The sequence below is a fragment of the Scleropages formosus genome, chromosome 18, assembly GCF_900964775.1.
Source record: "Scleropages formosus chromosome 18, fSclFor1.1, whole genome shotgun sequence".
NCBI lineage: Eukaryota > Metazoa > Chordata > Actinopteri > Osteoglossiformes > Osteoglossidae > Scleropages > Scleropages formosus.
Genome location: NC_041823.1, coordinates 9,823,802 through 9,929,773, shown reverse-complemented (window position 1 = coordinate 9,929,773; position 105,972 = coordinate 9,823,802). Strand labels below are relative to the sequence as shown.

General features: G+C 42.2%; 3 protein-coding genes and 1 long non-coding RNA gene across 14 annotated transcripts; all 4 read right to left on the bottom strand.

The window, feature by feature from the left end:
* Positions 1-1,913: 1,913 nt before the first annotated feature.
* On the bottom strand, positions 1,914-7,131 carry tcaim (T cell activation inhibitor, mitochondrial). Of its 3 annotated transcripts, none has more exons than XM_018762860.1 (10): positions 7,050-7,131; positions 6,219-6,354; positions 5,941-6,091; positions 5,544-5,823; positions 5,196-5,318; positions 4,626-4,723; positions 4,195-4,286; positions 3,452-3,684; positions 2,489-2,620; positions 1,914-2,349 (listed from the first exon to the last, which is right to left on the bottom strand). In XM_018762860.1, the coding sequence occupies exons 1-10, from the start codon at positions 7,085-7,087 to the stop codon at positions 2,124-2,126; spliced, it is 1,509 nt and encodes a 502-aa protein (XP_018618376.1). In that variant the 5' UTR covers positions 7,088-7,131; the 3' UTR covers positions 1,914-2,123. The 3 variants fall into 3 exon arrangements, with proteins under 3 accessions (XP_018618376.1, XP_018618377.1, XP_018618375.1); XM_018762861.1 differs by having other exon boundaries at positions 6,219-6,351; XM_018762859.1 differs by lacking the exon at positions 7,050-7,131 and having other exon boundaries at positions 6,219-6,541.
* A 1,386-nt stretch (positions 7,132-8,517) lies between these two features.
* On the bottom strand, positions 8,518-23,200 carry topaz1 (testis and ovary specific TOPAZ 1). 8 transcript variants are annotated; one of them, XM_018762753.2, is made up of 16 exons: positions 22,491-23,176; positions 18,572-19,069; positions 17,041-17,848; positions 16,493-16,569; positions 16,125-16,238; positions 15,825-15,888; positions 15,244-15,395; positions 13,244-13,336; positions 12,970-13,085; positions 12,818-12,881; positions 12,179-12,347; positions 11,663-11,763; positions 11,089-11,254; positions 9,729-9,932; positions 9,375-9,555; positions 8,518-8,925 (listed from the first exon to the last, which is right to left on the bottom strand). In XM_018762753.2, exons 4-16 carry the CDS (start codon positions 16,493-16,495, stop codon positions 8,676-8,678), a joined length of 1,677 nt encoding a protein of 558 aa, XP_018618269.2. In that variant the 5' UTR covers positions 16,496-16,569; positions 17,041-17,848; positions 18,572-19,069; positions 22,491-23,176; the 3' UTR covers positions 8,518-8,675. The 8 variants fall into 8 exon arrangements, 5 of the variants coding, with proteins under 5 accessions (XP_018618269.2, XP_018618270.2, XP_018618267.2 ...); XM_018762754.2 differs by having other exon boundaries at positions 17,041-19,069; positions 23,130-23,200; XM_018762751.2 differs by having other exon boundaries at positions 17,041-19,069.
* An 8,105-nt stretch (positions 23,201-31,305) lies between these two features.
* Positions 31,306-54,595, bottom strand: LOC108940640 (uncharacterized). The gene is made up of 3 exons (XR_001966577.2): positions 54,456-54,595; positions 40,786-40,894; positions 31,306-31,504 (listed from the first exon to the last, which is right to left on the bottom strand). It is a non-coding gene; the product is annotated as an uncharacterized LOC108940640 (long non-coding RNA).
* Positions 54,596-83,054: 28,459 nt separating this feature from the next.
* Positions 83,055-88,792, bottom strand: LOC108940490 (1-acylglycerol-3-phosphate O-acyltransferase ABHD5-like). Of its 2 annotated transcripts, XM_018762716.2 has the most exons (8): positions 88,750-88,792; positions 87,374-87,454; positions 86,546-86,631; positions 86,068-86,440; positions 85,782-85,936; positions 85,577-85,688; positions 85,168-85,354; positions 83,055-84,924 (listed from the first exon to the last, which is right to left on the bottom strand). In XM_018762716.2, the coding sequence occupies exons 1-8, from the start codon at positions 88,785-88,787 to the stop codon at positions 84,835-84,837; spliced, it is 1,122 nt and encodes a 373-aa protein (XP_018618232.1). In that variant the 5' UTR covers positions 88,788-88,792; the 3' UTR covers positions 83,055-84,834. The 2 variants fall into 2 exon arrangements, with proteins under 2 accessions (XP_018618232.1, XP_018618231.1); XM_018762715.2 differs by lacking the exon at positions 88,750-88,792 and having other exon boundaries at positions 87,374-87,585.
* Positions 88,793-105,972: the final 17,180 nt, after the last annotated feature.

The following is a 105,972-nucleotide window of genomic DNA, read 5'->3' as shown; positions in this document are numbered from 1 at the left end:
GATTACTTCACCCAAAATTAAAAGCCCATTTTCTTAAACTCAAAATTGTAGTTAGGGAAACAGTCGCCCTATAGACAAGTATTTTTACAGTAAATCTAATGCTAACTAAGTAGAAAAGCAGTAAGAATATAATAACTTGCGCAGTTCACTGGTGGCTTGTGTAACAACCCATTGAATTCTTTCTGTAATTCTGCATATTGCAATACACTGCAGAAAAGTGTACATATCCATTTATCATTTCTCAAAAATATTTTTATTTCACATTTATTCACAATGCTTTTTAAAATTCTTACATTAACACTATTTGCAGCATGGACAGTTCACCAGAATCATTCCACTCTTATCCAGTGACCCATTTCAGAAGTATTTTCACAAAAATTTTAAAACGGATAACATTTAATGTTAATAGATAACATTTTTTTTTTACTCTTAAGTAGTATTAATATGTATTACTTAAGATTTTAAATATTAAATTGTAAATACTAACACGGCAACTGAAACTCTTCAGCCAGAACTGAAAAATTGCTTAGATTTCTTATTTGGCAACACTTGCCTTACCCTGATATCACTATGAACAAATTTTCAATTTTTAAAGAACAAAGTTCAAGTGAAATCCAAAAAGCAAACTGACCAAATGACTTTCCTCGAATTGAAGAGGCCCCTTTTCATTTGGTCCTCTCCACACTCACTCTACACAACATGTCACAAATAATACCACAGAAGGTAGTGTCTGCTACATTCAGGTTACTGACCACAGGTTCTAACCACTGGCCATTTTCTATGTTTACATCCATTCCGTGACGATAATTCATACATGCCAGGCTTTCTGTGCCAATTCCACAATCCCCTCAACTCACAGGGGGGACCCCCTCCAGACAAAAATCTTGTTTCCAAAAGGACATGTGCAATTTAAGCGTGAGAACTGAGAATGTGACAAAACTGCAGCTTAAAACAAAAATTTACCACTTGAAACTGCTAACCAGCAGCTCATTTTGGGACAAGAAAAAAAAATACATACAGGGATTTAATATAATGCTCTGCAATAATCGGATTGTTACCCCAGCAATTCAGAAGGCATAAGGCAAGATACAAACTCAGTAACACACTAACTCCAATTAACAGTAGTCACCAGTTCACCTGAAGATGTCTTTGGATTGAAGAAGATGTGCAAACACAGGAAACCATGGGCTGAACTGGAGCCAAACTGCCCTGTTGCTGCAGACAAAGACATGACCTGCTGATGGAAAGACTTAGAAAATGCATACATAAATGTCATTGCTGTCAATTAATGTATTGTTGGCAGTTAAACACAGGGTGACATTATACACTCCACTCACGCTTGATATTTAAAAAAAAAAAAAATCTCAGTCCTGGCTTTATGCAACACAGTTATGCTGACATAATAAACCCACTTTCTTGTGTATAGAACCCTTCACATTCCAAAATAATACCCCGACGGAGCTCTAAAGGGTGACCTTTTGAATGAAAAGCCTCAACCTTTCTCTGACTCATGTGAGAAAAGGGTAATATTTGGCAGTTTTTAACCACACTGGTACACAGCATTTTGTTGTGCAAGTAAACCAAGCACACCTTAGACAGATTTCAAAGCTGTAAAAATACAAAAAAAGTGCAGACACCATTTTCTGGAAAATAAGCAACATGCAGTGCACCACTGTACACTGTTTCCATACTCTGTACTTGTACTGTGCTGACACACAATGTGCCATAGCACAGATTCCTTTACCATACAAAAATACTGACTGATGCCAAGCAAGAGAATTTTACCAGTAACAGGTTGTAAAACTGAAGTATGAAAAAGATTTACAACCAATGATCTCTTCATGAATTACTTACCACAGGTAAGTGCCAATTAGCAGTGACGCTTTAAAACATTCTGCAAAAGAGCACACTAGTCATCCTGCATTTTCCTTTTTATACTTCTGACAATCAGCATCAATGACAATATTGAAATTACACTTTGCTCTGCTTTGAAAACCTACTCAAACCCAGTACCCTACACAGCCATTTAGAACCAATGACCATCTGTAATGTAATGGACCTTTACCAGTGTTTGGATAAAGTGCTTGTTGTTGACTCGGGTGATGACTTCAGGGCAACAGCGCTCAGCCCTTCCAGTCCCAGGGGATGCAGAGGTCACCATCCTGCATGACAGAGTAGAAGTGGGAGATGCAGAGGTGCAGGCCCTGTAGTGCTGGACAGCGCTCCTCCATGAGCCTCTGGCAACAGGGGATCATCTGACGGCTGGTGATGCTGGGCTGCTTACGCAGGCTCAGCAGGGAGAGCTCGCCAAGGCACTGCAGCATCACAGCAGCCTCCTCTGCCTCCATCCTGGGGGAGGGGGAAGAGCAAAGAGCAGCAGGAGGGTCACCTGATAGTTAAGGACATGCACATGGGACCCAAGAATGGTATGGCTGCAGAGGACAAACCTTCAGAGCATAGCAAACAGAAGTGCGTGGGTGACACTCACTGCTCTCTCCTCCTCATGCGGTTCCGGGCCTCCTGCACGTTGCTCTGGAAGAAAGTCTGTAGCCGAAAGGTGTCATAGGCTGTGGGGACGATGAAGTGGCCCATCTCATGCAAACGGGGGCTGGAATGGTTGCTGGGAACACAGTGTAGACAGCAGTGGGAGGGAAAAATTCATACTACTTCAAGGCAAAATGCTCATTTACACACATTTACGCCATATTTCCACACACCCTTGTAATGGAGTCTCTGTTGTTTAACTGCAGAACTGAATCAATAAGGGTTAAGGAATAAAAAGTCTCCTTGCCTGTCACTTACAGCTTACATTTACATTTATTCATTAGGCAGACGCTTTTGTCCAAAGCGATGTACATCTCAGCAAAAGTAAACACTGCACCATCTACTGGCCAGTCAGTCTCCTTTCACTCGAAGGACCCAGGTTCAAACCCAAGCTCCTGCTGCAGTACCCCTGATCAAGATACTTACTCTGATTTGGAACAGTAAAAGTTATCCAGCAGTATAAAAGGGTAATTGTAAGTTGCTGAGAATACGCACCTAATACTGTCAGTCATTTTTGACAAAAACATCAACTTAAATGAACAAACAACATGAAGAACGTGGGTTTTATTAGCAAGGCTAGGACTTAAGTCAGCGGTTTAGTCGCTGGTAATATTACTCGACTTTTTTTTTTTTTTTTTTTTAAAAATTACAACTGCAGCAACAAAAACTCCTGTAGATAAAAGGGCTGTACTGTACCTTTAAATCTAAAATCCATGTGCCATTCAAGAAAAACAAATAAGGACTCTGATTTGTCCTCAATAAGGACAAATAAGGACTCTGACCAGATCTTTATTAAATGCAAAAGGATAAACACTGGACATATAGGAGAAGTCTGGACTGTTAACTGCATCTGTGAGCCATAAGGATGGAAGGAGGGACTGTAACCATGATAACAGCATTGGCTTACTTCTCCAGGGTCATGGTGAGGCCCTGGAGGCTGCGGGGGTGCAGGGCTAGTCGCTGGGGCAGCAGCCTCTTGTAGAAGGTGTTCAGGGTGCTGTAGTGCTCCTCCAAGGACAGCACGGGCCCCATGCCCTCGATGTGGACCACTTGGATACCCCCAAGCAGCAGGCTGATGCGTTCCTTCAGCCACTCACTTTGCTGCAACAGGGCCTGGTAGCTGGGCAGCTGCTCAAAGAGCTGCAGGGACCATACAGTGAGGTGGTGGTTGGTGCATCACTCAAAACCAATGAAGGAAACAAAATTTGAAGGAAACACTTTGGCAAATTCCACAAGTATGTATCATTTGCAGATGTTCAGACAGAACTTATTTGATGACTGTATTTTTCTTCTGAAAGTGGGCCAGCAGGTGGTGCAGTGGTTAGGGCTGTTGCCAAACATTTAAGCAACTTGGGTTTAAATACCCACTTCTGCTTTAGTACCTCAATGTAATGAATTGCTCCAGTACAAATTACCATATTATATGAAGCTTAGTACAGCAAACTACAATAATGTGGCTTTGGAGACAAGCATCTGCTAAATGAATGAAGTGCTGTGATAGTTGTAGAAGATCTCTATGCAACCTATGGTTACTATATGCATATTTCTACTGATTATAGGGGAGTTATGGAGAGCCCTTTAACTAAAAAGTTACTACTTTTAATAACTGACTGATTTGGTTAGAATGAATGAAGAAATTAAACATCTTACTTTTGACCACTGGTGATGGACATCCATTGTTCCTAGCATGACGTGACCAGAAGCTTTCATCCCTGACTGGTCAGCAAAAACAATGGTGTGTCCTGTGGGAAGAGAACGTTCAACAACACGTAAAACAGATTCCATTTCAATTTCTTGCAGTTTTTACCTTAAGCACCTTGAAATATGTTATGTTCAATACACTAAAACAGACCAATAACACTCTTGAGAAGAAACATGCTGTTGCATACAGAAATGGTAATATTCTAAGCATCTGTAATGCTAGAGTACACCCATCAGTGTACAGTCAACACAGAACATATCGTTCCATTGTAGAACATAAGAACCATTAAGCGGTGTTATGCAAAATATGCCCGTATATCAAAGATTCACTGCTTCATTGGGGCAGGGAGAGATCCTTGGAATGTGCCTTCTAGCATTACCTTGGAGGTTATGAAGTGATTCGGGGTTTTGCTGAGAGAGGCGGCTCAAACTCTGCAGCTGGCAGCACCTGTGAGCCACTCCCCAAGTACGCTGCCACCTGCAGGCAGAAGACTGTCAGCCTCAGTGGATGCAGCTGATCTTTTGTCTTGTAAAGATTCTTAGAAACATCAGTCCTAATCTTGTGTAACTGTTTGAATCTAGAATGCTTTCACAAAATTATGCCATTTATGCAGATTTTACCCAGATATTTAATAATTCCAAATGTATTACGTTTCTGAAACAGTAAATGTTTTAGGAAAAAAGGAATTAACACCAAAACATTTAGGTATGCTCTGTGTCCCAGAGTTCCAATGTTCTTTTATTATTTACTTCTCATACCTCATCCAGAAGCTTCTAAAGAAAAATCTGTAAATTAATTAATCAATGAAACATACGTACATATTTCTCAGATACACGCAATTAAATCTTAGATACATAGATTTGGAATTTACACATATGGCAAAAAACCACAATAAAAATGAAAGATCAAGCCGAAGGATTAGACTCAAGGTGCAGAACATTATGATTACCTGATGTCAGTGAGGTCCAGCTTCTGGCACAGTGCATCTTTCAGCCGCGTTAACTCCTCACGTCTTGGAAGACTGTCCTTCTGCTTCTTGGCAGCCTCTGCTTCATTGTTCCTTAGCCACAAGCTGCCAAATAAGCAAAGGAAAAGCATTAAGGATTCATCAGCTACTGCACATTTTTAAAGAATCTAAAAAATGTAAATATGCAATGTACATGCTTTCAAAACAACTGGACATGCAAGCCAAGGCTGTAAGAAATTTTAAAGTTAACCAAGTGGTTAAGTGGAACAACATTGGAAGCACTTTTCTAAGAGAGTAGCCCAACACACACACACGTCTTGGACTTGATACCTGAGTGTTGGTTCCACATTTCTGGCCTGTTCCAGCTCTTGTTCAGGGTCCCTGAATCCTGTGAAGGTGTAGTATGTCTTGTCCCATTTAATGGGCCTGTAGAAGGGTTCTCCAGCCCTCTGGAAGTCTTTGGGTGGTGCAGTGCTGGACTTTAGGTCCTGTAGGTGCTCTACAGACAAGCTGCAAGACGTGAGCACGTCCATCACGGTGCTCAAGACATCCTTTGAGTGCAGTGTGAAGCTCACTGACCGGAAGCCTGAATTTGCCAACTCATTTTTATCTGAGACCAAAGAACAAAGCACTTCAAGTGAGGCTTTCTTCCATTAAACAGTATGTAATTAAGCCCTCTTTATCATCTCAAAAAGATGCAAACTTCTTTAACACCACCAACAGTTACCTGAGACCAGTGATTCATTCTGAGCATCCTTTTTCACTGTTGTTTCTCTTACATAAAAGGTTAGCTTGGCTGGTTTATGGGTGCGAACACCTGGCCTTTGAAGATTCTCCAGATAGCCATTCAGCCTCTTGAGAGAGTTTTCATTCACCTCCTATAAGGACAGAAATGGCTGATTTCCAGGGTAGTTCTGCATCTGGTGCTCCTAAAAGAATCACAGATCTAAATCTGGATGATTTGCCCATGCATGATAACCGTATAAATGGCATTAGAGCCGTTACCCGTTCCCTGGGATGCTGGCCGAAGAAGTCAGGGTGTACGGCGAAGTAAAACGGCCGCAAAGCGTTGATGGCGTCTGCCCCTGAAAAGGTCCTTCTCTGGAGGATCTGCGTAGCGACAGGTAGACTGCACAGGCTGCTGGAGAAAGAATGAACTAGCTCAGGCAGCCAATATGATGGGAAGGAACAGGATGGTACTGTATGTGGCATAGTTGCTTTTGCAAGGCAGCATTCTTACAGTAAAGCAGTTTGACAGGAATGGCATCCATGGCCTTGTCCATATAACAAATCCCCACCCCTTGCTGTAGTATCCATAAGCAAGGTATCTACCCAGCAAAAAAAAATACTACATTTACACCACTTCATTTAGCAGAGTCTTTTCTCCAAAGCGACTTCCAATGACCTCTATGTAGTGTTACCAGCCCACACACCTTATTCACCAAGATGACTTACACTGCTGTCTCATCCATACATCAGTGGAACACACACTCTCTGTCACTCAGACACTACGGGTGAACCTGCACAACATGTCTTTGGACTGTGGGAGGAAACCAGAGCACCCGGAGGAAACCCACACAGACATGGGGAGAACATGCAAACTCCACAGAGACTGCGCAGGCACACCACCCAGGCGCCGTGAGACAGCAGGGCTACTCGCTGTGCCACCGTGCCACCCGGAGATGCTGCAAATCTAACGTCGTAAGTTCCCTTACGAGATGCCAGGCAAAAAGAGAATTATGCAGAGGACACATCACTCACTCACAACATCTTCATCATGATGTTCATGGGAGGACTCGTGTCACGCAGGCAGATTTACATTGATCTACAACAAACCTGGGGGCACTCCGGAGCAGGCAGGCCACGAACATCATGCCAAAGCCCTACATCCACAGGTGGAGAGTCTCAGCAGAACTGCAGAAATAAAAAAAAAATCCCCATGAGCATCACCAACAACACAGGCGTCCATGATGCCATGGCCTGACCAGTCAACAGCACAGCACCTGATCATGCTGTGAGGAGGCTACCCTTAAGTTAAGCTTCAAACTATTTATTTCTACTTTAATTCGATGTTTTAAAGTTGTGAAAGGAGCATTTGAACCCTCTCATGCACTGCCACTGTTCTTTTTTTTTGGTGTGTGTTACTATCTGTCAGTCAAGTGAGAAAAGACTTCAGCCACACACCCGAGAGAGATTACTTATCTCAGCCCTGCACGGCTTTAAGCGTTCTAGCTGAGATTACACATATGCCCGACAGCTTTGTTGAGCTTCGTGTCGCTTGTTTTCCATTTTTTTCTGAGCTGTGAAATTACAGAGAACGGCATCGACGGTATGTTCGCGGTGGTCCTGTTTGCACAAAACAATACTTAGCATGCTAAGACAGAAACAATCGAGCCTCGCTTGCTACTCACAGTCGGGTCCGAACAACCAGTGCTGAGCAGACAGAACTAATCGCTTCCGATCATTGGATGTTCTTTATCGTCATGCTGCGCAGGCGGAGGGCTGGGCGAAGGTGCCCTCAAGTGTTTACTTTTCTTTAGTAATTATCATCGTTAGACTTAGTTTCTGATATGATATTTTCAAAGACACAAATTAAAAAAAATCTTTTAAATCTTTTGTAAGCATCGATTTATTTTAGATATGATCGAATTAAAGAGGAATTATGTGATTCATTTTTTGGTTACTAACTTAGGGAGCATGTTAAACCAGACTTTTTAGTTTTCATCATGTACCTAATGTGATCGCTGAGAAAGCCTCCTTTATATTATCTGTACTAGCAGAAGTAGGAGTTGAACGTGCAACCTTCAGGTATTTCTTTAATGATAAAAAAAGTGGAAAAACACAAAACAAATGTATAAATACATTTACACAAACTGTTAGTCCTAAAATTATTGAACAATGTATCATTTTGACATTTATTGTAAAGTAACAAAAATATGTATTTTTCCCACAATCTCAGTACATTAGTATAACACTCAAGCAAGCCAAATTATTTTTTTCCCCACACTCCTGAAGAAACACACTAAGCAAATGTCTTAGATGTCCTTTATTATTAAAGGAGAACTTTCATGACCTGTAAAATCTAGTCAAATCCCTTTTAACACTTACTTATATTTATGTTATATATTACTAACAACCCAGATACTCTAATATGACCCAACATCAAAGGAAATGATTTCAGTAAATAACAGAAAAAACTTGAAAACTAAAAATCTGCAGATAAACATTTTAATCCCTATTTGATTAGATATCACTCTTATACCAGGACTTCAACTGTTCCCTTCAACAATATCAAAGATGTGATTAAAAAAAAAGTTTAAAAAAAAAAAATGTAAAAGACAAAAGTCAGTCTTGATTTGGAACATTTGGAAGAAATTGTTGTTTTTCCTGAAAAATACATTTTTATTTGTGGTACACAAAAAAGGACTGTACAACTTGGCAGCTTGTCCAAAATGTACCAGACTAAGAGGATGGACAATTGCCTGTGCCTGGTTTCTGACTGGGCTGCTGCCAAATTTCAGTGGTCAATTTAATGTTTTGGTTCAGCCACTTGCTCACGGACCGTGGTTCCAGGGTGAATACTTGCTCCTGAGACAGGTTGACTGTGGTGTATTTTATCACCAGTTTGGGATTGGCTATCTGGGCTGTTGAAAGAAGACGGTTCCCAGCTGCATTGTAACACTCTTCACTGATCAGCTCCATGTCTGCTTTCCTGGGGTGAGATGTGCGTGCGCACGCACACGCACACACACACGCGCACACACATGCACACACACAATTTTTAGACCATTCCTCCTTACAAAACTGTTTCAGTCCATTGATATTAACTTTGACTTGGTTGCAGATCAGGCCACATGTTATGAGTAATTACTGTAAAAATTCAGGTCATTTCAAAGAGTTCACAAACTTCTGGCAAATGTATTCCTGTGTTGGCTTGACTGTTAGTTGCAGCATGATATCTCATCCCAGGCTATTATTACATGACTGTCATGTTGCAACATTTTGCCTTGTATAAAGCTATCCCCATGAGTCACCTTGGACAAAGATGTCAACTAAAAAAAACAATAATAATAATAATAATGTTTACTGCAACACTTCAAGCTGTATTAGGTAACTGCCAACAAAGCAATGTTATAATTATAAATAACATTAAAGACACACCTCTTTAACACAATCTGAAGCTGTGATGGTTGAGTCTCGCCCCAAATGTCACTGGCATTGGTCGCCATGAACATCTCAATGGCGATGGTCATCTCGATCTCTGTCAGAGTATGAGGGATAGGGAGAACCTTGCAGTTCTCGTTGACCTGGGCCACTGGGTAATAACCCACTGACATGGCATCTAGGTGGTTGAGTGGGTAGAGTAACAAAACATTAGCACTGACACGTCATTTTTAACACCAGCTGAAACCTGGAATTATCAAACATCCATAAAACTGCCACATAAATTAAAATGATCAATCATATGTGTTCATATTTAGTTTTGCTAACAGTTGAATGAATAAGCACACTTACGTTTGTAGAGAAATCGTGCCTTTCTCCAAATGTTCTGTCTTCCTAGTTTGTGAATAAGACTCTGGAGGAGAGACCGATTCACCAAAATATCCTTCATAATCATGAAATCAATAGTGCTGAATGCCATGGTTAAACTCTGCTTCTCTATGCAGGACTTCAAATGCTGATTGAAAATCTTGCTGTACTGGGAGACATCAAGGGTATCTAAAATAAAGATATAATTAATTAGAAAAAAAAAAATAAAACCTAAGGCTCTCACCCAAAACATCTCTTACAATTTACATGGAGGCCTGACAAACACAGTAAAAAAAAATATTATACTCTGGCTCCTCAGTTTACAAACATATTTGGGACTGGAAGTCTGTTCTTGATTTATTAGTAAATCCAATGTCACTTTAACCACTGTTTATCATTGGTAAAAGCTAATTAATTATTACACGTCCCTCAATCTATTTATGGGTTAGTAAAGGTCTCTAATATAGCTACTTTTTTTAAATTTAAGCTACATTAAAATTAATTTTAAAATATGCTGAGCAGCCAGTGTACTTTGCAATTAGATAACTAAGGAGGTCAGTTTCTGGTCTCCTTACACCACTGCTGTACAAAACCTGACACATTTGAAGTACAATAATGAAGTGTTCTTCAAGAATGCAAGTGTCCAGTTCAAAATTTGTGTATTGACATTTTAGTGATTTTCTAACTTTCATGTAATGTTTCCCATATTTTGTCTTTCCCTGGTAACAATATTTAGATTTTGGTGTAATTCCTGTATTTCCCTAGGCCATCACTTCAAAATGAAACTCTGTCAATGGTTTACTAAAGGTACAATACCGAATTCTAAACTCAATTTTCTGGCGCTCTTGGCCCTCACCTGCATGGTGCTGCAGGCCAGGTAAATTGGTCAGGGCCTCCAGCAACTCCCTATTTATGCCTCTGAGCACAGCACTATCTGCTAGCAAACAGTATCGCCTGACACAGGGCTGAAGAGACAAACTAACAATCCACAGGTCACGTGAGGTGGTTTCATAATTTTTTTTTCCTTTTACATTCCACTACAGGTGAAAAATCCTGAGCTTTACTTTAAATTTCCTGGAAAAATCTGTAGCACTACTTAATTAGACACCGAGCTATTCATGCCTGGAAATGGCAAGCAGGTGAAATCTGAATATTTTTTCTGAAAAGCTATGACCAGACTGCAAAAACAGGATAGTACTTCTGAATAGAAAGTGTGTGAAGTTGAAGCAGTGGCAGAAAAAGGACAGTCCTATTTTTATGTCATGGTAGAAACTTCAGGTTCCATCGCTATACCACTAACTACAGGAATTTAAAACATCAGGATGAGTAATGGCTTCTATTTTACCCTTCAGCAAGTCAAATGTTCCTTCCAGACTCCCAGTGTTGAGGAAAACTTCTGCAGCTATGCTGACTGTCCAACACAGCAATGGCGCTTCCTCGTTCCCGAAAAGGGTTTTCAGCTTTACGTAGCTGACCTTCTGCTCGTTCAAGACATCCAGGAGCATCCTCCCCTGTATAAACGCTTGTCAGTAAGTTAAATTTTTAGCTTCAAGAACAATTTGATACACAAAAGTGAGATATAATGTAAGGAATGTAAGGATTCCATTCTGCTTGGGAACAATCAAAATTTTAAATTAATATATTAAAGAGATATTAAACAAAAATTTCAAAACAAAATTTTTCAGGTTCAGCTAAGGAAATTTTTGTAACTCTTCATAATTCTTTTTTAAATATACACATTTTTTTTCTTGCTGAGGCTGAAAAAACTGATCCATTTATAGATTAAAAAGCCTTTGAAAATTCAGGTAAATGTCAGTAAACCCCCCCCCAAAAAGTGATAGAAATACTGAATAAGTACTTTGACCATGTTATCAGACATAAGCTATGGATATAACAATGTGTAATATTATAACAAATACCTTTTTCCAATGCTGTGATTTGTAGTATTCAAACATCAAACACACACCGATGTGTCCAAGAAAATTTTTGATCACTTCACTGGTTGTGCTTCCTTGACAGACTAAACACACAAACATCACCAAAAAGAGCTTAGCTGTTTGTTACAGCATATGTTGCACAAACTTCAGTCAATAACATTGTTTCAGGCTTGTACTTATTTTAATTCCTTCAACAGTAGGGGGTAGCAATGTGTTTCATTTGCACCTCTTGTCAGGAATTTTGTTAAATTTTCAAGAAACTAATAAATTTGTAAATTTTCATAAAATAATAAGAAATATATATGTTTTGATTTATAAGTGAAGCTAAACAAGCACTACCACTTTGCAACACATTACACTGTGGTGGGTGTACATAGAGGATCTGAACATGAACAGCAGCAGCGCATCCAATTTTTCCCCTTAAATGTCACCATCTGCAGCCTGGAAATAATGATATTACATAATTATGAGTAGTATCTCTGATGAGTCGTGGCTCACCTGCATGTACAAACGGAATGAAGGGCAGCGGCGCTGCGGTCTGATCGGTGAGCAGTGCTCTGGAGATGATGCTGGAGAAGTGGTGTAGCTCTGGGAGGCTGCAGCTGGATAGACACAGGTCGCAAAACATGTGGCCTAGTGAGGCCCAGTCCTCCTGCTCCTTGCAGCGCTGAAGGCAGACGCAGAGAAAGGCACTGAGACTTCGGCAAGAAACTACTCCAACAGCCCCAACGTCTGATGAAACATAAAACCTCACATTAAACAGTCAGCTGAAGCCATTTTTCATGTACATGACTTTACCAGTACTATGTTAGTTAAGGGTCAATGTGAATTAAGTAGCCAGATTTGCAAAAATTTTACAGAAATTAAAATGTTATATGCTGATATTTGTCACAATTCCTTGTGACGAAAACTTTTCATTTTTCTAGGATTAAAAAGGCCTGCTTAACAACTGACTGGAAGATCATCCTTTACAGTGTATACCACTATCCAGAGAGGTATGCAAAATAGGATGACCTTATTGTTAGCACAGTGAAATAATTCCATCTACAAAAAAACCCTTCTATTAAAACATTGTAAATGAAGCATGAATACATTTAGAGGTCTTTAAAAACGGATACTTAACTGCTGAATACTTACTTCCACCTCAGTGAATATATGTAGTAGGCCTGTTTTGATATTACAGACATTAGAGTTCAAAGCTCTGTAAGTGGAAACATGGATTAACTTCTCTCATTTCCTTCCGACTTTTGTAACTTTGTTTAATTCCTCTGCACACCTGAATGACAGACCTGTGCTTGATGGCCTGAAAAAGATTAATTTGCTGACTTGCTGTTTTAAGGGACTCCAGGCAATATTTCATGTGCACAAAATGCTCCACAGTGAACACCAAGCCAGCGTCGACACACTGAGAAGAGAGGGAACCGAAGAACATGGTACAGCGTGCCCACACAGAATAAAATATATTTTAAGACATTAGAATGGATTTCAGATGTGGTGAGAAGAAAGCAATGAATTACAAAACAATGAAACGAAATGAAACGAAAGGGCTTGGGAGCACCTCACCAAGGACGTGACATTGATGAGATCAGCAGTCAGGACATGAAAGCCACTCAGCCTCACGTACTCAAACAGCGAGAGGACGAACTCAGGTGGCAGCTTCAGAGAAACACACACAGATGGCCTGGTGTTCTGTTGAGTTCTTCAACATCAATAGGCTGTAACAGCATGTATTGTTGTAGAACAAGGGTTATTCAGCTCCAATCCTGGAGGCTTTTTCAGCTGGGCACCTGGATAAACTCACAGTCTTGGCTGAAACCATTTAACACCCTTTTTTGAGATGTTCCAGTATAAGGAGAGCTGGAAAACCAGTTGGATGTAGCTGATGGACACTGATGAACATTCTATGGAACTGGTTCTGCATAGAAATCAAAGCTAATACTGAGATTTTGTGGGACAGCAGGTCATGTAGTGGTTAGAGCTGCCACCTCTGAGCTAGGAGGTCACAGGTTCGAAACCACCTCCTGTTGTAGTACCCTTGAGCAAAATACTTACCGTGATTTGCTCCGGTAAAAATTACCCAGTGGTATAAATTGGTGAACAATTGTAGGTAGCTTAAAATCATACGTTACTTTTGAGGGAAAGCGTCCGCTAGATTACGAAATGCAAAAATGAAAAAAGTACTTAAAATTTGGCCTACCCACACCATCAATACGAACTATTCTTTGCTGCATACTCAGCATAAACATTTTTTTTTTTGGATTTGAAAGACAAAAATATGTAGACTTTTCCTGCGTTCAGAGATGTAATGAGGTTTAGCATAAGTTTGTAAATCACCCATGGTCTGGTTTGTGTTGTCAAATTGCTTCTGTACATTATGCTCTACTTTGCAAGTTTAGCTCTGTTCTGCAAAATGCAACTAAATTACTACTGTTTACATTGTTTGAACTGACTCAACAAAGACAGGAAGCTAGGAATTTTCAAACTATTTACCAGCTTTTCCATTTATGTACTTTTAACTGCATGTGAGTGCAGCAGAGCAAACACAAACTGTATTTACCCTGCCAAACTCACAGATGGCAGTAAAGTGCACCCAAACAGAACAGAAGTGCAACAACATTAACGTATTTCTTTCAAGGTTTACAACTCTCGCCTGGTTACTGCGAGTGTTTGTGACTCTAGCAACACCAGTAAGAGGTAAATCATCACCATGGATACCTAACTGGATATACAGTATGAAAGCTGAAAGTGTAAAGAAGTTGTAAATACATATGTGCAACATTTACACATTAGAACATTTTAGTTTTCGGCATTTTTAATTTTAATATTAATGCAGCTAAAATATTACAATATTAAATAAAAGGTAGCATGGTAGCGCAGCAGGCCATGCTGCTATCTCACAGCACCTTGCCGGTTTGGGTATAGGGTCACATTTGGCTAAGTCTGTGTTGAGTTTCTATGACCTCCCTGTATTTGCGTGGGTTTCTTCCAGGTGATCTGGGTTCCACAGACAGTGCAAAGATGTATTTCAGGTGAACTGGTAAGTCTAAATTGCCCATAGCTCACTGTGCGAGTAAATGTCCAGGTTTGGGTACCCTACAATGAACCGGTGTTCCGTCCACAGTGCACCCTGACGAGCCTAGTACCTCATGTTTCCAGGATAGGCTCCGGACCGCAACAACCCAGACTCGTACAGGCAGTTAATGACAGTGAGAGACTATATAAATAAATTTCATAGCAATAAAAATTAATACTAAACATTAAAATAAAGTCTTTGAGAATTTGAGTTTTTTAAAGAATCTAATCTGCAAATAAATCAAGGAGTGTGTGTGTTACTAAGCTTTTATTGACCGTAAAATTACTGCCTGCAAAAGGACTTCAGTTATAAATACCCTTCAAGTCCGGATTGTGTCTGTAAGCCGAAGAACCAGTTTAAAGGAATACCAGACTGTCAGGAATAATCATTGTAGTAAATTAAATCCAAATAAACTAAATTCTATACACAGACATCTTGTAGAGGAGGCATCTTCAGCCCATTTCAAAATCACAGCATTAAAATAACTCACCAATATTTTGCGAAAGGTTGATACCCGCAGAACATCAAGTAAGTCTTTCACAAAGCCTCTACTGAACAGCGCTTTTAGAAGAAACTTCAGTTCTTCCAAGCAGAAATGGATTCCTGGTGAGCACTTCTGATAATAACTAACAAACACAGCAACTAGAAATGAGAAGAGGAAGCAGAGTGTTAACCTATAATCACCACAGACTGCCACATGTTTTTTGTATTCTGGTGCTTTATAAAGTAAGATCAGTAAGATAACAGATTTCTTCAAATGTGATAATCAGCCCTACAGAAAAAAACTGACAGTTACAAAAAAATCCTACACTTCAAGAAATGAATGAAGGATATCTGAAATTTGCAAATTCCAAAAGAGTAATTTAAAGGACTAAAAAGGTATGCACATATGGTACTGCATATGCAAAGAAAGACATGAGAAGTTTCAGCAACACAAAGTATAGTTAAACAAAATGTACACCCTAAACAAGGCCACAGAAAATAGCGTATACGCCCATTTTCACCCCATTTCTGCCCAAAGATGAAATGATCAGGAGACCCACGAGAAGGATATGGCCTGGAATTATTTACCTGCACGCTGCAAATGAGAAGGATTCATGGATCTACTGAAGTTCTGTACAACTCCCATGCAGAACTGAAAGGAAAAGACCATGAACAAAATATAAAGTGTCAAGAGTCTAGATTTTATCTATGACATGTATATATTAAAATGGTTAAAAACAAGTGCTGAACAACATCACCAATATCACTAACGTCAAAAGCCTTTTCTGCAGTAATGAACAGAGGGAGCAGTTAGAGTAAACTACAACTTTACATCATTTTTGGTTAAAATTTCACACATTTTGAATATTTAACTTTTTTGGTTGCTACCTTTTCATCTCTGTCCGTGGGCACATGTAGATACAAGCATGGCTTCCTGAAGCAGTTGTGATGAATGCTGAAGTAATACTTGCAGTAAACCTTACGGTGAACTCGGCCATCCGACTGCAAAGGGAAAAAACTGCTAAGGGGGACACGAGTATTCTCACACATCTGTGGGCCAAGACACATTACTAAAGTTCACTTACAGAACCCGGCGCAGTTGCACACTGTTGAGCTCTGCTGTCCTCCTTGACATTGCATTTGAAATCTTAGACACAGAAATTAATATGTCCATGTTCCATCCTTTGCATAAGCATTTCATGTAAATGAAAATAAAGACAAACACAGCAGGCTTACATAATAAAACATTCTCTTACCATTATTAATATACCATTCAGCGCTGATGTCCGGATAACCAAGGCATTCTGAGTTCACCTTTGACTCCCTCGGATCGCTTGAACAGATAATACTGGGCTCTCAACACGCACAATGCTTTGCACTCCTCAGAACTTCGTCTCAAAAGCCACCTCTTCAAACTGAACTTGTAGCCCCGAAACACTTAAGGCATGCAGTCTGCATTCTGCAGCTGACACTTAAAAAATAAGATCTTTGTATATTATTTCGCATATCTAACATATGACACAATATATTATGTATCACAACTGGAAATCATACCCGCACTATATTTTATTGTACCTATTCATCTTGTGTTGGTGGCCTTCATTTTTTACATAAGCTTACCATTTGCTTTACACTTGTCAGTACTTAGCATTAAATTATACCAGCAAACAAGCACAACTATAAAATTGTCTTATCAGTATTTAATTAAGCAGTGTGTTGGGCACAGACAATTACCTTGTGACAAAAACTGTCCAAAAGTAAGACCACAGAACATTGAAACGTAAAAATCTGCAAAATACCACACCTTTCGTTACCATCCCATAAAATTCTGTGATTGGTCCTTGTCACTGGGGAGTCCTTTGAGCCTTCTCTTTTGACATCAGATGGTGGCTGTGATTTTTTGTTCTCTTTCTCTGTGGTTTCTTCAGATATGTTTCCAAACAACTCAGGGTCATCTTGAATTACATCCAGAACAAGAGCATCTTCTTCATATGCTCTGATCAAGTCCATCTTGCCCCCAGAAGCCCCTTCTTTTCTGGAGTAAGAAGGCTCTTTGGGAGAACCGGTGGGGGTATCCCTAATGTCACACATTATCACGCCACACAGTGGATAGATATCATCCACCAGGTCTTCCTCAGAACTCAGGTTGCTGATGTCATGGTCATCATCTGAAGAAAGGTTAGCACACACCATGCTTACCTGCGGAAAACTAAACTCCCTTGATTCCCATTTAGGCTTCACATCAGCGGACCTTCCTGAAGAAAAAGAGCAAGCAAGTACATTCTTGGAAGCAACCTGCAGTTTCTGGAACTCAGATACACCAGTGGCTGTAGGTCCTGAATGTTTTTTCTCAAAGTTCTTGAAAACATTCAAAGAAGGACTTTGTTTTTGCCTGCTCTTCGTTACCCCAAGCTGCAAGTTCTCCTTAACAACACATGTATTTTTCTCTTGGTCCATTTTAGCTGAGATGGTCGGTGAGGCGCTGCAAACATTGGGATCATCTGGGGTTTTCTGCTTTGAGTGCCACAAAAAATCTGATGAAACCAGTGCAACTGACTCCTCATGTAATGTAAAAGACTCTGCATTTTCTGCCTGGACACTCACTTCTTGTTCTGGAAAAGTAGAATGTTGGTTACCAACTTTGATGTCACCTCCTGTATCTTGTGATGTGGAATTAGTCTTAAGAGAATCAGATGTATTGAAATTGGCTCCAAAATCATTAGCAGCATCACCGTCACACTTTATGTACATGGGCAGCCCTGATACAGTTTGTATGTGGACAGCCCATTTAACGAAATTCTTCTGAAATGATCCAAGCTTTGAAAACGGCCAGACAATGCATGTCCGTGAACAGAATACTCGTGCCGAATATGGTGTTGTTCGCTGGCAAGAGAAGGATTCTGCAATTTCTCTATCAGTCTCTCTAACCCTGTCTGCGCTAGTTTCTCTGCCTTGTCCTACAAAGAGTTTATTCTCCTCAGCTTCCATGGTCAACACGCTACCTGCTCCTGTACATGTGTTTTTTTCATCCCTCTTTTTGTTGTCACAACTGGATGGATTAGAAGGTGGCATAGCAGACAAGTCCATTTTCACCATCTTTGGAAAACTGGGCCCACAATACCCACTGAAAGGCTCCAGTTCACAAGTGGATGACACAGGTGTGGAAGATGAAATATGCATTGTAATATCAGATTCATTCAATCTAGAATCCTGGGGGAAAAAAGTGTTTTTTCCATTCGGCAAGCTCATTCTCTTTTTAAGGCAGTTGTCATAATTATTAATACAAGTTTTACTGTGTTTAATGTGTATGTCACAATTGTCCACTGAATTCACACCTGAAGGAGAGCTTGTAAAATCTGGTGTATCTTGAGGACTTTGGCTTACTGAAGAAGCTTTAGAGTTTGGATGGACATGTATGCAGTTGCTAATTTCAACATTTATACAAGGCCCTGGTAAGGACTCCACACATTGTCGATCACTGTGGTCTCTTTTGAAACAACGAATGCTCTTCCTTTGCAGTTCCTTAGATAAGATGAGTCTCACATTTAGAGAATCAGCAGGAATCCTGAAAATGTTTGCTATATTGCACAGACTTACAACAGGATATCTTTTCAGTCCATCAATGAGCTTCCTTGAGGCCTGCTTACTTTTGACTTCTTTACTTTGGATTCTCTTTTGCTTTTGGGGTATGTCTGTAGCCTGCTTGTCAGTTGCTGAGAAGGTACGCTTAACCGCACAACATACAGTGCATGGCCTTTTGAGTCTTGTGTGTTGACTTGTTCCTCTCAGGCTTAGAGTGGAGTGCTGGTGAATGGTGCCATTCTCTTCAATATCTAAAATAAAGACAGCACATGACAACTGTTAATTATAGAAAATTTACAAACTAACAAATGATCCAGGAAAAAAGAACTGGACAACACAACAATGGAATATAAAGTGATATTGCAACGTACCCTGAATCGTTCCAGTAAATATTACTCAGTTTTATAAATGACTAAATCTTTGTGGTAGCTTAGTATGAAATGTGTCCGCTAAATGACACATTTACTACCACATTTACTATCACTACCACCACCACAACTAACAACAATAACGGCAAATAATTTTTAATTTTCAAAGAAGAAAAAATGAATCACAATACAGTATGAACTAAAGTTCAGTTTAAATGTTTGTCTCGTAATATCACAGTCATGTGTATTTCAAACTGGCACACATAAATATGAATATTCAGACAATCCAAAGAGAATTGGCCATTGTTTTCCTTATTATTATGTAGCAGATTTCTGGTCACACCAGGAAATCCCGAAAAGAAGAGCGACAGCACTGATCCAATTTGGATGGTTTACTGGAAACAGCTGGAAACAAACAGAATCCTTTACACAAAAGAAAAAAAAAAAGCACAGCTTACATTACTAATTCCAGGCAATGTGATTATTTCCACATAAAATGGTATACCTCTGTAAAACATTCAAATGCAATTCACTATTTACACAATATTATTAACATTTATAACCAGGAACACTGGTATTAAAGCATGACACTGCAACTGAATCAACAGACTGCACTACAATACAGCATTGCAAACATCTCCATAAACCACTACAATTCGCTCAAAAACATCCACCTAATTTGGTCTTAGAATGTTGTCAGAATACAGTGACCTCTCACATTAAAAACATTTGAGTTACAAATTTTAAAAGATTCAGATTTTTCCTTTCATTGTTAAATTTTCTAAAAATTTCTGTATGTACTGCACTGAAAAAGACCATCGTTTCCATGTCCAGCAGTCAGTTTGCAGGAAAAACACTCAAACAGAGTAAGAGTAGAGGACTGCCATCATTCAAGCCACTTTCAGTGTCTACAGCTCCGGTCTGATATTTGAGACTTACCAAGATGACAAACACTGCACATTTACGGTGAGATTCAGTCACAATGAGAACTGAACAGGAGTTTGCAGGTATTTTAATTTGTCATTTTACATTAGTCTTAGTTGCGATATAAGATGAAATAAATAAAACTGTTAACAAGAAAAGTTTTATAAATTATTTTACTTACAGCTATACTGAAGATTTTTACAGAACCAAACCCATAAATAAACTGAGGGACAACAGTTTTATTATATTTGTTGCACAAAAAAATTTAAAAAAAATTAAAGTGGTCAAAACCTGTCAAACACTGACGTGCTCCTGTGATAGATCTGTCTATCAGGATTGAACATTAGGTTATGGGGGTGTATCTTCAGTAAATTTAAACAAAATTTTAATAAGGTTTATAGTTAACGTGTAATGAAATGGAGCTATGAAAAAATAAAAATTATCAAACTTCCAGTCCCAGCTGTGTTCATAAGTTAAGGAGCCATTGAACAAAAACAAGTTTCTACCAAAAATAAGCAGATAACAAAAGGATGCATGTATCGTATTATGGTAATTACCATACACGGCCATTAAGCAAAGAATTTGTTATGCTGTTGATAAAACATTTACAGAACCACAAAGAGTTAACATTCCCTTTTTACACCAACACACACACCAGGGGTTCCTGACATAAAAAGATTTTCAAATAATTAACTTTTCACCATTTAAAAACTTTTTTCAGAGGTATTTAATATTTTTTCATTAAGGCAGGAAGGCAGCAGTAAAGTCTTTTGGACAGAAACATCGTGGCACTACGGCCAGTCTCTTTCTCTCTCCAACCAAGTGGCTCATAGAGACCAGACTGGCAAACAGCCTCATGCACATGCCTGCGCTTTCCGAGTTCCCTGGCAGGAGTATTTATGACCCGCTGTAAGCAAGAAAGCACACTAAAGAACCCTGGCCAAAACCTGATGACCATCTATTGACGCACTGAATAACGCTTTGATCCACGATTTGACTTCCTACACTAGCTCTCTTTATGGGGGAGGAAAAAATACTAAACACTTCTCATAAAAGTTTGTAATGGTGAAGTTTGTTACTTAAATGCTCATAAATGGGGACCAATTGTATACACACACATGCATGCATACACACACACAGACCAATACAATACCATCATAAAGCACACATCTTTCCCTCAAGGCTCTTCCAGGGAAAACAGCGAGCATCTTACCTCTCTGCCCGTCTTCCTTACTTGGGGAATACGGTAAACAAAAAGGCATTTACGTCTTATGAAATTTAAAACAAGCCAAGTACCAGCAAAAGCAGACCACTAATACACAATAGTCCACATCTTTGCGGATTTTTCTTCTTTGTTTAGTTGATGTCTTTGTCCAATTTCTATCATTTACAGCTTAAGATATCTCTGGTTTACCTTGACAGGCTTTCATCAGCTCAGATAACTGCAGTTTCATGTCTGTTCATCATCTTACAGGGTGCCTACTGTAATCAAGTATAGATGTTTGGCTTGAGTGGTACTTCCTTGGCCCTGGCTTTGAGTCTACAGTGCACAAACACATATAGCAAAGAAATAACTGTAAGCATCTCATCTCTTCCCATATCCGTCTCCTGATCTTTCATATTGCATTTCACTGTGTTCTTAACTCTTGCTTGTCTGTCACAGTTAGTTTTAAGCTGTGTAATTTTATTTTAGTATAGTCTTTGGTTAAGCTTACCTACTTGAATGATGAACCTCAGTGCAGCAAGTGGTAGGGAACAAACTAGGTTTGCTTGAGACTTTCATGTCTGCAGCTATGTCTCCTTCTCTCAATGTAATGCATAAATTGTACTTTTGCTGAGATGTACGTCGCTTTGGACAAAAGCGTCTGCTAAATGAATAAATGTAAATGTAAGCTTGTGTTTATGCAATGCAATACTTCACCCTGGACTGCTATTTGTTGACATTTTTATTTTATAATATCCAAGTTTCTTCCTTGTATTAACCGAACTCTGCAAGTCCCTTTGCTTTGAGCAAATGAAGAAAAAAAAAATCTACATGCAGGTACTGGTGTAACATATACCAGTTTATATGGTGAAATGTGAAAAATTGACTGGAATCAGTTGTATGCATCCAAATCTCTCCTGTTGGTGTGATGCATTTTTGTATTTTCGGAGTCTGAGGTACATCACTTTGAAGAAAACACCTACTAATAAACGTATCAGGTAAAGCGAAATAATAAGACGACTTGTTTTGTCAATACTTAAAGTACACTCACTTGTTACACAGTTTTAATGTTACATCATCTGATTAGTTGTGTGTTACATTGCATGACCCTTCGGGCTACAACTGAAATCTCCTGGTCTTCTCCATCATCTCCTTGTGTAGCTTGCAGGAACTCACCTGCGGTAGCCTTCAGGGTGACGATCTCAAGTACTTGGAGTCCAGGGCTTCCAGCTGCACTGCACACCTGTAGATGTTACTTTCAAAAGCACCTAGGGTTCAGGGCAACTCGGGCTGGTTTTATTTGTCATTTTCACCAAGGCTAGCCTAGGCTGGGATCTCCTTTGGCTGTATGCCTATGCTATGCGTGTGTGGGATGCACAGGCCACAGGGCTGTGCGTGGCTACTTTGGGGAGAGGATTGTGACGGGTTGGCTTCGACCTCATCGTCCTCCTCTTCCGGTCTTGGCACGAGGCGCTTCTCAAGCTCTTCTACCTGACTGAGCTGCATAGCGCCACTTGTTCATGTCTTTTTCCCCGTCAAAACCAAATCCCTCAAATGCTCAAGGTGTTACAACCTGCCAGGTACTAGATAACCTACTTGTTAGTTGTTGTTTTTTTTTTTTTTTTTAAATAAAAGCAGCGCACTCATTCACGCGCAGTCATCCGCGCATGCCTGCCGGTCGAAATTCAGCTAGCTAATTATGCGAAAGCGCTTGAAAGGTGGCAGAAAAAGTACACTTCGTGGGACAAACTTATTCTTATTCGCTGTTTTCTATCTTGAGACCTGGCATCCGCCTGTTGTCAAACGGAAACACACCTTAACCTCGAACCTTTTTTTCCCTGTCGCGTTCCGAAGTTCAACCTCGCGTGGCTGAAAATGGCGTCACGTGACCCCGATTTCGTCGTGTTACAGATGTAGCGTGACGTCACGTCGCAATTTGTGGCTGCGGCCCGAGTTCAACTAGCGCGCTACGCCACAAAGATAATTATTTATTATTGTCCTTATGTAGCTGATGTAGTCTTTGTATGCGGAAACTTGGGAATATTAAAACATCCATCCACTATCAGTAGCAACTTATTTAAGGCAGGGTCGCGGTGGTCCGGAGTATCAGGAAAAAAAGGTGGGGAAGGCAGTGAGTCGCAGAGCCATCATATGCTCTTATTTCACCCATATAAACAGTCAATGTAAGATAGTCCATTCACACGTTTTTGGATTGTGGGAGGAAACCGGAGTACCCGAATCCACGAAAACGTTGGAAAAACATGATGCTGGGTATACGCAAGCTTAGCCGGAGTCAGTTCCGAGTGCAAGTGTATAATTATAATGTTGTACGCAACAACTATGTATGTATTTTTAAATAATATATGATCATGATCATGTATTTAAATGAGCTATGCCCCCAGCAACTGTAACGTACGTCACAAGAATATTTTAAGAGATTTTCTAGAGATTTGTAAGTATTCGTAAAAACTTATCGCATCATATATGATATAGGAAATTATGCGGTGCGGGTCACAGCTTCGTTCCAGTGTCAGAGCTGCTCTGTAAATACGTGGGAACATGCAGCGTACGGCGCTCGAGTGTCGGATGAGTCGAAGGCCCTACAGACAGCGTTCATTGCAAACGACGTATTACAACAGCAGCACACCGCAAGAAGTATTTACATTTACATATTTAGCAGACAGGGGGCGTGGTGGCGCAGCGGGTTGAACCGGGTCCTGCTCTCTGGTGGGTCTGGGGTTTGAGTCCTGCTTGGGGTGCCTTGTGATGGACTGGTGTCCAGTCCTGGGTGTGTCCCCTCCCCCCTCCAGCCTTACGCCCTGTTTTGCCGGGTTAGACTCTGGCTCCCTGGGACCCCATACAGGACAAGAGGTTCAGATAACGTGTGTGTGTATTTAGCAGACGCTTTTCTCCAAAGCGACTTCCAGTGAACTTTGTAGTGTTATCAGCCCACACACCTTATTCACCGCGGTGACTTACACTGCTAGAGACATTACTTACACTGGCTCACTCATCCATACATCAGTGGAACACACACACTCCCTCTGTCACTCACACACTATGGAGTGAACTTGATCAACATGTCTTTGGAGTGTGGGAGGAAACCCACAGAAACATGGGGAAAACATGCAAAACTCCACACAGACTGGGCAGGGATTAAACCCATGTCCTCTCGCACCACCGGATTTACACTGCTAGATACAGTACTTACAATGGATCACTTGTCCATACATCAGTGGAACACACTCTTTCTATATACAGGTACAAAGAAATAATACTGTTGTTCCAAGTATCCCTTTTCCTCCCTCTATATACTGGCAAACACAGTTGCCCGCTTATATTCCCTGAAAGTTCCCACAACGGTTGAACACTACATTCACATTTTACCCACAATCCAACTAGTTACAATAAAACCATTTTCCTGCTCAAACTTCCAGTAACGTGGGTTGTTACATCATGTTTGCTCATCAGGGCGTGTGCGTTCGAAAATGGAATGCACCGTCACGTGGAATACGTTGTACATCAGCCTTTGCGAAATTATTAGTCTTATTGCCTAAATAAATAAAAATATTTTGTGGGTTTTTTTTTTGTGAAAAACAGTTTGCAGTTACTCAATCACGGATGAGCCCGATTTGTCCCTAAAACAACATTTTATAGTAAATTCAGGCACCCTGGGCCTTCAAAGGCGCTTCATTAGCTAAAAAAACTAGTCATAAGCACCCTTCATAATTTTGATGTAATTCTTTTAATATTTAAGGAGTAAAGTTGTTTTTTTTTTTGGTGTGGTTATGCTTTGTGATGTTTCTGTATCCCACAGTAGGCAGCTGATAGCGTAGTTAGTCGAGCTGGCCTTTTAAGTCCGAAGGTTGTAGGTTCGAATCCTGCCTACTGCTGTAGTATGTCTGAGCAGTGTACTTACCCTAAAAATGGTCCACTTAAAAAAGATATATCTTGCTGCATAAATGGGTAAATAACTGTAGGTAGCCTAACAATGTTAAGCCGTTTTGGAGGAGAGTGTCGGGTAAATATAACATATTAGCGCTCTTTTCTAGTCACTGTTTTTCCTTATTTATTATTGCTAGTTGAGTAGTTTCTTCATGTTTATTTTAATTTTATTTCATAACATGCGTGTAGGTCAAAGGTTTGTATTACATTAAACATGCAAAATAGTTCAGTGTTAGAATAAGAGATGAGTTTATTCAAAGGAAAGGTGCAGGCAACCAGCGAGGTTTCCATGGAGATGTTAATGATGTTTCCATGGCAACGTTAAGTATTAAAGCGCGCTACCTTTGTTCGCGTCTTTTTACCGCATTCGAAGGCAAAATAGCCTTGCTGGTTTACTTATTACAGCATAAAGTGCTTTTCCCACAATACTCGATTACTTCTTTGGAAATTACTGCCTCTGCTCTTAAATAACAGTACTCTTAGTAAAAATAAATTAAAAACCAGAAACAGACTGGGCAGTTTATTGGGCAATAGTTGACTGGAATTCCAATTTTTTCGGACACTAAAGTGTATACCATTGTATTGCAAGTACCCAGTCAACCCATGGCTATGATTTAGCAAATAATTGATTATTTTGATGGTTAGCTGATGTTTGTAATGTTTTACAGTTGTACCTACCTGTAATGACCCGCGTTGCTGTTCTGAGCAGGAAGTGTGTTTTATTGTAATTGGTTAGCGTTCGGTGACATACGGGGAATATAAGGGGGTGTTTGCATCTGCCCGGGGGAGAAAGAGAAGAGAGCCTGGGGATGCTAAGTCGGCTGGGAAGGTTGGCTAGACGCTCAGGTCCTGGAGGAAATGGGGTCCTTGGACTGAGAGCATTACTTCCCTGGTGCTGGTGTTCAAATAAATCGTTCCAGATGAACGCTGCCTCTGCGTCCTTCTTCGCCCCATCCAAACCCACGGCGTTGCGCGCCACACATCTTTACTCGATGTATTATTCCAGGTTACAGCCACACTCAACTAAAATGGTATTCCTGAGAATTGAACAAAGAATTTTCACTATTCACTATTTTTCTCTTTGAACAGGCCTTTATGATACATAGCGGAGGTACTGTTGTGGCTGGGGATGTTAGATCTACATAACCAGAGGATTCTGGTTCCCAGTCCTACTTATGCTGCAGTAGCCTTGATCAAGGTACCCTCCTCGAATTACTCCAGTAGGAATACCCTGCTGTGCAAATGGGTAAATTATTGTGAAGTTGATTATCTAACCATGTAAGTCACCTTGCACAAAGGCATCAACTAAATGAACTTTAATAATGTACATTAGTAGTTCCTCATTGTAGAAGAATTTGTATGCCTTTGGAGTGTATAAAACTGATTGATTATGACATATTATTGTTATTGTTCATAGTAGGGCAAAAGAAGCCCAAAGACTAGAAATATGTACAGTATTCATTGCTGTAATGAGCGCCTGGACTATTCTTCTGAATTTGTCCTACAAAAGTTATTTTAGTGCTGTAAATATGACATACTTTCTTGCAGTTTTTACATATAGCATTTTTGCAAAACCTTAGAGTTCTCAGTAGTTAAAATGGGGAAGATTTTTGTCACATTATTTTGCATTCATTTGTTAATACTATATATGTTTTGTGTCTGAAAAATTAACTACATAAAAATGTTATGTACAGTATTCAGTAGCTTCTCATTTAATTACCTGTCAGTGTACAGCTGATGACATCCTGAGTAATGATGCAGACAAGATCAATAAAACAATAACAATGTGGATTCCTTTATTAGACTGGAACATTTCATTAATAATAATGACATCATGGATTTAGAACTATCAGTGTTAAATATATGATAACACTACACTCCACATTTCTCATTATTAACACATCCACACCAAGGAGTTCTATTGATTCATTCATTTTTTATGCTCTGTTGTTACAGAAGGTGACATCAGCCACTGGAAGTCAGTTGCAAGACAATGTTTAATTTCCCAAGATGCCACCTGTTTCAGCTGCAATAGTGGACATAAACCAGAACCGAAAAAATCAGCTGGGCTTTTTCTCTCTCCTATTATAAAACATTTCTTAATACTATTTAGGGAATGTATTGCAAGTTTTGAAAGCTGTGTTTTACTGGGCAACATGTTAACAGGCAGTCAAATTTATTACCTTAAGTATATTTCGTCTGTATGGCGATACGGTTGTGTCTCTGAAATACTATTGGCCTAAAACGGTCTTTATAATAAGCTAAACACAAACCCATTTGACATTCTGTGGCTTTCTTATGCTGTGGGACTGGCGAATCCTAAGACATAAAAGACAGAATAGGCATAAAGGACATAATTAGCTCTTTTCGGAATCAAAGCGCATGCTGACATGAAAGCTGTGAGGGTTATGAATGACACCTGATGTCTGAATCGACTCAGCCAGGTGCCAGCTCCGGGGAAAAAAAAAATCACAGATGGTGAGGTGAAAGGGGTCACAACTGCCGTAATGATGTTATTCAGTTCTGGAACATTGATATTCCTGAAAATATTGTTAGTGAAATGAAGCTCCAACGAGCAACCTGGTGTAGGTGTCCCGCAGCCGAGAGGTTGCGATCCATGTCCATGACGTGTCATCTAAAGGGCGGAGGGCGGTGGGGACACGGGGCTGGGCGTCGAGCGGGGTGGAGCACGGCCCTGGTGTTGTGAAGTAGCCGAGCCCAGCGTTACGGCGGCCTGATTCACAACACCAGCTGCCGCACTTCACCAGGGCTCCGGCGCAGGTCCTGTCCTGCTGCTTCCGTCCGCTCTCCCACGCCTTCCTCCAAATGCTTAGTCATCGGCGCGGCTGAAAGAGTACAAATTAGCTGCTTTTAAACTACATTTAATCCGTGGTACCTCAGATTCAGTTTCTGGCGTGCTGATGGAGCAACAAGAGAAAATACACAGACCTCTCTAGACGTGTTGCAAATCTGATACCAAAAACGAAACTAGCCAGCACTGACGATGATCTCTCATTTAAAGGTACTTAATTGTGGGATATGGCATTAAATCAGTATGTCAGTCACCTTACCTTAATTTATCTGATGGTTTGCACCGAAGGACCCTTCAGTGTTAATCGATTTACGGTTATTTTGGCATTGTAGTTTTTACTCTTTCGATTCAGGGTAAGTACCTTGCTCAAGGGTACTACAGCAGGAGGTGGGATTCAAATCTGGGTACTTTAAGTTCAAAGGCAATGGCTCTAATGGCTCTAACCACTCTACCACCTTCCTCCCCCTTCTTCCACACTTACTAATATTATTGTCATTCCAGAATTAAATGAACAAAGTGACGTTCTCAAAAAAATGTTTTTAACGAGGTAAGACAACAAGCTGCTCACAGAGCGTTTAGCGGTGGACGGAGACTCTGAGGTGAGCAGTGAGCCCATATCATGTTGGAAGTAAACAGGCTCCGGAGGTAATGCAGAAGCGCAAAGGGCCGAGCATCTCAGGATCTTCTCCCTTGCCTGAACGCAAGTGACGATACCCGGCAGCGACGGGTGTCTCGGGGACGCACGGTGATGGACAGTCTGGGCTGTGGGGGGTGGGGACATGTGACCCCCAGCCTGTGCATGCAGAGTAAACTTAGTTTTAGTTCTAGTCATAAACCGATTAAATTAGCAGTTTCCTTTTCAATTAAATTCGTACAGTGTGTGTTTCTATTTCGAAATAATGCCCTTTATTGAAATTATGTATAGACAAATGCTTTAACAGACAAGTATAGACTGAAGTGCAAAAATTGAGACTGGCACACAGAGCGGGGTTAAGATTTAGGTGGAGAGCTGTGGGAAGATTAGCTGTAGGTCTTTAAATCTTTGACAGATTAGAACAAAGGAGGGGGCTGACCGAGCGATTAGGCAGCGAGACGCATATTATAGCGAGCAGAACGTTCTTAATTAATCTTCAAGGCGCTGCCACTCACTGTCGCGCTGAAGGAGTCTTTAGCTGTCTAGCTCAGGTGTCTGTGACAGGGGTTTTTCTGGAAGCTGCCACCGGGATGGGGGTGTTCTTGGCGCCCGGGGAGGAAATGGCAGCTGTGAAACAGCGGCTCGCGGCAACTGCTTCGCTGCACATTAGGATGGAGGAGGAGGAGGAGATCGATGCCACGAGCCGCGTGTCCTCCGCGTCGCCGCTAAAGCGGCCATTACGGACTCTTCCTTGTCCTGCACCGCGCTCTGCCCTCTGCGCCGGTCCCTCTGCACATGAGTTAGTGCAGCAGAGCTCTCTAGCCTTCCCGGCCTTTGCATCTTATGACGTACATTAGGATTAAATTGCAGGGAAAAGGAGCTAAGTGGAACTAAGCAAACATCCTAAATACATGCATAGAGTACCAGACAAAGGTTTGAGCGCACACGCGCTGTCTGAAACTGATTGTCCCGGGTGTTTTAGCGGCAAACCGGAGCCTAACCCGGCATCACAGGGCGCAGGGCCGGGGGGGGGACACACCCAGGACAGGACGCCAGTCCGTCGCAAGGCACCCCAAGCAGGACTCGAACCCCAGACCCACCAGGGAGCGGGACCCGGCCAAACCCGCCGCGCCTCCGTACCCCCCTGGGTTTGAGCACACTTGCTAGGAAAAATTTTCCCGAAAGGCATCGAGTTAACAAGTGTCATGAGGAAATGAGACGCCATGTCTTCCCAGCTCTTCCGTTGCAGCACCCAGAGACGTTGGACACTTGCGTGTTGCTTTGCTTTCACTTTTCTGTCCACTTTCTCACATACAAGTGTTACCCAGGTTGCCTTGGGTTACTCACACATTTCCCCGGTGCTATAAATATGCACATTCTTAGATATTTCCATATAACTTTTTCCATCACTTTAAAGTGGAAATATTCATAGTACCCTTGTGAGTTTTTTGTATTCCAGTATCTAATAGATATACACACTTAGCAACCTGAGAGTGTGAAGAACTGTAATTATTCGAGCCAACAACGTGTTTGGATGTTTGCTCTGTAGAGTGAAGGGAACACGTGAAGAACCATGTTTGACGAAGGTATGCGGACACCTGGCGTGCTTTCGTTCGCTCCTTTGTTTCTCCTCAATACTCAGGACAGACACTGAAACTCTTGTCCCATTTTAGTAATTATTGTCTTGTTTTAGTAATTGCTGTAATGTTTAGCATTGTTTGCACAAGTCTTGCACACGTACACTTTCTGTAGTCTGTGTCACTAACTCTTTTGTTTTATGTAGCACCATGTCCTAGAGGAGCATTGTTTCATTTCATTGTGTACTGTTGTATATGGTTGAAATGACAATAAAGCCTCTCTTGACTCTTGACTTCTTTTCACAAAGGGGGTTCGAGGTGGTGGAGAGAAGGGAGGAGGGCCCACAACCTGGAGCGAGGTACCCCAGTCAAATGGCTTCGCTGGGGTACAGAAGGAATACAGGGAAAGGAGGCTGGAAGTGCAGGATGCTGGTCTGGTGACACCTTACCTAAGATGTAAAAAGAAGACCTTCATAGTGACTGGATCCCTTGGCACCTTCGCATGTTCACGGACGTCCTGTTGACGCTGAGTCAGATCCGCAACAGTAATAGGTGTCGTCAAATAAGACTGTTTTGCGAGATTAACACATATACTGAGGTGAGAAGCTGGAGCATTGATGTTCTTCACATCGGTCTTGGGCGGTATGAGGAGCCTGTCTTCGCCCCCATTTAATATTCAGCTACATTTATTCATTTAGCTGAGGCGTTTCTCCAAACTGACTTAGAATGTTAAGCTACCCACAATTGCTAACCCGTTTAAACAGATGGGAAGTTTTAGTGTAGGTACCTTGCTCAAAGGTACTATAGCTGGAGGTCGGATTAAACCCTGCAGCCTTTGGATCTAAAGGCAGCAGCTTGAACCGCTATGATACCAGCTCTCACAAGTTTTACCGGCTAGTCATCAATTCTCTTGAAAGCCAGTTTTACGGCAGGGATTTGCGTACATTTCTACGTGATTTCCTAAAAAGCCCAAAGCCCAGTGTCTCATATTCCCTCATATGTGATTGTTCCGTATTTTTACCTTTTGAAAAGATAATTTTTCTCGTTGGTCACTCATGATTCAGCCTCTGAAATGAGGTGAAAGTCTGCTGTTGAGGCATCTTGTCCACGGTCCCAGGTGACCTCTGACCCTCAGTCTGTGGACTTCAGTCACAGATTTCCTCTGTTCCCCCTGTCTGCTCATGTCGCTTTCGCTTGTAGCCGAGACGTCCTTGGTGTTCACCTGTCAAAGTCAGGCAGGAAGAAACATGTAGAGCTCTGCGTTCCCATTAAGGCACAGAGGTGTCCAGAGAAACTGATGTGGTTTGGGAATTAGCCGGCAAAGACGGCAGCGTTCATTCTCATTAACTCCTTGTAAATCACTTGTGTGAGAGGTTGAGAATTCTCATCGATATAAAAAGGACCGCACAGCTGGCATTGTCAATATGCTGTAGATTTTTTGAATGCTTTGCATGTTCGGAGCTCTGCATCGCTTTGCAAGGTATATACTTTAAAAAAAAATAGTATTTTCTCTGAGATGTACGTCGCTTTGGAAAAAAGCATCTGCTAAATGAATAAATGTAAATGTAAAAACGTTAAGAAAAATGTATTTTAGTTCTATCATCATTTACATGGTGTTATCTGTTTCGTCATCTTTTTTTAGTCTCACCATAGTTTTAGGATGTAGAGGGGTCACTAAAGAAAATAAAAAAGGTGTAAGACTTGTGCTTATTACTAATAACAGTATTCAGCTGCTGTGTCCTTCCTGAAACGACTCTTTGGAGAGCACTGTGTTGCAACCAGGGTTTAGTATTTCAATTTCCCTCGGCAGAAATAATTCTTTAGCTATTTAGTTACAGCTGCCCAATTTATTTCTGTGCACCCAGCAGTATAAAAATGTTTTGTTCAATAGTCTTGATACAGACAATACTAGCATATATACTTATATATGTTAATGATTCAGTTTTTGCATCATTAGTTGAAAGAAACCATTGGAGAATTAAAGGCAAAAATAGCCAAATTTCCCCTCTTAGCACTTCAAAATGTGCCTGTACTGAGAATGCATATCAGTATGGTGCTTTGCAATTAGCCTTTTTGCCCAATGAAGTTAATCCTTGAGGATCAATCTAAACTAATTCCTCCATTGCGAGACGTCTCAAAGTACATCATATTCCAGCAATATAAATTTGGCCACCCTTTCTGGCCAGTGTAAAGCCCTCATAACGGATTTCGTGACAAGAACGTCTTTATAAATTTCAATTAAATGGCTTCAGGAGGGGCTTGGGAGGGTGCCAGTGTCCTTCAGCGGGAGACTGTCAGTTTGCCGAAAGACATTCTGCTGAAAAAAATTAATAAAAAAAATATAAATAAATCCAGACAAATTGTGTTGTGCGCATCTTTACAGTACAAGTCTCTGGGGAACAATGAAAGCAGCTACAGTGAAACCCTAGGAGTGCCTGAAAGTGTGAGAGACCACTTAAGAGGGGGATTTTGTAGAGACGCAGCTGTAAGTGACGAATGAAAGGCTGAATTTATTCCCAGCTTGTTCTTTTTTTGAAGGCTCTCGTTAATTTCCATATAATTTTCACTTTTGAGTTGTGCCACGAGCACTAAATCTCAGCGCGTTTGTGCGGATCAGGTCGGAATAAGCAGGTCCACATTCAGTTAACTCATCAGGGCTGCACTGTTATGGGAATCATGATTGTGCAAAGCTTGGGCATATGGCTTTGGTCATTTAAAATAATGGAATGGAATTTTTTAATGCTCATTTGCATACGCTTGCATTTGTATAGCAGCGTATGGGTTTAAATTATGCCTCACTGTGAAAGCGCCCCGGCAAGCTGCATCTCCTCTGTGGCTCCGGACCAACCCTGCCTCCATCCAGCCGGCCGGAATTTGTGCTGATGGACGAGTACTTCCTTCTTCCCATTTTAAGACAGTTGTGCCTACCTAGCAGAATGCCAGCATGTCTGAACTTTGCTTACAGGCATAAAAGCAACCACTTGTTTCCTAAAGGAATTGCTCCCACTAGATCAATAGTGCTCTGAGAACATGCAGGAGCCCGTTCTGGATCAATGCATGCATATAGTGTATTGTCATGGAGCTTTTTAGTCAGACAACGTAAAGTATTCCTTAAAACTGACAAGGAAAAGGCAAAAGAAGCCAGGAGAATTTTACGCAATGTGCCACGTACCTTTGACCCTCACTGTCCCCAGTATTTAATATTTTAAATATCAAAAGCACATTAATATCAAAAAACCTTTTACTGTTAGACAGGTCCAGTGATTTCCATTACACTGAATATAACAGCCAGTCTTTGTTATCATTTGAGGTTATAAAAATGCTGAATATTTCACTGTACATTATTATTATTATTATTATTATTATTATTATTATTATTATCCTTTCTTTTGTTGACACCTTTCTTCAAGATGACTTACAGTGTTAAGGTTAGTATAATACCGAAGCACTTGCAAGGTGAACATTACCTACTAATCTATAAGACTATAAAACTGATTAAAACTTTTCAATTTAGTTTTAACAGTTATATGCACACATACAAATATTGCTGCTCTATTGCTTATTTTTTGCTGTACCATTTTTTTTTTTTTTTACACAGTACAGCAGGTTTTGTATACATAAATGACAGAAACAGATCTGTTACCAAACTACACATTTTGCACTTGATAATTGCTGAAAACATGAAACGCATTTAAACATAAATAACAAAAAGAAAAAATGTGTAGTTACCATTAACATATCTAAAGGCAGTGGCAGAGGCAGTCTGCTCATTAGACACAGCAGAAATACAGTGACAAATCATTGGTGTGGATCTTTCTGTCTCTGTGGGCTGGATGCAGCGTCAAACGTTCAGTCTGATGGTGGTGATGGAAGCACGGCACAGACTCGGGGAAACCGCCTGACTCCAAACAGCTTTGATCGGAAGGGGAGGTGAGAACAATTAAAATGGCGGCATCACTGTCTTTGCAAGCAGTATTGGCGTCAGTGTCAGTTCGCAGCTATTTCCCGTTTTCCCTTGTCTTAGTAGTGTCTTACATACTAGGATTTGTAGCCAGGGTTTAATATTAGCACATCATACATGTGCACTTCTTAAAGTGCCACGATTTTTAGGGGCTAATTCTAGCTCTCCCCTTTGACCTTGAAAAATCACTCAAGGTCACGCAGACAAAACTAAGATGTTCATCATCTGTGAATCACCGGTAGATGAGTTCTGGGGACGATATCCTACTAATATCACATGATGAATATGGAGACACGTTCCTTTCTTAACTTATTAATTTTAGTTAGTGTGCTGCTCTGCATTCACGTGGTCTGTTCTTCTGATCTGACGATGCCGCGTAAGGGAAATCGGAAAGCAGGCGTGGACGGGGCGTGTTAAAATCGTAGACGAATGCTGCAAAACGACCCATACCATCGACCAACAACCAAGGACGTTTAATGGTTTTTCTGTTTCTTTGTAACGGAGCTGGAGGAAGGAAAGCATACCTGCTGAAGCTTGGCGGTCGTGTCGCCGGCGATACCCAAGAGGAAGGTCTGCCCTGACATCTAGCCAGGACTGACAGGCTGCACGTGTTTTAAAGACAGAAGCATTTGAATAAGAAAAGGCAAAGTTTTCAAATGGAATGACTCCTCTGGCTTCTTGCAGCTACGGGCAGACGCCCAGAGGCTGCATCTCTGGATAGCGCATATTGACGTGGCCGACGCTTTGGCGGCCGTGGCCTCGGCCCTCGGCCCTATTGTGCTATTGATCGCATCGATCAGGCGACCTAAACATTCATCACACAAAGGTGACAGCTGGCTTTCTCTGAGCCATCTCTTCCATTTACGGAGGAGGCGGGGTGATGCAGCACAACCCGCCCTCGGAGTCGGCTCTGCACCAGGCTTGCGGATGAACCACAAGCGACACTAACACAAGAGACCAATTAAATGTCGCTGTACCTCGTTAGGGCACCGTTGTTGTTCACCGGGAAGATCCTGCTGTTTTGTCGTTTCCGCAAAACACAAAACACGTCCCCTCTGCTGCTAAAAGTCATGCAAATCTAAATCAGGTATCGCTGACAAAATGAGGACGCTGGAGTGACTTTAAATTCCCTTTTTTCACACCCAAAACTATTGTATCGCGCTGAAACAGTTCAAGCCTTTAGGAGAATTCAGGCTTTTTCTTCACTTCGAGAATAATGTCAACTATCAGTGTGTCTCCATTAGACAGAAATATGATGATCACTTTAAAAAGAGTAATCGTAATGATTTTTCGGAAAGTGTTCACTCAGTGAGTATTTGCGAATTTATTGACTCTTAAATACTTTTTCTTCTCCTGCAGTATGAATTATGTGCTGTCACCCCGTTTTTTTATTCCATAATGAGTAGTTCAGTCAGAGATAAACATCTTTGCTGCCATGATGAAAGTCTTTTAATTCATTACTGGACACATTAAAAGATAAAAATCTGTAATAATGCAAAACTACATTTGGGATGGTTAGACAAGGCAAACACATTAAGCAGGTGATTAAAAGGCTAATACTATTTGCAAATGTATTTTAAAAATTGCATAAGGTAGTAATTAATTTAACTTAATAATTAGATTACACTGATCTCCAAAGAGCTTTTTTTTTTTCTATCTAAAATAAAACTTTTTGTTAGACATTTTTTGGTTGAGAGGACCAAGAGGTGAAAACAGGAGAGGCTGACAGACGAAGCATCTCTGATTTGCAAAATGAATTAATAACCATTTTGATAGAAGCGTTAGATAAATGGTAACTGCTAAAGTTAATCTCTAGAGAATAGACTGCAAGGGGGGGGGGGGAGCCTACAGGCTATTTAAAAGCACTCAACATGTTCAAACTGGAAAAATCAGACCCTCCAAGCAATGTGATCATTTTTTTTTACTACAGAGAAGACTGAAAGCTGACTTTTATAGCCTTTAAGAAAATGCAGAGTGATACCTGTCACATTTCAAATTCACTTGACTAAAAAAGAAATAAATGGTTCTGGAGACGCCAAGTAATCTAATTGATAAAGAGTTCCTGTCAACAAAAGCTGCTGATGTAAATAGCGTGCTAAGGGGACTCTTTGCACCTTCTTGCTCCCAAAAGAGGTATTACAGCGCTCTCAATTTGTCTGAATGAAAAGAATTTCATTTAGATCCCTGAGACGGTGACAAGCAAATGCATTTTGCTTTGGATCTATGGAAAGGTGACGGCAGCTTAGGCGTTATCTGAGAAAATGAGAATGACATGTTACTGACATGAAGCTTTTAAGGATGCAAGAAAATAGGGGAAAAGATACAGCTTTCTACTTTTTGTATTTTACCATCATAGCCTATAAAATGCAAAGTCCATAAAATTTAATTGTAGCAATATAGGTGCGTCTCAGATAAACACAAGCATATTTAGAAGTTAGTGAGGATGAGACTGGTGCTTCCCATGGTGCGGCGTGTTCCTGGGTTCTGCGCTGTAAAACCAATTTCTTAGTGTGACCACAAGAGATAATTGGCATGTGAGAGACATTTTAGGGAGCCACCAAGGTAATAAAATCAGACTGACAGTGCATTTTAAAATTCGCCTGCCAGAAGATGGCTTGGGGAAGGAGATTATATCTCGACTTTTGTGAAAATATACAGCACATCACTGGTACGTAATGCCCAGGCTCAATTTCTCATTCATGAGGTGCAAAAATACATTTTTACTGCGGTAAATTTCAAACGCTGAAACGAGTTTAACGCTTTTAGCGCTGCAGAAGAGAGCATGTACTGTTTTTTTTTTTAAATCACTGACAATGAGATCAGTTAATATGTAATAAAATATCTCAAAATCTTAAAAACGTAAACGTATTAAATATGTCTGCTGCAGCATTAGATAGATTTTACTAACCTCCTTTTTATTTTTGGCTTTTTTCTTTGTTTTGTTGCAAATAATTGATAGTCTAACCGTATTAAATCAGAAAATAAGCAGGACAGGACAAGGGCTGCCTCTTTACAGTGTGTGTCAGGGTTATTGTGAATATTTTCCTGACCAACATCGCTCCAGGTTCCACTGGCTACGTAAAATCACATTTTTTTATGTCTTTGGCAAGAAGTCCAAATATTTAGGCAGTTCAATACTTTTACTTCCAAGAACATTTATTTTAGATTAGATCCCATATATAGACATTTGTAGTTGCATGAATGAGAGAAGACCTAAAGTAAGTCTGTTTTAAGTTTTTTCTTCTTAAAAATCCTCTAAACATTCCTATTATAAATGTGTGTGCGTGTGTGTGTGTTTCTTTTTTAATTAGTAAAGTTATATGCAGTGCTCTGCTTTATCCCTTATGTTTGTCCACTGCCAGATGCCAAACACAACACATTGCTTGGTTTGACATCTGTTAGCATCTATCGTATGAAATCTCATAGATACAGATTTGATAAGTACAATTGCTAAATAAATTTCAAGTTTTGTCAGAAGCACAATTTTAATAATACTTTTTTTTCCTTGTCTTCTCCATATAAATAGCTGCATGGTGCTTTTAGTGAATTATTAGACTTGATTTCTGAGATTAATGGCTTAGGTTGTAGTGTTTCAAATTCATGCATTAACATGACAGAGAACATTTGGGCCCAGTTTTTTTTTTGTAATCTTTACTTGATTTTGCATGGCCTATTATTCCCTAGCCCATGTGAACCATTCTTCAAAAATAGAATTTAGCTGTCTATGCACACATAGTGGATCCGAAAGCTAAGGACCGGAAACATTTCCTGGTAAGTTTATTATGTCACAATTGAATTTTTGGAACTGGTTAAATGCATGAAAAAGTTAGTCAAGGATGGAAAATAAAATGTCATTTTATTCCACACAAGAGGAAAATCAATCACAATTGTCAACGAGCGGAGCCGTAGGTTCACTTTGACTTTGAACAGACTGAATTTTGTAATATTATCTGGAGATATGGAGCAGAAATATGCTTCTCAAGGGTACTGGATAATATGCAACTTTTTTGGTATCAGTTTTCTTTCTAGTTAAAGCGATAAGTAAAAGTCAATATTTTATACATGCACATAAAGCAGCTAATGAAATGTTTTTTTGATTACATTTTATCTTAACAGAAGCATTAATAATTCACTTTTGATTAATGTATTATGTAGAACCCTGGAGAGAGACTCTCTCCCCCCCCAGGGAAGTAAGGCCTCTATGTTGTGCAGTTTGGTGTATTTGGACATAGGCATAAACCAGCCCATTCTGGCGATAATGGAACTATTAATCATGCACCCACAGCGTGGATTCAATATAAGATGTAAACTGTATGATTACGCCCATTGATTGGGGTGAAATATTCTCTTTGGCGGCAGCCTGCTCCACTGCGGCTCTTTAATAATGAACTTATTAATTAAAGGATGAAGGCTGACAAAAAGGCACTCTAAATAAATTTCCTCTCATTAGCACCTTTGGCACCGTTCAGCTCTTGAGGTCAAACTGCTACAGAGCAACAAATTCTGGCTCTAGCAGCGAAAACTCTTGTTTACACACAAAGTTTTTAAAACGATCTAAATTAGGAAACGGTACATATGTCTAAATGAGCTGCTTAGAGCTGTAGATTCTAAGCTTGAACATTTTCCAAGATTTATAATGTGTGTGTGATATTTTGTACAAGTAGGTTTTTGGGATATGCACTTTAAATGAAGCAGTTTTTCAAATACAAATAACTAACAGGACCATATTTAAGAAATATTAATCCATTTTAGGAGGTTCATTCTTAACGTGACAGGTTTTTGGTGAATGTGCACCCTCTATTTTTGTAGGCAGGATTCCAGTTTCAATTAATTAAATTAATGCCAGTTAACAGATTGCAGCAAGACCATAGGAATGATTAGCTTAATATTCTTCCGGACCCTAGAGACTCCCGCAGAAACCCTTATTTCTTGTATGTACAATAAGGTGGTAAATTCAGACTGAGTCATTTTAGCCAGTTACCCATGGCATGGGCCCAGTTGTATTCTACAATCTTCTCCAGCCTTATCTGGGGTCCCGTCACCTCCCCTGCACACATTCACAAAAATAAAGATGCATCTTGCCGCTTGACTTTCTACTAAACCTAGAGTGCATGTCAATCTCTCTTTAAGCTTCCCCGCTCTTTTTTTTTTTTTTTTTTTACCGCCCCCAATAATTTTGTCCCGGTATATTGTTCTAGTACTTTTTATGTTTTATGTATATTTTTCTCTCCTCCAGTATGTCAAGCACAGATAAGCAAACCAAATCAGAAGAGACAGTTTTAGTCCCCGTGATGGGTTTGGTCCTCCTGCCAGCTCGGCCGACAGCAGCGCTGAGAATGAGATGAAAAGGCGTGTTGTCGGGATTCGCCTCTGACAGCTGGGCAGGCAGGAGGTGTCTTTTGTTAACTATCGCAGGCTACTGGACGAAGGAGCCGCTTCCTGCCTCCGACCCCCCAAGCGGAGCGCAGTCCGTTTCCGCTCTCCAACGCATGCCTGTGCTTTCCTAGACGCCTGATCTGCTGTCTGGAATAATAAACCTCCCGTTTCTTATTGTTTCTTGTTCGGCTGCCTGTTTCCCGAGGAGACAATCAATAAAATAGCTTATGTAAACGTGTGTGAGGAAAGATACAGGAGAACACAACGCGGGGGTGCTACCCACTCTATATTGACGGTGCACTGATTTCCAGCGGAAGCGGTTCGGTTTGCGCAGTTTCGCCAGTCTTATTATCTGACTCACAAGGCGATCTTACAATGTTTTACCAGTGCGAGAAAGTAAGTATAAAAGGGCAGCAATTAGCACCAATTATCCGTCGCTGTATGGCGGCCGGGCGTGATTCACGATTTTCTTCGCTTGTTCAAGTCTTGAATGGTTTGAAAAGAAACACGTGCCGGAGACGTTCGGGTTTTCAAGGAAGGGGAGCTCAGCTCCATCGTGGCGAGCTGTGACACGGGCTGAGGCCCGTCAACAGCAGGAATGGCTCTTTTGTTCGTGCCCTTCGTTTCCCCCTGGCCCTGTGTTCTAGCACTGCAATTGTGCACTCCCTCCCGGGGCAAAAATCAGGGAAGACGGAGAGGAGGAATCCGAGAGCGGGTTTGAGTCCGCTCTTTTCCTGCTGACTCCGTCAGTCGTGTGTGAATAGCGCCGCCTCCCCTCGACGAAATGGGCCGGCGCACGTGCAGCCGGGTTCTGCCACTTGCTTAATATGTCGTCTTTATCTGCTCTTAACATGCCTGCCACGCCTCGGCTAGGCATTAAACTATAATCTTCTGCAGAGAGCAGAAAAATACAGAGCTGTGCTGAAGGGTGGATTAAATGTTGCGGCCATAACTTTGCAGTAATAATTTTTTTTTCCTCTTTTTTTTTTTTTTTTTTTTGTCACAGCTAAACATTCACAGGCTCCTGGATGCTCGCCCAAGCACACTGAATGAAGCATGGTCGCATACCTCGCTGATGCGATCAGTTGTAGACTGTGAAGCCTCCTTCCAGCTCACTGAAGAGCACAAAACGTGAGGCTCAAACGCTGAATTAAAAAAATGCTTACCTTCTCTGCCTTGCTGCCTCCATCGCCGCGGGATTCCCAGCTCTGAAGGAGGGGGCTGAAATCCACTTATACCAAGCGGGCAGAGAGGTTGTCATCTTATTGAAATGATCTGCCGAAAGTAGGCAAGAAGGCATGACATTCCACGGTTTTCTTTTTTTTTTTTGTCCCCACAGCTGATGAATTTGCATTCACTTATTTTCCATTTCTCATTTGAGAGACAATTATAATGTCATCATAATGTCTTGGTGTCATCAGATTAAAGTTCAAAATGCCATTTCCCATCATGAAAAGAGGAACCGTTGGAGTTTTTGAAAAAATGATTATTAACAAAAACAGTGGCATACAGCCAGCTTTAAAGAAGTCACCCTCCTCGCTCAAGAAATCATATTTTTTTTTTAAATTAGCTGGCATGTGATGTGGTAGTTATGGAACTGGTCTTGTGACAAAAAGTTTAGTCCCCAAAGAAAAGAACAACTGTTGTACTCTTGAGCAGGGCCCCTAACCTGATTTATTTGCTATTGAAAATATTCAGCAGTTTAAGCAAGTTTCTCACCATGTGTGCTCTATGTTCGTTACAGTGTAAAAGTATATGCAAAGCAATTATTATTAGTAGTAGTAGTGGTGGTAAAAGTAGCCGCAGCAATAATAAAAGGAATGGTTACATGAGTTTGTTTCAGTTCCATCATTTGTTTTAAAAGATACTTGGCAAATATCAGTGACTGCTTGGTGATGAAATGAAAATATCTTGAGAGGCAGCTGTGATTGTGTAAAACAGCCTATTGAGACACTTTTTAACTAGGAGGATTGCAAGCTGCAGGCTCTCTAACTGATCAGAACAGTAAGAACATTATTGTACGAGACAGCAGCACAGTGCCGGAGTAACGGCACACCATGTACTTCTCTGTGATGTGAGAGGGCAGAGCAGAATAAAATCATTTCTGAATAAACTGTATTTTCTAATACGATCTGTTCTGCAAGAATTGCATTCTTTGCAAAATGATACGGCTTAAAAATATTATTTTTTTTGTCCGTGTAAATGTGCGCAAACCGATGTGACATACGTAGGTTTGAAGGTTTCCAGACTCCAAAAACTGGTCCACTACTGGCTTGCATCATCGCCAAAAAAATCCAAATGGTCTAACCTCATTATCAATTTCCTCCATTCATAAATGGATTCAGCATCATAAGCGTATGTGTGGCTTCCATTCCTCTTGCTGTTCATAAATAGACAGTGTATTACTTGCACCTTGAACAGAAATGTGGCCCCAAAAAATGTCATCTTACGTTATCATCAAGGTATTTCTGGAAAGCATAATTTTCCAATAAACCCAGAGTTCTTGTGATACCAATTCTGCCTTTAAAATAACCACATGATGCAGTCATTGCTTAACAGGGGAATTGTCTAAATGGCCATTCCCATGATGTGCCAGTAAATTGAATTTAATACAGAAAATGAGGGTGTTCAAGATAAGCACAAAAAATGTTGACGAAGTCACGGTGACATGGAGTGCATGTATGTTGCAAAGTTGTTGCAAAGTATCCCCAATAATGTTTAGAAGAAAAATGAGCATTATCTAGGATACTTTTTGACTGACCCTACGTACTGTATTGCTATGAAAAGATTGTTTCTGTGTATACAGTATGTGTATATATGTAGCAGGCAATGTAGGCTCACAGTGGTAGGGATGTGAGTTCAAATTCAGTTTCTCTTTGGTGTTGGCATTTTAGGCCCTACTTGACCTGAAAAGTCGCTCTCCATAACGTTCCATGGAAAGGTGTCCATACTGTTTCAAAAGGCCAAATTATTTTTCAGAGTTTAAATTCACCGTGATGTTCTCAAATACCACTGCGTCATCAGATGAAACAACCTTTGCCATCAAATCCTTTAAAAAAAAGTGTTTAATTTATATTTCAAGTGGTGGGATTGCTTCACAAATCGATAAACTGTGTCAAAGAGATGCAAAACTAAATGGCCAATATTTAAAGCTGCTATATGAGGATGTTTTCATGAAATCTCCCAATAAATTGCTGTGTACATGGCCTGCGCTCAACAGGCCAGGACCTCGATCTCCTCTTTTGTAAAGAACGATTGGCACATCAAAGTGATCGCACAATATTTTGGAAAATTGCCATGGTGACCACAGCCATCGTTTTTTAAAATCTAACCCTAACCCTTATCCCACCTGTTAGGCCAACATTTTGGCTCTTAACATTGGCCATGCTATTTCCGCTGCTTTGTGAAAATCTAATATTGGCACACCCAAAATGTTATGCTCTGTTGGCAATAAAACTTTTTCTTTCTTTTTTACCATTGCAAATTATGTACCTTTGAACTTACAATTCTGCAAACCTTAAAAGTCAGAGTACATAAATTTGCTCTTTGTCAGCAGCCTTCTAGTGGTTTCAGTTACATGGAAATTATATTTATAAAAATGATAACACTGGTTTCAGCATTCCTCCACTTGAAACATTTGCTATGCAGATGTTTCCATGAACTCCAGAGAAATCAACGTGGTAATAATAAACAACTCTAAGACGTGCAGTGGAGAGTTTACACTGCATAATGTATCTAAAACGCTTTGTCTGTACAACCAGTTTTGCCGCTGAGATTTTAGTCAATACGTTTATGTTCGTTTTAATTTGTTGAATTAAACTTGTCACCATTAACTGCTCCAGGGCTGAGGTCGTCTCCTCCTGCTGCGAGTAAAGCAGCTCAGGAAGAATTTCATCTCAGCTGAGATAACAGGTCCGGCAGAAAATATCTTATTTTTAGGTTTTTATGTTGGAGGTTATTTTTTTCTGTTACCTTAGCTTTCTTTGCACAACACTAATACGTTCTGACTTTATTGTGAAGTATTTGTATATTTTTCCTAGCCACAGGAAATAATTTTCAATACATTTCCACTTTTCTTTATGTGTTTATAAAATCCATGGGCCTGCTGTGTCCAGCCCCGCAATCGTGATAAATCACGATCTGTGTTTCTAACGGGTGAGCCCGTACTACAGGCTCTGGAGTTTTATGACTTTTTCACAATAAGGTAATTTATAGGATGGTGAATCGCGGGCACATTTGTCCCTTTCGTGTGTAATACAGTACATTTTTCATGGCCTTGGTAATATATACAATTAACACCATGGACTGCGCTTAATTATGACCACAGCCAGACTGCTTCACCCTGCTCTCAGTGAACGCTGTCGACAGAATTCCCTGAGATACTGCAGCGCAGAAACCAGAATCAAGACAATTTACGATAACAATTTAACAGCAGTGGAAATGTTCGGAAGGTGTTCCTGCAATGCAAGCGCACCGTGTTTTCCTGGGATGGACTCCTACCCTGTTTGGTCTCATGGAGTCCAAGGCAGGTCAGCGGAGAAATCACGTTAGATGACATAACTTTGTTTTCTAGCTTGAATTATTGCCACATTGTTCATGCTGCTGCTCTACAAGAGCACCAGGTATGTGAACAGATTGGCACATGAGCTCGGTTACGCATTGTTTCATTATCTGAGTTATTCCGTGAATTAGCATCATTGGATGAACCAGCGTGTGCGATGCCCCAGGCTAATTTCGTTTAAAACAAAGACACGATAAAATAAAGCTACAGTCAAATGGAGCTACAGCTGTGCCTTTCCTTGCTAGTATAACTAAGAAGTAAAGAGCAAACTCCTGACTGCCCAGCAGATTTACATGTTAATGACCATGGACATACACTGCATTATAATTTTACAAAGACACTATAAAGAATTACAATAGTGTTTCTCCACAAAATAAAGATTATGATGTGCGGTACATTGCTGATAATCCAGCAGCCGGCAAACTGACTTCCAATATTATCTGTGTGCCTCTGGCAGATGTGGCAAAATTGGCGTTAAATCCTCCCTTCTAGAAGCTCTGCGAACAGAACTGTAAGAACAAACGTGTTTTTTTTTGTCATCTTAAACACACATATGGACCAGGCAGAACCCTGCAAAGCATACACACGTTACCGGATACAAAATGTTATAGGGAAATGTGTGAAAATGAGACACTAAATGCGATTGCTTCTCTGAATTTTGCCGCCTAAATAGCCGAACTGGTTTTTACAGAAAACGTTAATTGGTTAGTATGAGGAAAACATTCAAATTATGCATAGAAATGCTTAAAAATGCTCTGAAATGTTTCACACCTGTATGCCAGAAGTCCTGAAACCTGCGCAAAGTTGCATTCGAAAGTACTAGGTAAACACACCTACATGTTAATGTCCTATTTCTTTATAGCTCCCAGAGCTGTTATTTAAATGATAAATTGTATGTTATTTAAATAAATAAATTTTAAATAAATTATACGTTATTTAAATTTGAACAATTCCCAAATAATTTGTCTTCCTCACAATCAAATCCTTTGTGAGGGAAAACTACCAAAGCAAGAGATTTATGGCTGCGACCGAGGAAACGGGCAGTTCGGAACAGACAGGGCCTCTGTTCCAGCATCTGTTTTGCTGACTCATTGCTGTGGCTCGGGAAATGTCACCTGAGGCTTCGAGATGCTCAGCTGCTGCTCCCAGAGTCCCTTGATCTCTTCGCCTGGGGGACGTCGAGCTCCCTTCCCCTCCATGTGTGAGCCGAAGACGAGCGTGTTCTCCACGCGGAGAGCGAATTCGAGAACAAGCGTATTGCAAAACGAGCCGTTGTGTTCATGCTGTGAGGTCGTGCGAGGATGCCTGTGTCTCCCACGTTGGTTCGAGTCTGTGGTCTATATGTAGCTAGCTAGGATGATGAACAAACCGGGCCGTGGAGCACCACGTCAGCGCGGGCATCTTAGGATAGCGTTTTCGGGGCGGCTTTTATTAAGATCATTAGCTCCGCTTATATCACAACTGACATGCTGTACATCCTCTATACTCTGATTTTCCCACAGCTTCATCTGTTGCTATTGGGTGTATGTTGCCTTCTTACAGAGTAGAAGGTGCTGGAAAAAAAAAAACTGTTGAAAAAGGAGAGCCTCTGTTGTAGACACTCCTTGTTTTTTACGTTTGCGGAAAAGAGTGTCTCCATCAGCATCGTTACTCAGTGTCATTAAATCCGTCATCAATAATAGATAATATTAATTAGCTTGTCCAATGCAAGGGTCACAGTGGACCAGAGCCCATCTTGGAAATATAGTGTGTGAAACAGGGTACATTCTGGACAAGACACTAGTCCATTGCAAGGCGCTTAACACAGTGGTCCACTCATGCATACACACACCACGAGCAATTTGGAGTCACCAATTCACCTGAAACGGTTACATTTACATTTATTCATTTAGCAGACGCTTTTCTCCAAAGCGACATACATCCCGCAAAAATACAATTTGCGCATTACATTAAGAGAAAGAGACGTGGCTGCGGACATGTGATTCTTACACGTGTCTTTGGACTGTGCGAGGAAACCAGAGCGCATTGAGGAAATCCAAAAATGTACACGTTTGTGGGGATGCACTTGTCATCCGTCAGCGACAATGTTTCCTTGGCCTTGCAAACATTTCGGTTCGGAATAAGACAGAGAGTTCATTACCCCTAATAAATGGCAACATGCAAACTCCACAAAGACTGACTTATATTCAAATCCGCATCAAATCCTACATCCCAGTATTTGTCAGGCAGCAGTGCTAGCCGCTATACCATTGTTCTGTCCTATATATAGGGCCAGTCAGGTTCAGAAGTGATTCTGTCATGTGACACTTTTACTGTCTAAATAGGCTTTATAGTTATTTGGGGGCAGAATAGTGGATAACTAGCCCACACTCTTCATAAGCTAGTTAATAAAAGGAGGAATGGCTCTATAAATAGTACACTTGAAATTAATCTACTTAATGCTTCTTAGCTTTTCTAGTCGGAAGTTTCTCTTCTTTATTACTGCACAAAAAAAAAGCTACTACACACGTGCCTTAATGATGCAAAAATGTACCATTTTCATTTTGCTTCATCAGAAAAAAATTTCCACGCGTTTTCCTTTGTTAAAATATTTTTACAATGATGATTTAAAGTTATGTAAAGCGCGCTCTGCAATGTCACTGTAATTTTTGGAGCCATTAGTTAAAATTGAACGTTTTTGGTCCTCAGAATTAATGTAGGACTTGTCACCTTTTGAATAACAACAGAAATACATACCAGAGAGAGCAAAAGTAATTATATGCAAAGTGCATAACGAAAAACCCTTTCTATAAAAGTCTGTAATGAACCAAACTGCTGTTGAACCCTTTTTCTTCTTCGAGGGTGGAATTAGGTAACTCAGTCGTTATGATACAAGCAGCAGTGAATGGAAAGCATTTGGGGTGACATCTCACATGTGATAACTCGGGTAAAATTCAACAGCGTTTTAATAATCAATAACAGATTTTCATAAAACACAGCTGTGTATTGCAGTAAAAATGTGTAGTTTAGAACGTAGGATGCACCCATAAACACTCAAACAAACACACACACACACACACACTGCAGTCACACTTCTGACACACAGTATCCATATTGTGTCTAAAAATAGAATCAATATTGTCTTTCATGCTATGTTCTTTGCCCTGTAGATATTAGCGAGGACATGTTCGGATCTATTAATACCCTCGTCAGACTGATTATGGGCCATTTATACACGGCAACAAGTCTTTGGGTAGAATTTTATCTTTGATATGTAAATCTTGCGGCACGTTTCCTGCACATGTCAGCGTGGAGAGCCTGTAAACCTAACTGGATGTGAGATTCCTTTAAATAGATCTTGTGAAGCTAAACGCATAAGAGGAAAAACGTAAAATGACATAGCTGCATTCGAAACGCATTGATTTAGCACGTCTTGGATCAGTAAATACATACAGACCATAGCCTACAGTCGTGGGATTTCTCTTAGACAAAGAATCACAAAAAAATCCTGAATTAAATGGTCTCCAGCATAACAAGTGAATAGCATCAGTTCATTCATTTATTAGTTATCTAGTTAGGGCAAACTAATCTGTAATTTTGAGCGGGAATGAATTTATAAATGAGGAAAACACTAATTGTGCAATCACACCAAATTACTTTGTGTTCCCATTTGCATAAATTTCACTCGTTTAAAAAATGTTCCAGATTAAGAAGTTGCGACTAAATTTAGCAATTTGCGTATCACCAGCAGCATCGCAAAATGGCAGTTGTTCTTCCGTGCACAGAAAATACTTCTGTCACACAGATATTTTATTTTAGAAGGCAAAGAACTGCTAAATTATGCATATGGCAAGGAGTAAGACAGAGGACGCGGCGAACAGTACGGCACTGCGTAAGGCACCGATGATTCTTACCTTGCTTTACCATGTTCGGTGAGGAGTGCAAACAGTATCTCTCAGTCTCTCTCTGTCTCTCACACACACACACACACACACACACACACACTAACATATACACACCAGTGCCCTCCCAGTTCTTCCTACGCGTTCCTTTTATTCCAGGCTGGAATAGTGTACGCCAGTAAGCGATTCTCCATTGTCACCATGAGCAGATCTGCCCACCATGTCCTCTGTTTTCTGAAGACCTGCGAACACACACACACACACACACACACACACACACACGTCTTACAGGCACTCATTTTAAAAAGCACCTGCTGAGATCCCAGGTAGTGTCTACCCGGTCATTTTTCCATGTATGTGTGCGTGGTGTGCACAACGCGGTGTCAACATTCTGAGCCCCTGGCTTGCGGGGTGGCGGGGAAGGGTCAGAAATCAGACGGGCCTCTGACCCCAGGAGCCGTTAAATAGCAGAGAATATAGTGCACATCTGTTTTATTAATCCCTGGGGGGAACAACTCCTCATATTTACCCCAGCTGCATTATTAATAGATGTTAATGGTTCCATTATGTTGAAAAGGAGCCACTTTGCTGTTTTAACACAGACGAGTCGGAAGTCATGAGACAGCAAGCAGCCTGCGAGTATCTGCTGACTGGGGAGGTTTTACTACAGATGGTCGCTCCTTTATAACCCACACTGTTCCAGGAGCCGAATCAGTTCTGAAGGCGGGGAAGGGCTGGAGCAAAAGGCACGAGTAAAGCAGCATTCCTCTGTCTCCCCGCCAGCTTCGCACTCACTTTTTGGTTGTTTTTATTGATCTTATTTTCTGGCTTGGGGAACAACATTACATTTCTTGGTGAGTTATACAGATGCTGCCCCATTTCTTATTGTGTCAGTTACTGTCAATAAAACAGGCCGACTGGCGATGTATCAAAACGATTGAGCAAAGAAACCTACCTACGCCACAAAATAATTCCTTTATTTAATTTATTTTGATAATATTTTCTTCTTTAAAATATCTCAGAGGTAAAATGAGTTCAGCAGGCCAGGAAAAAATCGGAATAATAAAATCAACATTTATGACCTCGCATTACGAAAGGTTGAAAGAAAACACGGCAACTACATTAAGTTAAACATAAATGACTAATTAACTGAAATTAATTAGAACGTTAGTTAAATAAAAACTTAAACTGAACTCATGCTGCAGAAACCTTTTTAAAAAGTGGCCTTACTGTATAATATTAGGGCGTATATACATATTATTGGTTGATAAACCAGAGTAGCCTTGTAATAAAGATCATGTTCATGTTCTCAGCGTGAACGTGTGCGTGTGCACGCATGTGCTTGAACAGGCACGGATGTAGTGGAGCCTGGCATGACAAATTCCAGCGTCCGCGTGTCATTAGGAAAACACCCAGGTTGGTCATAGAAAAGGTGTCATTAATTCTGGGCCAAGAGCACAGCCAGTGGTGGGATGTGCTACTTGACACTGGTGCTTCCACTCATGAACGCGCTCGCATACACACACGCGCGCGCGCACACACACTCATACGTGCGCGCAGACACGGCCCTCCGGCAATAACTCTGTTCCGGGGATGGGCCTCCATCCATCGCCACCCCGTCGCTCCTATTCACCCTTTATTCACCACCTCGGCCATGAGAACACATGGAAATACGCTTCACGCTATAAGCGAGGAGCAGGCCTTTCTTTCAGCTCTACGCGACGACCGCGCATTTCAACGAAACGTCGGTTGAGTTACGGTCGACGAGCCGCCTGATGTCAGAAAGCGGCGCTGCCCGCATTTGGCGGACACGTCTCCGTTCCGCGTTCTGCCACAGCAAAAAAGATTAGATGATAAAATGCGGGGCTTTGCGAAATGATGCATGCTGGGGAATAATGCGTATCGAGAACAGGGCTTTACTTAATTAGGAATTTCTGTGTGTGATAATATCTCAAAGCACTGTACGCATGTCTCTCAGCAGCGCCCAACTACATGTGGTGGTCTCTGAAGTTATTATTAGCATGTTCTATTCCTTCCTCCCCCCCGTGTAAGTAAAATCAATTTGACACAATATGTTTCTCGAAAAAAAAAATGTATATGTTCTTGCTGGGCGTCATGCGAAAAAATTGCGCTCACGTTTTTTTCAACATCCGGCCGAAGAGTGCGAACGAGAGGGTTAAAACGTGTTCTATGTGATCTAAATTAAAAGCGAGTTTTTCCTCTGTGCAATTAAACATACTATAAAGCCACCACAGTTGCTCTAAATTATGAACACTAGAGAGTGGTTAAGAACGTGCCCGGTTTGGCGTTTCATTTCAGCTCCCAATAATGACTGCTGTTTGAACATTATCAGCATCCTAGGACAACAGAAACTACACAGAAAAGCGTCTCATTAAAAATCTCATTGCTCTGTAACTGCCTTTGTTTGCAACTCCTCCGCAAAGAACAAAGGATTTTACCCTCGTCTATACACTACGGACGAGTAGCCTTTTCCCCCGCTTTTCAAAAGTGTGTGCTCGGTTTCCCTCCAGGATTATTATTTATATCAACAATAAACAATGCAGTCGCTAAACAACATTATCGGTCGTGTAGTATTTCAGCGCGCAGACGCACAAATTGTAGGAAAGCTTTAGAATAATGTATTTGGTGAGCTGGTCAAGGGTGAAAAATTGTTCCTGCATGAATTTTGGGGGCATTTAGTGCAAATTAAAGGAAAAAAAAATGCAGACATGTGTAATATAGATATAGATAAAGAGTGGTGGTGAGAGCAAGAGTACATTATTAGGAAATCCAGAATGTGCCTTGTTAGGTATAAACCCAAATTACAGATCTTTCTGCTTCCTAACTTGAATACGGTGTCTACAAGCAAAGCCAGGATGAACAAATTTATTCATCAGCCTCTATTTTTTTTTTTTTTATTTATTAAATTAGCACTATTGAAATTATGAAAATGTAGAAAGATTGCGACTGATGCGCAAATCACCTCAATGAAACCTTCAGACCTTAAACTCCTCTTTCATTGATCAAGCCCCTGTGGTTGTGATCTAAAAAATGTACGAAAAGAACATCGCGCAAAGGTGACATCCTAATTATGAGGCCTTTGTGTTAAATACAGCACGCAGCATCTGCAATATGATGTCTTCAGCTTTTTAAGCATGTATAACTGTGGATACAAATGAGTAATACCTGTTTATGGATTGGTGAGATGCTGTGCCAAGGTAGCATTAAACTAATTACTGTGTTATATGCCAAGAGAGCCAGGCAGGAAAAGAAATGAGAAAAATTAAGGCAAAAGTCAGTTCATTTCTACTTTGCGTCTGCATAAAAAAGTCATATTTTACCTTAAAATAACCATAATTGCAGAAAATGAATATACATTTGGCCATTATGATCAAAGAGCTCTGCAGTGAGTTAAGTTAGAGGTCCATAACCTGCTGGCGGGTTTCATCCTCTTCCTTTCCTTGTTTCACGTATTACCTTGTCTAAAACTGTTGTTTCACGAAGTATATCTAAGAGTGATAATTCTGCCACAATATTCAAATATATTAATATATTCTCATAACAGTCAAATAAGAAAATGAACACATGAGGTAGGAAATTAAGTTTTTATAGTGATTTCTGTGCGACAGGGCTTCTAATTCATATAAACGATTTTCTAAGAGGCCAAGGGAGCTTAATCTTTACGAGACAAGGGGCGAAATACTGTGCTGCCCATGTGTTACTACAGTAGAAGAGTCCTGCTCATGATGACACAACACCAGCTCAGTTATATGCCCATTTATATTCTATATTCTATATTCCTATCCAACAGGATTTGCTAGATGGTTCTAATGTATAGGATTTCTGGGAGACCCAACAGGCAGCTGTTTGGCGCAAACCTAAGGATGGTTACAACTGTCCAATCAAAGCGGTTGACAATCCTTTCCAGTCTGGACATCGCGCACAATGATCAAAAGCAGACCGCAGGCCTCACTATGCAAATGAGCCGGTCGGGATGCTGGATTTTCTACGTTAACAGGGAGGAAGGACTGATCTCCGACTTTAGTGCAATGTACAGGACTTTTAAGCATGAAAACGCCTCTTGAGGATATTTCAATAAGATCTTCCCAGCATGAGTTTTTTGACTTACAGAGGCATGAGGCTCCACCCACCCCCCAACCCAACAACTCCCATGACTTGCATTGCCTGCCCGCACCAGCACCACCCACTTCCTTACGAGTAGCAAGGACGTGCGAAGTAGGAACGGCTCGCTTCGTCAGCACGGCTGCGGAGTGGGCGGGGCCAAGGGGGAGACCCCGCGGTCGGCCTCACTGTCTGATGGGGATGCTCACGGTGCTGGGGAGCTGAACACCTTAGAAAAACACCCGCAAAGATGTATAGTGGCACTTCACATCTGTGGCAACTTGATTGTGCTCATCAGATGTCGCGCTGTAACGCCCCCCCCCTTACCTTATGTACCCTTTCTGTAAATTATTAATATTTCAAATTATTTAGTTATTATTAGCTATACATTATTATGTATGTCACCGGGGGTGGGGTCATTGAACAAGGAGGCCATTCCAAAAAAACTGGCTTTTTGAAATATTCACACGATGTACAGAAATATGTAACACGCACATATTTTGTTATGATCTGCTTCCTCTCTTTAGACAGGGGTATCCCCAGTAATGCAGAGGTATGGAGACGTGAGTCTTCCCACCTTGGCTTCCCTGAGCCCATTATACCTATTGCGTCAGCTGTCGATGCCGGTGTATACGCTGTATTATGCAGCGATCTGCGGTTCAGTCCTGCTCTTCATTTTGCATTCTCACGCCAATTTACGTAACCACACGCTGAGCAAAATGTCTCTGAATTTAAAACGCCGGGCTTCTTTCCCTTAACTGAAAGCAAACTCTAGTTTCACGAGACTAAATAATACAATCGTCTCGGATGATTTTCTTTTTTTTTTTTTTTTTTCCCCTTTTCGTCTTTAATGAGATCGTATGCAATAGAATGTTAGCTGATTTCCTTTTCAGTCTGGCATTTATGGGCTCCATTTGAAACCGCAGGTGAAATCGATATAATCACGGGAGTCGTATTAGGGCGAGGGTATGGGGCGTTGGCGAGGAGACCGCGTGTGATTTCCACAGGTTGGGTGGCATCGGCCGAAGGTGGCACCGTGGCCCGATCGCCGCTTATTTCCCAGGCGGGCGTCCCGCCCACGTTGGCGGATGCGTCCCTGCTGCGTGCGCCTGTACATGAGCGAGAGCGTGTATTGTGCGTGTATGTATGTGTGTGTGATGTCCAGCAGAGCCCAGCAGCTGTCCATCCCTGCCCGAGCCCACTGTATGCAGCCCCCCCCCCCACCCCCTCGTACAGGCTGGCAGCTAGGGGAGAGCCCCCCAAATGTGCCACCGCCCATCATCCGCGGTCTGGCCTAGCTATGCGGCTCCCGCTCGAGTGGTGAACAACCCTCCGCAGAACCCGAGATAGAGACGGCCGTTTGCAAGTCGCAACCAGACCGCGCTCTCCGCACTATCGTTAATTTCCTATTCGTGGTTTCATTGAAAGCGCAAAGCCACGTATCGCCCGCAACTCATCCCGAAACACCGTCCTCCCGCTGCGATTATTTTCACACCCTTGACTGTGGAACGTTACCTGTTATATCGCATTCTGCCAGCGCCGAAAGGAAGCAGCTGGCAAATTTCTGCAGCGGTGCAAGAGGAGAGTTAAAAGGACGCACTTTCGACGATATTTTAGGCACGGGGGGCTCGTGCGGAGAGACGGGATCGAATGGTGTGTCACAGGTTTCTGCCGTGCGGTTTAACACACTTGCACGCGTTGAGTCGGCTCAGACGGCCCTTTGTCTCCCAGGGTTGCATAATGACTCCGTGCCAATGTGTCACGACATTGTTTTAAATTGATTACATGCACCGTCCGCCTGCCGCTGTGCGTCGTATTCATTTTAAAATTCCTTCAGGGGGTCACTTTCTTAGACGCGTTGTCTCTTACAACTTCGGACACGCACACGCGCACACGCACACACACACTGTATAGCACAATAGTATTTTTTAACATCTGAGAGCCCACATAATGGGAAGGTTCACGCTGCTGGCTGGAGATCGAACTTTGTCAAGTCTCACCATGGGTGGAGTGAGGAGTTTCAGCATCTCTGCCTCCCGATCTTCCCCAGAGTGTCTGAAGCATGTGAAGACCGGACACTTTTTGAAATAAAGACCTGCACTCCAGTCACAGACATATAATAGTAGTAATAATACGTGTGTGAGCATTCACGCCGTGGCTCCAGTTGACCGAAGGCAGTTTCAATGGATCGGGCATCGGGAGGAAAGTCGGGCAGAGCAGGCGGCAGGATGTGCAGGCGCAGACGGTGTCCGCGCGCACCCTTCGCACTCACCTCCGGTGTCTCTCCAGCCCTGCCGGGGCTGCGCAGACGGCGGCGGCGGTGATGATGGCAGGTCCTGCGGCTCCTACGCGTTTCTTCCAGCTGACACCTGAAGCCTCCTTTTCTCTCCGTCTATCTCCCTCCCTCACCGGCAGGCTTCCTCTGTCATCTCTCTCTCCCTCCCTCCCTCCCTCCCTCCCTCTCTCTCTCTCTCTCTCTCTCTCTCTCTCTCTCTCTCTCTCTCTCTCTCTCCAACACGCACGCCCAGCCCACCCCCACACGTACACACACGCACACACGCGTACGTTCTTCTGCTGGAGAAAAAAAAAGAGAAAAAATCAGATCGGTTGCTTACACCCTGGCACAGAGAACAGAGGACACATGGTGGGGGGGTGTTTTGTAATCCGCGAGGCCGTACCCCTCGGAGAGCGAGGCGAGGCAAGGAAAGAGGAAGGGCCTACAGCCTCCACCCCCACCGCCACCCACTCACCCTCGCCGGAACCCTCCGTCTGCTCGCCCTTGGTCTCTTCCCGGTCGCCATCCTCCAATTGGAGGTCTGTGTTTCCCCTTCATAAATAATTAACAGCGTTTAAGACAAAAAAGAGTAGAATAAAAACTATGCCGTGACCCCTAGACCGCTGCAGTTCGTACTCCTATGGTGAAGCACCAGAAGTGGTGCGGCCCGTCGTGGGGGAGAAAGCCGAGGGGTGTCCTCGCACCTAGATGAGGAGCGTCGGTCCGCGCCTCTTCCCTCGTGAGGTTCCAGCAGATCGGTGCTACGGGGAGTCCGGAGGGACGGGATGTGGGGGGATGTGCGCAGTCCCCGCCGCGCAGCATCCGCACCTCATGTGGCTTCCGTGCCGACGGCGGTTTGCAGTCCTTCTCCAGCAGCTGCATGTCCACTTCCTGCAGTTCCGCCACAATGCCGCCGTTTGTCAGAACAGCGGGATGGGTTGCGCCGGTGCAGTCGACGGCACGGACCCGCCTCGTGGACCGCTAACGCAGCCCTAATCTAATCCTGCCCTGTCCTGCTCCGCGGGACACTGCAGGCATCTCATTTCCCAGTCCGGCGCTTCTGCTTAACATTCCATATGTGCGTGAAGTAACACATTTGAGTTGCTAGGGAGCATTGCATAATTTATTTGTCACCGCAACCATTGTTATAATTATTGTTACCAGCATATTCTGTTGCGGATTCATAGCAACATTTTTGAAAGATGTTGCCTACATCATAGGTGTGTTGGGGGATTTGCCCCCCTGTCCCCCCCACAGTGTCGAAACAGGCCTAATGTGTCCCCCTAATATTTGTGAATAACTCCAATGAGCTATTTGTAATATTTTTCTGATCCGCTCAACCGAACCTGCTGTTCTGAATAATAACTGTCATAACAGCCGTTTTTTAATTTTTATAATTAACAGAACACTGACGGCGACCTCTGTGCCCATTCTGTCGCTATACAATATACATCGTTGTTTAGCGTTCGGAAACGTAAGCGCCCTTAACCCGCAACCTTTAACAGCAAGTCCCCGCTAACAGTTTTGGAGAATTATTGGCGCAAGGAAATCGGCTTTGTCCGAGTCACGTGGCTCAATTTGCGGTCGTTTGACGGAAGCTGTTACCATTCTTACGCTCGTTATGCATCAGTATCATTTCCTTAAAACTAAAGCGGGGAATATTGTTCGCTGTGATTAAACAGCTACAATCTGTTATGTTTCACTATAAGATGCACAAGTAATGTACCAGAGAATGCGGCTATGATGTGTTATTATTACTGGTTATACATTTTTATCTTGTCTTAATCAATCTCGCAGATTTTTATGCTTTGCCGTTAGAGACAGACATAGGTTAATCGTGACAGCTGAAGGGACCAAAAGATAATTTATGTCAAGATCCATATCAATTGATCAATTGTCTCTGCTTTGGCTTCTCGTCTCGAAGTGAGCCGCAGCAATTTCGTAAGTGAAACATAGTACGTTTATGAGACGGTTGAGAGAATGGGGGGGGGGGGGGGGGGAGGTGGATGCAGGTGCGGTGCATTTTCTAAGACGGCCGAAGAATTGCGCTCTGCCCACACCCTAGGGTGGCGTTACGGGAGGGCGTGCGACTGACAGTCCTGCATTGTTCCGCGCAGTTCCTGCGCAGCCGCTCGACGCATCCCCGCACCGCTTTGTCTTCATTACCATAAGTCAGCCGGGCCGAGGCCAGCATTCCTACACAGATAAAGAACGGGACTCCAAAGGAGGCCATCTTTTCAGAGAGATTTTCATTGCTTTAAAGACGAGATTCCCAGCCGCCTGCAAATCCCCTAAGACAGAGCATGTGGGGTAGACGAAGCAGGGCTCTCGCTATGTGTGATGCGGCGAATGACTTGGACGCCGATCTGCTCTCTGTCTCAGCCCCCCTCAGAAAGCGGAGCAGAGCTGTCTGAAAGCCTGGCCGCCCCGTCAAGCGGCAGACGCAGAACGTTCCGCCTGTCTGGAGGTATGCGAGCTGTGTGTGTGTGTGTGTGTGTGCGTGGAGAGTGGGAGTGAGTGAAAGGGAGAGAGAGTGAGCAGAACGAGAGAGAGCTCTCTGCTTCTAAAACTTGCTCTGTTATATGTGGCGGAAGGTCTGGAGATGGATGATTAAAATGCATAATGTGATGATTTGTGTGTTATGGTCCTGATTCTGCACCACACCCTGCATATCTCTGATCAGAGAACTCAATGGGTTTGTTCACACGCCCTTCGACCCTGGGCACTGACATGCACCTTGAGAGCACGGTCCAGTGTGCTGCAGACATCGGCCACTCTGGGCCATCCCCGCATTAGGAGTTGGCTGGGGTGGGATCTCTGGATGCTGGCGGGAGTCAATGAGAGCCCTACCTCCTCAGAGCTGCCCTTTGGAGCACTGCAGGGCTACCAGTGTTAAACAGGCTGATAAATCACAGTTTTTCAGTCTAACCGATCCTGGCTTTGACACCTTTAGGTAACTTGAATAAAAGTCAGTTTCAACACATATACAGTATGTAGGTGGTAAAATCCTTAGAAATCTGTGTCATGTCTGCCGCGTTTCTGCCACTCTGACCAAGAACTTTGTGCTTGCGACGGGTAAAATGGGAGTGCAAATCACGAGAAAGTGACAGCCGCTCAAGTTAAAACACACAGACGGAACACTTTAAACAAGGCCCAGCAGGAACCGGGGCATTTTAAATCTCTTTCATGGAATCAGTTCGGCTGAGTGAATTCTAGTTACTGTCTCAGAGTAAAATAAAGCCTTCAGATCTAGTTTGCTTTCAATGTAATTATATGACCAGTAGATGTACATAGTTTTTCTATTTGTGCAAAACTGCATTTGCTTAAAGGCTGGATTTATCTATCCATTTATCATCAATATTTGCTTGTCCGATGCAGGGTGCAGCGTCACGTTGATCCTGTGCCTATTCTGGAAGCAGAGGGAATGAGGCTGGGTTCATCCTGGACAGGACACCAGCCCATCACAAACCAGTCTCTCTCACTCACTCACTCACACACACACACACACACACACACACACACACACACACACACACACACACACACACAGAGGCATCCATTCATTCCCATCATTCCCATATGCAAACAGGACAGCAATTTTAAAGCACGTACATCAGACTGATCCAGATTTCAGCCCATGTCTGAACCCACAGACCAGGTCCTGTGAGGTACCAGTGCTACCCAGTATGCAACCATGCCAACCCTAAAGACTGCATTTTTTTTTTTTTTAAATCAGCACCCATGATAAAAGCGCATAGACAGATAAATCCATTCTCAGAACTACACTGAAAGGGGAGCACAAGCATTGCTTATTTGGATGCACAGTCATTTAACACGGTACTCTACCGATGAAGGGATTATGCTGATCATCCCAGTGTACAGTGCGTGCTTGGGAAATGTATCATATGAAGCAGTTTCGACGGAACATCCGAAAAACACGTATGAGCCAATATGATGCCTTCATCAGGATGAGGATGGTAGTTGGGAGATGTAATGAAAGAAGTGTAGAAACCTAGCGCCGTGTGCCACCTTGGGCAGAGGTGCCAGTTAAGTAAGCACACGCTGTCCGAACCGTTTGTCCCATACGGTGTCGCAGGGAACCGGAGCCTAACCCGGCAACTCAGGGCATAAGGCCGGAGGGGGAGGGGACATACCCAGGATGGGACTCCGCTTCGTCACAAGGGACCCCAAGCGGGACTCGAACCCCAGACCCACCGGAGAGACGGACCCCGTCCAACCCACTGCGCCACCGCACCCCCCTTGTTAAGCAAACAGGCAAACAAATAAATAAAGCAGCAACAGGAGAACCCCACTGGCTGTGCGGAAGGGCTTCGGCTAAGGCTGGCTCGCCTGCCCTTCAGCACCCAGCCTGGCGCCTGCTGCTTCCACGCAGAAAAGAGTGTGTACCGACGTCCGGTGCTTTCCGACACACGGAAGGACTTGTTCATCGTGCTCGCTGACGGCTGCGGGAGAGGAGTACATCGGAAAGCACACGGCCAGCCGCTCCCGCCAGGCACCTGTCTGCCCGCACAGCGCGAGGCCAAACGGACGCCCCAAAGGCAGCGCCGCGGCCAGTGGATCCGGTCCGTTTCTTCAAGGCCTGTTCAGAACCGCGGAGCGAAAAGCATTTATTGCTGCCCTCAGGCCGTGTTTCTCAAAGGCCCACCTACCACTCTGAAAATAGATTTGCACTGTGCTCTGGAACCTTAGACAGGAGGAACGCTGTAGATCCATTATTCAGCGAGCCATAAGAGGTGCAATGCGATTAAATGCACGTTTCAGTATAACAGGCAGGCTATTCTCTAATTCATTAAAGAGATATGTTTCAAAAAATAAATTTGGTCAAACGGAGGTCTTTCTCGGTACAGTTCTCAGTAAAACGTTCTCAGTAAAATATATAATGCATCCAATTAGCTTTTGTCATACGTGTATTGAAACAGGAAAATGTTATTTTGCAAATGAAATATACATCGAGTCAATGGTACAGTAAAGGTTTGCTCATAATACGACATCGAAAGTTTTTCTCTTTAAATGGATAAAAGCAGTTAATGCTGTCAGTTTAAATAGTCCGTTTAAATATGGAATATGAGAAATAATACAGATTACAACCCTTACAGATATATTTATAGTCCAACTGGGCCATGTTGTTTCTTTTCTTGCTATAACATAAGAGAGTGATGAGCTAGTGATCTGGATTTTTTGAGCTTCCAGTATAATAAGGAGAAGCCCGGTGCCATCACTTGTGATTCTTACCTGGTCTAACTGAGCCACAAAAGTTATCGGAGAGTATATATAAAACATATATGTAATATATAGGTAAAATTTATATATATATTCAATTCAATTCAATTTATTTTTATAGAGCACTCTTCTCACGCAGTGACACGGAGCGCTTTAACACAGACATAAGGCAAGATAAGAAACATAGAAGACAGTTGACTACCGACTATCATAATATAATGCTTTTATAGAACTATAAGTTTGCCTACTGGCCACGAAGGAAAGGAACAAAAACTCCCAACTGACAATCGAGGCAGAAAAAAACCTCTGGGGTTCCAAGGGCCAGTGGCTGCCCGCCCCTCCTGGGCATTCTAGATTAAGTAACAGTTCTAAACCAGTTAACAAGTAATAATTATAGTACATATATATATATATATTCAATATATATAATTATAGTATATATACATACACACTCCCTGATAACTTTATATATACATATACACTGTACTGTATATATATGCAGCATCATGTAGTATAAAACAGAGTTATAGCAAAAAACATATTTACTATAATGATAAAACGTGGCACAGATACTGCGGCGGAGGTGCTTTTAATTTCCACTTTTATTTACCAGATGGATGAAAGCTCTTATTGTAGGATGGATACGCTATATTGCCACACTTCCTGCCTTTTCAGCTGCATTCCCAACCATAGAAATTTCAGCGACTCCATGCAATAACATGATTCATTCTAAAGCATCCGGTTCTTACATAAGATGACCTTTCACAAGCTGTCTAGCAAGGTTTGCACTCCACGAGAATTCCTTTCTCGAGTGCAACATAATTGGCTCAATCTGCTGGCACAGTAATACAGCAATAATTTGATTAAATAGAAGTACTGGAGCTATTGCCACGAGGGAAGAGGGGAGGGTAGAGGAGCAGGAATGTGAGGAGATCGAGAGAGACCAGAGCGATGTGTGTAGCAGATGTATCTGCCTTAGTCGTGAAGAGTTTATGGAAGAAGAGCGGTGCAGCTACAGCTGGCAGCGGCGTAAATGGCGAAGGAGTGGGAACGTTCACGTGCAAAGCGGGAAAAGCGCAAAGCGCGTCTTTGTTATTGCTTTGGAGACTTTGCTTGGTCTTCGTTTTCTTTCCCTTCACATTTCCATCCCCTTCGCCCTTTATTTAACTCTGCTCTCGTACATGGGCTCCCGCTGGAAGGCTCCTGTGCTCCCAGCATCCAGCGGAGCCGTGTAGCTCACCACATCATTGTCACAAACAACCTGAGGTCTCGCTAAATGTCACTTCCTTCCACAGTAGCAGCTAAACATTCTCACGGCGATCCGGGAAGTTGGGCACTGAATCAAAATTTTTTTGAGGAGGCAATGAAATCTACTCCATCACGGTTGTGCTGTGAAACCAAGACATGCTTTTGTTTTCACGTTCCTTCCAAAAATTACGTGCGTTCGTTGTTTTTGCATTGAGTTGCGCATCACTCAATTGTTTTTGCATCAATATAAATATGAACGCAAATGTAATGCGTGCCAAGAGTTCTGAATGTGTTCAAATGGGCAGCGTTAGAGAGGTCCATGCTCTGCAGTGAGCTGCTATCCGGTGCAGAGCTCCACGGTAGACATGCAGTATACATTGATCCACACCACCCAGGAGAAGAAGGAGAAGGAGGAGAAGAATGGGCTGCGATGCCCCGATGTGACATGTTTTAAGACTGACTGAAACTCAGTGTATGGTCAGCGATGTGATAAACTAGTTTACATTTACGTGCATGTATTGAGAAGACGCTTTCTCCAAAGCGACTTCCAATGAACTCTATGTAGTGTTATCAGCCCACACACCTTATTCACCATTTCAACCGGAGGCAAGGTGTGCTGCAAGGTAGAGCACTTCTAAGATGTTACACCCAACGCAAAATTCTCCCAGTATCTCAGTTTCTTCAGTTGAATTTAAACCAACATACTGACAAAGGGCTTTTTTTCTGTGAGCGGTAAATGATTCAGTTTGTTAATAAGCAAGACTAATATAATCCAGATGGTACGATAACCCGAATGCACATTTCATGAAAGCATGTCTGAAAAATATAGAATTTCAAACATTTTTTTATGAATAGCAGCACAGTGGTAGCTATTATACGTATCACAGAGATAATGGCATGCGGCTCCCGTGTTTTTTTGTTCTTCAATAATTCAGAGCCGTTCAGTTGAATGATCTCCAAACAGCAGCAGATTTTATTAAACTCTCTTTCCAGTAATATATCGTTAAGAACACATCTGCTGTCAGCGCAGTATTATTTCATAGTTACCTTAGTAACAGCATTACATTTACCTTTATTTATTTAGCTGATGCTCTTCTCCAACATGACTCATAGTGTTAAGCTACTTACAGTTATTTACTGTAATCATTTAAAGAGCTGGGTAATTTTTACTGCAACAAATCAGGGTAAGCACCTTCTTAAGGGTGTTACAGCAGGTGTTAGGATTCAAACCTGAGCCCTTCTAGTGCAAGGCAGTGGTCCTAACCGCTACACCCCCTGCTCCAACCCTTTGAAAAAGGTTTGCAATTTGATTTAAAAGGGGCAAAAATCTAAATATTTACAAGTAAAACAAAAAACACAAAAATACTATGCTTACTAACAAGCTTCTGACTCTCAGATTGTATTTTGAATATCACATTGGAATTTATTTTCCCCTTAGAATTCCCCTCATTTCACTGAATGTCTAGAAAAGTCAGGGACAAAGAGCTGATATTTCGCACAGATAGGAAACCTATCCTATGTAATATCTTAGGTGCTCATATCAACCATTTCAATGAAAACAAATTTAATAGTCATATAGTGCCTGTTTCTCTTAAATCCATCCATTAGCAATCACTGGTTGCCCAGTGCATGATTAAGGTGGTCCAGAGTATATCCTGGAAACACAGTCCATCACAGGGCAGTCAAACGTACACAGACACCCACAAACTCCTTCACTCACGCATACACACAAAATGTGCAATTTAAAGTCACCGGTTCACCTGAAACACATATCTTTGGTCTGTGGGAGGAAACCAGAGCAGCGGAGGACACCCAACACATTTGCATGTTTGTAAAACGGGACTTGGGTGTTCGTGCTCATGACAGTGTAATCTGGGCCTTGCAAACAGCATTTTACTTTAAAATTAGGTTGAGAATTCTTTACCCCTGAATGGAAGGTAAATTGATGCCAGAATGTCCTAGTTACCGTAGTTCTTGATGACATCATGTGACTCAGACTCACCCACCATTCCCCTGTGCTGAGTCTATCATTGTCTGTGTGTGTGTGTGTGTGTGTGTGTATATATGTGTGTGCATTGTGTGGTTATAGGTGCCATCATAGCTTCCTGGCAGATGTTACTGTGTAGTTCACTCACGCTGTTCCAGTAAGATGCCCTACTTCCATATGATCAGTCCGCGATCACAATAATCTGATGCAATGTGACATCTAGACCACGGAAACTGAACACACGGAATATATACAGAAGGCAGATGCTTATTCTCTTCATCGTCAAAACCCCCCAGGTAGCAGCTCAGAGTTGACTGAGAACGAACTGGCCCGCTCACAGTTTATGCGTACACCTGGGCACCACAATCCAATCGGACATGCTCCCAATTGCATTCCAACGAAGGATGTAGACGACGTGCTTCGTGATGCCCTGCTGCGCTCATGAGAGACTTTGCATGGAGAACGAGAGAAATTCGGGACAGCGAGCATCATCTCCTGGCCATCGTAATTTTCTCGGTTTATTTGTTACCATAAGAGGATAGTGTTTCAGACACCTTCACATTACATAGATGTGTGAACTGCAATCCTGGTTACACACACAGTTATCTATACACTGAGCAAAAGAGCCAAAACCATATTAAAAAAAAAAAAAACAGAACCAATAAAACAAAGATGCCAATCTTTGCTTTATCTGCACAACATCTCCTGTAAAACGATGTGAGTGGGAGGACAATTTTTTTTTTGTTTTTGAGAACCCACCAGGTAACGTAACCCCGAGCAAAAACACCACCCCCACAATGTAACACAGTGACCGATGTGGCAGGAAAGACGTGACTGTGTTGTGCATTAGCCAGAGACACATAATGCCCTCCCAGGGGACTGAAGTCAGGGATATAATTACTTTGCACAGCGAGCAAAATTGCTTTAGCATTGCTTAAAGGTCCACACCCGTTAGCTGGGGGATATACATCAAGTTAGAGACAAGGCCACCCACGAAAGGGATGTGCATTGTGGAGCTCTGAGGTTTCTAGTGGTGAACATGTTCCCCTGGAGATCAGCCTAATCAAGGAGAATCCATCTTTGCAACGTGGGTACTCTTCATGAGTGGGTGCGCTACTCAACTTGTACTTCTGCTCGGCATCTTCCCCAAACCACCAGCCACCTGGACCTGCTACTCTGCCAGGTAGACAGGTCACACCGAGGGTTCCACACCATGCAAGATCTGAACCCGTTGATTTTTGGCTACATCTACCATACGCCAGGGAATACATGGCAATCAGCCCCTCCTCGCCTGAGATTAGTTTTACGGATTTGGATTTGTCACCAGGCTGATGACTCAGCACTTTCAGGTTCAAGAAGCCAGTCTCTTCCCGGTTGCCGCTTCATGCGGGAGGTCCCGGAGGAGCGTTCGTACAGTAGTGAGCCGAAGCAGTCCTTGTCATCACTTCCTGTAAGACATTACTCAGAGTGAGATCCCAACAGTGAGCTCCAGACTGTCACTGAGTCATGGTGTTAGCACATTTACAAAAGCACTTTTTTTATCCATGATGTTCTAACATGCTTTTCAACTAAGAAAAATGTTTTATCCACTGTAAGAGGTAGAAGGAGAGTATGAGGTTAAGCATGTTTTTTTTTTCTATGAGAAATTCCTCCTGCTGAACACCTGTTTGGTAGGTTGGGAAGTGGCCATCGGGACCATCCCTCCTGGCCGTTTTACTGCAAGCCTTCTGTTGTAGAATATGTTGCGGCTTTGGAGACACTCAGCAAAAATTCATACAAATTTCACCATACTGTCTCTAAGACTGTTATTTTTAGTAATACACTCCCCACTATCTGTTTCACCAAAGACGATTTGCGTGGGAGGCAGAGCAACAAGCCACTGGGAGAGGTCCAAATGGTAGATGATTCTGAAAAAGCCCCACCACCAAGGCACCCCAGTGAGGTGTGAGTGAGGGCAAGGCTAGATGGCATCCGAGAGACACTCTAGTTCTCTCAGGATTTAACATTTCACAGATTGAGCTCAGGAAGGTGCTACTTGAAGAAGATCTTCACTAACACAGACACGAACAGTTGTCCACTGCTTTCAAGTCACATATATGTGCCTCCTTATGTACTGTAGGTCTACAGGAAACTGAGAGTAAGAGATATACACGAGGACTCTTCTTCCTTCTAAAGACCGTTACCAAATTTTTGCTACATTCTGGAAACACCACTATCATATTCAAGAAATATTAAATGTGGAAACTGGTAATATAACAAGTACACACACATTGTCTAAGACTACTCGTCCCGAGTGGGGTCGCGGCAACATAGGGCACAAGGCTGGAGGGGGAGGGGACACATCCAGGACAGGACGCCAGTCCATCTCAAGGCACCCCAAGTAGGCCTCAAACCCCAGACCCACCAGAGAGCGGGACCTGGCCAAGCCTGCTGTGATCACAGGGTCAGGAGGTTGTAATGAAAAGTAGAAGTGGTTTGCCTTATTGTTACCTTATTCTCTACCATGACCACAGAGGAAACTCTAGGAAACACTAATCCTGATCCCTTATTCCCTAACCCTAAATCTAACTCTAACCCTAATCCTAACCCCTAACCTTAACCCTAACCCTAATGCTAACCCTAACCCCTAATGGTAAACTTTTCACACTGAAAGCCTTTTAGGCACACCCCCCAAATTAAATACATTTCACATACACTTACTGTTTTTCAGTTTGAAGTTTATTTCCTGTGAAGACTGAAATGTGCAGTACGGATATTCACTTAAAATCCCATGTTCTTCAAAGATTTAAAATGCTAAATAACAGCATAGCTACACAGAGTTTCTAAAGTTCCAGTCGATAAAAAGAAAAAAGCACCTCTCCTTTCAAGCACCTCAACGAGACTCAGGGAGGACTGTGAACCCCGTACTGTATTCCTTACCGTGCTTCTGCAGCCTTGGGTTTGCATATCGCCTTCAATCACTGCCTCTTTGTCTCAGAGAGGAAAAAAAAAACCCTTAATGCTGCTATTTCTGATTTAGATTCCGGCCCTTTAGCACTCCCAAAGAGGGAGAAAGCTCATTGTAAAACAAACTGTCTAGCTGTCAAAAACTCTGTGTAGGTGAAAATGCACACACAGGCTTGCCGGAATACATGAATATTTAAACACACAGATTAGCTGGTACGCATTACCAGGCGATGCACAAAGTCATAGGACCAGGATTGTTATATCCCAAACCATTGAAGCACTGGTGAGATGAGATCAAATGTCACCTTTTAATAGTAAATAACCTGGAACAATTGTTTTCATAGAAAAAATAAAAATCCATAATTTACAATGGCTTTTCAGATACGTTTTTTTGTTTTCGGTATCACATACAACGGAAAATAGACAGGCAATAATTTAAATTAATGTTGCTGACATTAAATCGTATCATTCCTATACATTATTATGCTCTAAAACTAAACAGGACACAACTTCTTTTAGTAATTTCCTGAAAACCATATTAGTTTGATTTTGATATCAAATGTTAATAGAAAGTCAGGGAAACATTCACACTCTTTTCATTTTGATTTTATATTGGAAAGTGAAAGGCCCATCACACGCATACTTGCAGTCAAAGTGTGCATGTGATGGGCCTTTCACTTTCACTTTCCCATATAAAATAAGTATTTTTTGTCCTTTTACCAAGTATTTTGGTATTTTACCTTTCTCAAATTGTATTTTGAATATCACATTGGAATTTATTTTCCCCTTAGAATTCCCAGTTTTCCACTAAATTATGTCAAAAAAAGAAAAGACTATATTCATGAGACACAGCAGGAGTTTGTTTACAAGTTTTCATGTCATTCAGAACAAATGTGCTGATTTTGATCGAAAGTGAACAAAACTGAATTTGCTCAAATCACATGTATCGTTCAGGTGCTATAAATGTTTATGTTGCATATGGGATTACGGCAGTGACTTTATGGAATATGTGTCATGTTGATGCACTTGATCCATTCTGGACATTCACACATCAGAAACAAACACACACACACACACACACTTTCTGAACCGCTTGTCCCATACGGGGGTTGTGGGGAACCGGAGCCTAACCCGGCAACACAGGGCGCAAGGCCGGAGGGCGAGGGGACACACCCAGGATAGGACGCAAGGCACCCCAAGGGGGACTCGAACCCCAGACCCACCGGAGAACAGGACCCGGTCCAATCCACTGCGCCACCATGCCCCCTACAGAAAGCGGCATGCTTTTCTATTTTATTTCAAAACCGGGTGCAAAGCTTTTGTTGATGGGTTGACTTCAACAAGCAGAATAAAATGTGCACATTGAGCACTTTCAGCAAAAAATAAAAGAAGTACTTTTTGCACCAGACATTAAATAGTTGAAACCCATGAACATTAGATGTGTAAAGAAAAGAAAGAGGGAAGAGTGAAGCCATCTGAGTATTCGTAATGTTTTCAGTACCAGCATCAGACCTGGTCTTAAATGTCACACAAAGCCCACCCCTGCCACCCTGTTTTTGTATGGTGGCCTCAGGAAGCCATTAATGAACCGCATCCTCTCCAGAGGCAAAGCAACTTTTGGCATTTAGAATAATCTCATTTTACCCCGATGCCATCGGTCCTGCATTGACAGAGAGGCATTTACATGCACCGGGCCATTTGCAGATAACTCAGCACAGCTTCTATTATTATTAATTATTATTATCATTATTATTATTATTATTGCTACCACTAGTAATAGAAGTAGTCATTGTTGTTCAGCAATTTTTTTTTTTTTTTTTTTTTTAACCAAAATAACTCTTTGTATTGATTCAGTTGAATATTTCCCTAAAGGAAGTCAGGTTAATTACCTTACTCAAGGGTACTACAGAAAGGCCGTTCCTGCAGTCTGAGCCAGCAACTGTCAAAGCAGAATCTGTAAAGAAAATAGCACTTATCATCCAGTATTGAAGGAAAAAATACCATTTCTAATAATTAAGTGCAATGAATTCTATCTGATAACAAATGCTTCACTTATAGGCGCATAGCTGACATATACTCATGGTACACATGTGCTCGATACAAGACCAGAACACGAGGATTTAAATTGCATGGTGCCGATCCATGGTTTCAGGGAAGAAACGGAAGAGTCCGAAATGTGTCTTTTAAGAGTGTGCGCAGACGGTGCCTCTTACTCGGATTGCTAACTGCTTCGAGGACGGAATTGATCCGTGCATTGACCTCCGCCGGCCCAGCTTAGTGTCCCCCTGATTAATCATCATCCAGCAATGAAAAGCGCACTATTTTTGCTATTGATAAATAGAAGAAGCAGATCATCGCAGCAGCTCTCCGCCTTTCTTTTACTTTGTCAGTGAACCAACCCTCCCAATCCTCGCCAATATGTATAATATTGCCTTCTTTATTCTTACCTTGGGGGGCGCAGCGGCGCAGTGGGTTGGACCGGGTCCTGCTCTCCGGTGGGTCTGGGGCTCAAGACCCGCTTGGGGTGCCTTGCGGCGGACTGGCGTCCCATCCTGGGTGTGTCCCCTCCCTTTCCAGCCTTACGTGCCGGGTTAGGCTCCGCGACCCCGTGTGGGACAAGTGGTTCAGAAAATGTGTGTGTGTGTATTCTTATCTCTGTCCTTTTATTTTTTTTATTTTATTTTATCGACATGTTGTAGTCTCTTATTTAATCTTCAGATACATGTATTATGGACTATTTCATCAGCAGTTCCTTGTTATGACGATCCAGCTGGTTTTTTTGTGCTGTGTAGCAGGCGCTATCGTGGTTAAGAAATAATTACTAAAGACTATGTATTTTTGAAAGATGTCAAAGGGTTCACTTTTATCAAACATATATATATATATATATATACAATGTGTATATGGTATGGTAAGTGCTGAGTCAAAGCCAACCCATAGCGACCACTCGCGTGGTTTTCAAGGCATGTCAAGGGAGGAAACAGAGGTGGGTTGTGAGGTCCTTCCTCTGCATGGTGGGGGAGGCAAACACAGGGAGAAAGACAGGGCCACCACACCTCAAGCAGGACTCAAACCCCAGACCTGCCACACAGCAAGACACTGGCCAAACCCGCTGCGCCACCGCGCCCCCCATGTGTGTATATACATATATATATTTATATATATATATTTTTGGGGGGGGGTGTGGTGGCGCAGCAGGTTTGGCCAGGTCCTGCTCTCTGCTGGGTCTGGGGTTCGAGTCCTGCTTAGGGTGCCTTGCAATGGACTGGCGTCCCGTCCTGGGTGTGTCCCAATACCCCCTCCAGCCTTGTGCCCTGTGTTGCTGGGTTAGGCTTCGGCTGGCCGTGACCCTCTTCAGGACAAGCGGTTTCAGGCTGTGTGTGTGTGTATTTTTTTTTCTTTTTCATCAAGTAATTCTTCTGTTTTCTGCAGTTCCTAGGTGAATTTTACCAGATGTTGAGGGCATAGGAAGACAGCAAGTTCAGATCTCCAGAATGGACCCAAAGCGATGCACAATTCCGAAAAAAGCATCTCGTTATTGCAAGCATTAACCACAAAATACAAAGCAAGCCTCGTGCGCTGCTAAATGCAGCAGTTAAAGACTGCAAGCTCATAGGGTTATTAGATGTGCCACACAATGCTTTTATCCCAGCGCATCTCGTCTCTGTTCCCAGTATTACATAACCGCATCTTCATTTCCCTCCCATGCAGCGGTGAAGCGCCCCGTTGCCCACTCTCGCCGGATGCTGTGTGGGCTTCTAATCCCGGGTGGGAACCCACCCCACCCCACCCCACCAGGCCGGCCTCTCCCTCATTAATCCCGTGCCTTCCTGAAAATGTACTTTTAAGCACCTTAATTGCATTTGGGAGATAACCTTGTGGGTTAGTAACAGGAAGCTGGCCCGTGCAGAGTGGCCGGCCGGGCGGCTCTCCGTTTTAAATCAATCTCCCATCTGGGGCTAATGCAGCTCCAGGCCGCTCCTGGAAGGAAGCATTAGGCCTATTAGTGTGCGGCTGGCAGTGGCACGCTATGATATATTTATGGGCGGCGATAATGCGCGCCCATTACTGCCAGCAGGACTGGAGGGGCGGGGCAGGGCGGGGCGAGACTGCGGAAGTGCCCCCCCTCCCCCGCCCCTGATAAATGACTGGGTCAGCAGTTGCTGTGGGAGAAATAATCTGAAGTCTTTCACATTCAATCAATCCAAAATTTATCGTTCAAAAAAAATTTGTCCAATCTTACTACACATAATCTAAGATAACTTGCGGACTTTTATTAATGCCTGATGTCCATCGAAAGCACAAACGCTCATTTGTACCATATGGCACAGAGGATGAAATATCCTTATTAATCTGATGCCTTTATCCAAGGCAACATACAATGTCACATTTGTATGCTAATCTGCTTACGATGATTTACCCTTTTAAACAGCTGGGAAATTTTTTGCCGCGGCCATTCAGAGCAAATATTTTGCTTGGGGTCGCAATATTCAACGACGGGTCCATCAGCTACATAGTGAAGGCTCGAACCGTGACACTACCTACCTGGGCAGCAAGGTAACACTGGCTAAATTTGATATTTGCGCTCGACACAATTGCAGAGAACCCGACTCCGTCTGGCAGCAGGTAATCGTGGGTCAACATTTCTGTCTGTCCGTCACCTGCTTCACAGCTCCAGTGAATGTACGGGTTTTAGGTCCATTGTAGGGCACTAAATATCGCAGTTTAAAGTGCTCTTCATGCTGTCGACATGTACAGTACATGACAGAAAGCTGTACGCTCAATACAACCAAAAATAGCCTTTATTCCAGCGATACAACGCGGAGCAGTGGTGATACTAAATAGCACAACAGATTATTTTCCGTCCTCAAAATGTTTATTGGGATTATATTCATACTCACATTACTCAGCGTAAGGAATAATGTCCACTCCTGTACGGTACACGGTCACACAAAGTGCAGGCATGCTTATTTACAGCACTGCGGTCTGAGTAACAGATAAAGACTTTTTTTTTTTTTTTTTTTTTTTTTTTACCAGCAAGGCATTTGTGTCCAGCCGAGTCTGACCAGTCAGCGGAAGAAAATGAACTGCGCAGAACCTGCCGGAAGTCTTTGACAGCACCATTGGCCCATGCAAAGACATCTCCCAATGCAGCGTTCTTGTTGCCTGTCTGGGGCAATTTAGAACGTCAGATCTGCTTATTAAGAGGTGCCATTTGCTTAATTAAATTGTGAATTGACAAAGGGCAATTTAGCAAGTGTCCACAGAAAAGCCAGACCAGAGCATAACCTAGTGAAAAATAAATGCACCGCACTGGTATTTATTCATTTAGCTGTCTGCAATGCTTCGCACGTTTTGTTGAATCAAAAATATTTTTATGCAGAAAAGTGTCCTCTGATACCAACTCCCGAATAAGCTGACCTTCAGGTAGACCTAAGTTTCACGTACATTACCTATTTTGGTCCTTGGACAATATGTGCGTTTTTGTCCGCATTAGTGCAGTCATGCTGTGGATTCAGTTAGTAAAGTAGTCCCAAAAACACCGAAACACACATATTTGTTTACATATTTGTCCAGAACAGTAAACATCGTAAGATGTCTGTTATGATTTCAATAAACTTAAAAAAAAAAAAAAAAAAAAAAAAAAAAAAAACGAAATGTCTCATCCAGAGAGGAACACCTCAACAATCATAGCAGATGCTTGGAATAGCAGTCTAGAGTTTATTTGCATTTGATTGTTTGTTTGTATATTTTTATCCGTCCGTAAGAATATTTTTCCTCAACACTGCTGTATTTGTACGCAGACCCCTCAGTCCATTCTTTCTTAATAGCCCAGGCCTGCAATATAAGGAATCACGTGATATGCATTATGATGATATTTTTGAAACAGCATCAGTACCATATGGTTTGCTTTAAATTTAATTTTTATGACCAGTTACACGGAACAAAGGTTGGTAAACAGGGAATGCTGCTAACACACTGTGCCCTCCTTTTGAGTGAGACTCAGCGCTTGGTAGCTGAAATCTCCTTACCTTATCACCTTTGCCAAATTGCCACTCTGACTAATGAGACGATGTTGTGATTATGCCAGTCAGAATCACATGAAAATATTACAGGGTTTTAAATCATCCATTAATCAAACTGATGTCAAAAACACTGAGAGCCTTTTTTTTTCCCCAAAAATCACAAATTCATAGACTGTTTGTAAAATTAGAACTGATGGAAAGGATTTTTTTCATCATCTATATAAGCAATGGCATGTGCCAAACATTTTTAGATATCACCAATGACTAGTGACCTGTAACATTTATAGGACTTATATAGATTATTAATGCTTCCCCCAAATATATTATTGAAATGGACATTTCCCGAAGTAAAAAACAGAAAAATAGGTATCTGTGTATATGTTAAAAAAATAATTGACAGGGAGCTTAAACATAGGTCACTGTGAATTGTTTCTTCAAAACAACGTTGCACAGTTTACACAGTTCCTTACATCAATACTTTTTTTTTTCTTCTTCACTGAAACTTTTACATGAGAATAATTTAAGATGGATTTGATAGTCATGTAAGCAAACAGAGGTAGGAAGACAGCCCACTGGGCACGGGTTTGGGAGCAATCACAAAGTGTTTTAATGTAGAGACTCAAAGATACTTGCAAAAACTCAGGGGTGTCTCAGCGCGTTTGTAAAATCACAACAAAACATAATACACCAAAAAGCAAAAAAGTCAACGACTGAGAAACAATATTTGCAGATAACAAGAATAAACAAAACCCTGAATGGACTCTGGGATATGTGTATGACGCTTGTCAGTTGTCAGTGATTGCCCTCTTTTATTGATCTCAGGTCAGTGTTGACTCTTCTGGTGCTCACTGTGAACAGTTCAAATAGTACAAATAGTTTAAAGTGTCATTGATTAGGCTGGTTTGACCAGTTGTGAAAAGAAGTAATTTCAGGAACTGGGCTGGTTTTGCATTTAAACAGATGTTTGATGTACTTTACATTTATTTATTTAGCAGATGTTTTTCTCCAAAGCAAGTTCCAATAAACTCTATGTGGTGTTTTCAGCCCACACACCTTATTCACCGCGGTGACTTACACTGCTAGATACATTACTTACACTGGGACACTCATCCATACATCAGTGGAACACACACACACACTCTCTGTGTCACTCACACACTATGGGAAACCTGAATAGCATGTCTTTGGACTATGGGAGGAAACCAGAGCACCCAGAAGAAACCCACACAGACACAGGGAGAACATGCAAACTCCACACAGACTGAGCGGGGCTTGAACCGCCGTCCTCTTGCACCATCCAGGTGCTGTGAGACAGCAGTCCCCTGGAGAGCTTGCATCTACAATCAACCAAGGTTGCTGAGCCCTCCGAACTTGGTGTACTCTAAGTGACAAACTAAGAGGTGAAGTGTTTAACGGACGCAGTACAGTAAGGGGCAGCTGACAGGATAGTGGTTAGCACTAGTGCCTTCAGTTACGAAGGTCGCACGTCTGAATCTCATCTACTGTTCTAATACCCTTAAGCAAGGTACTTACCCAGAAATACTCCATCAAAATCGATCAGTTGTGTAAATGATTAAATTAAGTACAGGCAGCTAAACAGTATAAGTTGCTTTGGAGAAAAGCATCAGCTAAATGAATAAATGCAAATAAAAGTCAGTGGATGTGTGTATGCATGGTTGGCTAAGCAAATGAGAGCAAAGGTGGATGGGACTACAACGTAATGTATTCAAGGAGGTGATCAAGTGCACGTTGAAATTGTATTGAAGGAGAATGCATTGATGTGCAAATAGAGAGTTAATCTAAGAGGTGAACGGGGATTCTTCATTTTACTGGAGCATTCTTCTCAGCAGAATACTTAACAATGACAAAAAGTAAGAGAGTTATAGGAAAAGAGGTAACAAATTGCTGAAGTAAACTTGGCAGCTGAGGAGAGGAAAACAAAAATCCCAGCCATGACAAAGGGGAGGAAAATAAACCTCTGGGAGTCCAAGTGCCAGTGGCAGCCCACCGGTAAAGATACACATATTAAGTGAGGTAACAGTTTAAGAGGATGTTTTGAAACATTGCTGGTAGAATTGGTTCCTCATTCGTTATGGACTAGGAATTTGAAGAGAAACAAGTCGCACCTAGGTTGAGCTACATCAAGAATAGAAGTTAATGAAGCCGCTTCGGTGCATGATGTGGATGCAAAGAAAATAGTAGCGCGGGTTCTCGATGGCAGCACGGAGACATGCGGAGGCACCCCCAAAAGCGGAAAAATTGGTTGTGCCGCCAAGAACTGCACAGATGCAAACGACCACACTGAAAGCCAGCGCAAGGCAATCGGTGGCAATAAACGGGAAGACTGATAATGATGGGGGTGCGTGAGGAGGATGGTAGAACTGACACAAACCTAATGGCCACGTCAGCGTCTGGCCAGGGTGCGAACTGGAGTCGTGGCAGACATCGAAGGCGAGTCAGTTAAAGCTCAAAACCGAAAAAAATGGAGGTGCGAAACGAAGGCCCGGATACCGTACGCCGGTCGACAATAAACTAGGGCGTTATTCAAATACAGGCGTATCGGTGATGAACGAGGGAGCGAACGAAGAACCAAGGTGCGCAACGAAATAGGTAGCAGGATCGAAAATAAAAACACGCATTCGATAGCTACGAGTCCCGGTGACAAGGTAAGGAGGAGGCTGAACAGGAGCGAACGGAAGGCCCGAACCGAACGGCGGCGTCGTCAGGTAGCGAGCTAGCGGCCGCTCTGCAGAAAACCGCACGTGTGGGGCTCAGAGGTTCACGGGAGTCTATATCCATCTTGCATGACTGACATTTGGGCGTGGCCAGGGTTTCGGTCTAATCCCTCTCGTCTGAAGCGTTGCTTGTACAAACTCCGGCGCGGGCCCTTTTCCCGCCGTTGTGCTGCGCGTAATAGGCGACGAAAGGCCGGGGCGAACGCAAACATGAAACGCACGGAGTACCGCAGCTGTCTGGAGGGGGAACAAGAAGCGCCGGAGGCTCGAAACAACCGCGTCGGTTATATTACGGCGGGAGCGCTGTCAGCCTCGGGGGAGGGAGCTCCTCACGCTGAACCGACAAAACCTCACAGATACAGCTCCGCCTGAAGTGATATTCATCCTGGAAATGTCACAGAGAACAACATCAGAGGAGAGTCAGTGTGTCAGTGTGTATGCGCGTCTGCGTGTGCGTTTACCCGCCTTTCCCCCGCCCCCGTACCCATTACTTATACCTCTTAGCGTTACACCCAGAGACCGCGGCGAAACTGATGAAAACCGACGACGGTTTTAATTTGTCGAAGACGGCAGAGCATCGGAATCCGGCCGTTGTATTTGTAGCAGGAACTTGACACGGATTTAATGATTGAAGAAAAGAAAAGAAAAAAGATAAACTGCGCTCAGCTCTCCATTTGCCGCAATGACTAAACACTCTGGACACACTCCTGATTTTTCTCCCTGTTGCTTTTACTGTAAAGGAGTGAGATCTGTTGAGGAAGCAAAGCACATATTCATCACCAGGGGACAGTAAAAGGAGAATTAAAGCTAGCCAAAAAGAGTTTTCAGTGGGTTTAGCCAACTAGACACTATGTTATTATACAATATGGCAGTAGCTAAATAGCACAGATTTCTTAGCCAATATGTTTTCCTGCTCAAGTTGGCAAAGCGGGAGCTTCGTTCAGCACGGATAAAAGTAGTACTGTCTGATGCTGATTCAAGGAAACCGACAGCTTGGTCACCTGCAAGTCTCCAAGTTCCTGAGAAGTTTAAGACTGTAACTGGTCCACCCGCACCATTTTTAACTCGAACGAATTAAGCGGATAGGAAATAAGTCAGGTAAGTAACCGGCACAGGTAGAGCGATGCTCCAGCGGCAGGTAAACTTGGATTTTCGCCAACAATCTTTTTGGAAGCAGGCTCTCCTTGGACTGAGTAAAAAAAAAAATGAAATATGACTATTTATGCAGCCCTGTCGAAAAAAGCTGGCAGAACTCCTTCGTGGTGTGACTTGTGCGCTGTGCCCTCCAGCAGGACTTCCCAGAGGTGACCCTGCTTATCTTTTTCACACTTTTTTCGCTGCTGCATCATCATCATCATCCCAGTTTCCAGTAAAGAGCGGACAGTCATCGCCGCTCTGAGCTTATAATGTAGTCATTTCGCTCGCCGTCATTCCAAAAGTTCCAAATTATGGGAAGCACTAGGACAAGATGACACGTAACATCAATAGTTTTATCATCAAGTATCGCCAATAGCTGGCTGTCAAATCACTGCAGGGATGTTCTGTAATTATTGACTTTTTCGGCCCATTAGAATAAGACTTTGCTGCTGACTTCATTATTTTTGAATCATTAAGCAGAAATGTTGCGACGGGTGACAAGTCTTCTGTCTGCCTGATCCTACTTTTAATATAACTTAAAATTTCAAACGGTGTCTTAAAATCAGGAGATTTATATTTGTTGTAGAAAAACATTGACAAAAACAATTGAAGCAGTTTAGAATCCTAAGAGTGCCGCAGACTTCTGAAGATTTACATTTATTTACTTTGTTGATGCTTTTCTCTTGAATTGTTTCGCTTTTAACAGAGCTGGATAATTTTTACCGGAGCATGTCATGGTAAGTACTCTTCTCAGAGGTACTACAGCAGGGGGTGGGACTCGAACCTGGGCCCTTCAGTGTGAGGCAACAGCTTCTCTACCTTTACAAGAAGACTTTTTTTTGTTTTGATACCATTTATAAAGTTACACAGTGGAAGTTTTTTTTTTTTTTTTTTTTGACAGAACCCTGTGGGTAGAAATGTTTTAAATTGCAGAAAACGGTCTTTCACCAGTGCTGTGACTCAGATACCTTGGTGCTGATGCTTATTGCTTTGGTGACTAGACTGACTTGGCTGCTTACCTTGACAGTGACGACATACTGTCCAAGTCGTTAAAATGTCACATAGCGAAGCCGTATGCCTGATATTAACCTTTCTGAATCACTGCTTACTTCAGTAGTAATTACACTCGATTTAGTTTTTTTCCTAAATTTAATAATACGTTTTACAAGACCTTTAAATATTCATTAAAATAACGTCAGAATTCGAGCCTTTTTCAGATCAAACACTTGAAAACTTTATTTGGATATTTTGCAATATCACATTTTTTTCATGTTGAGTTTTTTTTTTTTTAAATATTGTAAATAGAGATATGGATTTATAGTAACTTCAGAAGTTTGCTTTTGATGCGTACGACACAGTTTTTCTCCCCTTTCACATATTTCTGAAGATGCCACAGACTTAAATGTGAGACATTTCTAATAAAATACAACCCTGTGCCCAACATCATGACAGTAACGGAGGGTCCAGTTGGCTGCAGCCTTGGAAAACTTCACGCCATGGCAGCACATGAGCATTGATCATGTCCTGAAATAGTTCTCATAAGAAGAAAACATCCATGACCTACTTTTATCTCTCTATAGTTTTGTAAATAGACTATATTGTATACAGACTATATGGACTACACAAGGTTACCTTTAAAAATACATTCAGCAACGTAACAAGTTTATTTTGGAAAAACTACATTTAAATGAAGGAAAGATAATGGGGGTAAATATACTATGATACTTAACATCTTTCCGGGATGTTAAGGCCACTGAATTTAATGAGAAATATTTTTTGATTATTGTCGTCTTTCAGCGGCCCTGCGTTTTTTTGTTTTTTGTTTTCCTTCTTCTTTTGACCAGTGAATTCTGAACTGAAACTGCGAAACACAGCAAGGCTGGACCGCGCTCAGGTGCTGCAGAGCAGGAAGAGCTCATTGTAGCACCTGCAGGTGATGGGATCATCAGTTTCCATGTGGTTTCCATTCAGTTACTGGACTTTGACCGGTTCAACTGTATTTTAAAGTCAATCCTCAGGGGTACAAGTCCTCCCGTCCGATCAGGACGGCTCGTCTGGAAAATTTTTTGTTTAGAAAACAGGCCTAGCAGTCATCAGCGTGCACATTGTGCGCTGGTTTTAAGCCAGCAAGGCAATTTTTTTCCTGGTTATTCTTTTTTTCAGGAGAGTACTTTGAACTCCGACTGTGCATTGTGCATCGGGTTTGATGTACTCCCGTTCGAATGTTTTGTGTTTCGCTTTGTATTCCACTGCATCAGCACTTTTTCCTTATTACAGCCTCAATCCCTTCAGCCTAATCAGACCTGCATTATTGTAGTTGACTGACTTAAGTATCTGCAGCCTAATTATGCCACACACAGCTGCTTTGACATGTACTACTTCTGCAGGTAGGCACCTTTATATTCCGAGAAACTACGCTACGGTGAATTCCAACAAAGAAAGCCGCAAAAGGAGATATGCGGTTGCTGTAATTGCTTCTTTTTTAATGAGCAAATAATTATTCCATTAAAGTGAAAAAAAAAAAAATGCCGTAAGGGTTAGGTGTACTGTAAGGTAAACGTTGCAAAGAGTTGTAATAACTGCGACAGGGCTTGTCGCAATGCGTGACAAAGGGGTGGCAGTGATTTCCTGCTACGCCGTGTCTCGGTTGCCCTCCTGCTCGCTGGTAAACCCCTTGCAGGAGAGCCCTGCCGAGGCAGAAGCTGCATTTTATAAATTAGATCTAATATAGGAGGTCTGGTATCCTAGCAACCCCCCCCCCCCCCCCCCCCAGAACGGTCTGCCCTAAGGTCTGAGGCAGCTCCCTCTTTCTGGCCTTCTTTCGTGACTACCCAGAATGCACGGCGCCTCCCCGTCGCAGTCTCAAACCAGCTTCCTTATCTCCTCCAGCATTCGTACTCGCTAATCTCTTGCACGAGGTACCAGGGATTTTTTTTTTTTTTTTAAATACCTATTGGAATGACTTATCGGTTTGTCTCACACTGAGCAATTTCGTGTCACCAGCAACCTATAGAACCAAGGAGAAAAAGTATTGAAAAAGTTCACCTGAATACCTACTGTACATGTTTTAAAAAATATTTTTTCATAAACCGATTTAATTCTTTCTTGCCATCTATCTTCGTCGTAGAGGAAATCCACCGTTTTAAAGTCATAGAAACGTACAGCAAATAAAGTGAACATTTTCCAGTCTTGTTCCTGGTGTGTGAGTGAAGGCTATTCGTGGATCTACTAGTGAATCACAGCTCTCCAATGTCCGAGTTACTTTTCCTAAATGCCCTTTAGGGGCAATAAAAGGAAATAAACGAGGGGAAAGGGTTTATTGACCCCTGCCGAACCAATGAACACGAACTGAGAACTCCACATACTCACGCCATTTTTTTCACTGTAAATGTTCCCGTAATCTCATTTTTGTTTGCACTGAGGCACCATGTGGGTGTTAAAAAGAGACAATCTGAAGAATTTAGAGAAAGCTTTCTTCGGAGTTGGACAGCGTTCAGATTAAACACAGCTGTTTCTCACGAGTACAGAAATGCTTAAAATCTCATCTTTGTGTTGTATAATATATCACGTCCAGGAGCGGGAAGTAATGATGAGAGCTCTTCTAGAATTTTCCTTTCCTTGGAGATACACTATGTATGTGTTTGCATGTCTATATAAATGCCTAGTACTGAATTTTGTTTATCTCACAGAAATCGCATTTAGCTGGTTCAGTCAAGTTACCTGGACCCATAAATTTGACACAATTCGTAGTAAGTAGACACAATATTTAAAAAACTGAAGTACGTTGCATTAAATGGAGAAATTCTGAAAAGACCGCTAATGTGCTGCCATGCTAACAGCCCTGTCTGACCACAAGCTGTCCACCGATCATGCACTTGCGTTGACTTTATTCATCAAAACGCTTAACAGCATGTCATTACGTGGATCATTATCAGCGGTTTCTGCTCTTGGTCTGGAGTGTCTGCATTGTTAGTGCTGGGAACAATTAAAGGTAATATGGGGTCTTCCTAGATAATCAAAAATGTTCCTTTCTTCTCAATTTTTGTGCTGATAAAGAGCTGGGTGTTGTATTGATAGTTACTCTGTATCAGTAAAAATGTGTGTAAGGTTCCTGAGAATGGAATTTTTTAGTTTTAAGATGTGTTTATAGATGTGTCCACTGTGTCCCTTTTTTAATAATGCTTCTTAGAGTTAAGATGCCATACCGGCCCAGTCATATACTGTTATTCCAGAAGTCATTGCTAAAAATAGTTACTTGGATCATCTTGTGCAATAATAATAATAATTACAGAGACAGCTAGAATGATGTATGTTGATATGGAAAATTTGTCACGTGACTCATTTCTCATGTGAATGAGAAAATGCAAGAGAACTGAAACATATTCCCTGTTACTCTTCAAACCATAGGTGTTCAGGTGCAGGAGAATAGAAGCAGAATTCATAAGTTCTTCAGCAGAACGAAAGGTAACATTTGCGGCGGGAACCGCACTGTCGGATGGCTGAACTCCATGTCTGTGCTATTTTTACAAAGTGAGAAAATGCAGTGCTTCATTCTGAACCATCTCAAGACTGTAGTGCTCATATGAACAGTGTTAAGTGTTAATATAAAGGAGCAGTGACACTATGCAGCGGTGCAGTGCGGTATAAAGTCAGGAGACCGGTGCTCCAAACTGAATAAAACTACAATACATTGTGAAGATTAATGCAAAAATGAACAGATGGGATTTAAAGCTCATAAATTCAAGTGTCCCTGGACTCTGTCCCTGCTCTGCTCCAGTCTTGCGACAGAGACCTCCTTAAAGGGCTGTCACAATCTCGATATCATATCCCTTAAAATGACAAAAATCCTGTATATTGCATAGGCGCCAGCTCCTTAGTGTTTAGTTTTGTAAAACATGTCACTGTGGTGCTCTGCTATATTTTGTAAAAAATAGCTGTTGTAATATTACAGAGATGACACCAGGAAGGGAAATACAGCAGCATTTGCAATGCTCTTTAATAGTGGAAACTGTATGTATGCATTATAATCAGTGGGCACCCTGAGACCAAAGGTGTGTTTGTTTATATATTTATCATTTTTTGTGGAAATTATAAAGGGCTTTATGTGGAGAGGGCTGTTCAGAGAAACATTTCCAGACGTTTCCATTCATGCCAGATACACACTGTCACGTCACATGACATTTGCCTGCTGCGACTAAGTGCACCACATGCACGGCTGAATTTCTGAGCCCTGCGGGGGCTGAGCAAGCGGTGGAGTTCTTGCAGGAGGAGCCCTGGGGCAGAGCGTTTCCCCACATCGCAGGTCGAGCGCCGCCGCTCCGCAGGCCTCCCCCCTCCGCTGGCCCAGCTCAATGTGTACGCCTTGCGGCGTCAATGGTGGCTTCCATTAGCCTCTGGCAGGAGCTTGCGGAAAATTAGACTGCTTGCTTTAATGCGGTGAGGAATTTGTAATGGGTGTCAAAAAGAATTTTATTGATGACTGATATTAAACCCCTTGTGTTTTTTTGTTCTGTGCTTAAGTTTGTATATCTGTTAGCTTAGATGGTATTGTACATACGGAATTTGTGCAGTAACTGAATTTCACAAACATGGGAAGTGCAAAGTGGCACAGTGGTGCAGCAGGCAGTGCCGGTGCCTCACAACTCCTGGGTTGTGCGTGTGGAGGCGAGTTTGAATCTGGCTGCGCCTGTGTGGAGACGTACCCATCCTCCATTACTCACGTGGGAGTCCTCCAGTAGCCGTGTGTCCCCCCCACAGTCCAAAGATGTGTTTCAGGTGACTCTAAATTGCCTTTAGAGTGTCTGGGTGATGAATGAGTGTGTGCAATTGCCTGTGATAGACTGGTATCCAGTCGAGGATGTATATTGCCTCACAACCCATGCATCTGAGATAAGCTCTGGACTACCGCGAGCCTGCCTTGGACACATGATTATTGATGATAAATTGATATGGAGATGCCCTTTCTTTCAAATTTCATATAACAAAGAACATAGTTTGTGTTTACAGTTTAAAACATACAACACAGCAAACGCACCAGGCTATACTGTGGTCTAATTATGTACAAAAAGCGGTTGTGATTCGTAGCACCGTCTTACTTAGCCAGACTCATTTGGTCCAGTGCCTTATAGCTTCTAGTGTGTTCAGTTGTTAAGTCAGCAGTTCTGTCCTGGCACTATAGCAAATGTGAACATACCCTCTAGTGGACGATGACGATTAAACCTACTCAGAGAATAGCGAATGGCTAATGGCCTCAGGACAAAACACGCCTTTCAATTTTACTTTTGAAATAACTCCTGCTACGTAATTTTATTGAAGCCCAGCTATGTCCAGTCCCTTCATTATCAACAACCGCTTGTTCAGGGTCACAGTGGTTTGGAGCCTATTCTGGAAGCATAGAGTATAAGGGCAAAGGTACACCCTGGGCAGGGTATCAATCCATCACAGAGCAGTCACAAACACAGTAAGATTAATTTAAAGTCACCAATTCCCCCGACACATGTCCTTGAACTGTGGGAGGAAATCTGAGCACCAAGGAAAGTGATGTAAATAGGAATAACATGAACTCCACACAGATGAACTACATTCAAACACACACACTGAACCCACTAAAATAAGTCAAAGTATATTTTGAACTATAATTCTAATCACACAGAAATGCACCACCTGCAGAAATATTCTGAAGAAAAAATGTGTAAGGAATATATCTTACAGAAGAATGGGGTGGTATACCCTGACCCCCTAGATGGTTTCTGATGGTGGCAGAAACAGACAGGAGAGCCACACAGAAAAGATGATGATGATTCCCGCTAGAGGGTGCAGGATCTAGCTGGGGATGTCATAAAGCTCGGAATAAAAGTCGACCAACGTTTGAACTTTCGCCCAGTTGAAGAATCGCCACTTTGTTGGCTCATCCTCTCCTCTTACTCCAGATTGCTCAAGAACGACCTCCACCCTGGGCCCTTGTTGCTCTTGTGAACTTTAACTCTGAAACAAGCCCTTGTCTCATTCCAGGAGCTATTTTGGAATAGCTTGTATTTACCAATTCAATGAGGTCTGGGGAGTTATGAGAAAGGAAACCAAATGTTGCAAGAATTTATGCAGAAAAACAAAAGGCAGGGGAATCCCTTTAACAGAACACAGTTCACTCCTAAAAGCACTATAGATTGTAAAACTACAGTTCAGTCAATAGCTACAAACGTATGTATCTGAAGTCTTACACACATGAATTAAACGTGAGATGCCAGAGACTGTTCATTTTCCAAATCCAGTACAGGCAGGTAGAACTTTTTATTCTGAGTAAAAGAAGCATTTACATAGTTACATTGTGTATTTACATGTTGTACATACGTTCACAGTTAGACTCACAGCAAAATCAGTTTTTGTACTGTGATGAAAGGCAAAGCAAAAGATAACCTTCCGCAATGCAGGAGGAAGCTGTACACAAATAATTCCTATTTCTGTGTTCATCGGCTGTACTTGTTCTGACTATGAAATAAGATCTGGAAAACTAGGCTTGCTGCAGTTGCTGTAGGGCTGCTAAAAGTTCAATAGGCTGTGAAACAGCAGAGAAAATTAATACTAACCCAGCAAGTTTTAACTTGTGCACACACTCCTGTATGTTTTAAGATGATTGAGAACTTGACAGGGCAATCCTAGCTATGAGGTAGACTTCATGAACAAGATACTTGTGTGGAATATGTTGTTCTCGTCATAATTTAGGAAGATGACTCTTGAAAGACATTTCACTGTTACAATCCATGTAACAGCCAGAATATTCAGTAGAAAAATCTCAAATAACATGTTAAACTCTATTCAATAGTCTATAAATTCAAAATTCGACCACATGTGAAAAGTCACAGACTCCTGCTAGCTCCACTTGGCAGCCAGGAACTCACCGCACAGTGTTATGGATAAGGAAAGTTAATGAAAGCTACAGATGATCAAAAATAGAAACCTACTGCATGATACTGGACTGCACAGAAAGGAGGCTGCGGATTCTGTGTTGAGCTTGTTTGTTACCCTGACTTTTAAATAGTGAGAGGACAGAAAAGATGTCCCTAGAAGAGCTTTGGCACTCTGTATACATATATAGAAAAACTTAACAGGGAAGTGGCCTGTGATCAATGACTACTATCACACTGTAGGAAAACAAGTCAAGAAAAAGGAAAAAGAAAAATTCCTGAGGTTGAAGTCTACAGCACCATTAAAAACAAAAGAGGCTTTTTGTAACACTGAATTCCAGCTGGGGCCAGAACATATCCACCATGTGTTGTGTCTTTTCACCTAATTTCTCAGAAACGCTGCCTTCCAGACAATGAGTGCTGAGGTGTCAGGTGCACACGAGTGGCACTTACAAAACTCAAGTTACTGAATAATAAACAAAATGTAATATTGCCAGACACTGCTAGCATGCACCACATTCCAACAAACCAAGAAAAAAAAGAAAATTAAAATAATCATCAATATAAAATGTATATAAATATACAGAGAATTACTAAATCCAGGTTGCTGTACCTTTAGCATTAATTTAGCAACTAGACACATTTCACATACTGTGCTGAAGTAAACACCTGAAAGGAATCTATGCAGTACAGATGTTTGTTATGGGTTTACCAAATCCTGAAACAGGAATGTAATACTATTATACTTGAGGAAAACGGTTTCAATCTGATCAAAAATCAAATTTCCCGTTGATTCATTTCCAAACTGTTAAACTGCAAATTATTTCCGATGCATTTCCAGTGCATTCCACTGTTTTCTGTTCTATGATGTTACCCTGGTAATAAATATTTATTTTCACAAGGAATATTAAAATTTAGTGAAAAATACGATAGTGATAGCATTTCTATCTTTATATCTTCCAGTTAACATGAACTTTCAACTGTTGGGATGTTAATGTGACGTGAAATTTCTAAACAATCCAGTGCTGCAGTGAAAAGGAGACCAACGTGGGGGGGCGCAACAGAGGAACTGTCCTTCTGGAAAGAGACACTTACAGTAGCGTTGAAGATGGGCACTGTGAGTGACCCTGACTGAACACCACCCGATCTTGCCCCTCAATCCACCGTGGAGCAGATCTGCAAGACCCTCTGGTTGAAGTCGTCCGACTGGTCGGCGTACACATAGTGGCCCGCTCCACGGATGGTCTAAGGACAGAAAGGGGAAAACTCAGAGATACTTTTATTAAAATCTAATTTAAAGAGTAATCCAAAAAGGATCAGCCCTATGCTATTAATACAAATAGCTAAGCTTGTAATCAAAACAGGCTTGGCCGCATATCTAAGGTTAAGGCCTGTGCGTTTTTACATTATGGACACGGTAACATAGCCTTGTGCACGGCTGCTGATGCAGGCCCAGAGTTCGTCAAAGTCATTCATAACCAAACTTACGATGGTCTCCACATACGAGTTCGGCCTCAAGTCTTCAATCCGACTGCCGGAGTTGCCTTCTATGCTGGAGCGGGAGCCGTAAATCACAGATATGGGGATATCCTGGTGAATCTGGCCGATTCTCTGCAGCATGGGCCTCTTCGCCCACCCATATGGAATGGTCATATTCTTGAAAGCAGTTTCCCCACTGCAATACAAGAAAACCTCTACTGAGCAAATGCAGACAAAGCGGCTTCGCAACATATCAGTTTTATGATGTTATTAATAATCTAAAAATGTGAAAAAGAACATCAGTGGTGACTCGTACAGAATGTCTAAAGACACCCCTCCATTGTGGAGTTTTAGGGAGCAAGAACTGGGGTTTCAGTCACTGAGGAATCAGTGGCATAGTGGGGTGCAGAATGCTGACCTGGGAGTCTGAACATTCAGATGGTAGATGTAGTCAGTAACAGTGTTGTCACTGAACATGGAAGAGAACTTTTTCTTGAAGTCAGGCCTGAGTGTCTGTACTAGCATGGGACCTGGGTGTGGCAATGGAAAGAGAGATGAGCTGTAACTGATCATTACACCGACAGGGTCAGGGTTTGCACTGCTAGTCCAGGGCACAACCATACCGAGTGGGCCTGCTAGTCGCAGGCCAGCCAGCGGGTTGAAAGGGCTCAGCATCGCCCCGAGAGCTCTAATCCACAGCGGAATGGGGCGATCTTGGTCAGGGATGTCAGGTCTCTCCGGGAAACCCCAAGGTTCCACAAGAACCAGGTGCTTCACTCTGCAGGACAGAAAGCATCATGAACACTGAGTGGAGAGGGAGACAACCCAGAACACCACCTCTCCTATGCATACTTAAAACTTAGAGACTGAGTCATACCAACATTCTAAAGTAGCTGTCAAAGGACCTACCTGGATGGATACTGTAGTGAATATGCAGCTGCCAAATAGCCACCAAAGTTGTGACCAAGCAGAATCATGGTTTCTAGCCCAACCTTTGCTCTCCACTGCTCTATGGACTCGACAAACTGATTTTCAGCCTCTTTGGCATCTGTGCTGAAGTGCGGTCGGCTGCTCAGGCCAAAGCCCAATAGGTCAAGGGCGTAGACTGGCCTCTGCTGGGACAAGGGCTCCAGGTTCAGGGCCCAGAGACCCACCCCGCCCCCAAAGCCATGCAGCAGAACCATAGGGGTCTTCCCTTCCATATCCCCACTGCATCTCAGAGTCCAGAGCCTATTCCCATCAGATATGTATACGTATTGCTTTGAGAAACTTCCTGAGATTGCTGAAATGAGAAGGGTAGTAGAACTCGGTGAGAAAGATTCCTGGTTGTATTTGGTATAAACTCACGAGAAAGAACTCATGGAAAGATAGGAAAACATGTACTCACACTGCAGCATCTTGTCCTCTGCCTCCTTCAGCTGAAAGAGTGATGATGGGCACCATGATGGAAGCCAGCTCGTGACCCACCATGACCTAAATATACAAGCACAATTTTGCCCAGCGCAACTGCCAGCCAAGGTGCATCCAAAGTAATTATTTCATTAATAATTAACATAAACTATAGCAAATCTGGCATTGTTGTAGAGCAATGTTAAGAGCTCATTTTTTCCAACATCTTGGGTAACACAGTTTGGTCATTATTTGATCCATTTTCTGTTCACTCCCAATGGGAACTGCACAGTCAGGGAGTTTCTGTGACCCTACAAACAATGCTAGTGCTACTGGCAGCTACAAAAAATGTGTTACAAAGTGAAGTGATTAAGAAACAGGCCCTATAAGTTGGGGGAGGGGGGTCACTGAGTTGGAAATGAACAAAGCTTTCAGAAAGGCAAATGCAGGGATAATGGAATTTTGGTAGAAGACACCACCTTTTAAATTTGTGGAAGTCCAAAACTCAATAACAATCTCATAAAATATTTTTCCCCACTCAGTGAAATAGTACAAGTTTATATTATTTATAGACAAAGATGCATGCTATTTACACTATTTATTTGAATTTTATCTCCCAAATTAAGTACCCATTCCATTACCTTAGTCAAAGAAAAGGAAAAAGTAGAAAAAATTAAAGGAACCAGACACCCAATACCATTTCTCATGAATGTGAGCAGAAGCCTACATTTTCAGTAGCTAAGCAGAGTTGAGCGCTGGAGTAATGGTAGCCATTAGCAGTGGTTAGTGGCAGCACACATTCATACCAAAGTGATGAGTTTGTTACCTGGCAGTAGTCTCAAGGAATCTCAACACTTTGTAGAACAGATTATGAGCAGTGAGATGAATCAGTAAACGTTGAGTGATTCTAAAGCAAAGAATAGATGGGTTACAAAACAAAAATAAAGTGCTGTAAACATCTTTCATTCAGAACCGAGTTCTCCTTCAGTGCTTCATACTTCAATCATGCAGTGTTAATACAACTTGCAACTTATTGTGCAGAAGCCGTTATTTTGCCGTCTCACTGTTAAATCTGTTGCCTCTGATAACCAGTGATTTTCACCAGTGTGTTTGAAAGAAATAAATACACTAAACACCATTTTGATCCGATAAAGCATGAATTTGTCACTGTGTGTCTTATATACAAAAACAAGCTGTAAAAGCCATTCACATCTCACAATCACACTTATTGTACAAGTATTACACACGTAATCAATAGCTGTTGGTAAAGTGTAAGTATGGACATCCTTAGGTCGCCTGTTCAAATCTGGCTCAAAGAACAGCATGCCTCTTCAAGTCCCACCTCCTACTGTAGTATCCTTAAACAAGGTATTTATCATCAGTTGCTCCAGTAAAAAAGGAAAAAAAAAAAAAAACAACCAGTAGTGTAAAAGGTTGCTTTGGAGAAAAGCAACAGCTAAATAAAAAAATGGGAAAAGAAAGAATAACCAAAATAAACACGAAGGCGTACGTACAAGAGTGAACAGGGAGCAAAAAGACAACAGGGACTTTCATTCAAGCCTTTCAGAGTGTATGGTTTTAATGCAAACCAAGACATTACAAGAAGCGCGATGACGTCATCAAGCGACGTAACCATGAAGTACATAGTCCACCACATGTACGGAGAACGTCATCACGTCATTCACGTAAAATATGCATACAGTACACTTCGGAAAATATTACAATTCAAGATCACAAACACCTTATCCCTTAGATAAAAATTATGAACTTGAAGTCTGTTGAACAGAGCGGTAAAATCCGGTACCTGACACGAATCGAGAGTTTTTCCACAAACTAAGTTATACAAAAATTGACGAACTCTCTCTCTCTGCGTGCGTGGTACAGTGAGTAATAAGTCTTAAGAACATACATCCGAATTTGTCTATGAGAGAAGACTTTGCTCAGTTTATTTAACATGAAACCCGTAATTTTAACGTAAAAATTACCTCAAACGAAGAAGAACGCGGCATTACGGTATACTATACGAACCGGCCGGGTGCGTGCAGCAAAGTCAGTAACAATAATTCGTCTCTGTCTTCATGACAACGGCAATGACACTCATTTTCTTAACGATGGGCCACCGAAGTGGCAATTAAATTAATCAAAACTTACAATATGCAATGATATTTCTTGAACTGTAAACGAGAATTCTTAAACACATACCGATACCCTCTATCCACAGCCACCGCTTCTTCCGCCATCTTTGACACTGACGTCAGATGTATTTCGATTACATCAGCGTGGGCGTGGTTAATGGCGTCATTCTCGCGTGCCGCTATAGAGGCTTCGTATTTCCAATCGTGGAATGGTTCTCAATAACCGTCAATTAGCTTTTCACCGTTTTCGCCTCAGAAAGTGATTGATTCTTCTAAACCGGCGCTTTGAATAGCTGGAATTTGATAGCCTATAGTTGTAGTCTTTCGCTTAAGTTAATGCAACCTGAGGGCTGGACCTACGGGGCTTAGTGGCTTTAGTTCTGAAGTATTTTACTAGTATTTACTGGATGTGTGTGGACGCTCACTGATTGAATCGCTATTCAGTCGTTTTAATGCTGTTCCATCTAGAAGATTATTATGCTTATTAAGCTTTGATGTCATAATAGGAGTCGAAATTAAGTCTATGGGAGTTAAAGTTAGATATTAATGTATAGATTTAAGGTTTATGTGTAGTGATCCTGTCTGCCAGCAGGTGGCGGCACAAACCACAGAGATGTACACGGGCAGACGCGCTTATAGGACACGTGACATACATACGTTTAACAATTTCTCTACTATATCAGCCTGCACTTTCAAAAATACAAAGTATTGAACATTAAATGTGCATTTAGGTTTTTTTTTTTAACGTTTTTTCAATAAGACGTTGCACTTTTGTGCTACATAAAGGAAACTGAAGTAAAATAACTTAATTTTATGAATAATTTATTAATAATAATAATTTTTATTTTCAGCTGCATTCATCAAGGTACAACCCCACACAATCCTTAGTGTAGCCATGTAAGATTTATATTTATTCATTTAGCTGATGCTTTTCTCCAAAGCAACTTAAAATGTTAGGGTTACAATTATTTACCCAGTCATACAGGTGGGTAATTTTTACTTTAGCAATTCAGGATAAGTATCTTGCTCAAGGGAACTACAGCCAGAGGTGGGGACTGAACTTTTCAGATCCAAAGGCAGTGGTGCTAACCACTACCAGCTGGATCTAGAAAGCATATAAACATATACATCTAACTCATCGTCAAAGAACTGCCAGCAGCAGTAGTAAAAACCCACACCAAAAGTTTTCAGCTCATCACCTTAAGTCATCTAGTCAATAAAGTATAAGCAGGACAGACATGAACCAACATATCAACACAAAGTTCCCCCAAGACTTTCCAAATTACATCCACATCATTTTAAAGTTTCAAAATGCAGTGTTTGTAGTGACGGACCATAACTACGGTACAACAATACTTTAAGTGCATGATCAAGAATCAGATGAATTGAATTAATTGATTTTCCTCCTGAAATGAACATGGTCTGGGGGCTCAAGGAGTAGCGGTGCTGCCTCCTAGCACCTGGGTGGTGTGAGGTAGCATGGGTTTGAACCCCCCTCAATCAGGATTGAGTTTAGATGCTCTCCCTCTGTTTCTGTGACTTTCCTCCCACGGTCCAAAGACATACAGTTCCACCGGATTGGTCACACTAAATTACCCTTAGTGTGTGCATGGGTGAGTGACTGTGTGTAAGTGGTTACCCTGTGATGAACTGGTGTCCTGTCCAGGGTTTAGCCCCTCAGTCTCGTGGCCAGTGTTTCTGGGACAGGCTCAGGATCACCCTGACCTTGCTCAAGACAAGTGGTTATTGAAACAGGATGGATGAACGCAGCCCAAGCGAACCAGCAGGAGTAAAAGAGGCTCCATTTACTGTCATCCCTGCTTCCCTTTTCTCTCCAGCACCACTTCCCAACTGGGTGAGAGGACCAGCACTGCAGCCTACATTTCCAGTACAACAGATGTGGTCTCCCACAAATTATATTTTACCTTCCTGTTTCATTTATAGTTATGAAACGCACATTCTACCTTGATTTCTCTCCGCCGGCCTTTCGAGTCCATTTGCATTTGGTGCCGTTTGTGCGCAGGTGTGAATCGAGCCGCTCCGTCACATGTTCATTTTGTAATATGCAGCGCTAAATCAGGCTGAAGTGTGTACTGTATAATGTAAATAGATGTAGGTGTGAAAAATCTTATTTCACAGCAATGAGACCTTTTCGACGCTGTTATCTGCATGGAATGGTGTCATTGGTTTTGGCACCTGTGTGGAGAGCAGTATCCAGGCAACAGGGCATTCACAGAGACTGAAGACATCTGAAGGAAATGTACTACACCATGACGAGCGCTATTGAAATGCTTAGAAATGCTTCCAAATCATTTTCCCCACCATTTTCTCGCAGCTCCGCAGTTTCCGACGCTACTTTCCTCTTACGGATGTAAAGTGTATATTTCTGCGACAGCGAGGTTCATTTAAAGTTCATTTAAATAGCTGAAATTAGAAATCCTGTTAGGCTAGACAAGTGAACGCTTAGACTGTCTGAAGCATCCTTGTTAGTGGTGGCCTTATCGGTTTGCGAACCAAATTAAGCACTCAGTCACCAGCAGCACTACATCCGTTTCTATGACAACAAACAGGCGGGATGCACATCAGCACTTGCGTAGTTTTAGATGTAGACTTTTCTGCCAATGTTAATAAAAAAAAAAAAAAGAGAAAAAAATTACATTTTAAGTGGGGGATGGTGCTTCTATGATTTCCTTGCAAAAAATCAAGCAGAAAGTTGTTTAAAGAGAGCTGTCTCCCAAAATTTCCATGTATTATTAAAGAGCAGTTCTTTTGCATTTACTTATTTGGCAGATATATTCTCCAAAGCAACTTCCAATGAACTCTATGTTGTGTTATGAGCCCACACACCTTATTCACCGCGGTGACTTACACTGCTAGATACACTACTTACACTGGGTCACTCATCTATACATCAGTGGAACACACTCTCTCTGTCACTCACACGCTCTGGATGAACCTGAACAGCATGTCTGAGGACTGTGGGAGGAAACCAGAGCAAACCCACACAGACCAAGCAGGGACTGAACCCACATCCTCTCGCACCACCCAGGTGCTGTGAGACAGCAGTGCTACTCACTGTGCCACTAAATTCTTTTTGAATTATGTAGCTGATGATAAGATGAACTGGAAGCTAAACTGCTGTTGATCTGTAAGAGAGATCATCCTTGAGTGACAGTGACGATAGAGTTTACAGCAACAGTTCACCGCCCGGCCTGGTTAGCAGTTGATATTAACGTGTTTTGGTCACGGTGGAGTAGCTTGATATCAACAAAAAGGAGCATGAAAATAGAAACCAGATGCCCGCTGCCGCTGAAGACTCCCATTCCCATTTTATGCCAAAACCTTTGGTTACATTTTTCCATTTTATAATCTTAGTGCAAATGACATTGTGCCAGGGTTGCGTTCCCATTGTTGACAGGCAGAAATAATAGTTTCAAAACTATGCGGAAGCACAATTAATAAACCTGCTGCCACTTTTTCACAAAGATGCTCAGTAAACCAATTCATTAAATCTCAGTCCATTAAAATCACCCCATTATAATGAATTTTTTGGCATCACAAAAGAATTTATGTCTCGGAATGCAAGAAGCAGGCATGGATTTGATGAAAAATTAAATGATGTGCACAATGTTCAGAGAGGTTGTTCTCAGCTTAATTTTTCATGTCCTTCGCGTGAGACGGATCCATTCGGAGTAAATCGGTCCTTGGGTCCGGTGCTCAATGAATGTGCTTCTCAAGGCCGAATCCTGGTTCACATGGTGCTGCAGTTCGATCGCTGCTGTCTTCTGTAGTTTTAAGTTCTGAGCTGTCGCTTTCTGCAACGCCCAAGGAAACCGACGGCCCCGAGATTTGCTTTGTTCAAACTAAAGCTGGCAAACAGAGCCCTTGGTCTAAGTGGTTGGGAGAATTACTCACACATTTCATGTTCTTGGATTACTGTGTATTCTAATGAAGTAAACAAACCATTTTCCAAAATCCCTCCAAGATTAAATATCAAAGGAATTTCTGTACGTTGCTCGCGTGAATTCAAAACAAGTCTGTTGGATGCTAAAACCACGCTTTGGTTGGCTTGTGCTGAATATGTCAAGTTCCCTGCTCTTGCGCTATTTTTAAAAAGCATAATAAATTATATTGCAAAAAGAGAGGAATGTGTTCCATAATTTATCAAATTCTCTGCAGTTGTAGTGTAATCCTGCTGCAAGTCTAAATAAACATGTCTGAGAAAGGTGTACATTGATAGTGATGATTTTGAGGGCTCTTTCCAAACTGCAAAAATATAATGTTCACTGTACATGCTGGACGTTTCAGTATTAGTGATATTTAAGGAACAGTCTAAAGTACCCTTCTGTTGATTAATTACTTATTCATTCTACTCTTACAAACACTGAATTTAATTGTTTCAAGATTTTAAACATAAGTCTCATACTACTGTTGCCTACAAAGAGCAATAATGAAGTACATAAACTAAAAATAACAACCGTGAGCTCCAGGTATTGGGGAAAATGTTTTTTTTTTTTTTAAAGATTTTAATTTGAACTGCTTTGATAGGTTCATTTTTCTCTTCTTCGATGGGATGTAATCCTTGAGGGTCTGTTCTTCTTTCAACCGGGCGGTTAAATGCTTTGTTGGAAGCTTTCTTCTCCACCCTCATCTCCCAGTGCCTTTATCTGAAGTGACAGATGTTTGACAGCGAAATGTCAAATGTCCGTAAAATTCACAGCTCGGTTCACACTGGACTGGAATTACAAAGAATGTCAATCACTGAAAAAGTGCAGTTGGGTTTTCTGCCAGGAAGTTTGAAAGACAGTGATTTTTAAAAAAAAAAAAAAAAAAAAAAAGTTTAAATGAAAATATATTTAGTCCGTAGGTTATTGTAAGTATTTTTGAGTCCGTCTGAGGCTGTCAAGGGAGCTTCACTTTTTCAATGAATAATGCAGAGAATAGCGGTGGATCTGATTCCCTTTTGTCTTTGGCTGTTTTGAAGACATTGGCCATTATGAGGTTTTCCTTTTATTCTGTGATCCATCAACTTTCGCTGCAAAAATGTACATTGAAAAGACTGATTTCTATGTTGTTTTTTTCCCTTCAACTTCACAGTAGGCAGTAAGAACAGAACCTCTAACCACCAGCTGACTTGTTGGCCCATACCTGGAAAAATGAGGATTTTTCTCATAATATAACTGTAGCGTGAAATATTTACTACCCATCCTTGCTAGATTAACAGCTACATTAATAAATATTTTTGCTTAATATGTGGCAAAATATATACTTAACTAAAATGTTTACAGGTGCAACTGATTAAATTTTTTTCTTTGGTTTTCCGTGATTGAATTAACAAGATCTCCATTGTACAGAAGGACATATTGAGCACAGACACGGTGAGCTGACGATACAGAGCGACACACAGCATGTGCCTCGGCAAACTGACCCAAGGATATGTACTTCTATTTTTTTTTCCAGAAATCATTAACCGTCTTGTTCTGCTTAAAGAATATTCATTTAAATCCTTTTACCCACGCAGGCCTAATATTGTTTTATTTGTCACTGTCTGAATTGATTTGTTACACCCAAATCAGTTTCACTGATTTTGTTTCATTCGTTTTCATTCTTCTTCCACCCCTTCTCTCACTCACTGCTTCAATATTCTCACATTTACTAACCCAACAAAAATAAGGGGATATGTCAGGTTCGTGTATTCAGTTTTGACTGACACCGAATGGGTCTTTAAGTTATATATTAACATTGTGGGTCCCCCACTAGAGTAAGAACACAAACATTTCAAAAATTAAAATTCAGCTACTGTATAAAAATGGGTTTTGTTCATTGCTGCGACAATACACAACAGTACAAAAGAACCAGGTCGACTGCAGCATCTCTGCTGCTGAGCCTCTGGTTCCCAAACAGGGTCCGTGAGCCTTTTAGGTCATCATGATGAGTAGGATCACTGGAGAGGATCAGTCACGTCCCACGAGGTATGCCTCTTAGCCAGTGTAGAACACAAAACCCAACTTTTTGAACGTTTTTACTCTCTTGAAACGCCACAAAGCCAACGTGACGTTCTCTCCAAGTCAGACTCTCGGTCTCAAGGTCTGGCCAATGGGCACAAAGGCCTTTTTCTCTCTCCTCACCACACATCCATGGCCTCTGCTTCCTCTCCACTCCAACACCCCAGTGGCACTTTGCAAAGACAAAGCTATACGACGGCGAACTTCTCTAAAGCTGTTTTTGAGTGCTTCAGAAATTGCTGCTGTTCAAACCCATCTGTGTCCTCGCTGGATATAAACTCCTATTTAGGCAAACAGCAGGACCACAGATGCCTGAAACACTCACGTGGACCCGTAGCAATCGGTTACTGTGCTTTTCTCTTGCTACCTCTCAGATGCAAATTCAGATTAAGTCAGCGGTTGTCTCTCTTCCTTAGGAATTCTGCTTCATCCTGAGAAAATCTGAGGGACGTCCGGGGAAAACAGTAAATAACAGTAAATAACATACAATCTTTATTTCGCCGCTAATTGCATTTGCGCCAAACTGCTTAATGGCTCGTTTGATAAGGACAACGGAACCGATAAACCTCGTGCATGTGCAGTGATTCAGAAAGGAGGGGTTAATTTTCATATTATTTCCAGACCCGTACCTCGCTCCTTTATCACCTCGAACCCGCATTCTGCGGCGATAGCAATCAGCTAAGAGGCCTTTCGAACGGCTGTCTATTAATCACTGCGTCGGTCGGAGCGCAGCGGTCCAGCCCCTCCATTTCCTTACACATTTCAATCAGAGTCTATTTCCCAGCACGCCTTCGCCTTTCCTCTTCATTAACCACCGCATCAGCTAATTTTTCACCTGGCACGTGTCCAAGGGCCATCCATTATGGGCTGTCGCTCGTAACGGGAGGAAATGGAGAGCACAGCTGGGCGTAGCTGGAGGGAGTCCATCGAGCGGACCTGGTTCCGCAGCGTGTTTCTGCAGAATGACCCCGGAACCCTGGCCAACGTTCAGTGTGCCAAAGGGCACGGTCACTCGTTACATCCGTCTAGTGATTTCCTCCGGGGAAATCCTGCTACTTTTTCACACTGTCACCTGCCGCTTGCGTTCCTGGTTTAACGGAATCTGTTTTCTACTAATAAGTGTATTTAGCTATATATGACGGGCCTTGTTGTGTCATAGACAATGGCAGGAAGATGTAGACAAGGCTTGTTGCTTGCGTTGCTCCGCAGCCGGCCGTTATGACGCGATCGGATGTTGGATCAATGGCGTGCGATCTGGCAGGACATCGCAACATGTCTCAAGTTTCAAAGTAAAGACCAGATTGACGCCATTCAAAGGATCGCATTGAGCTGTTGTCGCAAATGTCCCAGAACATACAAGACGCTTCCCTCACATTGTTTAGTCTGTGTCCTTTTACCCACTAGGCAGACAACGGTTTATGTGCAAGACCACTGTATGTCTTGGGTGCTTTTCAGCTTTATGGATAAGTGCGGTGCAATTAATTTCGAGAAGCTTTACAACGGCGGCATTAACAGCGGTGTTTTTTGGTGCGCTCATCTAGTCCATCGGTCACCTAAAAGTCAAAGGGATATTTGTATTTAGTGACGACATTCGAAATTGCATTTATCTATATGTTTTCCAGCTTTAAATAGAAATCCTTACGAGATATTTACTTTCGTCCGGATATTTCAGCTGATTAACATTCTGCTGGGCAAGCACTATAAAAAATCCTCATTACTGAATATTAGGGACAGCAGAAGGTGACTCCATTATGAAATGTATCACGACATGCTTGTAGACATGCTCTTAACTGTGCTCTCCAGGGTCGTCTGGACTGTTCTGGTGCCTGAAGTAAGATGAATTCATAGAAAAACTTTTTTCATGTCTTGGAAGGTGTATCACAATGACAGCTAGGAGTCCTTCAGCACCAGGCATTGAATTTAAGTGTGTATGGAGGGTAATAGATTTCTGCTGGGTTATTCGGCACTGGGCAGCACTGATTTAATCGAGCCCTGCCTGTGTATGTGTTCCAGTAAATCCACGCCTTTCTGCCGTGGTGCCCGGCCATCTGCTGGCCTTCAAGTGGACTTTACTTCTTTCAGTTTGATGGGAGATGTCAAGTCTGCACTGTTTACCAAAAACAAAGCCCGCCGTTTCCCCTGTCAGTTCCAATAACGGTGAGGGGCGGCGGAGGCAGGTACAATTGTTCCGGACCTCTCGCTCTCTCGAGTCTTTCCTCTGTGGAAGACGAGGTTAAGCGGGTCCATTTCCCGGCGTGTTTACCAGGTGTTTGTGCTGAGAACTCGATGTTCTCTCAAGAATTCATGCTTGGGGATGCGACTTGCAATGACATGGTGCAAAAGATCAAAACAACTAATTCACTCGCTCTTTTGGTGTTGTTCCACAGACATTTACTGTTGTTGTCAAAAAATGTTCTTCGAAAGAATGTCTTGAATATCCCACACATTCATCTGCACCAAGAATAAATATATTTCATAGGATGGATTCTTAGAGAAGTGTAGTCAGTACTCTTCATTGCCACTATATGGCATGTTGGAATTGGTTGTGGTTCAGCACCAAACATGAAATACACACAATGTCTACAACCACTTGTTCCAAGAGGGGGGAGTTTGTGGCGAACCGGAGCCTAACCCGGCAACACAGGGCGCAAGCCTGGAAGGGGAGAGGACACACCACAGACAGGATGCCAGTTCACCGCAAGGCACTCCAAGCAGGACTCGAACCCTAGACCCACCACACAGGGGGCCCCGACCAAACCCACTGTGGCCCCCTCAACATGAAACACAACATATCGGTATACAGACGAAGGACAAGATGATAACAATATACAAAAGACAATAGGACAAGACAACAGCAACTGTACTTTTCAAAAAAGTCTTGACATTATTATATGGAGATAACTATGTATCCATGGAATTATATCCTCCTGAACCCAGGCATTCATTTTTGTCCACTTTGGAGGACAATATTTTAAGTGTATCTCACGAACAATGCCATAGGTACCTTGCAGGGGACATTCCATAAAATGATAGCACATGTTTGGGGGTGGTGTTCTACAACTTTCTAGAAATCCTGAAATCCCCTTTATCCTCGTTTTGCTGTGTCTCGGGAGGAGACAGTGTGTTTTCACAATTTTCAGTAACTGCTGGAAAAAATTTGGCGAAAAACTTTCAGATGGCACAAATTTAAACACTTGGCTACATCCTCTATGGTGCATCACTGCCACGGGTTGACAACAGTGTGGTATGCGCTGCATGAAACCACCTTTTGATGTAACACAGCTCTGCATTGATTCAGAAGGAAAAATGCCGAGCTAACTTTAACAAAAAAATCCCATCTGTCATCCTTAACAAAAGAAAAGCACAATGAAAATGTACACATCGACCTATACGCGGTGAGATATAGGAGTGTGAAGCAAGCAGATGTTCTCCCGACATGTCTCATTGTGTATGTATAAGCAGAATTTGCCCCAAGTGAGGTGGGAAAATGGTGCATAGCCTAAGGGGGAAGCAAAGGTTGCTTAAACTTGAGAGTGATGCAGGTGTACATTTGACAGACTCTTCAGTTGCACAGCATGTGGCAGTGAAACTGTCACTGGAAACTGTCTTAAAGGTGATATCTTTGTGTGTGTGTGTGTGTGTGTGTGTGTAGGGGGATGGGGAGACTGGACTGAAGAACCAACTTTCCACACTAAATTTCCAGCGGAAAGAGTTCTGAGAGCGCAATATTGATGTAAGGGGTGGTTTTCTGCCCTTGCGTTAAGTTTGATGCCGTTTATGAGATTACAGTGTGTAACACTCGGTTCTGCAATTACAGTTATCCATATTGCGTGTTGCAGCCTCTCTTTCCCGCCGGGCAGAATGTCTCACAAGACGAGAACGATCCACCGATCCAGTTGACAAGACCCTAGTCCTGCTGGGAATTTACATGCCCGAAGATGAACTTGCCTTCCTTCCATGCCCCGCACATTCACTGCGCTTCTGACAACACGGAGCAGCTGTTTACTCCGGACTGCGCGTCACTCAAACTGTCATTTACATTTATGTTTATGCATTTGGCAGACGCTTTTCGTCAAAGTAACGTACAACTCAGAGTGAGCAAAATGCACTCCACAGCAAGAATAACAGTTGATGCAAATACACGTTTTACTAAAGCCCGGCTTATTTGTTTGATGCCACGATTTTCTCGGCTCACATATGTCAGTAGGTGCTTTTAAAAGCGACACACGCGTAGCAAAAGATGTAGATAACAAATGGAGGACTAAGTGATGAAGGTATCAAGAGGCTGAGAGGGAAATGAGTCTAAAGGAGATGAGCTTGGAGACCATTATTGAATGCTGGGAGGGATTCAGCAGTTCCGAGGGACACGGGGAAGTCAGGACAAAGGCTTATAAACAAGATCCTCTCAATATTGAGCCGCTCGTAAGTGGAATCACCAGGTGCTGATCCTGCGATCGTCTTGCGGGACATAAAAAGATCAGCGCACCCATACACAAGCGCAAACTTTAAGAGAAATTGGCCTGACTGCATATTTCCAAGGTGAGAATCTTTTGTCTAGTTTGAGGAGACCTTTACAGTGCAGCATGTAATATAGCAGCCTGAGAGAATGTCAGGATCCATCGACGGAGAACACAAAGGGTTGCGACACACACCAACAAATAAACAGCCACCGTCGCTGCTGACCTTTTATTTGCACCGCTCTCGTGTGTGTTCTGTGTCTCCTCGTACTCAGCCCCGAAAGTGAAAGGGGCCTGTTTTTTTTTCTCCCCCGCGATACACACTTGTCCTGTTCAGCCACGCAGGAACCATGAGGACACAGCTGGCGTCGTAATTGAAGTACGAGCTCAGACATTTAATACTCAAGAAATGTATTTTACTGCGACACTATACTTATGACCTTTTTATTTATGTCTTACTCAAGTTCTTTGAGATATCGGATTTGTTCTGGAACACACCGGCGTGCCGAAGGTCTACGAGCCGTACACACGAACGCTATCTGGCTAAAATTTATCTTATATTTATTCATTTAGCTGACACTTTTTTCCAAAGCAGCTTAGAGTGTTGAACTACCTACAATAATTTACACATTTTTACAACTGAGCACTTTTTACTGAGGCAATATAGGACAAGTACCATGCTCAATATAGTGTGTGAGTGACAGAGAATGTGTGTGTGTGTGTGTTCCACTGATGTATGGATGAGTGACCCAGTGTAAGTAGTGTAAGTTACCGCGGTGAATAAGGTGTGCAGGCTGATTGAACTACATAGAGTTCATTGGAAATTACTGTGGAGAAAAGTGGCTGATAAATAAATAAATATAAATGTAAATGTCAATGGTACTACAGCATGGGGTGGGATTCAAACCATCAACCGCCAAGCAGCAACTCTAACCATTATGCTTCCTGGGTAGTGCAGGGTATTAACTATAATATACCTACTTTACTTTGTCTAGAGAGTTTACGTCTGGGCTGGACCTTAAACTCCCTTCTTTGGTTTCAGTTATCAATTATCAGTTATTTTACATTTGAAGATACATCCACAGTAAAATATATACACATGATAAGGCCCTAATAAATTTTTGCTGAATATTGTGGAAACGGTAAATGATGATTGAATTGACTGCTTTTCATTTTCCCTGAGTATGACAATACAATCCATATAATATGTAATTATCTTTTTTCCCACCCCTTGCAGTCATTTCAGATTATTTGCAGGTTAACATCTGCCCCTTTAGATTACTCCAGCTTTAAGCCATAATTCAGGACTCGGAAAGGGGGGGGGGGATCGGCTTCAGAAAGGACTTTTTCTAGGTCACGCTGTTTATTGCCTGTTTCTCCTCGACACCCATCTGCTTGTCAAATGTATTTTTAGTGGATGTCAGGAGGAAGGTGTGGCTGCGATCATAGAAAACAGGACGTCGCAGCATAATGGAAGGATGTTGGGATGAATGAGAGGTTGTGTTGCTTTCCACAGTCAGGATTTTGAAGTGACTTTCACCCTTTTCCCAAGTGCTTGGCGCCACATCCATTCTTCTGTGGACACAGTGATCCTAGGAATGTCAAAGATTTATGCCATTATATTGTAATAATATTCTCATCCAAATGACTCCACACACACACACACACACACACACACTGTCCGAAACCAGTTATTCCAAGCAGGGTTGCGGTGAATTGGAGCCTAACCCAGCAGCACAGGGCATGGGGCTGGAAGGGGAGGGGACACACCCAGGACGGGATGCCAGTCCATTGCAAGGCATCCCCAAGCGGGACTCAAACCCCAAACCCATCAGAGAGCAGGATCAAACCCGGGCAAACCCACTGTGCCACTGTGCTACCACCCCCCCGCCCCAAATGACTCCTAACACTAAAATAAAATAAAATCGTTTATCTCTGGAAATAAATGCTGCCTGTTAAGATAAAATTTTGTGTTTATCCATCAACATGGCAATGCATTGCATAAGTGTTTCTTTTTTACTGTACTCAGTCCACTAAGTCATCATTTACTAAGCACATAAAATACGGCCATTTTACATTCTTACAGGTAAATAATTTACTTTCTAGAGGGAGTGAACTGATGACTTGTCTGGCAAAAATGTGAGTCTCTACGACTAGGGCTGTACCAGCTAAGAGATGGGCGGAACATGCCGGTTATAACCTATACGTACATGCATCTGAAGATTATTTTAATAATTAGTTTCATAGTTGAGGACTAAAGTTATTACTATTATTATATTTATTATTTATTTAGCTAAAACTTCTGCTCTTGGCAGTTTCCAGAGTTAGGTTTGTACAATCCAAAATTGCTTACAGTTTCGTAATGTTCATATTTATCAGTGGCAGATAATAAAGAGGTTTTCTTTTACTATGTTAATGTCAAAGGCTGACGCTATTCCACAGAGCACCGCATGTTTCAGACTGTGGGTGATCTGCGAACGTCGCAGTGGTTGTGTTCACGTGCCGACTGTCTTGACCAGAGAGGGCTGTGTTTCGAGAGCCCCGTTTTCACGCACGTTCCACCCAAGGGGATATTAGTAAAGCAGCTGACGGGCTGAACTGTAAGAACCGTGCAGCTCACATGGACGCGAGAAGAATTTCTACGAACGAGTCGGGGTGCTTCTAAAAGCACGGGGTGATGAATCGATGCTGGTGTGATGTGTGTTTGTTAGACAAAGTGCTCCTGGCTGTCAAGGCCATCGCGGCTATTGCCATTCCGAATCAGATCTTCCCCTGGCGGTTGAATCTCTGGCTCTTTAACTGCACTCCATCTGCCTCCTCTCCCATATCTTATGCATGTAATATTCGAACATGGACAGCCGGTAATAACCATGAACTTGTAAAGCGAAGGCTGCTTCTTAAAGCTCCGCTCCCTGTTCCTGCTATAGCAACCTTAAGCAGAGTACTAACCCTGAACTGCTCCAGTGAAAATACCCTGCTGTATGAATAAGTCAAACACCGTAAGTCACTTTGGATAAAAGTGTCAGATAAGCAACACACCGAGATTTGGAGCCTTTGCAAAGATCGGAATCCATAATGACAAATAACGCATTGTTCATGATAGCCTGGCTCAATGACTGGGGTGCGTGGGTGTGTTTCGCTCATGCTTTCTTAATGAGGCACTGCTTTTTCGACGGGTGTCTGTGACCCTGCGTCTTCCTCGGTACGCCCATAACCGGTGGAGGCAGCAGCCCGGCGCGGCTCAACCGTCAGACACCGGTCTCTCAGACGAATTTGCCCGTGCGAGTTCGAGAAGCAAATATCTGTGCGTTTCTAAAGCTCCACCTGGCCTACATACATCAACATTCTGCAATATACTGTACATACACACACACACATACATACAGCGTCTACAACAGCTTGTCCCAAGTGGGGTCGCAGTGACCCGGAGCCTAACCCAGCAACACAGGGCACAAGGTGAGAGGGGAAGGGGACACACCCTGGACAGAATGCCAGTCCACTGCAAGGCACCCCAAGTAGGACCCGAACCCCAGACCCAGCACAGAGCAGGCCCCGGCCAAACCCACCGTGCCCCTTGTGCCCCTTGCATACACATATACATAAAGTCTTATTCTTTAGATTTTTGTCACCAGCAAAGAAAAAGTTGACATGAACAGGAGAAGCATGTCAAACGTAATATATAAATAACAGATATGAACGCTTTAATAATCTGCTGTATATATTGCTTACCATTTCACACACACAATCTGAAACCACTCATCCCAAGCAGGGTTGCGGTGAACCGGAGCCTAACCCAGCAACATAGGGCTCAGGGTTGGAGGGGACACACCCAGGGTAGGACGCCAGTCCATCACAAGGTACCCCAAGTAGGACTCAAACCCCAGACCCACAATAGAGCAGGACACAGCCAAGCCCGCTGCGCCACCGCACCCCATGCTTACCATTTCATGTAATTTATATTACTAATGCATAATAACCAATGAACCAAGTTCAACCACCGCTTGTCCCGAGCAGGGTCGCGGTGAGCCTGTTCTGGAGACATTGGGCGCAAGGCTGAAGTGGGGTCATACCCTGGATGGGATGTCAGTCCATCACAGGACCACAACTAGGTACCCAGGCACACAGCCAGGTGAAGGTACTGGAGCAATTGCAGGGCAAGGACCTCGCTCAAGGGCACCACACCTGGAGGTAGGGATCGAAGCAGCAACCCTGGAAGCCAAAGGCAGCCGCTCCAAGCATGACGCCACCAGCTGCCTTTACCGCATAATATTCAAATGACAAATATCTCATACATTCTCTGTTTGCACCTTGCTCATTGGGTGCAAAGGAGTTAAAAACATCATTGCTGAGATGTTTAGAGAACTCTTGGCTCACGAAACGCCGCTACCTCATTATACCTATGTTGATGACGCAAACCATTTGGATTGTGCTTTGGTTGGCTGCCTTTTACCAAATTAAGAAAATAAAAGTAAATGGCTTCTGTAATGACTCTGGATATTATAAATGAGTACATTTTGCATTTAGATGGAATGATGGAATGCATGCTTTACATACAAGACAGATACTCTAATTGGAGTGCTGCAGTTTGAATAATGACAGATTGCTGCATATGTGCACTTCATCCAATGATGGTGAGTAGACTGGATTCGTGCCACTATACAACTGAAACGTTAAATGGCTTTTACTTAACGTCATTGCATAATTGTGTAGGCTCTATGATTCATTTTTGGTTCCGCAACCTATTTCCATTCGGTTTTTAATGTATTCCGTTCTAATATATTCTGAAAACACATGAGATGTCCCTTAAGGGTGCTTTTTGAAATTTGTAAGTGAAAATTGTCAGAACGATCATGTTCTCCAGCTGATATGTGTGTTTCTTCCGAAATCTTCAGGGTCTCCTCCCGCACGGGTCGTTGTTTCAGTGCAGGTCACCAAGGCGAACGGCCATTATAGTCAAACCCAGGTGTGTCGCAAGCTCAGCTTGAAGGGAATAACGGAAGTTCACTCATTTTGGGAAAAGCTGAGCGGGGGAAGAGCGGTAAGTGACGAGAGCGTGTTTTAACAAGCCTTCCAGAGAGCTCTGTGTCCTTGCACTGTCCGTGGTCTGGCCCCAGGTTTTTCCACAAGTTCACTGAGCAGCCAGAGCAGCGCGAGAGGTGGAGTTTTGCTGCCTGGGGATGGAGGGGTCGGATAGAACTTTGGTTCGAGGGGGACAGGAGTGGCTGAAAATAGCAGACAGGTGTTGACAGATGCTCGGAGTGTGGAAACCCCCTTCAAGAGCACGTACTGGCCGGCCCCTGGCTCCTCGCCAGCACGACGGGAACGACGCCGAAAAGGCCATGAGGCCACCCGGGAGGGGAGCTGCTTCATCCCAGGGATGGACAGCAAGGGTGTGGCCTTATCCCCAAGTGGACGGAGACCGATTGGTGCAGGACCGCTGGCAAGGCCGTACTGCACGACACAGCGATCCTGCTGAGATGCTCAGAAAACCGATATGTTCAGCACTTATACAGCAGACTTTGGACTGAGGATTCAGTTCATTTTCACTAACTGTGTCCTGTTGTAAGACTATTTTTAATTGTCAGTGAGGTTAAATTTCAATAATAATAATAAGAATAATAATACTGATTTACATGAATTAATTTACATTGATAGAATATACTAGAATAAATCAAATTCGAAGAATACCAACACTAGGATATTAGACAAAAGACCTGAACTCTATTTATTGTGCAGCCAACATGCTATATTTAAATAATGTTCTGATGAAATGATACCACAGCAGATTAGCTAATTAGCAAGACCTTGGAGGACAGATTTCCAGTGAGAGCAGTAACAATATACGAGCATGAACACTCAGGCAAAACAGGAAGAACGAATGCTGGAAACAGCAGTGAATCCTGAGGCAAAACACAGCTACGTCCGGCAAAGGGCAGAACATAACGAAATGTTGGGAATGTTTTTACTTTTAACCCGAAACCATATTTTCTGATTTGAAAAATTCCAGGGTGAAGACATTCTAGCATTTTCTGCCGGCATCCGGGGCATAGAGGACATGCGCTGAATACCGTCGCTTGAGTCGAATTGTATGTTGAATTGCATCCATTCGTGCCGTGACCAACTGGATGTCAGCTCCAGTGGCTCGAGCAGAACGGAAGTCCTGAAATGACTTACTTTTCATGCCCATGGCTTCAGGTGATCATGTACTTCATCACATAGTCTATACCATGTTTATTCTCACGAGGTTAGTCTATTCTCTTACATTCCGATTTAAGATACCATCTGAAAATAGAGTAATTACTGCAGAGCTTATAGTAACCCGTATGAATGAATAACGTTTTTTTTTTTTTTTTTTAATGAAATAAAAGTGCAGAACTCTGGGCTCATTCACTTTCATCTCTGTAAGTACGACATCATACACGAGTTTGACGTCTCGGGAAGCAGACAGCGGCGTCTCTGGAAATAACCTTTCGCAAATCCCTCTTCACTCATCACCTTGGCACTGTCTGCATCTGGCCTTCTGTGTCACTCGCTGATCTTCCTTGGCTCATCTTGTATTTCATCCTGCAATGCCATCATACAATGGTAGTGTTGCATTGTCCATGACTAACTGTGGAAATACCCGCAGAAAAAAGAGTTGGCTAAATAAAGAATAACGTATAACAACCGCAATGATCCTGGTCCTCCGATGAGCTCCCATTGGACTTACAGTGTGTGGGCAGAGTGGTGACTTCAGATGTTTGTGCTGAGGTACAAGAGAAAGAGCTTCCTGTCGTTGCGCATGTCCCGGAGGGTCCCGGAGACGAGGGGGAAGCGCAGCCGGAGCAG

What these genes read in the sequence shown, in the direction of transcription:
- topaz1 (XM_018762754.2), bottom strand. An exon ending in AATCACAGCATTGGAAAAAG is followed by an intron (nt 11,255 to 11,662) that starts GTATTTGTTATA and finishes GCGTTTATACAG; the next exon opens with GGGAGGATGCTCCTGGATGT. An exon ending in CTTCAGATTGTGTTAAAGAG is followed by an intron (nt 8,926 to 9,374) that starts GTGTGTCTTTAA and finishes ATCTCACCCCAG; the next exon opens with GAAAGCAGACATGGAGCTGA.
- LOC108940490 (XM_018762715.2), bottom strand. Translation starts at nt 87,513, where the DNA reads ATGAAAGATGTTTACAGCACTTTATTTTTGTTTTGTAACCCATCTATT. An exon ending in AGAGGACAAGATGCTGCAGT is followed by an intron (nt 86,441 to 86,545) that starts GTGAGTACATGT and finishes TTCTCATTTCAG; the next exon opens with CAATCTCAGGAAGTTTCTCA. An exon ending in ACTCGTATGTGGAGACCATC is followed by an intron (nt 84,925 to 85,167) that starts GTAAGTTTGGTT and finishes TTCTGTCCTTAG; the next exon opens with ACCATCCGTGGAGCGGGCCA.
- tcaim (XM_018762859.1), bottom strand. Translation starts at nt 6,425, where the DNA reads ATGCCACATACAGTACCATCCTGTTCCTTCCCATCATATTGGCTGCCT. An exon ending in GCCAGCATCCCAGGGAACGG is followed by an intron (nt 6,092 to 6,218) that starts GTAACGGCTCTA and finishes CTGTCCTTATAG; the next exon opens with GAGGTGAATGAAAACTCTCT. An exon ending in CGCATGAGGAGGAGAGAGCA is followed by an intron (nt 2,350 to 2,488) that starts GTGAGTGTCACC and finishes CCCCTCCCCCAG; the next exon opens with GATGGAGGCAGAGGAGGCTG.